General features: G+C 44.2%; 1 long non-coding RNA gene across 3 annotated transcripts; it reads left to right on the top strand.

The window, feature by feature from the left end:
• Positions 1-244: 244 nt before the first annotated feature.
• LOC122542647 (uncharacterized) lies at positions 245-59,196 on the top strand. 3 transcript variants are annotated; one of them, XR_015754109.1, is made up of 4 exons: positions 245-417; positions 51,796-51,900; positions 52,412-52,693; positions 58,768-59,196. It is a non-coding gene; the product is annotated as an uncharacterized LOC122542647 (long non-coding RNA). The 3 variants fall into 3 exon arrangements; XR_015754107.1 differs by having other exon boundaries at positions 248-417; positions 58,822-59,196; XR_015754108.1 differs by lacking the exon at positions 51,796-51,900 and having other exon boundaries at positions 318-417; positions 58,822-59,196.
• The last annotated feature ends 84,983 nt before the right edge of the window (positions 59,197-144,179 follow it).

The raw sequence follows: 144,179 nt of genomic DNA on the forward strand, positions 1-144,179 counted from the left end.
GCTCTGAACTGAACATCCTTTAGATGTGCACAATCAGAGTGTAGTTGCTTTAGGAAAAGAAAAGAATTTTAGACTGTTTCGCAGGGATCTTGGACAATTAGTTTTCCTCAGACTCTGGTAGCTCCGCACTGGGCCTACACTTCCACAGCTGGTGAACTGTGCTGAGAGAGTAGAATATTTTTCTTCTGAAGATGTAGGCAGTGCAGGGGTTCGGGCATATCCCTGGTTTGATATAAGTGTTTTGTTTGCTCATCAGAAAGCAGCTGATTGCTGTTGCCCTGGAAACACATACAGATCAACTCAGGCAAAGGTAGCAGACTTACATCTCTTCAATTCTAAGTCTGGGTGCAAGAGCAGAGGGACCGAGGTGAAAACGTTCCCAGACCATTGAAGGTGGCAAGGCTCATGGAGAGAGCAGTAAGTAAAGCTCACAATATTCTCAACCTTATTAATGGGTAGATTGAGTGCAAGAGGTGATGTCGAACTTGCATAAGACACTTGTCAAGTCTCAGCTGGAGTACCGTGTACAGTTCTACACACCACACAGTGAAGATGATGGCCTGTTGGTATTATCCCTGGACTGTTGACCCAGATAACGTTCTGAGGACCTGGGTTTGAATCCTGCCATGGCAGATGGTGCAATTTGAATTCAATAAATATTTAGAATTAAACAGTCTAATGGTGACTTCCATTGTTGGAAAAACCCATCTAGTTCATTAATGGCCTTGAGGGAAGGACACTGCCATCCTTACCTGCTCTGGCTTACATGTGACTCCAGACCCACAGCAATGTGGTTGATGCCTAACTGCCCTCTGGGCAATTAGGGATGGGTAATAAATGCTGCCTACCCAGTGATGCCTTTATTTTATGAATAAATAAAGGAAAATCGAAACAAATTGGAGACAGTACAGAAACTGCTTACAAGAATGTGTGGGGATGAGGCACTTCAGTTATGAGGATAGAATAAAGAAGCTGGGGTTATTGTCCTTAGAGAAAAAATTAAGAGGTGATCTGAGAGAGATTTTCAAAGTCATGAGCAGGCTGGACACAATAGATATGAAGAGATTGTCCCCACTCTTATAAAGAACAAGAGGGTACAGTTTTCAAGTGCATAAGCAGAAGGGTTAAACGAGAAAATAACAGGGAGTAGTTTGGGTCTGGAATGCACCATCTGAAAATGTGGTGCAGGCAGCTTCAATGGAGATATTCAAAAGGGGCACTGGATGTTTATTTGAAAAGAAACGATGTTGAAGAGTCTGGGGGGAAAGCAGGAGATTGTGCAAAGTAATGATGCTCACTTTTAAAAATTCATTCACAGGATGAGTGCATCACTGGCTAGGTCAGTATTCACACAACACCAGGTTATAATCCAACAAGTTTATTTGAAATCACAAGCTTTTGGAGTGCAGCGCCTTCATCAAGTGAAGACTTTACCTGATGAAGCAACAGCGCTGCGAAAGCTTGTGATTTCAAATAAACCTGTTGGCCTATAACCTGGCATTATGTGACTTCTGACCTTGTCCACACCAATCCAACACCAGCACCTCCACATCTAGGCCACCATTCATGTCCATCCCTTATTAACCAGAGCAGTTCTAGTAATGACTAGTTCTAGAATTATTGAGAGGGATAAAAAATGACATTTTTCAGCATTCACCTTGTCAAGTTCTATATATTTCAATGAAACTACTGATCACTCTTCTACAAGCCCATTCTAACTCAATGTCTCCTCATCAGACAAATCTTGAATCATATTGAATTTTTATTGCAACCCTTATAAAACATGTAAATTCTCAACACCCAGAGACCAGCATTCTGTCTAGCACTGTAGATACGGTTTCACCACATCTCTGTACAATAGCAGCAAGATTTCCTTCCTCTTGTATTCCAACTTCTTGTAAAAAAGGTTAACATACCATTTGTCTTCCTAAAGACTTGCTCCTCCTGCATGCTAACTGAGCAGTCCATAATGTGTCTTTCAAATGCAATTTAGGTTTCTTTCATAAGGCAACTGTGAGGAGCACTATTTGAGCAATTTGAGATGTGAAAAAATATATAGTCAGTGTAATATCCTTGAGAAGAACAGAGTTCTTTGCAGCCAATGATTTCAAGAACTTTCCCCTTGTTGGATTTTCTTTATATTATGCCTGGATTATAGTGTGCCAATTAATAATGAATAATTTTAATGATGGTTCAACAATGTCATTGTCATTGTATAATCTAATACTGGGAGAAGGAAATAAACCATTGCATTTCCATCTCATCAGTTCCTATACATGTGCAATGGGTAAAGAGGCAAATTATTGTGTTATGGTCCAGACCAAACCTCCTCAAAATCTTCAGAAGGTAGTTTAGACCCTAACGTTTTCCTATTTTAAAGGTAAGTGTAAGATGTTGTATTTGTGATGTAATTCGATTGGTCAGACTACCAGATTTAAAGGAAAACACAGTTTATGCATCCATCATAGAGTAAATACAACAAAAGAAAGAAGGAATTGGAATAAACTTAACTCTGTTGAAAGACGTAACAGGATAATCGATACAGTAACTATTACTATTTTGGGGCGGCATGGTGGCTCGGTGGTTAGCACTGCTGCCTCACAGCACCAGGGTCCCAGGCTCGATCCCAGCCTCGGGCAACTGTCTGTGTGGAGTTTCCTCTGGGTGCTCCAGTTTCCTCCCACAGTCCAAAGATGTGCAGGTCAGGTGAGTTGGCCATGCTAAATTGCCCATAGTGTCAAGGGTAAATGTGAGATAGCGGAGTAGGTCTGGGTGGGTTACTCTTTGGAGGGTCGGTGTGGACTTGTTGGGCTGAAGGGCCTGTTTCCATACTGGGTTGGTGATGTTTCGCCACCAGCGTTTCTCCACTGGGGTTGTTTGACCTCTGGAGACTATTCGCCACCGGAAATATATATATGTACTGATTGTTTTCCCTCCCGCCTGTTCTTTCATACTTCTCAGTCCCCTTTATTTATACAAGTACATACTACATACTGATAAAAAAAGTAAAATAAATATCATCTTATTGGTTTATACATAAAAGTGAGTTACAAACACATTGCGATGGCGAATCGTCCTCAGTGGCCAATGGGCGATGGCTAAGCATCCTCGGCAGTGAAAAGGCAGTGGCTATAATTGGTGGCGGTGAATCGACAGCAGTGAATGGTCCCATCCCATTCCATACTGTGGGGAATCTAATATCTAATTAACTGTTCCAATATAGTACAGGTACACAATCCTTTATCCGAGAACCTCGGGGCCAGCTGATTTTCAGAATTTGGAATTTTTCGGATTTTGGAATGAGTGACAGTTTAACGGTGAAAAAAACTTCTTATCGAACAGCAGATGCACCTGCGAGTACTACAAGCGCCGAGACAGAATTGATGCCTGCCAGTGCTGGGCCACACCATCAAGTCGCATCTGAGTGATGTGAGTCGAGTGAGTGTGGAGTTGGGTCGCCTGTTTACACGCCAAACAAACTTGCTCTGGAGAAAAAAAACTTCATGAGAAAATCTTCAGATTTCGGAGTTTTTCGGATTTCAATAAAGGATTGTGTACCTGTACCATAACATAAACACACCCCTTGGTAACAGTCAAATACAGAAAACAGATAGTCTCACATGGAGCTCCATCGGGCCAGGAGGGAAAAGAACATCAAGAGAAAACTCTGAGAGAGTGTAGCAGCTGGGAGAGATTTGCTGCAGCTTCCAAACCCTGGTGAGACCCAGCAACAACAGCTGAAAACTAAAACTAAACCCTGGTTCTGTGGGACCTTGACCACACCCATTCAGGCTGCTTCTATTGTTCCAATTTTTTTTAAAAAATGCCTCACAAGCTGTTTTTTCCAGTAGACTGCTTGGTACCTCTGCCTTAAAACCTTTCTTTTAAAATATCAGGAGAAATTACACCGCTTAAAGCCACAGTATCATCGCAATTGATTAAACTGGCAAGCAGCTGTTTGATTCTAGCAGATTACAGAGGTGACTTCACTTTGAATTCTGGGCAACGTATTCCACTGACCTTCAGCAGGTACACTGTAGCCTTACCCAATCACTAGTGCCAACACTGGAACATTCAGTGAATGCATGAGCTGAGAAAGTGATGACATTATTAGAATGCACTGAATGTCTATTCACCAGTATCAGTTCCTAAAATTCATCTGTGTTAATACATATGCAAATATATATAAAGCTAACACATCCTATTCAGTTTAGCATGCATTAACTATTGTAGCTGATAGTCATTTTGCAATAACAACCAGGATAAAATTTTACGTTCAATAAAAATCAAAAGAACTGCAGATGCTAGAAACCAGAAACACAAACAGAAATTGCTGGAAAAGCTCAGCAGGTCTGGCAACATCTGCAGAGAGAAATCAGAGTTAACGTTTCTGGTCGGGTGACCCTTCCCGTGAACAGAATGTTATCTCCCTCTGAAAGCAGGTCAGTGGTAAGCAGGGGTGAATACCTTAGGTGTAATCCCATGAGGACAACCTCCTGTATTGCCCCCAGTGCAATTTACCCACCTGCTCTTGGACCAATTGTGGTTCTTATGTGAACAACTAAGGGCGTCTTCCCATCCTGCCAGTTTTTTTCCCATGCCTGCGGAGGTCAGAACAGAGTTTGAAGCTCACTCGGCCTCATTCCTCAGGCTATTGGTGATAAAGTGGGAAATTCCAACTTTTAGATCTCCTTAAGCTGATTGGTGAACCCCACCTTCAACATCTGTGTCCAATTCCCCTTCAAGCCACTGCCCATCCCTCATGCCCCCCTTTACCAGGCCTTCCTAATCTGCCCTCACCACAAATGAACCCAGTTTATCTTCCCATCCAGCTCCATGGCTTCTCACCATTGGAGACAGGGTGCAGTCCCAGCAGTGACCACCTGTGGTGCTAGAGGGCTGATTGACCTGTAATTCTTCGAGGTGGGGTTTCATCCTGAGAGATCTCTTTCTGAGCCAATTAATGCCCTAACAAGATAAACCCACAGTGGAGGGTTCATGCCTGACATCCGCTCCCAGTATGGAGACCCTGGCACAGGATACAATTCTGACTGTGGTATCCAGTGGGAGACGATTCCACACCCCATGAAACTCCATTGGCCATTCCAAAATGGCCCCAAATCATGTGTTATTGGCCAAGGAAAGTCTGACACTATAATGTAAATCTCAAAAAAGTTATATTCTTCGACGTATCTGACAATGATAGCCACAACCCAACTGGCAGCTCTCTTTGAAGAACGTGAGGTTTGCAGATGCTCGAAGGACTCTGGCTTAAAACATTGATTCTCCTGCTCCTCGGATGCTGCCTGACCTGCTGTGCTTTTCCAGCACCACACAATCGACTCTGGTAGCTCTCTTTCTATGAATTCAAGTCTGAATACAAAGACTCAAGCAGAAAGTGAATCAACGCTCTAGTGCAGTGTTGAGGGAGTCCGGTGTGGAAGAAAATAGATTTTCATGCTGTCTGATTTTAGACAATGCCAGCCAAAATCCATTAGTTTCCAATAAAATGGTCTTATTAGCATTCCACACGTTTATGGAATTATGTCTAGGCTTTTATATGTATGAAGGAGTCCTTGATGATTTTGTTACAGAATGTTTCTTTTTAACATCCCTTTAAATGCTCCAAATGCTCTTTTCTTCTTTGCTGTTTTATCGAAGGCTTTGCAGTCTTTTAGTTTTTTTTATTATTGTCATATATATCTCGGTAGACGCAGTAAAAAGTAAATAATAACTGGAAGAATTGCGGACGCTGTAAATCAGAAACAAAAACAGAGGTTGCTGGAAAAGCTCAGCAGGTCAGGCAGCATCTGTGAAGAAAAATCAGAGTTAACGTTTCGGGTCAGGTGACCCTTCTTCAGAATTTAAATTCTGATTTCTCTTTACTGATGTTACCGGACCTGCTGAGCTTTTCCAGCAACCTCTGTTTAGTTGCCACAAAACAGCACCATTTTGAGGGGAAAAAGAATAAAACAAAAGTATTTAAATAGACTTCACTTTCATTGGCCGGGGTCCCAAACACAGGTCCAGAATATCTACAAGGTCGCTGCTTTGGGCCTACTGCAGCCAGGAATCCCAACTCCACCACAGCCGAAGGCCCCACCAAAACTCCAAGAGTCCATGCATTGGGCATAGGAAACTAGGAGTCCCCACTCCTCTATTGTTGCAGCCAATGCCTCACTGCCATTCCCAAGAGTCCACCCATTGGACGTAAAAAGCCAGGAGTGCCCTCTCCGGACTAGGGATGTGGCTACGTAGAAACATGGAAAATGGAAGCTCCAGTAGACCATTCAGCCCTTCAGGCCTACTTCCCCATTCAGTACATGCATGGCTGATCATGCAAATCAGTCCCCTTCTCCTGCTTCTTCTCCATACCATTTGATTGTTTTAGCCCTACTTTGTCCAAAACATTCAATGCTTTGACCTCAACCACTTTCCATGGCAGAGAATTCCACAGGCTCTCCACTCTCTAGGTGAAGACATTTCTCCTCATCTCAGTCCTAAAGAGCTTACCTCATCCTCTTCAACTGTAACCCCTGATTCAGGACTTCTTATATGAATCATACTCTCACTTCCACCCGTCATCCACATAGGCATTAATCATTGGTGATGGTAGATTGAGCTGGGGCTCAGTTGTGGTACCCTTGGCTCTGAGTCAATCATAGAATCCCTACATTTTGGAAGCAGGCCATTCAGCCCATCATGTTCACACTGACGCTCCGAAGAACATTCCATTTAAAAAACATTTAAAAAAGACGGGGACAAATGTTTTACACAGAGGGTGGTTCGCGTGTGGAAGGAATGAACTTCCTGAGGAAATGGTGGGATGCGGACACGGTTACACTGTTTAAAAGACATTTAGATAAAGAAATGAATAGGAAAGTTTGGAAGGAAATGTGCCAGGAGCAGGCAGGTGGGACTAGTTCAGTATGGACTGGTTGGACCGTAGGGTCTGTCTCTGTGCTGTATGACTCTGTGACTCCATGATGCATGATTATGTCTCTATAAAGATTTTGAGTACTCCTTAACAATTTATAGAGAAAGTCAAGATTGAAAGATTGACATCGGCTGTATTTCAACTCAGGTTAAAAGGTTAATGGTATTTGATTGTCTATATGTCTACCACTCAAAGCTATTGTCTATGTCAACAGAGTTGACTGAGTGGTAGTAAATGGATTACATTGCAACAGTATTTGTTTTACCAGATTCGAATTGTCTTATACTTTCAGCATCGCTATTGGTCTTATTCCTCTTAGGTCTGTTTGTTTTAAGTTGAACATTAATGTTTCTTTGCCTGAATTACTTTTAGTTTCTTCAGCTGAAATTTAAGAACGTTGTTGCCCAGAAACAACCCAAGACCTAATTCATTCACCCCAGCTTTAGAGATTGTATAGAATCTGACAACTTCTATCTCAAGGCAAGATGCAGCTACTGGCTGCTGAATAATTTGTGTGTGGGAGAAAAGAGGAATGCTTCATTAGTCTCTGTTAACTGCTTAGCAACTGATCAAATAGAAAGTGCCTGCAAAATTTTATATTGATTTTGAACATTAGGATCATAATTGGACTGAATGTCAACTTTAATCTCCAAAAATCCATCAACGTTCAACACTTGCTGCACCTCCAACACACTGTGGCTACAGTTTGTAATATCTGTAACTGTCTACAAGATGTGCTATCTGTAAGCTGTATTGTCTGTCAGGCATCTTATCCACAGAGCGTGCTTTAGCTAATCATCCCACTGTGACATCCACAAACTGGGAGCACAAGGACAGCAAGCAATCGAGAAAACAAACATTTTCACCACCCCTCCAACTCACACCCAAGTAAACTGCATTTTTACTCTGCAAATGTCTGAAGGAGTGCCCTCTATTATGAAAGAGTCGGGGGCCTGTCTCACAGCCAGCAAGAGGAGGGGAACATCATCAAAACTGTCCCAACTCCCTTTTGCAGCAGTGAGGGGTGTTGGGGTCTCTGATTTAAACATCCAGCAGGAAACAAAACCAGACTCTTAGACAACTCCTGTGAAAGGGTGATCACGTAAGTGTGTGTGTGTGTCTGTGTGTGTATATAAGAGTATCTGTATGTGTGATCGAGTGTTTGCATGTGCATGTATGAGAGAGAGAGAGAGAGCAAATGTGCACGTGTGAGAGTGTCCATACATGGTTGTGTAAGAGAGAAAGAGAGAGGGAGAGTGTGTGTGTTTGACAGTTTGAGTGTGTGTGAATATGTATGTGAATAAGTATGTGTATGTGTGAGAGTGCATATGTGCATAGATGTGCTTGACAGAGAGTGTGTGTTTGAGTGTGTGTGTGACAGTGCACCTGTCTGTGTGGGTGCGTATACGGGTATGTGTATATGTGAGACAGTGTGTGTGTGTAAATGTGTATGTGTGAGAGTGTGTGTTGAATGACAGATGAAGGGCTCTTGCCCGAAACGTCGATTCGCCTGCTCCTCGGATGCTGCCTGACCTGTTGTGCTTTTCCAGCAACACACTCTTGACTCTGATCTCCAGCATTTGCAGTCCTCACTTTCACGTGTGTGTGTGTGTGTGTGTGTGTGTGTGTGTGTGTGTGAGAGAGAGAGTGTGGGTGTCTGTGAGAGAGAGAGTGTGTATCTGTGTTAGTGTGTGCGCGCGCGCACGTGTGTGCCTGAGAGAGATTGTGTGTCGCAGTGGGAATCGAACCCATATTCATAGAGCTTTAGATTACAAGTCCAGTGACATTATCACAATGCCACTGTCTCTTAACTGATTACAAGACACCTTTTACTATCTAGCACTTGTGGGACTAGGACTGTGTCAGATGATCAAATATTCTGGATAATAGAGAGGCGCACATAACCGCAATGAACCCTGACCCGGCGAAACATCGACATCCCTCAAAAAAGTTTATGTAAAAACATAATACTCCTCAAATCAATGTAAAAACACAGAGTAATGAATAGAGACATAATGCAGGGGGGATATACATCACGGTTATCCTTGTGATACTGCATAGATAATTGGACATTGATGTAGATCACAGTATTTCAGGTATTTTTGCAGGTTTGTCAAGAGTGCAGGTTAAAATAAAGCTTTCTCGTAATTCATAATCATAGAATCCCTATAGTGTGGAAGCAGGCCATTCAGCCCACTGAGTTCACACTGACTCTCTGAAGAACATCCCACCCAGACCCTGCTCCCTACTGTATCCCTGCATTTCCCCTGCTTAATCCACCTGGCCTACACATAGAATTTCATAGACTCCCTACAGTGTGGAGGAGAAAGTGAGGTCTTTAGATGCTAGAGATCAGAGCTGAAAATGTGTTGCTGGAAAAGCGCAGCAGGTCAGGCAGCATCCAGGGAACAGGAGAATCTTCAGGAAGGGCTTATGCCCGTAACGTCGATTCTCCTGTTCCCTGGATGCTGCCTGACCTGCTGCGCTTTTCCAGCAACACATTTTCAGCTCCCTACAGTGTGGAAACAGGCCATTTGGCCCAACAAGTCCACACCAACTCTCTGAAGAGTAACCCACCCAGACCCATTCCCCTACCCTATTAGTCTACATTTCCCCTGACTAATGCACTGAAGCCACACATCAACACTATGGACAATTTAGCGTGACCAATCCACCTAACCTGCACATCTTTGGACTGTGGGAGGAAGCCAGAGAATCCACAGGAAGCCCACACAGACATGGGAAGAATTTGCAAACTCCACACAGACAACTGCTCGAGGCTGGAATTGAACCTGGGTCCCTGATTGCTGTGAGGCAGCAGTGCTAACCACTGAACCCTATGCCACCTACATTACCATATATATCAATGGGAAAAGACCTTTCCACACTTTTTGACCAGTTTTGTCTTTCAACACAGATACCTTGAGTTGTGCTTCAAATTTTTCTGTACACATGTAGGTAAACCTGTCTCCCTCTAATCCACAATCAGACACAAGAGGCAGCAGGTACAGTGGTGCTCCGGCACTTTGTGAAGGAAAAAGAGACATTGCGGCCAGTTTTGGTTGCCAATGAGTCTGCCTGTAGCTCCATCACACGTTTGGACATTACACGTGCCAAAGGCAATTCTTCACCTCACTCAGTAGGGCAGCCTCCTGGCCCACTGAGTGGTCCTTCTCTTTAAAGATTCCACCAATGATGGATTCATCACTTTGTGTTACAAAATCAGGTGAGCTTTCCAAGGAGCAAGTAATCCACTCCCACTGGGTTATTGCATGCATGACACAGGTTAAATGAGCTGAAAATGTGTTGCTGGAAAAGCGCAGCAGGTCAGGCAGCATCCAAGGAACAGGAGAATTGACGTTTCGGGCATAAGCCCTTCTTCAGGTTAAATGATCCCACTACCCCTGTATCTATAATGGTGACCAAGAGAGGAAGTATAGATTTGTTCAGTCGTTCCTTCATTTTAAATAAAATATACGCATTGCTTTCAGCACATGAGTAAAAGTCTCTTCCAGCTTTTAGCACAACTTTGGCCACATTTTGTTTGGTACATTTGATGGAGTTAGAACATAGTTGAAACTTTATTGCTGGAACAGCACAGCAGGTCAGGCAGCATCCAGGGAACAGGAGATTCGACGTTTCGGGCACAGGCCCTTCTTCAGGAATGAGCAGAGAGTGTTCAGCAGGAGAAGATAAAAGGTAGGGAGGAGGGACTTGGAGGAGGGGCGTTGGAAATGTGATAGGTGGAAAGAGGTCAAGGTGAGGGTGATAGGTCGGAGTAGGATGGAGGCGGAGAGGTCAAGAAGAAGACTGCAGGTCAGGAAGGCGGTGCTGGGCTGGAGGGATCCAGCTGAGACAAGGCACTCTGTTCCAGACCTTAACCCCTGGATTAATCCGGCCAATTCCACACTCTCAGGCACTGTGTTCCAGACTCTAACCTCTGGATTAATTCAGCCTATCCCACACTCTCAGGCACTGTGTTCCAGACCATAACCCTGGATTAATCCCGCCTAACCCTGATGGTCAGGCACTGTGATCCAGACACTAACCCAACTTCACAAAAGAAACAGATTACCACGTTGTTGTTTGGGGGACTTTGCCAAACACAAATTAGCCACTGTGATTCTTACAATATAGCAGTGACTATGTTTCAGAAGGTGTTTCATTGGCTGTAAAGCACTTTAAGACAACCAGCGGGTGTGAAAAGTACAATTTTGTGCCCTATCAGCTTTCCGTAGAGACCACTCCCTCCGCGACTCCCTTGTCAGATCCACACCCCCCCACCGACCCAACCTCCACTCCCGGCACCTTCCCTTGCAACCGCAGGAGGTGCAACACTTGCGCCCACACCTCCCCCCTCACTTCTCTCCAAGGCCCCAAAGGAAACTTCCATATCCGCCACAGATTCACCTGCACCTCCACCCACATCATCTACTGCATCCGCTACAGCCGGTGTGGCCTCCTCTATATTGGGGAGACAGGCCGCCTACTTGCGGAGCGATTCAGAGAGCACCTCTGGGCCACCCGGACGAACCAACCCAACCAACCTGTAGCACAGCATTTCAACTCCCCCTCCCACTCCACCGAGGATATGCAGGTCATTGGACACATCCACCGCCAAACCACAACAACCCGACGGTCGGAGGAGGAGCGTCTTATCTTCCGACTGGGAACCCTCCAACCGCAGGGGATGAACTTGGACTTCACCAGTTTCTTCATCCCCCCTCCCCCCACCTTGTCTCAGCCGGATCCCTCCAGCCAGGCACTGCCTTCCTGACCTGCAGTCTTCTTCTTGACCTCTCCGCCTCCATCCTACTCCGACCTATCACCCTCACCTTGACCTCTTTCCACCTATCACATTTCCAACGCCCCTCCTCCAAGTCCCTCCTCCCTACCTTTTATCTTCTCCTGCTGAACACTCTCTGCTCATTCCTGAAGAAGGGCCTGTGCCCGAAACGTCGAATCTCCTGTTCCCTGGATGCTGCCTGACCTGCTGTGCTGTTCCAGCAATAAAGTTTCAACTTTGATCTCCAGCATCTGCAGACCTCACTTTGTCCTCGGAGTTAGAACATAGAATTGTTGACATCAGTGAACAAGAGTTATTTATTTTTTTGAACTAGAATGTGTGCTCTTTCCCTCCATAAAATGAGTCCACAAAGTTTACGCATTGAGGAGAGAACCAATTCATGTTGTCTGTAGTCTTGTGAAAATCTATAATGGGTAACTTGTCTCAACTGCAGTGAAAGTGTAAAATGAGTTTCCAGACAAACTCAACATTAAGGAGCTTAAAAACAGGAGGAAAAAAAGTATAAATAGCTGCGGTTTGTATCAAACACTCCAGAAGCTCAAATATTAGCACAGATGAATTTATATAGCACTTTTAACAAAGTAAGACAAAATCTTCAGGTGTTGGAAAATGAGAAGTGTTATCAATTAAATCACCCCGAAATGTTCTCTACACAAGGGAATAACAGCTTGGTCTAAAACTACTGAGTCTGCCTTCACACAGTAGTTAGTTAATTTGATAAATTGGGCAACAATTTCAGGAAGATGCTGAAACACAGGCCTTCAGCCATATCAGGAACATGCAGCAAATTACTTCTATATAAATTTTTGGAAAGGTAGCAGTGTGTGGGTTTGAGTGTTCAGGCAGGGAAGGAGTTCAAATAGAGGGCACGCCAGTAATCGTGGGTTCCTGCCAAAGAACCAATGTAAGTTCCTATTCCATCTGGGCCTCTGAAAGTACGCAAACATGTCAAAGAATCCTGGGCATTGATTGTCAATTTCCAATATGGCCTTAACTGATAGAAGGGCATCTGATGGCCAGATCACAGCAAGGCAACTGTTTCAAGTTGGCCCTGCTTAATTGTCGTCTTCAAAGTAATTAGTCATTAAAGATTGTTCCTGATGTCAAACACAGTGTGTGATCAAGCTCCAACATCTAATTGCACAGCACAATCAGCCATTGGAAGAGCAAGGCGAGGAGAAAGGAGGCTAGGTATAAGAATGCTTACTCTCCACTCTGTAGACACCATCCATATGGACCTGCTGCCTACGTGGAGTGAACATGTGAGTGAAAAGCAAAGGGAGGCCATTTGGCCCCTCCAGCCTGTTTGACCGGGGCAGTCTGTGCCAGATCACACCACCGCATCCCGTTTCCCCATGACGATTTTAGTGCTGCAGTCCAGGCAGGTAGACTTTGCCAATACTGCAGACGCTCACCAAGTTGAAGGCTGCTATAGACTGTACAGTGCTGTTGAGTGCACCATATAATAACAGGGCAGACTCTGTAAATAGAAAATGGTTCCATTCCCCAAGTGTCCAAATCATCTGCGATCATCAGTCCCACTTCTTAGCAATCTACACCTTGGGAGCCACTATGATGCTTATATCCTTGATAACGCTAAAATTCCTGTTTCTTTTCTAGGACTAGATACCATATTCATTTTGAGGGAGGGCCACTCGATCCCAAAATGTCTCTCTGATTTCTCTCTACAGATGCTGCCAGACCAACTGAGCTTTTCTAGCAACTTTTGTCTTTATTTCTCGTCTACAGCATCCACAGTTCTTTCGGTTTTTATTTATGCAAGGCAATCAGTCGTGCTTCATGACTACATTACACAACCCCCAAGTAAGCCTGAGGGTATATACCAGTGCAGCACATTCTTCAACAAGGACTGTTATGGAGCAGATGTTAGATTTCGGAGGCTGAGGTGTGACCTTATAGAGGTTTACAAAATTATGAGGGGCGTACATAGGGTAAATAGGCAAAGACTTTTCCCTGGGGTGGGGGAGTCCAGAACTAGAGGGCATAGGTTTAGGGTGAGAGGGGAAAGATAGAAAAGAGACCTAAGGGGCAACTTTTTCACACAGAATGTGGTACAGGTATGGAATGAGCTGCCAGAGGAAGTGGCGGAGGCTGGTAAAATTGCAACATTTAAGAGTCATTTGGATGGGTATATGAATAGGAAGGGTTTGGAGGAATATGGGCCGGGTGCTGGCAGGTGGGACTAGATTGGATTGGGATATCTGGTCGGCATGGATGGGTTGGACTGAAGGGTCTGTTTCCGTGCTGTACATCTCTATGACTCTATGACTCTATGAGGTTCCAATGCTTGGATCAGCATGGAGGTTCTTGATCGAGAGTGTGGTGCTGGAAAAGCTCAGCAGGTCAGGCAGCAGGAGAATCGATGTTTCAAGCTCTTCATCAGGAATGAGGGGTTTATGCTCACAATGTTGATCCTCATTCCTCATGAAGAGCTTATGCTCGAGACATCAATCCTCCTGCTCCTTGGATGCTGCCTGACCTGCTGTGCTTTTCCAGCACCACTCTAATCTTGACTCTAATCTCCAGCATCTGCAGTACCCACTTTCGCCTAGCATTCTTGATCTACAGTCTGGACAGAATATGTTTCATGATCCTTGCATGCTGTGTTCTACACAATTGGGAGTAGGCAGAGGTGGGAATGTGTTGCAAAGCTGAAGATCTGGAATGGTGGCATCAATCCTTCTCTGAGGAATATGAAGACATTGATGAAGAGGAACATTGCCTACACCATGATAGAGTGCTGCAGGGTTATAGAGTCATACAGTTGTACAGCACAGAAACAGACCCTTCAAACCAACATGTCCATGCCGACCAGAATGTTTTTTTTATTCACTCACTGGCTGTTGGTATCACTCACTAGGCCAGCATTTATTGCCCATCCCTAATTGCCCCAGAGGGCAGTTAAGAGCCAACCACATTGCTGTGGGTCTGGAGTCACATGTAGGCCAGACCAGGTAAGAAAGGCAGTTTCTTTGCTAAAGGGAATTAGTGACCCAGATGGGTTTTTCCCAACAATTGACTTTGGTCTTCATGGTCATCATTAAAATCTTAATTCCATATTTTGCTTTTTATTGAATTCAATTTCCACCATCTGCTATGGCAGGATTCCCCAGAATGTTACCTAGGTCTCTGGATTAGCAGTTTAGCATTTCGTCCCATCTCTCCTAAACTAATCCAGTTCCAACTGCCAGCACTTGGCCCATGTCCTTCCAAACCCTTCCTATTCATGTACCCAACCAGACACCTTTTAAATGTTGTAATTGCACCAGCCTCCACCACCTCCTCTGGCAGCTCATTCCATACCCGTACCACCCTCTGTGTGACAATTGACAGCTTCCTCCAATAGATCGAGTTGGTTGGAAGATGTCATTCGCTGACTGTAAATCTCTTGCTGTTCCACACCCCGGAATTGTCCCAAAAACAAACAGAGCTTTGGTTTCAGTTCTACCTTTCCGTTCCCCTCCACTCCCTTTTTTTTTTGTTAAGCATGATCGTTTACAACTGTTTGAAGGCTTTACAACATCAGATGCACTGACATCCAACAACGAGGACATGTTGTTAGACGTTAAGGAGAGAGTACCACTCCTTCAGGCAGGATTCTAACATTATGTGGGGCCAAGGGAGAGCAACCGCTGTAGCTTCATTCTTATAGCTGCAGCTAAAATTACAATCATTATGATTGGGTGGGTGTTTCCAAAGGTGATATTCCACTTCCAATGATATGTCATCCATGCTACCACTGTGCCCTCGGCAGGCTTTCTTTCACCTTGACCCCCCATTACGTTGAGGAATGCTCGTAGGACCTGCAGCTGTGGTGAAGGAAGCCTGCCCTTCTGTAGAGCATAACAAAAACTGAAAGAACTGTGATAAATCAGAAACAAAACCAGAAATTGCTGGAAAAGCTCAGCAGATCTGGCAGCATCGGTGAAGGAGAATCCGAGTTAACGTATTGGGTCCAGTGACCCTTCCTCAGAAGTGGTTTGAGTCGAGCTTGTTGGTCTTTTCAGTGGAAGACCCTGGGGGCATTTGTGTTCTGGGCGGCATGGACGAGTTGGACCAAATGGTCTGTTTCTGTGCTGTACATCTCTATGACTCTACCCAGCTATGCTGAGAAGGAGTATCCTGGTTCAAGCCCACCATCCACAGCTAAACTTCCACTAGGTTGGGTTACTGCTGGGGAAGGAGGGGTCAGACACCTCTATAGTGTCCTCTAAGGAGACTTCTGGTAATGACCTGTATGTGGTTCCTCTTTCAACTGGGTGACTGTTGGTGCCTCCTTCAGAAGAAGGGGTACCTAGAGTGAGGTCAAAGTCCCTGATTGCCCTCTCACCTTGCCACTGGTATGAAGCACCAATGGCTACATTGATGGAGTCCAGGTCTGGGTACACATACAGCAAACACTGAGGGTTCTACTGGATTTAGTCTTCCATGGTAACCAATGACCTGTCTATGCAGACTGCTAGACACACACATGCCAGAGCCAGGACGGTACTAATGTCACTTATCGGTCACTTCCATCCAGTTTCTCATAAACTCTCCTGCTGCTCCTGTGCCTGTTAATAATGGCTAATGCCCACAGGGATCCTCTATTGGCCGGGTTTTGAGTACATGTCCGGTCTCTGGAAATCCTGTGGGTGCCAGCGACTGGAGCATTTCTTTCTTGGCCAGTTTTGGAGATGTGTCAGTGTTCACCAGAATGTGCTACTGGCTCAAAGCTAAAGTATTCACCAAATACCTGAGCTGCTGAACAATATGCCAGAATGGCTTTGGAGGTGGTGGCGCAGTGACATTATCACTGGCCAGTTAATCCAGAAACCCAGATAGTGATCTGGGGACCTGGGTTCAAATCCTGTTATAGCAGATGGTGGAATTTAGATTCAATAAAGGCCTGGAATTAAGAGTCTAATGACGGCTGTGTTGGAAGAACCCAATTGGTTTACTAATGTCCCTTAGAGAAGGAAACTGTCATCCTTACCTGGTCTAGACGAGATGGGCAGCACTGTGGCTCAGTAGTTGGCACTGCTGCCTCACAGCGTCAGGGATCCAGGTTCGATTCCAGCCTTGGGTGACCATCTGTGTGGAGTTTGCACATTCTCCCCATGTCTGCATGGGTTTCCTCTGGATGCTCCGGTTTCCTCCTACAGTCCAAAGATGTGCAGGTTAGGTGGATTGACCATGGGAAATGCAGGGTTACAGGGATAGGTGGGAAGCTCTTCAGAGGGTCAGTGTGGACTTGATGGGCTGAATGACCTGCTTCCACATTGTAGGGATTCTATGTCATGTGACTCCATTCCCACAGCAATGCTGTAACTGCCCTCTGGGATGTTCAACAAATGCTGGTCCAGCCTCTGAATGAATATGATTTGTAAAAGCCTTGCAAGTGCATTGCCCTGAGAGATCCATGGCTTCTTCCTCAGAGCTGGAGAAGGAGGTGACGCTTGGAGGGACTGATCTCTTGCTGTATGAGTGAGAGAGGATTTTCTCTTTGCCACTCCATCACCTGTCTCAGCCTCCCGTCTAACTGCGGGCCCCTTTCTCCATAAGTGAGGCAAAGAGAGGGATTGTCCAAGGTGGAAGTGGCTGGAGGAGCTGTTAGTGTTGGAGCAGGAGTTGGAGAGGTGGTGAGCTATCTGACATGAGTGAGTAGGGCTGAGAGGATGGCATGAGAACCACCGAGGGAAGATGCTGCAAATAATTGAGAGCATGTTCGATGATCAGCCTTGGGGTGAGTGTTGTGTACAACAGCAGAGATAGAGTGAGTGTGAAGCAGCGGAGAGAGAGAGAGTGAGAGAGAGAGAGAAGTGGAGGCACTTATCCTGGTAGAACACCCTTCCTGCATTGATCCAAAAGATGAAGGATCATAATTAGGCCATTCAGCCCATCAGGTTTGCTCCATTCGATCTTGGTTGGTATGCTTCTCAACCCCATTCTCCTGCCTCATCCCTGTAACTTTTGATCTCTTTACTATTGCATAGAATATAGAATATAGCATATAGAACATTACAGCACAGTACAGGCCCTTCGGTCCTTGATGTTTCACCAACCTGTGAAACCAATCTGAAGCCCATCTAACTTACACTGTTCCATTTGGAAGGGTTGAAATGATATGGGCCGGGTGCTGGCAGGTGGGACTAGATTGGGTTGGGATATCTGGTCGGCATGGATGGGTTGGACCGAAGGGTCTGTTTCCGTGCTGGGCATCTCTATGACTCTGTATTTTTTCCAATGACCAATTAAATCAATGTTGGGTGTTCCACTACTGTTGCAGGTAGGGCATTCCACACTCTTACTATTCTCTGAATAAAGAACCTACCTCTAACATTTGTCCTATATCTATCACCCCTTAATTTAAAGCTATGCTAGCCATCACCATCTGATGAAAAAGGCCATATTCCTCTGGACTGTGGACACCAGGTCGTTACCCATCACCAGGCTCTTAGTGTCTGGCGCTGTGCTCTCCTCTGGTGGTCCCAAGTAAAGAGGAACACATTCCCCTCCATCACCCCATTCCCAAGGATCCCCAGGATCCCGTCGGTAAAACAGGCCAATTTCCCTCCCTCGGCCATATCATTTTGAATTGCACAGAAACACGTTAAGGGCGGTGTTCGAAGTGGTGAACAGGTTTAAATATGCCACTTGCTGTGTGAATGCTGGGAAGGCCTGATTCCAGTGGACACTTCCACTTCTTGACCACGGAACCAAGTGACCAACAACTGAGCCACGGAGGCTGGATGTGTGGTCAATGAGGTGGGCAGCAGAGAATGGCACGAGAAAAGTCACCAGCATTGGGAAGCACGCCATTGAACTCCCCTGAAACTGACCCTCGGCTAAAATAGGGGAAATTTCACTCCCAGAGATTCTACCATCCCAACAATGAATTGGATGTAATTTGAGGTTGTGCAATACTGGATGGTGGTAAGCAATCCCTTAATTCAGCAAGAGTGGATGAGCTGCTGGTGAAGTGAAGCTGGGAAAAATGCTCCCGCTCTCATTCCTGATGAAGGGCTCTGGCCTGAAATGTCGATTCTCCTGCTCCTCAGATGCTGCCTGACCTGCTGTACTTTTCCAGCAACACACTCTCGACACTGATCTCCAGCATCTGCAGACCTCACTTTCCCCATGTGAAAAGTAATGCTGTGCTTTCCAGCTGATAAAGCAACGTAGTATTGAAACTGCTTCCCTCACAACTAAGCTTGAATTGAGAGGGGAATACTTAATCTCGGGTGATAGCCAGCTTGGGTCACAAGACTTGAAACAGCATCTCACCCGTGACAAAATTGAAAGGCTAAAGTTCAGGATAAAAAAACATCGTGGAAGCAACAAATCACAGTCCAAGTTAAAGGTGTGAAGCAACAATGTTCTGATGTTGCTCTGGCAGTTAATAAACAAATATTCTTTCTGATTATACAGTCGTTTTGTCAATGTTACAGGATGACCCAGGGAAGATTTTCAATAAATAATTATCAGATCTCACTTTACTTTGAGTTTGCTTGTTTCCCTCAAGAAAAGTACGGCAAATTTATCAAGCATCTTTTAAAACATCAGAAAAAAATCACAGTGAGTTTCACAAATAGGCAGAAGTGAAAGCAAATGTGGCCAGTTTGGGAGAGATCAGAGTACGACCCCTAAAAGCCAGAAGTGGAAGAGGTAGGCTCCCAGGAGACACTTGAGAACGGACAGGAAGCAGAAAGGGTGTAAAACAGGAATAGGGCCAATTCAACTGAAGGTTCAGCCATGTAAACAAGGTCCTTTATCGAGGAATCACTTAGTCCCTGACAATGTTGATTTCTGAAAACATGTAGTCTTGGGCTCAGCTGGAACTGATTACATTGTAAAAGTGCACTCCTTGTCAAATAAATCATTACTTTGAACAAGTTCCTCTCCGCATACTGTGCTAACAGTAATGAGTGCACACACAATTTTCCCAGTGTAATGGATAGACAGTCTGTTAGCAGACATTGGCTACACTTGCTCATTGTGTGGCTAAGGCAGAACAAGGACGAGTGTCACGTCTGGTCAACTCTAACATGACAACTGATGCCAGCTGCATTTGAAACTACGCAGGATGTTTCCATAAGACCATAAGACACAGGAGCAGAAATTAGGCCATTCAGCTCATCAAGTCTGCTCCGCCATTAAATCGTGGCTGATAAATTTCTCAATCCCATTCTCCCTCTCACCCTTAACCTCTTTGATATTCAAGAAGCTATCTATCTCAGTCTTAAATATGCTCAATATTTCGATGTGGTGATTGTATCAGTTCAGTGAGACAGAAGTACCAGTGATGTAGTTGATGGAGCTATCTGCTATTTATACTAAACTATCACAGATAACCATGGTTTCAGTCTTGGCTCAGTAGGTATCACTTTTGCCTCTGAGTTGGTTGAGTGAGGATTCAAGTGTGAGTGCAGAGATGTATACTTCACAAGTAAGGGATTAGCAGCTCTTCTGGCGCAGTCGAAATTGCATTGCCCCTGAGTCAGAAGGTCTGGTTCAAGTCCCACTCCAGGGCCCAGTAGTTAAGTAAGATGTATTTACAATGTGGACAGGCATATTGTGTGTCAACCTGTAAATCCTTCTAACTCATACAATGGGGGCAGGAGTGGGAGAAATTCCTAGTCAGCCATATACTGGAATGCAGGCAGGAACCTTGACCATCACTATCCAAGGCTCCAGCTGCAAGCAGAAGTGGAGGCTACCATAGCAGCGTGGATTCCCTGGATGAACTAGAACAACACTGAGAGAATGCTACACTATCACAATTGCCCACATTGGGACATTAATACTTTAATCAAAGTTTTCTCTTCCCCGCTTGGGGTGATGGAAAAAGGAGGTGATGGCCTAGTTACATTGACACTGGACTGTTAATCCAAAGACCCAGGTAACATTCTGGAGACCCAGGTTCAAACACTGCCATGGCAAATGGTGGAGATTGAATTCAATAAAAATCTGTATTTAAGAGTCTAATGAGAGCCATGAGTCAATTGTTAGGAAATGTCCACCTGGTTCACTAATGCCCTTTAAGGAAGGAAACTGCCATCCTTACCTGATCTGGCCTACATGTGACTCCAGACCCACAGCAATGTGGTTGACTCATGACTGCCCTCTGGGCAACTAGGGATGGGCAAGAAACACTGGTCTAGTCAGCAATGCCCTCATCCCATGAATGAATGAAAAGAAAAGAATTCATAATGTCATTTTCAAGGACTCAAGGTGAGTTCTTCTAACTAACCAGGCCAGTTATTAGACCTCAACAAGCTTACTGAGTCTCTACTGGTAGCTGTTAGTGGGAGTTGCTAACGGATTCCTGCATTTTCAATATTACAAAATAAACTTCAGTGACTGTAAAACACTTCAGGACCTTCAAGAACTGAGAAATATTTCATATAAAAGGTTCTTTCCTTTACCTACTGTCATATTTCAGTAATATCATTTGGAAGTTATGATCTTGAAATTAAGCTGCATAATGATTAGCATCCGCACGCTTAATGCATTCATACAGTCTGTTTAAAATTAGTGGGTTGGTGTCTCAACAGAGAACAGAGAATAAGTGAATTGCATAAAAATATGTTCTAAGCTTGTGTAGTAATCTTCATTCCTTTTAAGAGCCACACATTGAGAAGATGTATTAAAAGGAAAGGAAGACTAATCAACGAAGTGGAGAGAGATGGAGGGACATTTAGAATGTCTTCCCAACATTTAATTGGATGTAATTTCAGATTGTGCAATACTGGGTGGCGATAGGCAGTCCCCTAATTCAGCAGCAATGGGTGAGCTGATGGTGAAGTGAAGCTGGGCAATACCAGCTTACATGCTTTCCAGCTGATAAAGCAACGTATTAATGAAACTGCTTCCCTCACAACTAATCTTGAATTGAGAGGGGAATACTTGATCTCGGGTGGTAGCCAGCTTGAATCGCAAGACTTTGAAACTGCATCTCATTAATGACAGAAGTGAAAGGTTAAAGTTCATGATAAAGTAACATCGTGGAAGTAACAAAGCACAGTCTGAGTTAAAGATGAGAAGCAACGATGTTCTAATATTGCTGTCGCAGTAATTAAACTGATATTCTTTCTGATGATACAGACTCAGTGGTTAGCATTGCTACCTCACAGTGCTAGAGGCCTGGGTTCAATTCTACCCTTGGGTAACTCTCAGTGTGGTGTTTACATGTTCTCCTCGTGTCTGTGTGGATTTCCTCCCAAGGTTCAAAGATGTGCAGGTGAGGTGGATTGGCCTTGCTATGATTGTCCAGGGACATGCTGGTTAAGTGGATTAGTCATGGGAAATGCAAGGTTATAGGGTAGGGGCTGGAATGTTTTTCAGAGAGTTGGACTTGATGGACCAAATGGTCTGCTTCCACACTATAAAGATTCGATGTTTATGTTACAGGCTGACCGAAGAAACATTTTAGGAGATGATTCTTGTGTTGGCATCGACCCGCTGCCATGAATAGCTTGTTCTGGCCGTAGTTATCAATCTAATGAGCTCAACAGCTCCTCTGTCTCATATTTGTATGAGACCTAAAGTTAATATTGCTAATACTAAATCTAGGCATGTTGTCAAACCAAGACACTGCACTGAGTGAATAGTTTGATTCAAAAATGGCTTTTGCCCGAAATGTTGATTCTCCTGCTCCTTGGATGCTGCCTGACCTGCTGTGCTTTTCCAACACCCCATTCTCAACTCTGATCTCCAACATCTGTAGTCCTCACTTTCCCCATATAAGTAAACAAATCAGTCCAATATTATTTTGAATGCTGAATTCACATAGTCAATGTATAATCAAACCATATGTGGTTAATCTTGTCAGGAGAGCTTACCAACTCTTCGATAGATTGACAGGCTGAACCCCGTGGCTCAGTGGTTAGCACTGCTGCCTCACAGTACCAGGGAACTGGGTTTGATTCACACCTTCGGGCAATTGTCTGTGTGACATTCTCCCCGTGTCTGCATGGGTTTCCTCCCACAGTCAAAAGATCTGTTAGTTAGGTAGATTAGCCATGGGAAATGCAGGGTGACAGGGGTGGGGTGGGATGCCCTTCAGAGGGTCAGTGTGGACTCGATGGACTGAATGGCCAGCTTGCACATTTGTAAGGATTTTGTGAATCATAACCAGTTTAATTCATATGCAGAAACTAGCTATAGCTGCGCAGAAACATGCATGTGGTTGTTGAAATCATGATGCTTTTCAGTCTCTGTGCATCTGTTTCTCTCTCTCTCTCTCTCTCTTTTGCATCATCACAGTGGAAGGTATCACTCTCATTATTCCCAACATTAACCCTTTCAAACCCTTATGCTACACATACAAATGATTGTCTAATAGAGTTCAGCATGGGGAGCAATGTTTACCCAAGTTATTGACTATGCAATTAGTGTGTGATGAAGTATTTTTGAAATGGTAACTCCGTGAAACTTTGCTTCTGATGTGCCATTTTCACCATGTGGGTAATGAGTAGCAAAATACTCAGCAACCTTTCTGCAGTTATACGTTTCGGAGAGTCAGTAGGCAGCCTCACATTAGTGGCACAACCAAATGGGCAACACACTAAAGAATGAATCCACATCAAAGAGAATTCAACCGTTAAAGAGAACCATTTGGTTAGAATGGTTCGTTCTAAATTGTGGACAACGTGTTAGAAAGACCGGTTCTTCTGATGGGAGAGCTACCACTATGGATGAGTTTATTTAATTAATTAGACAAAAATGAGGACTGCAGATGCTGGAAACCAGAGTTTCGATCAGAGTGGTGGTGGGAAAGCACATATTTAATTAATTCTCAGCCCAGAGACATCGGCCATGTCTAGCTGCTACAATTGACAGTCTCAAAAGGCTACTCTATTTCAAAATTCCATCATGAGATGTGGGCATTGTTGGACAGGGCAGCATTGGTTGACCACCCAAATTACCCTGGACAAGATGGTTGTGAGCTGCCATGTTGAATGGCTACAGTCTCTGGAGTGTAGAGACACCCATAGGGCTGTTACAGAGGGATTTCCAAGATTTCAACCCAACGTCAGTGAAGGAACGATGATATAATTCCAAGTCATGGTGGTGTCTGACTGGAAAGGCAACTTGCCGGCATATTCCCATGTACCCGCTGCCCTTACCCTTTCGCGTGGTAGACGTCAGGAGAAAAAATGGTAATTTGGAAGGAGCCTTGGTGAGTTGCTGCAGTGCATCTTGTGGCAGTTACACATTCTTTTCACTGTACATGAATGGGAAGAGGAATGCATGTTGGAGTTGGCATTAGGCTGTGTTATGATTAGATTAGATTAGATTCCCTACAGTGTGGAAACAGGCACTTTGGCTCAACAAATCCACACCGACCCTCCAAAGAGCAACCCACCCAGACCTGTTCCTCTACCCTATATTTACCCCTGACTATAGGCAATTTAGCATGGCCATTTCACCTGATCTGCACATATTTGGACTGTGGGAGGAAACCAGAGCACCCGGAGGAAACCCATACAGACACGGGGAGAATATGCAAACTCCACACAGTCAGTTGCCTGAGGCTGGAATCGAACCTGGGTCCCTGGCACTGTGAGGCAGCAGTGCTAACCACTGTGCCATCCAAACTATTTACATTATTGCACCAATATAACTTGTAAATAAATACGTTTTGATAGCTCTACTGAAAACTACAGTTATTTCAGATATCATTGACCTTAAACCACATGCAGAGGAACCTCAGTTATCCAAATATCAATTATCCAAATTTTGGATGAGCCAAAGAAGATCTCAAGGTCCCGATTGAAACATTACGTCAAAGAGGTGTTTCCAACACTGATCGTGTCTTTTATTCCCAATGATTAAAAATAAACCCGAGCTTACTGAAATGTTGCTGAGAACAGTCCTGTACATCGATGGGAGGAGGCACCACCTCCAAATGACTGACCTCTCATCCACTCTCTCTCCCCATGCTTTCCCTGAGATTCTACACAGGGGTGCACCGTAAACCCCCCGTCCCCAGATAATCTCTCCAACATTGTTGTGTACAGAAAAAGGTAGAGCTAGTCAAAAAGTTGCAGTAAAGTTTTGTGTGTGTGTGTGTGACTGTGTGTGTGTTTGTGTGTGTGTCTGTGCGTGTCTGTGTGTGTGTCTGTGTGAGTGTGTGCGCGCAAGTGTGTGTGTGGCTGTGTGTGGCTGTCTGTGTGTGTGTCTCTGTCTGTGTGTGTCTGTGTCTGTGCGTGTGCGTGTGTGCCTGTCTCTGTGTCTGTGTGCTTGTGTGTCTGTGTGTGTGTGCGTGTGTGTCTCTATGTGTGTGTCTTTCTGTGTGTGTGTGTCTCTGTCTGTGTGTGCCTGTGCGTGTGCGTGTGTGCCTCTGTGTGTGTGTGTGTGTGTGTCTGTCTCTGTGTATGTGTGCTTGTGTGTCTGTGTGTGTGCGTGCGTGTGTGTCTCTGTGTGTGTGTGTGTCTGTGTGCTCGTGTGTGTGTGTCTGTGTGTGTGTGTGTGTGTGTGTGTGTGTGTGTCTCTGTGTGTGTGTCTGTGTCTGTGTGTGCTATTTTGAGACTCACTTCCCAAAGGCAGCAGCAAACTTGCTGTTGGTGTCCAGTCTGACTGTCCCGGGAGGGTCGGAAGGGGTGGATAGCGTGTTGACAGTGGTGGGGGCACACAGGGAGTGGGGGACAGGATGGTCAGGTCGGATGGTGGGCGGGGTTAGATGGGGCTGAGGGCACAGGCGGACAGGGGGTTGGGGGTGGATGGGAAGGGAGTTTGGATGGGGTTGGGGGGGATCAGATGAGGGATGTGGATGAGGACGGATGGGGGCAGGGTTGGACCGGGTTGGCGGGGCAGACAGTGGGTGGGGGCAGATGGGGACGGAGTTGGGCGAGACGGTTTGGGGTGCAGCGGCGTGGATGTGGGCTGGGGGTAAGGTCAGACAGGAGTGGCGCGGTGTGCTGCTGTGTAGTCTCCTGACCGTGGAGCAGACTTAGCAAGTGCTTGCTGCGTCAATCCCATTGAATCGAGGTGTAGGGCGGGGGTCTCGGGAGGCTTCGTCAATGCTGCAGGTCCATTACACGCAAGTATGTGTCTGCTCAGAAACAAACCCTGAGATAGAGGGAGTGAGCAAGGCAGGCAGAGGGAGGAGAAAGGAAACTTCAGAAAACTCCGAAACCCAGAGAAGAGGCATTGAATCAATTCACCGAATAATCAATTATCTGAATGAAATACGGCCCACCCATCTCGTTCAGATAATCGAGGTTCCTCGTGTGTGTGTGTGTGTGTGTCCACGTGTATGTGTGTACGTGTGTGTATCGGTGTGTGTACATGTATGTGTACACGTGTGTCTGTTTGTGTGTCTGTGTGCGTCTGTGTGCGTCTGTGTGTGCTTGTGTGTGTGTGCTTGTGTGTGTGTGCTTGTGTGTGGGTGTCTGTGTGTGGGTGTCTGTGTGTGGGTGTCTGTCTTTGTGTGTGTGTATCTGTGTGCGCGTGTCTGTGTGTGCGCGTGTCTGTGTGTGCGCGTGTCTGTGTGTGTGTGTGTATCTGTGTGTGCGTGTCTGTGTGTGCGTGTTTGTGTGTGTGTGCGTGTTTGTGTGTGTGTGCGTGTCTGTCTGTCTCTGTGTGTGTGTGTAAAGGTGTAAGGGTGTCCATTGTTTCTTCCCAGGAGCGGGAAGAGGCTATTTAGTTGTACTCAGCAGCGCTGCAGTAGAGGTGATGGCTGTTTTGGTACTGCGCCCAGCTGAGGCCTCAGGTTGAGATGATACCAAGAACGGGTGAGTAATGGCAGGAAAGACATGGGAGTCAGGATGGGGAGGAGGTGGGAGGATGGCAGAAGAACACCACAGAAAGGCCAGGGGGACAGCTTTCAGTGACCATCCCATTTGGATCCCGCTGTTGGATTCTTTGCTCAGACGCAGAGTGGCTTTTTAACAAGAGGCACAAGCAAACATGCTGCCGACAGGGTGAGCCTGCTGCTGGAGGTTGCCATCTCACCTTATGGCAGGGCAGGGTGCCATCCATAGGCCATAAAGTGAAGCCAGGAAAATGATGGGGTCCTTGGCCCACTGGCCCATCCTGTTCAATTAAGTGCCAACCCATCCAACAAACCTGCCAAAGGAGAGCCATACAGCATGGACAAAATCCTTTGGTCCATTGATTCCATGCCAACCACATTCCCAAACTAAACTAGTCCCATCCGCCTGTGCTTGGCCTATATCCCTCCAACCCTTCCTTCTTATCCAAATGACTTGTAAACATTGTAACTGCATCCACATGCCCCACTTTCTCTGAAAGTTTAGTCCACACACCAACCACTCTCGGCATAAAAATGTTTCCCCTCAGGTCTTTTTGAAATCTCTCCTGTCCCTCAACAGATGAAGTTGGGATGGTGGAACAATAAACGAGCCCTTTGTGCGCTGGCCCATATTTACCCTTCATCCAACTTCACAAAAGCAGATTATCTGGTCATTACTGCATTAAATTGACTGCTGCTTTCGCTACATTACAATAATGACTGCATCTCAGCAGTACTTCATTAGCTGAAAGCACTGTGGGACATCCTGTGATTGTGGAAGCCACTCTATGAATGCAGGTCATTTGTTTCTTGCAGCTGTTTTTGCAAAATCTATCACAAGTGCAGACAGTGTAATTATAGCTCATGGATCATATTTTGTATGTCACATCTTTTCTCATGCAAATCTCTTCCCAATGAATGCTTCATAATTCATATTCAGAAGAGCACGTATCAAAACTCCTAGCATACTCAGTGGGGAAATTAATTAGGTCTGTTTTCTATTGGTTCAGTCGCTCAATATGTTTCATTTGGATGTAATTCTTTTATCTTCATGCTAAACTATTGCATGCAGTACAGATTTACAATTCACCAAACATGGTGCTACAGGTTGGCAAGAATGCAAAAAAGCAGGGCAGGATACAGGGTGAGAATTAAAATGGAAGGAAGTTATGCTGAACCTGCATACAGTCTTGTTCAGACCTCACTTCCCAATGTGCAATACCGACTGTCATTGGACTCAGGGACAGAAAGCAGAGGCCCCCAGCCCCATTGCTGCTCATCCAGGACCTTAATCTGAGCAGAACTATCTCAACCTTGACCCGAGCACAGCTGCCCTGACCCCTGACCCCGACCCAAACTCAGTTTGCCCTACCCCTGACACTGACCTGAGCTTAGTTTGCCCCACCCCTGACCCCTGACCCGAGCTCCGTTTTGCCCAAACCCTGGCCCCTGACCTGAGCTCAGTTTGCCCAACCCTTGAACCCTGACCCCTGACCCGAGCATAGTTTTGCCCAACCCCCGACCCGAGCTCAGTTTGCTCAACCCCTGACCCTGACCCGAGCTCAGTTTTGCCCTGACCCCTGACCTGAGCTCAGTTTGCCCAACCCCTGACCCGAATTCAGTTTGCACTGATCCCTGATCCGAGCTCAGTCTTACCCAGCTCCTGACCCCTGACCTGAGTTCAGTTTGCACTGATCCCTGAACCGAGCTCAGTCTTACCCAGCTCCTGACTCTTGAACCGAACTTAGGTTGCCCTGATTCCTTACCCCTGATTCCGAGCTCAGTCTTACCCAGCTCCTGACCCCTGACCTGAGTTCAGTTTGCACTGATCCCTGATCCGAGCTCAGTCTTACCCAGCTCCTGACCCCTGACCTGAGTTCAGTTTTGCCCTGACCCCTGACCTGAGCTCAGTTTGCACTGATCCCTGATCCGAGCTCAGTCTTACCCAGCTCCTGACTCTTGAACCGAACTTAGGTTGCCCTGATTCCTTACCCCTGACTCCAAGCTCAGTCTTCCCCAACCCCTGACCCCTGACCCCTGACCTGAGTTCAGTTTGCCCAACCCCAACCCCTGATTTGAGCTCAGTTTGCCCTGATCCCTGACCCAAGCTCAGTCTTGCCCAACCGCTGATCCCAGACCAAAGCTCAGTTTGCCCAACCTCGACCCCTGAACCAAGCTCAGTTTGCCCTGATCCCTGACCTGAGCTCAGTTTGCTCAACCCCTGACCCCTGACCTGAGCCCAATTTACCCAAACCCTGACCCCGACCCAAGCTCAGTTTACCCAATCCCTGATCCCTGACCCGAGCTCAGTTACCTTGACCCCTGAGAACAGTGACCCTTACCCTGCTCCTTACCTGGGCCCCTTGACACTTGGCTCAAGGACAGTGGCTCACTCCTGAACTGAGCACAAAGGACTCCCAGAGCCCTGTGCCCTGTTACTTATCTCTGATGAACCCTCTGTCCTGTGCAAGGATACAATAGTCTGTGCAGAGATGATTTACAGGGATAATACATAAAAGTTGGGTGTACATTTCAGGGAAGGATTGATACCTCATTTGAAAGAGGAAAGCTGAGTGGTTTTTTTAATTATACTTCTTAAAATTAGGACATAGTTTAACAGATTAGGTAGGGTGAGGATATTCCTTCTTGTGGGGAAGAGTATAATTATAGGCAAGACGTTCATCCAAAATTCTAAAAGATAATTCAGAAGAAACGTCTTTACCAGAAGAGTGCTGAGAATTTGGAAATTATCACCCGAGGACGTAACTGAAGCAAAGAGCATATGAAGAGAAGTTATAAGGATGAAGGGAATGGCATGGTGGCTCAGTGGTTAGCACTGCAGCCTCATAGCACCATGGTCCCAGGTTCAATTCCCCCCTTGGTGACTGTCTATGTGGAGTTTGCACATTCTCCCTGTGTCTGAGTGGGTTTCCTCTGGATGCTCTATTTTCCTCCCACAGTCCAAAGATGTGCGGGTCAGGTGAATTGGCCATGCTAAATTGCCCATAGTGTTAGGTGCAATAGTCAGAAGGAGATGGGACTGGTTGGGTTGCTCTTCGGAGGATTGGTGTGGGCTTGTTGGGCCGAAGGGCCGGTTTCCACACTGTGGGCAATCTGATCTAATAACAAATGGAGATGAGGAACAATGGGAAGACTCCTGAGTGAAGTGTAAGGACGAGCATGTCTGCAGGATGGACTGAATGGCCTGTCTCTGTGGTATGTATCCTCTGTAAGCATGGTGAGAAAATTGCTGTTCAAAGTCAGTGCCATAATTCCACAAGGTAGGTTGTACCTTTTTAATGGCAATGGAACATTGATCACATCCTTACCTGGGCCAACTCATTTCCACAGCCATTGGAATATCACAGGCTAGGACGCATGGCAATTAGAGTTGTCGTCGTTGGCAATCACTCACTCACGAGTAAGATTATCCACCTCGGAAATTTTGCGACACTGGTCACGGGTTCGGTGGGTCCTTGTGTGGCTGAGGAGCCAATCCTACAGCCATGTCTCCAACCACGTGGCCTCCCTGAGAATGGTCGTCGGCTTTTACATCACTGGCTTTCCATTCTCCACTTCCTTTCCCACGCCTCCTTTTTTTGATGTCGGGTGCTCTTGAAAAACCATGCCCCTTCGTACAGAAGGTGCCTTCAAGCCGATTTCTTCTGAACAGGCATTGACGCCTCTGATGCAGTCCTTGAAGGAAGCCTTCAGGGAATTATTGGAATGCTTCCTTAGTCCACCTCTCACCTGGGCACCTTAATTGAGTTGAATGAAGATGGTTAGCTTTGGCAGTGGGAGCTCTGGCATTCTAAGCCAATGGCCAGCCCAGTGGAGTTGGTTTCAGATGATGGCCTTGACACTGCTTCAAGAACGTTTTTAGCATATTAACATATATATTATATTCTGGATTAGTGGTGCTGGAAGAGCACAGCAGTTCAGGCAGCATCCAAGGAGCTTCGAAATCGACGTTTCGGGCAAAAGCCCTTCATCAGGAATAAAGGCAGTGAGCCTGGAGCGTGGAGTGCCTGCCTCCGCAACCAACTCATCCCACACGGACTCTGGACCACCTTTAAACCAGCAGAGTTCGGACCCGAACAGGACAAACAATACAGACTACAGATTCAAAAACACCAGCAACAGTTCTCCTTCAAGATCCTCCATTCCACGCTTGCAGCACCTAACCACTCTACAGTCAGCCCTGCCTCAGCTGAGGGCCACACTCTCTCAGAGTTGCAAAGGACCCACTCTGTACCACTATCCTCAGGAGAATTCATACTCTCAACTAACAGTATTTCAATTCCATCTCAAACATCAAAAACTGTAAGTACAACAAACTTTTATCCACCCACCTCCATAACCAGTCCTCCTCAAACATTCCAGAAGATTTCCCTGGCCTCGGAACCTATTCCGCCATTAGCCATGCAGCTGATGCAACTGCCACCCCCACGCTGACTGATGATGTCACTTCCGCCCCCATCATGGCCACTCCCACAACCACTTCCACCCTTCTCAATTCCTCATGCATCACACGTGACATCACTTCCGCCCCTCACATCATCGCTGATGCCACATGCTCAGTGACTTCCGCCACCCCTACTGCCGTGGTCACCACCACTTCTGCCCTCACCAGCGCCACTCACCTGCATTCTGCTGACATGCCCCCCACAGATCCCACTGTCACTATCCCCACCCCCCAGAACCCCGAGGGGAACACTACCCCTGCTCATGACTCCACTCCCATTCCCCCCACCATCACACCCACTCCAGTTACAGGTTCCGCCCCCACTCCCAGCTCTACACCCACACCAGATCCCAGCTCCCAACGCTGCCGAATTTTCACCATCCCCGCAGACCTCCCCCTCACTGAGGACGAACGATCAGTCCTCAGCAAAGGACTCACCTTCATCCCCCTCCGTCCACACATCAATAAATTTAATACATGCCGTGACGTCGAACAATTCTTCCGTCGCCTCCGCCTCCAAGCTTACTTTCACAATCAGGACTCCCGCCCACCTTCCGAGGACCCCTTCGCCCACCTCCAACACACTGCATCCACCTGGAGACCCCGCGCTGGCCTATTACCTGCCCTCGACCTCTTCATTTCCAACTGCCGCCAGGACATTAACCGCCTCAACCTATCTACCTCCCTCCCCCACTCCAACCTCTCACCCTCACAATGCGCAGCCCTCCAATCCCTCTGCTCCAATCCCAACCTCACCATCAAGCCAGCGAATAAAGGGCGCGCAGTGGTAGTCTGGCGCACTGACCTCTACACCGCTGAAGCCAAACGTCAACTCGAGGACACCTCTTCCTACTGCCCCCTCGACCATGACCCCACCCCCCATCACCAAACCATCAGCTCCCAGACCATACAGAACCTCATCACCTCAGGAGATCTCCCACCCACAGCTTCCAACCTATAGTCCGGGAACCCCGCACTGCCCGGTTCTACCTCCTTCCCAAGATCCACAAGCCTGACCACCCTGGCCGACCCATTGTCTCAGCATGCTCCTGCCCCACTGAACTCATCTCTACCTACCTCGACACTGTCCTATCCCCCCTAGTCCAGGAACTCCCCACATATGTTTGAGACACCACCCACGCCCTCCACCTCCACCAAGACTTCCGTTTCCCCGGCCCCCAATGCCTCATCTTCACCATGGATATCCAATCCCTCTACACCTCCATCCGCCATGACCAGGGCCTCCAAGCCCTCCGTGTTTTCCTCTCCAGACGTCCCCAACAGTACCCTTCCACCGACACTCTCATTCGTTTGGCCGAACTGGTCCTCACCCTTAACAATTTCTCCTTTGAATCCTCCCACTTCCTCCAGACCAAAGGGCTAGCCATGGGCACACGTATGGGCCCCAGCTATGCCTGTCTCTTTGTTGGCTATGTAGAGCAGTTGATCTTCCATAATTACCCCGGCACCACTCCCCACCTCTTCCTCCGCTACATTGATGACTGCATTGGGGCCACCTCGTGCTCCCGCGAGGAGGTTGAGCAATTCATCAACTTCACCAACATATTCCACCCTGACCTTAAATTTACCTGGACCATCTCTGACACCTCCCTCCCCTTCCTGGACCTCTCCATCTCCATTAATAACGACCGACTTGACACTGACATTTTTTACAAACCCACTGACTCCCACAGCTACCTGGATTACACCTCTTCCCACCCTACCACTTGCAAAAATGCCATCCCACATTCCCAATTCCTCCGCCTCCGCCGAATCTGCTCCCAGGAGGACCAGTTCCACCACAGGACACAGCAGATGGCCTCCTTCTTTAGAGACCGCAATTTCCCTTCCCATGTGGTTAAAGATGCCCTCTAACGCATCTCGTCTACATCCCGCACCTCCGCCCTCAGACCCCACCCCTCCAACCGTAACAAGGACAGGAAGGTGCTCACCTTCCACCCTACCAACCTTCGCATAAACCAAATCATCCGCCGACATTTCCGCCACCTCCAAAAAGACCCCACCACCAGGGATATATTTCCCTCCCCACCCCTTTCCGCCTTCTGCAAAGACCGTTCCCTCCGTGACTACCTGGTCAGGTCCACACACCCCTACAACTCACCCTCCCATCCTGGCATCTTCCCCTGCCACCGCAGGAACTGTAAAACTTGCGCCCACACCTCCCCCTCACCTCTATCCAAGGCCCTAAAGGAGCCTTCCACATCCATCAAAGTTTTACCTGCACATCCACTAATATCATTTATTGTATCCGTTGCTCCCGTTGCGGTCTCCTCTACATTGGGGAGACTGGGCACCTCCTAGCAGAGCGCTTTAGGGAATACCTCCGGGACACCCGCACCAATCAACCACACCGCCCCGTGGCCCAACATTTCAACTCCCCCTCCCACTCTGCCGAGGACATGGAGGTCCCTCACCACCAGACGTCTGGAGGAAGAACGCCTCATCTTCCGCCTCGGAACACTTCAACCCCAGGGCATCAATGTCGACTTCAACAGTTTCCTCATTTCCCCTTTCCCCACCTCACCCTAGTTCTAAACATCCAGCTCAGCACTGTCCCCATGACTTGTCCGGACTTGTCCTACCTGCCTATCTCCTTTTCCACCTATTCTCTCCACCCTCTCCTCCCTGACCTATCACCTTCATCCCCTCCCCCACTCACCCATTGTACTCTCTGCTACTTTCTCCCCACCCCCACCCTCCTCTAGCTTATCTCTCCACGCTCCAGGCTCACTACCTTTATTCCTGATGAAGGGCTTTTGCCCGAAACGTCGATTTCGAAGCTACTTGGATGCTGCCTGAACTGCTGTGCTCTTCCAGCACCACTAATCCAGAATCTGGTTTCCAGCATCTGCAGTCATTGTTTTTACCCCATATATATTATGTTGTTAGATACAGAGTCTTGAAAGAGCCAGTTTAGGTTCAAGGCTGCTGCAATGGACTTAAGAACCAGTTGGTGCTGAAGACATAGTGCGTGCCTCGATCAGCTGACTCCCAGCTATCTTGGCTCAGTGTCCTCTGAACTGTCATTATGTAACTCCACTAAAGGGGTGAAATGAGGACAATCTGGGAGGCAAATGTGACATTGAAGAGTGACACAGCTAGAGCAGGGAATGTTGCAATTTCACCAATGAAATAGAACATGGAGAGAGTACATGGTGAAAAATCTGGCCAATCAGGTTCATCTTGCCATGGTTGGGGGTGGGGGGGGGGGGGGGGGGGGTGCGCTGGTGGCATTGGATCGGAGTGCGAACACTCTCACCATAGGACTGCACCGCAGGGCTGGAGATGTTCAATGACCAAGCAAGGTAACACCACTGATCACTTCACCATTTCTTTCTTGAGCCTAGCACAATTTCCAGGTGTCTCAAGAACACATCAGTGCAACATGTTTTACACAATGCATCCAGTTTGTGGGGGCTGTTTGGAGATATTATCCCAAACTCTTACAGTGTGGTATACCATTGACACACACCACCATCAGTGTCTACAAGATGCACTGCAGCAAGGCACATCCAATAGCACCTTCCAAAGCTCTAAGTTCTACCACCTACAAGGACAAGGATGCATGGAACACCACCATCTGCAAGTCCCCCTCTGTGCCACAAACCATTCTAATTTGGTACTATATCGCCGTTCGTTCACCATCACTGAGTCAAAATCCTGGAACTCCCTCTTAAATTACGCCGTGCATGTCCCTACACCATGTGGACAATAATAGCTCAAAAAGGTTCAAAGTTTGTGAGAAGATTTGTAACTCGGGTGCTCGTTGTTGTGGTTCTGTTCGCCGAGCTGGGAATTTGTGTTGCAGACGTTTCGTCCCCTGTCTAGGTGACATCCTCAGTGCTTGGGAGCCTCCTGTGAAGCGCTTCTGTGATCTTTCCTCTGGCATTTGTAGTGGTTTGAATCTGCCGCTTCCGGTTGTCAGTTCCAGCTGTCCGTTGCAGTGGTCGGTATATTGGCTCCAGGTCGATGTGCTTATATGCACAGATTCAATCAATAAGCACATCGACCTGGACCCAATATACCGGCCACTGCAGTGGACAGCTGGAACTGACAACCGGAAGCGGCAGATTCAAACCACTACAAATGCCGGAGGAAAGATCACAGAAGCGCTTTCACAGGAGGCTCCCAAGCACTGAGGATGTCACCTAGACAGGGGGACGAAACGTCTGCAACACAAATTCCCAGCTTGGCGAACAGAACCACAACAGCTCAAAAAGGTGGCTCACCACTAGTTTCTCGGGACAATTAGCGACCAATGAATTGTTCCAACTTTGCAGTAGGCCATACAGCCCATCGTGCCTGCACTAGCTCTCCAAAAGTGCATGGCTAAATAGAGCCAATCGTCTGCTTTCTCCCTATGCCCCTGCACTCTATTTCTATCCAAATAATCCTCCAATGCCCCTCTCGAATATCTCAATTGAACTTGTCTCCACCTGATTTCCATTCCATATCCTACCTACTCACTGAGTGAAAAAGAATTTTTTTTCTCACATCACCCTTTTGCACATTAGTTTAAGTTTATGCCTGTCCAGTCTGTAAACCACAGTTTCTCCCTGTCTATTCATGGTTTTGGAAATCTCTCAGCCTTCCCTTTTTCCAAAGTGGAACTGTTCCAACTTCCTCAACCTATCCTTGTCACTGAAGTTTCTCATCATCACTCTGCACTGTCTCCAATGCATTCACATCCTTCCTGGGCACTGAACACGTTAATCATGGCCTTGCCAGTGACACCCACATCTTAGGAAAGAATACAAAATGTTACCTAGCTTCCTTTAGCAGTGGTTCCTTGTATGAAGAGGTCCAGCAACCAGCCTCCACTTAAACCATGTGTGGCACTGGAAAAGCACAGCAGATCAACCAGCATCCGAGGAGAGTTAACCTTTCGGGTATAAGCCCTTCATCAGGAATGCTGCCCACCCTGCTGTGCTTTTCCTAGCGCCACCCTTTTCGATTCTGACTCGCCAGCATCTGTAGTCCTCACTTCCTACACTTCCTTACAGGAGAGGCAATGGCCAAGTGGTTTTATAACCAGATTATTAATCCAGAGACACAGGGTAATATTCTGGGGACCTGGGTTTGAATCCTGCCATGGCACATGCTGAGATTTGAATTCAGTGAAAAAAAATCTGGATTTAAGAGTCTAATGGTGACCGTGAAACCATTGTCATTGTCGGCAAAGATCCATCTGGTTCACTAATGTCCATCAGGTAAGGAAACTGCTGACCTTATCTGGTCTAGCCTACATGTGACTCTACAGCCACAGCAATGTGGTTGACTCTCAACAATCAGGGACAGGTAATAAATGCTGGCTCAGCCAGTGAATGAATATTTGCAAAAGTACCGGGCTAAACATGTCCTTGGTCTCCTGTTGAACTTCCAGGTGCAGGTCGTGCTGCCAGAACACACATTTTGGCAAAACAAATTCACTGCAATGCGATAGATGAATTGGGGACACTGTTTGTAAAGCACACAGTTTTAAAACCTGGGTTGGCTGTAATGTGATTGCATCACCAACACTTTGAGCACTGTTTCCAAAGCGTGATCTCTCTCATAAAGTGGGGTTGCGCAAGAACACAACTGTCGCATTATAGAAGAACTGACTGTAGTGACTTGTGTTGGTAATGTTGTTAGCATACTTCAAAATAAAACAGAGAGCACATAAACCATCATTCAATCGCTCAGGATAGCAGGCCATTCAGCCTATCAAGTCCACACCCACCCTCTGAAAAGAATCCCAGCCAGGCCCAGCTCCTACCCTATTCCCCACGGCTAATGCACCTGGCCTGCACATCCTTGTTAGTACAGGACAATTTCGTGTTGTCAATCCACCTAACCTGTACATCTCTAGGTTGTGGGAGGAAACCAGAGCACCCGGAGGAAACCCACTCATACACGGTGAGAATGTGCAAACTCCACACGGACAGTCAATAGACAATAGACAATAGAAAATAGGTGCAGGAGTAGGCCATTCTGCCCTTTGAGCCAGCACCACCATTCATTATGATTATGGCTGATCATCCTCAATCAGTATCCTGTTCCTGCCTTATCCCTATAACCCTTGATTCTACTATCCTTAAGAGCTCTATCCAACTCTTTCTTGAAAGTATCCAGAGACTTGGCCTCCACAGCCTTCTGGGGCAGAGCATTCCACACACCCACCATTCTCTGGTGTCCTAGGATGGAATCAAACTGGCACTGTGAGGCAGCAGTACTAAACACTGAGTCACCATGCTGTCCCAAAATCAGACCCGAAGCAAAATGTCTTTCTTCATTACGTCCCGTTGAACTTAAAAATAATTTTAAAGGTGACTTTTGAAGCCTCATGCAATCATTTATTCATGGCTATCACACAACAAAAATGTCACTGGAAATGTTCTCTTTTCATTACAACAGAATCTGATCTGATACAAAAAGTTCACAATCCATAAGAAACATTTACTGCTGGTTTCGGTAAAGAGAGATTAAAGAGAAGAGGAATGGTATTACAGCCAACTCATGTTTTAAAATTTTGCGCTTTAGAAACAGCATCCCCAATTCATCTATCGCATTGCAGTGAATTTATGTTGCCAAAATGTATGTTCTGACAGAACGGCCTGCATCTGGAAGTTCAACAAGAGACCGAGCACATCAAAAAATGTGAGAAGTAGTGACAGTGGGTTGTCTTACACCAAGGTTTTTGTGAAACAACCGCTAACTCTCAGATTTGTTGTGCAGGGACAGGACTGTATTAAAGAATGAAGCAGAATTTTCAACAGGTGTAACTTATGAGCAACGCAAATGATTGAAGAAATTCACAAAGTAGCTAAATTTCAGTAAAGTCCAGCTGTGAGTAACATCCACACTCATTTCCTTAACAGAAGAATAACACAACTTCACTTGTACACCATGGTTACATAAAAACTTTACAGTAATGTCTAGGTGCCAGTTCTTGATGAGGAGGAAAGATTTGAACCCAAAATCAAGCCTGCTCAGAGATAAACATTGCCACTAATCTAAGGCTGGCATCTCACTGTAGCACAGTCACCTACCCTATTCCCTACGGCTAATGCACCTGGCCTGCACATCCCTTGTTAGTACAGGACAACTAGATGCAAGAAGGAATTTGGACAGAATGAGGTCCTCCAAAAAAAAAGATGAACAAAAGGCCAATTAATCAGTTTCTTGAATAATCAATAATCATTTAAATGGAGAGAACATTTCTTTGGAAAAATATCTCAGTATCGTTTCATATCCCATTCTCTAAAACATAGCACGTCAACAATACATCTCTCCCTCAGCACTGAAGTCTTTTTGTAAATTAATGAAGCACTCACAAGTGTTAGGCTGGAACCACTTTTCTTAAAAATAAAACACTCCACAAAAGAGCTAAAGAAAATAAATTCCAGTCAAGACCTTGTGAAGTTAAAACGTCAAATTGAACACCAAAGTGAGTTGTTAAGCAGTGCCTCTGAAGTCCTGACCAATATTTATCACTCAGAACATCAGAAAAAGATAGGGTGAATAGCCAAAGTCTTTTCCCCAGGCCAGGAGAGTCCAAAACTAGAGGGCACAGTTTCAAGGTGAGAGGGGAAACATTTAGAAGGGACCTAAGGAGCAACTTTTTCACACAGAGGGTGGTGCGTGTATAGAATGAGCTGCCAGAGGAAGTGGTGGAGGCTGGTACAATTACAACATTTAAAAGTTAAAAATCACACAACACCATGTTCTCGTCTAACAGGTTTAATTGGAAGCACACTAGCTAGCGTTGCTCCGAAAGCTAGTGTGCTTCCAATTAAACCTGTTGAGCCATAACCTGGTTTTGTGTGATTTTTAACTTTGTATACCCCAGTCAAACACCAGCATCCCCAAATCATAACATTTAAAAGTATCTGGATGGTACATGAATAGGAAGGGTTTAGAGGGATATAGGCCAAATGCTGGCAAATGGGAGTAGGTTACTTTAGAATATCTGGTCGGTATGGATGAGTTGGGCCAAAAGGTCTGTTTCTCTGTACATCTTTATGGCTTTGTGATAGAATTGATCAGCATCTTCTTCTTGAGGTCTCTGGTAAAAGGCAATTCTGACCCACAGCACTGTGTGATTTCTACCATTGAGTAAGAAAAGGAAGCTAGAGTGGAGATTGAACTCCGTGCCAACCTCCTAACTGCTCTAATTCCATTTTGCAGCACTTGGCCCATAACCGTGTATGCCGTGTTAGCAACCAGCAGAACCTCATATCCAAGTCTGAATCTCAACCCTGTCAGAAGGAATTTGAGGCATTCACCATGTTACCATTAATGTCCATAATACACAACCTTTTCTCTTATTATTATTTTCTCTATTCATTTTTTGCCAATTTACCAATCAAGAACTGGCAAAATCATAAGATTTGAGAGTATGATTAAGAAAGGACATTGAGCTATGCTTTGTAGAGCTGAAACTACAACAGTTGGTGTTCATCAGGGATTGCCAATAATGTTTCCTTTTTGCCAAGGCTGTGCACATGATGCCTTGACAAATATCAGCAATCTGTGAGCAATGAGAGGCATAAGGCACCCCCTAATCAGCAGGTTTGAAGACACAAAGCTTATACCCTGACAGTTCTCAGCTACACAGTAGTTCCTCAGAATTATGTGTTTTTGCTTTAAAGAACCTGAATTTCTTTGATTGAGGTGGGGGTTAAGGCTCTCGATTCTGCATTTGTTTGGCAAAGTCAAACAAAAGCATAAGGAATGGGAGCTGCTATAATTCACAATCAGTGACTGGCTCTGCATTCTGGGCTTGAGTCAACATCAGTGAAGAGAGACAATTGATTAGGATTGATGGTACAATGCACATTTATAGCTTCAGAATTAATAGCCTTAGAATGGACATGTGTAGTTGTCATGTCAAATGAGATATCTGTCACAGCATCTTTTCTGAGCATGATGGGAAATGCCACCAGGGCAGCGTGGTGGCTCAGTGGTTAGCACTGCTACCTCACAGGGTCCCAGGTTCGATTCCACCCTCAGGCAACTGTTTGTATGGAGTTTGCACATTCTCCCCGTATCTGTGTGGGTTTCCTCTGGTTATTCCAGTTTCCTCCCACAATCCAGGTTAGATGGATGGGCCTTGCTAAACTGCCCATAGTGTCCAAGGATGTGCAGGTTTGATGGGTCAGCCATGGGAAATGCAGTATTACTGGAATGGGGTGGGATGCTCTTCGGAGTGTCAGTGTGGACTCGATGGGCCAAATGGCCTCCTTCCCCACTGTAGGGATTCTATGTAACCAATAAGGCAGTAGTGATGGGATACAGAACCAACTCTATGAAAACCTCAATAAGTTTGGAACTTAAGGATGTTCGTAGCTAAATCAACAATTTGTAAAATGAGTAGAAAACATTATTTGCTCATTGTAATAACCAACATGTTGTAGTTAGTGAGAACATAAAAGGGACATCTGCAGAGCATGTGTAACTTTGTTTAATGATGAGGATGTGTAAACTAAGTGCAAAGATAGCAGAAGACAATTGAACTGTAAAAGAAATTGAAATGAAATAATGAAGATATAAATTGTCGTGCAGTGGAGCGGGTTAAGGGAACTTTTACTCACTGTGTTTTCCAGCAAATGCTTGTAAAATGAAGTCAGTAATTGCTGAACACAAGATTCGAAGTGGTTTTTAAAACACTTCATCCAGATTAAAACTAATCTGTTACCACACAGCAATGCTGTAGTCTGCAACTTCCCAGCACAACTCATACTGGTGTGCCATCTTTAATATGAAATGGTCTAAGGAGTGTCACATGAGATTTCCAAAATAAGGTTTATTGTTGAGCCACATAAGTAGATAGTAGAGGTCAAATAGGTGGGTTTTAAGGAACAACTTAAAGAAGAAAGGTGAAGGAGAGAGTTGAGAAGGTCTAGGGAGGGAATTCCGGAGGTAAGCGGTCTGAGTTACTACCCATAGTAGAGAGAAATGGTGGAAGAAACCAGCATTAGAGCATTATGGATCTCTCAGTGGGTTCGGGATTTGGAGCTCAAGAGGTTTTCAGTTGCCAGAGTAACTAGGATGGGCAATATTTTCAGACGTGTCTCTCGTATTCCAAGAAACAAGCCTTAAACCATGGCTCCCCCAAGTGGAGGGGAGGTCATGATCCCAAGTAGGGTTGTGAGATTTGATGCAGCTGCTGTGGAGCTTTGACTGACCGACTATGGCTATGTCCTTCACTGCAACAGAAACCCCCCTGCCCCGGTCTCAGGTTGGCCCCCACCCCACACCAATCCCCACCCACTCACAGAGTGGCCCAAAAATAATCAAGCCTCAAAATGGGGTCACAGCGGGAATACATTTGGGAAGCACTGTCTGAATCATAAGCCAATGTATTGCTCAGTGGTATAAATGTTAATTCCTTTTCCCCAGTGTCCTTTGTTCTAGAGTGCATCTCGGGGGGGGCACACTTTTAAAACTTCTCAGTGCACTGTCATTGTAAAGATTTTAGTTGAGATCGATAGCACTGATTGTGCAGCTTTGCACCACAGGGAATACAACAGAATGGCTTGCTTATCCAGAGAGTTTGAAACAGACATAACGGGCTAAAGACTTATTTGCAAGCTGTTCCTTCTAAATGTGAATCTGTGAACAGTCAACCAGTTGATTATAGCAGGGAGGTGACAGCAGGAGAGCAAAGCTACTGCTGATGTCAAATTTATCACTACAGTCTCCTCTGTGTAATGTCTCAGAGGTAATGGATCTTGGCATGAGGTGAAGCATTTGTACAACAGGCAAAAACAGCAACATCATTAATGGTTGCATTAGTTAGAGCACTATGTTTTCCTGTTTGCACTCTTTTCACCAGTTCTCTTGCTGTCCTGTTCCCTCATCAGTTCAATTGCCTTCGTTACCTTCCAAAGGTCGAGTGATGGGGCAAAACACCAGGCACTGAAGCATTGGACATCCACAGAGTATTGAGACAGTCACCAGTGAGCTGCTCTGGTCATGTAGCCCAAATGTCTGGCACTCAGTTGCTGAAGGAATTCTCTGTGGACATGTTCTTTCCCGGGTGTCCTCTCATTATATCACTGCCTTCCAATACATGATAGATGACCAGCTGGATCAATCCCCAGTTCTTTAAGTGGGTCAGTTTCCTTTTCTTCAGTTTTTCTTTGGAAAAAGAAGGAAAAGGGCATGCTGCAGGGACACTCTGGAAAAAACTTTGGAATCATCTCCAAACAGTGGGAGATGTTTGCCTGAGATCACTTATGATTGGACTGTGCCTTTAAGAGGGATTTGTTCTGTAGTGTTTCTCCTGTACAGAAGTGTTGTCACGGAATGTCTGCATCAGAAAGAGTGGGCAAACAGCTTAGAGCTCCCCAAGCAGATCTGTTTAATTAGACAGAAGGTGCATGAGTGGGTGGAGTTGAACTCGCACAGACCCAGGGTTTTAGTTTTGCTTTCAGTTGGGGTTTGGTGTCAGCTGTTGAAGCTGATAGATGCAGCTCACTCTCTCTCTCTCTCTCTCTCTCTCTCTGCAGCAGCAAAAAGCTTGAGTTCTCTCTCTGCTGCAAGATTGTTTCTTTTGGTGTTCATTCTCCTAGATTGGAGAGGCGATAGCATGTGAGGAAAATCTATTTTGCTGAATTTGCCTTTGCAAAGGGTGTGTTTATGAGATGCTGCTATATTGAAATGGGTGATGATTAATAGTTAAATAATATATTGTTTTGCTAAGTATTTTAATGGAGTTAAATTCATTCTGATTTTTCTTTTTTCTGACTGTATTTTAAGTGCATTGTAAAAATATTAGGCTTAAAGCCTAATAGTTTAACCAGTCGAATCACATCTGGAACACACCACCTTACATTTACTTTTAAATAAAACAAAATGTTCAGGGATAGGTTATCTCCTTGTTATATTTTGAGGGGTTGGTCTTATCCATAACAATTATATTATCCAATCACATTCAAAGGTGTTCATATCTTCTTGCTGTTAGTGCACCTTCTAGATGTAACCACGCACTGTGCAATCACTAAAGTACCTATACTGTCTCTATTTCCCTTTCAGTTTCTCCTGTTGCTGACACTGTCTATTTGCCCCTTTCATCAGCAGAAGGAATTGCAAAATTTGGGCTATTGTGACAAATGTCATCAGAAAAAAAAACATAGAAAAAAAGTATAAAATGTGAACACCTCCTCCTGGTATTGTACAACTCTGTCATTTTGTGCTACAGCAAGAGATCTTTGACTTCCTAGTCCACATATCATTTTGCAACATTCTCCCTGTACCTGCAGTGCATGACATATGTCCATTGATAAAATGGCCATCAGCACTCAATGAATTTTGTAATGAATGCAGACCTTGAGGACTGAATGGAAAATAGGTTGGTAATATTCATTCACAAAAGCTTAAGAGTTTCAATTTAACCATTCTAAAGCAGAATTTATTATCATCATTGTTAATGTTATGAATGGCCAAAAATAATTGCACAGAATAACTGAATAACTCTTCAATTCAATAGTCTCCTTCCCAATCAATAGTAGCTCACATAACTACATTAAATTACGTAAGATTGATTGAAGGCAGAGTAAAGCTGAAAATTTGAATTGGTGCACAATTTCAAATGGTACCCTGAGGTGACTCAATCCTGGGGAAGCCATAACCTACATTTGGAGCTAAGATGCATCCATCAGGATGCGTTGGCAAGTTGAGATAATATTCATTATAAAACTGGCTAACATCCAGCTCACATTTGTCACGATAAATTGATCACCTATTTGAGGTATTTCAGAACTTAAACATTGCTAAAAAGAACATGAAATGAAAACATTTCAGCTCAAGATGTAAAACGTTGATTGTGTGCCTCTTTTTAACGATAAATTAAGTTGTATTTTCAGAGCTGTTGCTAGCTGATCCAGATTTAATCAATATCAATTTATACCAGAATGGATCCGCATTTCTCTGAGGTATCATGGTTCTAAATCTTTCACATCTGAATTAGGAACAAGAGTAGGCCATTCAATGAAATGTTGTCACTTATTTGCAGGAGGTTAGGGTGTAAGAGTAGGGAGGTCTATGCATATCTGCAATGGGCTGGTGAGACCACATCTGGAAAACTGTGGCAGTTTGGTCCCCTTATTTAAGAAAATATGTTTTTTCATCGGAGGAAGCTCAGAGAAGGTGTGGGCCAGGAGACCTGAATTCAAGCCCACTTGCTCTGGAAGTGTGTCATAACATCTCTGAACAGGTCAACTAAGAGTATCTAAAACTATGACCAACTGCCATGCTCAAATGTTATCATAGAATTCTTACAGTGTGGAAACAGACTAGTTGGGTCATCAAGTCCACACCAACCCTCCCAGACCTATTCCCCTACCTTATTACTTTACATTTACCCCTGATTAATGCACCTAACCTACACATCCCTGGATGTTACTGGACAGTTTAGCATATCCAATTCATCTAACCTGCAGATCTTTGGACTGTGGGAGGAAACCCATGCAGACACAGGGACAATGTGCAAGCTCTACACAGACAGTCACCCAAGGCTGGAATCGAACCGGGATCCCTAGCACTGTGAGGCAGCAGTGGTAAACACTGAGCCACCGTGCTGCACATTGGCAGTCCAGTGGTTATAATGGTGGCTCAGAGTTTGCACATGGTCCTTGTGTCTGCAAGGCTTTCCTCTGGGTGCTCCGGTTTCCTCCCACAGTCCTTGGATTTGCAGGTTAGGTGGATTAGCCATAGGAAATGCAGGGTTACAGGTCTGAGTGGGATGCTGTTCAGAGGGATTGGTGTGGATTCAATGGGCCAAATAGAGTTCTTCCATGCTGTAGGGATTCTATGATTCAATTATACCTTAGCAGACCCTGCTCGATCATACAATTCCTGTCTAGCTCCTTAACTGGATTCCATCCCATGCTGGTTTCCTGGACGGACAACCATTTTCTGCTCTAGGACCTTTCAAACCCAACACTTGTTTTTGACCTTTCAGTGACCATTAATGGCCTTATTTGCAACACTCAACTGCTGACCCAGAGCTGGGACAAAAACCATGAGTCCCAGACCTGGATCTGACCTGATCTGTACCTTCCATCTGACCTCAATTTCTCCCCACAATCTGAACAGAGTAGACCCAATAAAGCCCCAGAGCCCAACCAGAAGAAAGAAAAACAGTAAAACCAGTTTTGAATGAAAAGAGGAAATTTTTAAATACTCTTTGATGGCATGGGGACATCATTGGCAAGGTCAGACTTTGTCACCCATTCCAATTACTCTTGATCTTGTGCCTTGCCAGACCATCACAGAAGACCCTGTTTTGTGTCTCTCAGAACAGTGCTCCAGTATAACCAGTGCATTCTATGATTCTTACCATTCTTACCCAGCCTTGCTTACATGTGACTCCAGACCACAGCAGCGAGGTTAACTCCTAACTGTCTTATGCAATGAGTCAAGAGTGTGGTGCTGGAAAAGCACAACAGATCAGGTAGCATCCGAGGAGCAGGAGAATTGATGTTGCGGGCAAAAGCCCTTCATCAGGAATGCAGGAACCCCCCAACCTGAAACGTTGATTCTCCTGCTCCTCGGATGCTGCCTGACCTGCTGCGTTTTTCCAGCACCACACTCTCAACTCTGATCTCCAGCATCTGCAGTCCTCACTTTCTTCCTGTCTTCTCTTAATGTGGGTTGGTAAATTTGCGGATGACGCTAAGGTAGGCAGAGCTGTGGATAGTGCCAAAGGATGTTGCGGGTTACAGGGAGACATAGATAAGATGCAGAGCTGGGCAGAGAAGTGGCAAATGGAGTTTAATGCAGAAAAGTGTGAGGTAATTCATTTCGGAAGAAAGAACAGGAATGAAGAGTTGGGATAATTGTAAAATGCTTGGCAGTGTAGATGAACAGAGAGATCTCAGTATCCAGCTGCATAAATCCCTGAAAATTGCCACTCAGGTTGAGAGGGTTGTTAAGGTGGCATGTGGTGTGTTGGCGTATATTGGTAGGGGGATTGAGTTTTGGAGCCATGAGGTCATGCTTCAGCTGCACCAGACACTGGTAAGGCCGCACCTGGAGTGTTGTGTGCAGTTCTGTCACCGTATTATAGGAAGGATGTTGGAAGCTTTGGGAAGGGTTCCGAGGAGATTTACTAGGATATTGCCTGGTATGGAGGGAAGGTCTTATGAGGAAAGGCTGAGGGAAGTGAGGCTGTTTTCATTGGAGAGGAGAAGGTTGAGAGGTGACTTAATCAAGACATATCAGAGGGTTAGATAGGGTGGACAGTGAGAGCCTTTTTCCTCGGATGGTGAAGGCTAACACAAGGGGACATAGCTTTAAATTGAGCGGTGATAGATTTAGGACAGATATTAGAGGTAGTTTCTTCACTCAGAGAGTAGTAGGGGCATGGAGCAGCCTGCTTTCAACAGTAGGAGACTCACCAACGTTAAGGGCATTTAAATGGAAGCGGCAGAGACAAACCATTATAAATGCCAGAGGAAACAACACAGAAGCGCTTCACAGGAGGCTCCCAAGCACTGGGGATGTCACCTAGACAGGGGACGAAACGTCTGCAACACAAATTCCCAGCTCGGCGAACAGAACCACAACATTTAAATGGGTATTGGACATACATATGGATAATAATGGGACGGTGTAGGTTAGACGGGCATCAGATTAATTTCACAGTTCGGCACAACATTGAGGGCCGAAGGGCCTGTTCTGCGCTGTAACGTTCTATGTTCTATGTTCTGTGAAGGTCCAGTAATGCACAAGTTGAAGGGCAATTGGAATGGGCAACAAATTCTGTTTTTTTTAGAATGTTATAATCATCTAAGAGTCATTATTGATGTTTATTAAAAATATTAACAATGAAGCCAGGAACATGGGTTCAATTCTCACACCAGCTGAGATTACCACAAAGGACTCTTTATCAACCTCTCCCCTCGCCTGAGATAGGGTGACCCTCAGGTTAAACCACCATCAGACATCTCTCTCTCTCTTATGAGACAGCAGCTGTATGGTGACTCTACCTTTATTAATGTTGAATCATTTTAACAAAATTCAAAACCATTCCATATTACAGGGCAGCCCTAGGTGGAAATTGATTAAAGTTATAAATGTTTCTATATTTCTCTGTGTAAAGACTGTATTCATTCATTAGTTCTGATACAGGGGGCTTAATATATTTGAAACAACTTTCCTGGAAATTTTAACAGCCAGGAAATTTTAATGACTATTGTTTCTATTCCTACTGGAGGCTGATTTGGTCCTCAGTCTCTGTTCGTGATTAAGGTGACACAACGATTACATTAAGAAACAATTTCCAGTGCATCATTAATCTGATAAGGAGAATGTAAGCAATATGTTACTTTAATGCATTTATTATTCAATGGACTGAAGGGCTGGCTTAGTTCAACAGTCTCAGTGGAAGATATGCGTGATTTGTTTTTATAAGATTCAGAATGATTGAAACTTGATCAGGTGTGCAATGAAAATATAAGCAGCAATGAAAACTTGCTCAGTAATTTCCTGCTAAGTTTGCACTTCTTGCACATACAAACAGCATTTCCCTATATTCTTTCAGTGTTAAAGCTCTGAAATTAATGAATGAGGGAAAGCTGTGTGTGCACCTTCAACCAAGAAGGGGGAATCACATCTTTGTCCTGATTTTTTTTTAGTCTAAAGAGCAGAATGTGTGACTCCTAACAGAACTGGAAAAAAAAATTGGAAGAGAGAAGATGAGGGATGGTTTAACCTGAGGGTCACCATGCCTCAGATGAGGGGAAAGGTTGGGAAGGAGAGTCTTTCAAGGTAACCTCAGCTGGTATGAGAATTGAACCCATGCTCCCAGCTTCACTCTGCATAACCTACCAAACCCCTTCAACACATGGAGCTCAAAGAGTGTCTGTAATATTGTTCTTTCAAAGACATGTAGCATTCATATTTAGTCAAAGGGACTGTTCTCAGACCTTGGTTGTAACGTAAGGTCTGCTTGTAGACAAGTCCAATGTAGGGAAAGAGGAAACTTGTAAAAATTCTTTGATGGCATGAGGACATCATTAGCGAGGTCAGAATTTGCCACCCATTCCAATTGCCCTTGAATGTGTGCCTTGCTGAACCATCGCAGAAGACAGTTAGGAGTCAACCAACCTCATTGCTGTTGTTCTGGATCACAAGTAAGCAAAACCGGGTAAGAACAGCAGATATTCTTCCCTAAATCATAGAACCCCTACCGTGTGCGGGCAGAGCATTCAGCCCACACTAACCCTCCAAAAAGCATCCCATCCAAACCCACGCCTGCAACCCCACATTTCCCATGGCCAATCTACCTAATCTGCACACATCTTTGGAATGTGGGAGGAAACCCAGGCAGACACGGGGAGAATGTGCAAACCCCACACAGGCAGTCGCCCAAGGCTGGAATCGAACCCGTATGCTGTCAGGTAGCAATGCTAACCACTGAGTCACCATGGCACCTCAGGTGGATGTCAGTAAATCAGGGGAGTTCTGCTTTAAAAGATGATTGATGATGGTTACATGCTCACCATTACTGAGACTAACTTTATGTATTCCAAATTAATTAATTCAATTCAAATCCCATCTTCTGCAATGCGCTTTGAATCTGTGTCTTCAGAACGTGAACCTGGGTCACTGTTTAATCAGTCTATTGAAGTTACTTTTAGACTGGTGACATTGGTATTATGCCACCAGCTGCCTGTTATGAATCAAGCCTAAATGTTAGAGCCTTGGTAGTTAACAGCCTTCCTGCGGGAAGATTTTTCTCCTGCCAATTTTATTCCAGTTCACACGAATTCATGGTGTAATTGTTCACCTGTAGAACACATAATAATACAGCACAGGAACAGGCCCTTCGACCCACCATGCCATTCCAAACATCCTGGTCTGTATTCTCTATTCCCTGCCTGTTCATGTCTGCTTCTCCCTTGCCAGCACGTTTCAGGTATCTAACACTCTGTGTGTAAAAAAGAAATGCCTCACACATCTCCTTTAAACTTTCCCCCTCTCACCTTAAACCTATGCCCCCAGAAAATGGCTATCCACCCTATCCATGCCTCTCATAAGTTTATATATTTCAATCAGGCCACTCCTCAGCCTCTGATGCTCCGGTGAAAACAATCCAATCTCTCCTCAAAGCTAACGCACTCGTGTCCAAGCAACATTCTGGTGACTCTATTCTTTACCCTCTGCAAAGCCTCCACACCCTTCCACTGGTTTGGCAACTTGGACTGCGCACAGTACTCCAAATGTGGCCCAACTAAGGAATGGTATATCTGCAACATGACTTGCCGACGTTTCTACTCAATGCCCCAACCAATGAAGGCGAGCATGCCATATGCCTTCATTACCACCTTATCCACTGCTGGTTGCAGGGAGAGTGTGGGCCCAGCAGTAAAGAGAAGGCACCTTAAAGAGTGGCAACTCCTACACTGGGGTTTTCAGCACTGGTGGTGGTAAGATAGTGGTAAGATGATGGAGGACTCTCTTTCAGTTATATCTTTTTACTCTGCTTTTTTCTGAAGTGATTCAAAATGACGCTGCATTGTGGCGAGTGTTGAAGCTTTTCACTGTTTTTTACGATATTATTCACTGTAAAATGCAAGTGACAACAATAATCATCCATTCATTCACTTGTATTGGCACTTTAAGGCAGCATGGCTCAGTGGTTAGCACTGCTGCCTCACAGCTCCAGGGACCTGGGTTCAATTACTCCCTCAGTTGACTGTCCATGTGGAGCTTGCATGTTCTCCCAGTGTCTCTCTGGGTTCCCTCCGGTTTCCTCCCACAATCCAAAGATCTGTAGGTTAGGTGGATTGGCCATGGGAAAGTGCCCAGAGTGTACAGGGATGTATAGGTTAGGTGTGTTAGTCAGGGGTAAATGTAGAGGAATAGGTAGGGAAATGGGTCTGAGTGGGTTACTGTTTGGTGTGGATATATTGGGCGAAATGGCCGATTTCCACACTGTAGGGATTCTAACAATTGGCTGATTGTTAATATGCATCTAACTGCTGGTGGGTGGCATTTTCCCAGGGCAATGCAGGTCAGTTTTTGGAGGCAGGAGAAGTGGAGAGAAAGTACATTCAGATGGAGTTTTTCAAAAAATTCAATCTCAGGATGTTAGCTCTGCCAGCATTTATCACCCATCCTTTACAGCCAGGGTCACCCACATCATAGTGGGTCTGCACTTATATATTGACCAGACCAGGTCTAAGGAGAACAATTTACTTTTCAACAGGACATCACTGAACCAGATGGAAACCCCCCACTAACAGTGGTCATCATTAGGCTCTTTAGTCCAAATTTTCATTGAATTCAAATTCATCTACCATGGTGGGATTTGAACCCAGGTCCCCTGAACATTGCCTTTTTTTTGGAATTAACAGCCTAGCTACAATACCAGTAGACCATCACCTCCCTTCCTCTATAGGCATTCTATTCTATTCTATGAACTTGCATTCCAAGATCCCTTTATTTATCAATGCACCTATGGGTCCAGCCACTCAGTATACTTCCCTTGAACATTTGATCTCCCAATATGCATCACCTCACACTTGTTGATGAGAGGAAAGGGAAGAATCGAGTGAGATGAAGGTAGATAGCATGATTCTTAGTCCTGATGCAGGCAGGCGGTATTCAGGATTCGTGGTGTGAGAAGTAGAGTGAGGGAAGATCGAGTGAGGGAAGATGTTGCAGGCAATCGTGAGGGGGGGCTAACATGAACCTTTAGGGTGAGGTGGGTGTACTGGCAGAGATAGAGTGAGTGTGTGAGGTGTCGGAGAGAAGGGTGAGGCATGTACCCTGGAGGACTGGAGAAGGCCATTCTTGTGGTGCTGCCATGGAAACGGCACTGACCCAGGTGGTGACCCTGGGCCAGCGTCTGATGTTGTGGCCTCCTCTGCTGATCTGGGCAAAGAGGTCACCACACTTATACACCGCCCCTTCGATTAGAACCTCCAGATTGTCATTGGTCCCCTTGGCCAAGCGTTTCAGTTTCTGTTCGTCAATGGGTAGGGCAGCTGCCAGGGCTCATCTGGGTGTACAGCTTAAAGGTGGCACAGTGGTGCATGGGATACCAGTCTTCTAGCGGATGTCTGAGGAGTGGTGAGTTGTTCTGGGAATGGTGCACAGTAAAAGGGGACTTGGAAACCATTGTGATGAACACAACATCTGGAGCAGGTGGTTAATGAGGCACAATTGGTAAGATAAAGCCAGCAGCCTCAAACCTGAAAACCATCCAAACATACTCGATCCAACTTGCACTCAGCCAAGAAAAAAAAGGTTCAGGGCATTCTGCTTTAACACAAATGTTGTGTTCCTCTGCAACCTCATGCTATAGAAAATGGCACTGTAGAAGATCGCTATAGGAAAATCATTATACCCATTCAGTAGAAAGTTTGCATTATCCAAACAGCATCCACAATTCATCTATCCAATTATAGCCAATTTGCGTTGACGACATCCATGTTATACACAGAATGACCCGGAAGATTGACTCAACCCTTGCCCGCTATAATAAGCTGACAGCTGTAGCTTGTGGATTATTGAGTTAACTGTTAAATACCTCAGACAGCGGCTCCCTGTCGCAACAGCCTCTCTGTCACAGGTCCACCTCACCTACACCAGGCCTCCACAGTGGGCTTGCTGTGTGTCTGATGGGACCAGCATCCAGCAGCATGCGATGCAGTGTGTCAATATTGACTCTGTTTTCACCCTACATCAGCTGGTATTCTGTAGTGAATCACCTCAGTCACTGCAAATTGCTGAGTTTGCAGCAGAAACATATGCTTGTATTGTCAAGGTGTAATTGGGACAATAAAAAGATTGACACGTTTTAACAGGTTTTGGGTCACGGGCTGACTGGAAGACTGTGCTTTGTGAACTGCACTCAAATTTAGCTCAAAGTAATGGAGTGGTGATCCAGGGGAATCTATTGGCCTTTAGAGGTAGGATCCCTTCTGATTTAATTAAATCGATTGAAATGATGCCTCCTTCCTCTTTAACCTCGCAGGGAATAAGTTGGGTGGCGGTCGTGTTAATCAAAAGCTGTTTCTTGTTCCAAGTTATTGTAACAGCTTGAAGATAACAAAATGGCTGATGGCACAACTGTTATTAGCAGGGAAAGGGATCAATCATTCTGATACTTTGTTTTCTTATTTATTTTTCTTTTTTCTTGCTGTTTTTTCTCCAAACTGAGGAGATTCTATTCTCCCGTTATTTCTTTGTATTTTCCCCCCACACTACCTAACAGCGGTAGTGCTTATATCTTTCCCCAGCACCCATGTCGTGTGTGTACAGGTGTAGGACAACTCCATACAATCCTGTCACAGTAGATGCTGCAAGACATGTCAGAGTGTGGACATAGATACCACCATTACGCGTGGGGACACCTCCCACCCCATTACATGGCAGGTACTCATGTGACTCAGCCAACACTGTCTATCTTATACGTTGCAGGCAAGGGTGCCCTGAGGCATGGTACATTGGGGAAACCGAGCAAAGGCTACAACAACGGATGAATGGGCACCGCACAACAATCAACAGACAGGAGGGTTCCCTCCCAGTTGGGGAACACTTCAGTGGTCCAGGACATTCAGCCTCGGACCTTCGGGTGACCATCCTCCAAGGTGGACTTCGGGACTGGGAGCAGAGAAAAGTGGCCGAGCTGACGCTGATAGCTAAGTTCGGTAGCCATAGGGAGGGCCTCATCCGGGACCTTGGGTTCATGTCACATTACAGGTGACTACCATTGCACTATACACACACACAGATACTCCTACACACACACACGCACTCCTATACACAAATACACACGGACACACTTACACACAGACGCGCACACAGACACACACACTCCCACACTCACACATGCACCCCCTCACAGACTTAAGACACTCTGCACTCACTACACATACACATACACATACACCTTCTCACACTCACAATTCCCAACCCAGACACATACACACAGACAGTCAAAGATCCACATGCACACATATATTTTGTGGGGTGAATTTGTACTTGCAGGGTTACATTGTACTTTGCTCAAAAACTGCATGCATTCATGTAGAACTCTGAGCTCAAAAACTGCCTGAATTTATGTAAAACTCCGTTATCTCACTTTTTAGATTAGAATCAATCTAAACATCATGGCATAGACAGAGAACACAGGGGGCCAACACCTTCAACATATTGTCTAGCTATCACCATTGTTAACAGCTAACCCAAGAATACAACTTTTTAATAATAAAAAAAGGTTTTGTGATTTCAACATGAAAGAAGTGAAACTATCGCTGTATTCTAACAGATGAAAGGCTTAACAGACAAAGAATTTTTCAATGTATAATTTCAGTTACATCACACTGTAAATTTTTGCTATTAATTTTGTGTTAGGATTGAGCTCTCCACTATCACCTGATGAAGGAGCATCGCTCTGAAAGCTAGTGTGCTTCCCATTAAACCTGTTGGACTATAACCTGGTGTTGTGTGATTTTGAACAGGTGTAGGACACAGTAAAAGAACAACAAAGTGTGTAAATCTTTATTTATATTCCACCATCAGGAAGAAAAGAAACACCCGAGTGGTCAGTGACAAGCAGTGCCCTTCTCAGGGGGCAATGCTGTGTGATCAAACAGTGAAGGGGAGGGCAGGGATTAAATCAAAATAGAGTTGGAGGGGGAAATAAAACACTCCACTCCACTCCCTGTGGTGTCCACCTCTCCCTGAAAATTCCAAGAGTGTTGGTAAACACCTAGTGCTCCTTCTCTCGGGACACCTGAATCCCCGTTTATATTTTCTTTTTTAACCGAGGTGATTCAAGATCTCCTGGTTATATTTTTTTCCCTCTTTTTTTGCCCACACTACCGCCTAACTGGGGTAGTGCTTATGTTTTCCCCAGCACCCATGGTGTGTGTGTGTGTGCAGGTGTGAGACACAGTGAGAGACACAAGGTGCACGAATCTTTATTCAAATTTCCATCACCAGGAAGAAAGGAAACAACCGAGTGGCCAGTGACAACTAGTGGCCCAGGGATTAAATCAAAATAGAGCTGGAGGGAGAAATAATACACTCCACTCTCTGTGGTGCCCTCCTCTCTCTGAAAAGCTCAAGGGTGACATTCTGATCTATTGGGAAGTGGCACATCACTGCCTTGTTAATGCAATGCCATCAAATTATAAACTGCGTGTTGTACCCTCTGTGAGGGATGGAGAATCCATGGAGTTTCTTGGAGGGCATACAACATTAATACAAAATTTCTGGCAAGAAATGTGATGACAGAAGAAAATGTGAGCAAGGCACATCTTGTACACAGCTATATTCTCCAGGTGATACCAAAGTAAAACAAAATTAATGCACGCTTTCTTTTAAAAGATGGTACAAAAGATATTCTGTGGTACTGTTACCAGTTAAAAATTGTAGTCAAGGATCAGCTAGAAGGTTATATTGATAGGATGGGTCAACATAGAATAGAGTGGGGGGGGGGGGGCTTACATATAGCACAAGCATTGAGGACTTTGGATCAGAATGACCTGTTACTGTGTGGAATTCTGACTTAGGTCAGTTCAAAGTACACCGAGATATTGGGAAAAGGTACTCTTGGCCTGGAGTGGCACAAGGGCATAAGAACTAGGAGCAGGAGTAGGCCATATAGCCCCTCAAGCCTGCTCCACCATTCAATAAGCTCATGGCTGATCTGTTCATGGCCTCAGCTCCACTGACCCGCCTGCTCACCATAACCCTAAACTCCTTCACTGTTCAAAAATCCACCTTTGCCTTAAAAACATACGAGGTAGCTTCAACTACTTCACTGGACAGGGAATTCCACAGATTCACAACCCTTTGGGAGAAGAAGTCCCTCCTCAACTCAGTCTGAAATCTGCTCCCCCTTATTTTGAGGCTGCACTCCTCCCCCACCACCGTTTCCCCCCACCCCCAACCCTGGTGTTCTTGCCCTGGTGTGAAGGTTTTCTTAAGCAGCTTGCTGGTAGTCCAGCACAACCTGGCACAGCCTCCCGGCACAAGGACTAGTCTCAGCGTGAAGGTCTCATCCTGGCATGGAGGTCTACTCCTGGCACAGGGGTCCAGTCCCGGCAAGAAGATCTAGCTCTGGCACAGAGATTCAGTTGCAGCACAGAGATCCTTATCACAGAGATCTAGTCCCAGCATAGCAGTCTGGTCCCAACATGAAGGTCTAGTCCTGGATTAGAGATCTAGTGCTAGCACGGAGATCTCATTCCGGCACAGAAGTCTAGTCCCAGCACAGAGGTCCAGTCACGACAATCAGGTCTATTCATGGCACTGGAGGTCTAGTCCCAGCATGGAGATTAGTCCCGGGACGAAGGCCCAACATGGAGGTATGGTCCCGACACGGAGGTCTGGTCCCAGCATGGAGGTCTGGTCCCAGCATGAAGGTCTGGTCCCAGCATGGAGGTCTTGTCCCGGCACAGAGGTCTGATCCCGGCATGGAGGTCTGGTCCCATTACGGAGGTCTAGTCCCGGCACGGAGGTCTAGTCCCGGCATGGAGGTCTAGTCCCAGTACGGAGGTCTGGTCCCAGAACAGAGGTCTGGTCCCAGCATGGAGGTCTAGTCCCGGCACAAAGGTTTCATACTGACACAGAGGTCAAGTCTCAGTGGAGAGGTCTAGTCCCAGCATGGAGGTCTGGTCCTGGCATGGAGGTCTAGTCCTGGCACAGAGATTAGTCCAGGCACGGAGGTCTAGTCCTGGCATGAAGGTCTTGTCATGGCTCAGAGGGCTATTCCCAGCACGGAGTTCTGGTCCCAGCATGGAGGTCTTGTCCTAGCATGGAGGTCTGGTCCCGGCACAGGGGTCTGGTCCCAGCATGGAGATCTAGTCCCAGCACGGAGGTCTGGTCCCTGCACGGAGGTCTGGTCCCTGCACGGAGGTCTGGTCCTGACAGGGAGGTCTAGTCCCGGTACAGGGGTCTGGTCCCAGCATGGAGGTCTAGTCCCAGCACGGAGGTCTGGTCCCGGCATGGAGGTCTGGTCCTGGCATGGAGGTCTAGTCCCGGCACGGAGGTCTAGTCCCGGCACAGGAGTCTAGTCCCAGCATGGAGGTCTAGTCCCAGCACGAAGGTCTGGTCCCAGCATGGAGGTCTGGTCCCAGCACGGAGGTCTAGTCCCGGCACGGAGGTCTAGTCCCGGCACAGGGGTCTGGTCCCAGCACGGAGGTCTAGTCCCAGCACAGGGGTCTGGTCCCAGCACGGAGGTCTAGTCCCGGCACGGAGGTCTTGACCCAGCACAGAGGGCTATTCCCAGCACGGAGGTCTGGTCCCGGCACGGAGGTGTGGTCCCGGCACGGAGGTCTGGTCCCAGCATGGAGGTCTAGTCCCGGCACAGAGGTCTGGTCCCGGCGCAGAGGTCTGGTCCCAGCATGGAGGTCTGGTCCCTGTATGGAGGTCTAGTCCCGGCACGGAGGTCTGGTCCCGGCATGAATGGTCTTATCCCGACATGGAGGGCTATTCCCAGCATGGAGGTCTAGTCCTGGCAAGGAGGTCTTTGTTTGGGTGGTGGCTCTCAAGTTTTCCAATGGCCCAGTGTGGTGGTCTCACCTAATCCACACATCTTTGGACTGTGGGAGGAAACTGTAGCACCCAGAGGAAACCCATGCAGACACAGTACAAACTCCACACAAACAGGTTATACCAAGCAACCTTTTACCTAGGATGACTCTGTAAATGGCAACCTATAAACTTGTCACTGTACTCATTTTAGTACGTGTGACAATAAAACTAATTCTAATTAAATTTAATGATCTCTCAGCTAGCCTTAACCCTAATACTGAGCCACACTGATCAGGAATTTCCTTAAATCATGCCCTTATATTGAATTAAAATTGCATCTGCAGTGCAGAAACAAACTGATTAGCTCATTAATCCATATTAATCCATAAGGTCCTACACTCCCATATAACCCAACTCTCCCTCCATCACCCAGCCCTCCCAACATTACCCAGCCCTCCCTACATCACCCAACCCTCTCAACATCACCAAACTCTCCCTACATCACCCAACCTTCCCAACTTCACCCAACCCTCCCCACATCACCCAGCCAACCCTACATCACCCAGCCCTCCCAACATCACCCAACTCTTCCTATATCACCCAACCTTCCCAACATCACCCAACCCTCCCTACATTACCCAGCCCTCCCTACATCACCCAACCCTCCCTACATCACCCAACTCTCCCCACATCACCCAATCCTTCCCACATCACCTCCTATTCTTTCTCCCTCACATTCTCATCCATCCTTCCTCTGAATTGTCACCTTTCAACAAATAAAATGTAAATAAAGTATACTACAGGACTCCTCACGCCACTCCTTTATAAAACTCGTGAATAGTGCATAAATTGTTGAGGATTTAATGCATGGTACCCAGTAAGATATGACCTGTGGCTTTTAATACAAATGGCATTTTATTTTGTAAATTAATTACTTCCTTCAGAGACTAAAGAAAATCTGAGAATCTCAGCCTTAAATACATACTACGATAGCACTTCCAGAATTCCAAAAAAATCATCATTTGAGTGAAGAAGTTTCTCCTTCTACTCTTACATGGTAAGTCCCTTACCCTGCGACTGTGTCCCCACCTTCCTAAATCCCCAGCTAAGGGGAAAAGCACCCTTGCAATGTCTGTCCTGTCCACTTTTCTGATGAAACTGCCTCTTCTGTTTCTAATATCAAGGAATATAGATCCAATTTACTCAACATCTCATCACCAGAAAGCCCCCTTTTCCAATGGTCCGTTCTATTGAGCATTCTTAAATGCTGCCTCCTTCTTAAATGTGGTGAGCAAAACTGCACGCAGTATCCCATATGTATCAGGAGATCTAGCACTGCAGTGGGTATGTCCTTTCCTCTGAACCAGAAGGTCCAGGTTCAAGATCCACTTCAGGATTTCAAGGTCAAGGACACTATGTTTATAAAAACAACCTTAGAGATTGAGGATCTATCTGCAAATCTGTCCTAGGCAAACCATTGATAAATGCTAAGAGTGGGATATGTTCCTGGTCAACCATCTGATGGGAAAATAAGTGGAACCACCACCATTGTTATCCATAGCTCTAGGGACTGCTGCCCAGAACAATGCCTGGGTAATTCCCTGATGCACCACACCATCTGAAGCTTAGATTTCCAAATCATCAACTCTGACAGGAGATTTCCAAGACACTTAATTTAGTGGTTAGCACTGCTGCGTCACAGTGCTGGGGATCCAGATTCGATTCCACTTGCGTGTGGAGTTTGCACATTCTCTCTTTATCTGAGTGGGTTTCCACTAGGTGGTCTAATTCCCTCCTACAGTCCAAAGATGCCATGATGTGGAGGAGCCGGTGTTGGACTGGGATGGACAAAGTTAAAAATCACACAACACCAGGTTATAATCCAACAGGTTTACTTGGAAGCACTAGCTTTCAGAGCGCTGCTCCTTCATCAGTTAGCTGTGACAGTTCCCCGATGAAGGAGCAGCGCTCCGAAAGTTAGTGCTTCCAAATAAACCTGTTGGACTATAACCTGGTGTTGTGTGATTTTTAACTTAGTCCAAAGATGAGCAGGTCAGGTGGATTGGCTGTGCTAAGTTGGCCATAGTGTTTCAGGGATGTGTAGGTGGATTAGTCATGGTGCATGCAGGGGAGTGGGTCTGGGTGAAATGCTCTTCAAAGCATCCCTGCAGTCTCAATGGGCAGAATGGCCTCTTTCTGTGCTGGAGGGATTCTATGATTCTATAATTTGGAAACAGTCGGCCACTCGGTCTGCTTTTCATACTTTTTCTCTTTCTCTGTTTTTTTTTTAGATATCTTCAGTTATTATGGTTATTATCAAGATCCATTTTATCTTCTTTTAACAGCTTCAGTGGAAGGCTTCTCCCAGCCCAGAGACCAAGTAGCTTCCAGTGACCCAGCGTGATGATCTCAGCCCGGGCACGGCTGCATTTTCTGGGTATTCATTTGTGCTTTGATCGGCTTTCCCCAAGCCCGGAAGCTGTTAACTGATCTGTGGTAGACTTTGTCTTAATTTTAAAAATGATTATGAATGACTTCGGTCATTAATATAGTCGCTATGGTGTGTCAAAATGTTTCACTGTATTTTTCATTAAAAGTGTGCGTGACAATAAATTTCCATTCTATTTTTGTTCTGCAGTCTGTTCTGATACAATGCAATGGTTCCATTCCTGTGTGTTCCCACATTATAAGAAAATAGCAGCACAATTTACCCAATGGGACTGGAATTGCGTTGTAGCCAATAATGATACCATTACGAAAATAATGGTCTAAATTCTTTAATCGCGTTCTAGCCAATTCATGTTGAAAACACACGTGTTATTGTAGAACCAACATTATTTTTACATGACAGCAGTCACTCCAGCTCAAAAAGTACTTCCTTACCTGGAAGGTGCTTTGGGGCATCCTGAGGTTGTGAATAACACTATACAAATGCAAAATTTCTCTTTCTTTGAGTTCTGATGAGAAGTCACTGGATTCAAAGCATTCACTCTGCTATCTTCCCAATAGATGCTGCCAGACCTGCTGAGTTTCTCCAGCCATTTTTGTTTCATAGGATCCCTACTTCGTGGAAACAGGCCATTCAGCCCAAGACCACACTGACCCTTCAAAGAGTAACCTACCCAGACCTATTCCTCTACCCTATTAGTCTACGTTTCCCCTGACTAATGTACCTAACCTACACAGGTCTGAACACTAGCATGGCCAATTCACCGGACCTGCACATCTTTGGACTGTGGGAGGAAACTGGAGCACCCGGAGGAAATCCACGCAGACACGGGGAGCAAACTCCACACAAGACAGTCGCCCGAGGCTGGAATCAAAACCGGGTCCCTGGCACTGCTAACCACTGAGCCACCGTGTTGCCCTCCACAGTGCTCAAGTCTTTTCTCAGTTGAAATATCCCTCCGGTGGCAGTAACCAGCAATGGAGCTGACTACCAAATTCACCGGCTAATCCACTCAACCTCGAAGAGGGCTTCTGTGGAAGATCAGACCCATCTGTGCACCATTTAATGTGAAGTGGATAAGGTCCAATTGGAATTGATGGAGGCCTGGTGTAGATCAAAGCATTTCTGCAGCTTGCATAACATCCAAAGTTACATTGGAATGTGTCAAATTCTGATTTACTGGAATAACCGATGCACATGAATTGATTTTGCTCGCATCAACACTATTCATGAGAGACACCAAGGAACAATAAAGATCAAACTAAGTATTGCTTTGTATGCAGCATCTATTGGTGACATCTTTAAAAACTCTGATAGTCTTAAAAGGATTCTAAAATTCCCTAAATGTCAAATCAGATATAAAATCACAAGATAGTGGCCCCTAAGGGTTTCATGAATCATTATTTGATTCAACTCTTCAGCACAGACCTGAGAGTTCCTTCACAGAAGGAGATATATTTCACTTTCTAATGACTACAGCGATCAGAAAGCCAGCAGCTCTGCAGTTCACAACTGTTGTTCAGCTTCTAAGCTCATATAGTTTTGCACAATTCTAACAACCTCTGGAAAGTTGATGTCCCTTAAAAACACTGCCTGCAGCAAATGATAAAAATAGTCCCAATGAAAGTACTGAAGTTGCACAATGAGAAATGTTGGACGGACAGGATAAAACAGAGACAGTCATGTTACAGGAGGATTAGGAGTTGGGACGTCACATTGAGGTTGTACAGGACATTGGTGAGGCCTCTTCTGGAGAACTGTGTCCAGTTCTGGTCACCCTCTTACAGGAAGGATATTATCAAGCTGGAGAGAGTTCAGAAGAGATTTACCAGGAAGGTTGGTGTCATAAACAAAAGCTAGATAGGCTGAGACATTTTTCACTGGACTGTAGGAGGCTGAGAGGTGACTTTAAAGAAGTTTATAAAGTCAAGAGGGGTATAGATAGGGTTAACGGCAGTTGTCTTTCCCCTGGGATGGGGGATTTCAAGACTAAGGGGGCATATTTTTAAGGTGAGAGGAGAGAGGTTTAAATAAGACATGAGGGATAATGTTTTTATGCAGAGGATAGTTTGTATGTGGAATGAACTTCCTGAGGAAGTGGTGTATGTGGGTACAATTACAATGTTTAAAAGACATGTGGATATGTACATGAACAGGAACAGTTTGAAGGGATATGGGCCAGGAGCAGGCGGATGGGACTAGTTTAGTTTGGGATTATTTTTGACATGGACTGGTTGGACCATAGGGTCTGTTCCCATGCTGTATGACTCTATGACTATCCCACTAAACTGGCAATGATGTTCAACACAAAAATCACTCAAAGACTTTCACATTGTTGAAGCCTTTCATCTTGCACTCATCAGAACAATTTGCAAATATACAAATTCAATTAACATTTATACAGCCTGAGAGAAGTGTGTTTATAACCTGTTAAGTGGAAACTAATTGGGAGAAGAATGGAAATGGGAATGCACCAGAATGTGATGGTTGACAGTTAACCATCAGACTTTTTTAAAAATTTAAAGCAAGAAAGTTGCCTGATTGGGCAGGGTATTGCTTTGAGAGCTGAGTAAATGAATGCCTATAATTTATTTTGTTGAGTTGGAACAGACACAGTGTGTATACATGAACAGAAACAGATTTTGCTGGAAAAGCACAGCAGGTCTGGCAGCATCTGTGGAGAGGAATCAGAGTTAATAATTCAGGCCGAGTAACCCATCCTCAGAACAGTCCAGATAGATGTTCTCTCTGTTTGAACAGATGGGTATTAATATCTGGCCCTTCCTTACACACAAATGCATGATCCTTTGAGCCTGACTGATAGTCGTATATTGGTTTTAGCTTAATTCTTCACACAATCAGAATTGTTTAGCAAATGTTGTCCAGTTGTGGAATCACACCTAATTATAGACTAGATTTACACACAGGCTGTTTGGGTAGAGAAGTAGCTTGCTGGTTGTGAACAGTTGATTGGGTATGCTGCTCCTGTTCTTTGCAAACAGAAAGAACATATACATACACTGTGCCTGTTTCAACTTAACCAAGCAGGGGACTGTCATTTTCTGGTTCATTTCTCAGACCAATACTGTGAACAATTCGACTCAACCTGCCTGGCTGAAAATTTAAATAAACATTGCAAGCCAACTCTTAATCGCCATCAATTGGTGCATTCTCCATGGCATCACCTCCACCCCAATTAGCAAGCACATGCCAACCAATCTCTTACATTGTCCTCTAATGCAATTAAATGCTGGGTTTCCCCTCGAAGTGGTATTCTTGTGCATTGCAATGATGAGCGCAAGGCAAAAGAATTTTGGCAAAATGCATCTTTTTTCAGCAATTCTCAACATCTGCACTATCAAAAACACTAACTGCAAAATAAAATTCATTTATGTAGTGCCTATCAGAACTATAGAGTGCTAAAGCCCTCTATAGCCAATGAAGTCTTTAAGGTATACTTCAGGAATGCAGCAAATCAATTTGAACACAATGTGCCTTTGCAAATAGCCACATGCTCATGTTTAGACAATTGACTTTGAGATCAAGGAATTGATGTTGGCTAGATTACTAGGGATAGCTTTCTTGTACTTTTGAAATAATGTCATGTGTTGTTTTCTGTCCATCTGAGAGGACAGATAGTGCTTTCATTCAAAATCTCATTGGAAGACTCAGAACCTGCATCGAAGCATTAGTCATTATTCTGACCTCATTCCTGGACCTGAATCCATTCTCTTCTGGTTCCAAGGTAGGCTTTCTAACAGCTGAGCCACTAGTGACTCAAGTTGACTCAAATTCGCCCTTTTGATGAACAAGATGAAGAAAAACATTCCAATTCTAGTCAAGGTAAAATCGTTCAACGCTTAATATTGATACATAGAGTCATAGAGTCATAAAGCACAGAAACAGACCCTTCAGTCCACTTGGTCCACGCCGAGTATGTTCCCAAACTAAACTAGTCCCATCAGCCTACACTTGGCCCATATCCCTCCAAACCTTTCCTATTCATTACTTATCTAAATGTCTTTTAAAATATTGTAACTGTACCTTCATCCATCATTGACACTGGCAGCTCATTCCACACACGAACCAGTCTCTGTGTAAAAACATTGCTTCTCATGTCCTTGCTAAATTTTTCTACTTCACCTTCAAAATCTCCCCCATAGTTTTAAACTCGCCCATATTAGGGAAAAGACCTTGCTGTTCACCTTATCTGTACCCTTCATGATTTTATAAACCTCTACAACGTCATCCCTCGACCTCCTATGCACCAATGAAAAAATTCTCAGCCTATCCACATTATTTTTTATAACTCAAACCTTAATCATCAGCCACGTTTGGGGAAGTCTTTTCTGAAATCTCTCTGGTTTAATATCCTTCCTATAACAGGGTGACCAGAACTGCACACAGGACTCCAGTAGACACCTCACCAACATCCTGTATAACCTCATGTGACATCCCAACTGTGATTGTCAAAGGTCTGAGTAATGAAGGCAAGCATGCTAAATGCACATTTCAAAGGATTATGTACCTGAATCCCTAAGTTTCTCCATTCTACAACACCACCCAGAGCCCTATCATTATTGTACAAGTCCCGCCCTTGTTTGTTTTATCAAAATGCAATACCTCACAATTATCCAAATTAAATTCCTGCTGTCACACCTCAGCCCATTGGCTCAATTGATCATGATCCCTTTGTAACTTTTGATAACCTTCTTCACTGTCAACTATACCACCAGTGTTGGTGTCATTTGCAAACTTATTAAACATGTCTCCTATATTCTCATCCAAATTATTTATACAAATGACAAACAACAGTGAACCCAGCACTGAACGCTATGGAACGCAGCTGGTGACAGGCCTCCAGTCCGAAAAACAAGCCTCCACCACCACCACCCTCTGTCTTCTCCTGCAAAACCAATTGGCAAGCTACCTCAGAATTTCATGTGATCACAATCAATCACCACCCACCACCTCTACCCCTGAAAAGGGCAGCAAGTACATGGGAATCTTACCTCCTGCAGGTTCCCCTCCAAGCCACTCATCATCTTGACTTGGAAATATATCCGTCACTGTGACTGGGTCAAAATCCTGGAATTTCCTCCCTAAGAGCACTATGAGTATCTCTAGAGCACACAGGAATTCCTGGTAAAGGTTTATGACCGAAGCCTTGATTCTCCCTGCTCCTCGGATGCTGCCTGACCAGCTGTGCTTTTCCAGTGCCAGACTTTTAGTCTCTGATCTCCAGCATCTGCAGTCCTCACTTTCTCTAGAGCACACGTTTGAATGAGGCAGCTCATTACCACCTTCTCAAGGGAAGGGATACTGAATGCTAGTCTTGCTAGCAATGCCCACACCCCTGTGCTTGGATCCAACCAAGAAACACAAAGTGGAGCAGGGTATCGCACAGTCCGGAAGAAGAGCATTGGCAGAGCTCTCCCAAGGTAACGGAGATAGCTGTAACCCAAATGTTCTCTGAAGCAGCATTGTCAGTCCCACACAGAAGAAGATGGTCCCAGTTAATCGACTGGTGGCCCACTGGTCAAAGCCAGCACACATGGCATCAGCCAATTGGAATGGAACAGCAATGGTGCTACTGAACCAGGTCAGATAGTGCTGTAAACCCAAGATAAATGGATTGTGTTGCTTTTATAGGATTCAAGTCTGATCCAAATCCAGTTATATAATCTAAGGAATGAAAAATATATTTTAGTTTAATATATTCCACTTTATTACTGAAATGCTGGAGACTGTCCTATTCAATGAGAGTAAATATGTTCACGTCAGATATGATTGGAGCAAACCCAGCTGTGATTGACCCAAGATCAGGCATGGCAAAAGTGAGGACTGCAGATGCTGGAAGCCAAAGTTTAGATCAGAGTGGTGCTGGAAAAGCACAGCAGGTCAGGCAGCATCCAAGGTGCAGGAAGATCAGGCATGATTGGCCAAAAGCCAGCCATGATTGTTCCAAGATCATGTGTAACTGGACCAAACTCAGGTGTGATTGCAGCAAACCCAAGTGTGATTGGGCCAAAGTCAGCTATGATTGGCCCAGGATCAAGTGCGATTGCCCCAGACATAGGTGTAATTGGCCCAAGCTCTGATGTGATTGGCCCATGTATGATTGGCTCAAATGCAGCTAGAATTGGTCCAAGCTTAGGTGTGGTTGACTCAAATCCAGAAACTCCTCCTAAAAACCAAAATTGCTGAAGAAACTCTGCTTTCTTTCTGTAGATGCTACCAGCCCTACTGAGTTTCTCCATGAATTTCTGCCTTTTGTATCAGATTTCCCGCTTCTGCAGTTCTTTGTTTTATTCTGGAAATCCCTCATTGGTCAGATATCCTGTTTGACAATTCCCTCTAGCCGTCCAAATGGTTTAGGCCCTGATAGTCACTGGGTACCTTTTCCAACAGATATCAGCCTTTTACAAGTGAAGGCAGAGAAGTTGAAATGAAGAATAAAACTATTTTAAAAAGGCTCGCCATGATTTGAAAATACCAAGACAGAGGTGCTCAGAAATAGCTAATAATAATCCGTCTTCACAGATTGTGTCAACGTTAAATCTTGGTGCCTTGATTTTAAAAGCTGTGCTAAAATTAAAGACATCTTCACTTAAAGCTCTAATTAAAATGCAAACACATGTATATTAGAATATGTTCACATCATTTAGATGGGATTCCTATTTTCTGTAACTTCTTTTTTCCAAAAAGGGCACCCTTCCATAAACTTTCCAATCAGTATTATCAAAAACTTGAAGGAAATTTGGTTTGTACCATTTTTCAGACACAATCAGTGGTACATGTTACTATGAAATATTGCTATGTAGTGAGGTTTTGATGAATTAGAATTCCTACAGTGTGGAAACAGGCCCTTTGGCCCAACAAGTCCACACCAACCCTCTGAAGAGTAACCCGCCTAGACTAATTCCCCTACATTCACCCCTGACTGATAACCTACACTATGGGGTAATTTAGCATGGCCAATTCACCTAACCTGCACATATTTGGATTGTTGGAACAAACCCACACAGACACAGGGAGAATGTGCAAGCTCTACACAGTTACGCAAGGCTGGAATCAAACCCAGGTCCCTAGTACTAAGGGGCAGCAGTGCTAACCACTAAACCACCATGCCACCCATAACTGATTTTGAGTCATTTACAAAGTCATAATCTAAACAGTAGATTAAAGCGAACCGACACAAAGCACAAAGGAGAATCCATTTTAAATTCAGTTAGAAGGGTCTGATGCTATTTATTGTTGCAATAGTGAGAAAACCAAATGGCATTTATTTTTATATTGATTTTCTTACTGTTTTTATGCAATTTGCTTGTTAAGTAGCCTCAAACAAATGACGTGTGTTGAGGGAATTGCTGTAAACCTACAGCATTCAATAGCATTCCCCCGATTTGACTATAAACTGGTGTTGTGTGATTTTTAACTTTGTCCACCCCAGTCCAACACTGTCACCTCCAAATTATTTCTTCACATTGGCATTTTTACATCACTCTTCAGACCCCACTTTATTTCGCCTTTCAACAAAGCCACCATGCCTTTGTGCCTGGGATACATATCTGGCATTCCCTTTAATTAATTGAAGTGATTCCCCTCAACTACACCCTTTGGTAAGAAGTTTTAGATTCTCACCACTTTCTTAACAAAACAAAATCTCCTGAATTCCCTTCTGGTGGTGACACAGTGGTGAGCATTGCTGCCTCACAGCACCAGGAACCTGGGTTTAATTCCACCCTCGGGCAACTGTCTGTGTGGAGTTTGCACATCCTGCCCATGTCTGCATGGGTTGCCTCCAGGTGCTCCGCATTCCTCCAAAGGCATGCAGGTTAGGTGGATTGGCCATGGGAAATTGCCCCATGGTATCCTGGGATATGCAGGTTAGCTGGATTAACCTTGAGGGTTATAAGAAATGCAGGGTGAGGAAGGGCCTGTGCCCGAAACGTCGAATCTCCTGTTCCCTGGATGCTGCCTGACCTGCTGTGCTGTTCCAGCAATAAAGTTTCAACTTATAAGGTGGGAGGGATTGGTCAAGGTGGGATGCGCTTCGGAGGGTCTGTATAGACTCGAATGGCCTGTTTCCACACTGTAGGGATTCTATTTACAGGCCCCTACTTTTGATCTCAGTTAAAATTGTTAATTTTTAATGGAGGTCAGGGGTCCTGCTCAAAGAGGTGTCAAGACATCGGTGAAGCCACGTTTGGAATATTGCATACTGAGCTTGTCGCTGTTCTACAGGAAAGAGATTGTTAAACTGGAAAAGGTTCAGAAAATATATTTTTTATTAGATTAGGTTCCTTACAGTGTGGAAACAGGCCCTTCGGCCCAACAAGTCCACACTGACTCTCCAAAGAGTATCCAACACAGACGCATTTCCCTCTGACTAATGCACCAAACACTATGGGGCAATTTAGCATGGCCAATTCACCTAACCTGCACATCTTTGTGACTTTGGGAGTAAACCAGAGCACCCAGAGGAAACCCGCGCAGACACGGGGAGAATGGCAAACTCCACACAGACAGCTGCCGGAGGCTGGAATCGAACCTAGAACGCTGCTGTTGTGAGGCAGCAGTGCTAACCACTGAGCCACAATGCCACCCTCAATTTACAAGGATATTATTGAGACTGGAAGGTTTGAGTTATATGGAGAGGCTGCATAGGCTGGGACTTTCTTCTCTGGAGCACAGGAGGCTGAGCGGTGACCTAATAGAGGTTTATAAAATCATGAGGGGCAATTCCCCCAGTGTAGGGGAGTTCAAAACTAGAGGCCATAGGCTTAAGGTGAGAGGAGAAAGAATTAAAAAGGACTTGAGAGGCTACTTTTTCACACAGAGGGTGATACGTATATAGAATGAACTGCCAGAGGATGTGATTGAGGTGAGTGCAATTACGACATTCGGAAGCCATTTTGTCAGGTACATGAATAGAGGGATATGGGCCAAATGCAGGTAAATGGCACTTGTTCAGTTTAGGAAATCTGGACGGAACGGACAAGTTCGACAGAATGGTCTGTTTTCGTGCTGTATGACTCTATGTATCACCTCTTTGCGCTATATGATTTGCTAATTGAATACTAAATTGTGCAGTGATGGGTGTTGCTCAAGATCAAAGATCCCAGGATGGAGTCGCCCACTCTTTATGGGTCTCATCTGTTGTTTTTTTGTGCTTGTCACCAATTCTTCCTGAGTGTTTGCGAAAAACTCAGCCATGTTCACCAATTATACAGCAATGGCTTTCAATTATTCCCTTCCTGATAGACAGTCCCAGACAGTACTGAGAATGCTGGAGAAACTCATTGGGCCTGCCGCCGTCTGTGGAGAGAGATTAAGGATTAACATTTTACATCAAGGATGACTCAAGACATTAACCACTTCTCTTCCTACAGATGCTGTCAGACTTTTGTCTGAATCTCCAACATTCTCTGTGTTTGTTTCAGATTTCCAGCATCCACAACATTTTGCTTTTAGTAAACAGTCTCCATTTTGCAAATGAAACCAGCTGGAGTTTCGAGCTCACGGCTCAGAAAGGACCTGGGAGCACACCAAAGACTGCAAGAGCATAAGCAGCAATAACAGTATAGGCGAAAGTGAGGACTGCGGATGCTGGAGATCAGAGTCAAGATTAGAGTGGTGCTGGAAAAGCACAGCAGGTCAGGCAGCATCCAAGGAGCAGAAAAATCAATGTTTTGTGCAAAAGCCCATTCCTAACGAAGAGCTTTTGCCTGAAACATCGATTCTCCTGCTCCTCGATTGCTGCCTGACCTGCTGTGCTTTTCCAGCACCACTCTAATCTTGACAGCAATAACAGTGTGTCAGCTCTGCCATTTAAGAAATGCAAGATTGTAAAGTCTTTAAAAATGCCTCCCGTCCCTGATCCTAAACCACAGAAGCAGAGCAACCTGTGAAGAAATAAAATCTCTTAATATCAACTCCACAAATGTTCCAACTTCATTTGAAGAAGCGTCGTGCTAGAATTGAAACTTTAACTTTATTTTTCTTTCTCCACAGATCCTGCCAGACACCAGAATGTTCTGCTGTTGTTTCTGATCTCCAGTATCTTCAGTATTTTATTTTGATTTTGATGGGAAAGTGAGGTCTGCAGATGCTGGAGATCAAAGTTGAAACTTTATTGCTGGAACAGCACAGCAGGTCAGGCAGCATCCAGGGAACAGGAGATTCGACGTTTCGGGCACAGGCCCTTCTTCAGGAATTCCTGAAGAAGGGCCTGTGCCCGAAACGTCGAATCTCCTGTTCCCTGGATGCTGCCTGACCTGCTGTGCTGTTCCAGCAATAAAGTTTCAATTTTGATTTTGATGCCTACCTTCATAACATGCTGAATATTTATCTGTACTAAGGGATCCTGGATATCCTGACATTTGATTGCAGATATCTGTACTCACCTGATCTCCAATTCATGAGTGGACAAGATCTCCCCCAGCTCCTGAACATTGTTTTGTCCTACAATGAGCCAAGGTGAGCCAGGTACAATTTCAACATTTAAAAGGCATCTAGATGGGTACATGAATAGGAAGGGTTTAGAGGGATATGGGCCAAATGCTGTCAAATGGGACTAGATTAATTGAGGATGTCTGGTTGGCATGGACGAGTTGGACTGAAGGGTCTGTTTCTGTGCTGTACATCTCTATGACTCTATGACTCAATAAATACACAAACTGATAACTGCTATTTTGGCGTAACCCTTTTAAGCGTGTACAGTCTTCTATAATGGTACCTTTCTTGAGCGGGTGTTATGTGGCTAATGAAGCATTCAGATCTTTTGAGGTGTGTGTCAATGTTTTAATAAACTCTTTTTTAATTAATTATTTAATAAACTCTATATTCAAACCCACAAGATCTGGCACACCATACCATATTGGGGGCTGTTAAGAAATCATGCATCTACCTTTTCAAAAATGAAATACTAATTGAGGAAACCAATACATTTGGACTTGGGCTTTTGGTTTAGATCTTCTTCTTTGTCCATGACAAAGGCAAGAAATAAGCTTGCTATTGTTGTGTGTAATGGCTTTCTCTCATTCTTGTCGTGCCCATTAAGTTTTCAATTTAGAGCAACAGGAGCTGATATAAAACATGCAAGTTCTCATCATATTGTCCACTATTAAAAGCCATTTTTAGCTTAATCCCACAGCAACTAGATTACAGCCACCGAATGCTGATCTAGTAGTTTGGAATAGGTGTTTGATTAGCTCGGGGGTATGTTTTCAAATTGACGATGCTTGGGACCATGAGAATTTGCAGCTCGGCACTAGAACTGATGCTTGTGGGAACTGTTGGATTGTTTGAGAAAGAAGGTCCTGAAGAAGGGCCTGTGCCCGAAACGTCGAATCTCCTGTTCCCTGGATGCTGCCTGACCTGCTGTGCTGTTCCAGCAATAAAGTTTCAACTTTGATCTCCAGCATCTGCAGACCTCACTTTCTCCTTGTTTGAGAAAACCCAATTGGCTTGTTATTGGCCCTTCAGGAAAGCAAATACTTTTAAATTTATTCTCTCAAGGGACATGGGCATTTCTGACTGCACCAGCATTTATTCCCCATCCTAGTTGCCCTGGAACAGATGGTGGTGAGCTGCCATCTTGAACAGCTCATGACCTCCCCAACATAGAGGTGCTATCCCAACCCATTAGAAACATACATTCACATAGCTGTGCAACATAGCGCATCATCAAGTTACTGTATTGGAGCAAATAAACATTCATAATGAGCCACATAAAAATGCACGTGTGGTGTTTAAATTAAGGATTTACAAATTGAAGGTGGGTGGCACGGGTGGCTCAGTGGTTGGCACTGCTGCCTCACACCGCCAGAGAGCCGGATTCAATTCCAGCCTTGGGCAACTGTGGAGTTTCCATATTCTCTCCATGTCTGCGTGGGTTTCCTCTGAGTGCTCCGGTTTCCTTCCACAGTCCAAAAGTGTGCAGATTGGGTGGGTTGACCATGCTAAATTGCCCATAGTACCTGGGCATGTGCAGGCTAAGTGGGTTAGCCATGAGAGATGTAGGGCAATCGGGAAAAGTGAGTCTGGGTGGAATGCTCTTCAAAGGGTTGGTGTGGACTCGATGGGCCGAATAGACTGCTTCCACACTGTAGGGATTCTAGAATTCTATGTGCTGTAGGTAGACCAACAATGCCCTTAGGGAGGGTATTCCAGGATTTTGACCCAGTGACAGTGAAGGAACGGTGATACATTTCCAAGTCAGGATGGTGAGTGGCTTGGAGGGGAACTTGAAGGTGGTGGTCGTCCGATGTACCTGCTGGTCTGAGTTCTGTACAAAAGTCACATAGGACTCGAAACATTAACAGTTCTTCTCCCTCCACGGATGCTGCCAGTCTTGCTGAGTTACTCCAGCATTCTCTGTGCTTATTCTAAATTTCCAGCATCTGCAATGTTTTCCTTTTATTTGAAATTCCATTCCATCAGATCCAATATCCAAGTCATCTATACATAGCAAAGCAAGCAGGTCTAAATATTGACCCTTGGAGGGCATCACTGTCTACTATTCTCCAGTCTGAAAAGTAACTATATACCACGGCTCGCTGTTTTCAGTCCTTAAACCAAATTTGTACCCAATTGGATCCCTGACCTTAATATTTCACAAGCCTCAACTTTGACAATCAGCCCCAGTCGTCCCCATTGAAGATACAGTCTCAAATGATATAAAATCTCTTAATTTTCTCATTCCCATAAGACTGATGGAGTTCTGGAAGGTTCTTTCCTTATCTGTTCACTGTATTTCTTTTACCTTTTTAATCTTTTCTGCAGTGCACATCACAGAAGAACACCGTGATTTACTGTCATGACCCATAGGAATCATCCTGGTTGGTAGCAATATAATTTCCTAAATTACTTCCATTACTTTGAAATTACCTTCATCTTATCTACTTTTTATGGAATAATGATTGGCAGAGAATAAAATTAAGAAAAGGTCTGTACTGCTGCAAAACTAATTCAATTCCAGATCCAGTATGTTGAACAATTCCTTGATGAGATAAATCTCTGAACAGTTACTGGTGCTCTACACAAAATCAGGATTCAAATCACATGCCTCGAAGGAAATCTAACATTTTTTCTTCTAAATTGTCCATTAGCAGTGTTAGCCCTGCATCATTTTTTGATGCCGGGGTGGGGGGGATGCAAAATGCAACCATCCTTTGTTACACACTGCATGCAATTCCGGTCTCCCTCCTCTCGGAAGGATATTGTGAAACTTGAAAGGGTTCAGAAAAGATTCACAAGGATATTGCCAGGGTTGGAGGGTTTGAGCTACAGGGAGAGGCTGAATAGGCTGGGGCTGTTTTCCCTAAATTGTCAGAGGCTGAGGTGTGACCTTATAGAGGTTTATAAAATCATGTGGGGCATGGATAGGATAAATAGACGAGGTCTTTTCCCTGGGGTGGAGGGGAGTCCAAAACTAGAGGGTATAGGTTTAAGGTGAAAGAGGAAAGATTTAAAAGGGAGCAAAGTGTCAACGTTTTCACACAGAGGATGGTGCATGTATGGATGAGCTGCCAGAGGACATAGAATAGAATAGAATAGAATAGAATAGAATAGAAGAATACAGCGCAGTACAGGCCCTTTGGCCCTCGATGTTGCGCCGATCCAAGCCCACCTAACCTATACTAACCCACTATCCTCCATATACCTATCCAATGCCCGCTTAAATGCCCATAAAGAGGGAGAGTCCACCACTGCTACTGGCAGGGCATTCCATGAACTCACGACTCGCTGAGTGAAGAACCTACCCCTAACTTCAGTCCTATATCTACCCCCCCTTAATTTAAAGCTATGCCCCCTTGTAATACCCGACTCCATACGCGGGAAAAGGTTCACGCTGTCAACCCTATCTAACCCCCTAATCATCTTGTACACCTCAATCAAGTCACCCCTAAACCTTCTTTTCTCTAATGAAAATAGCCCCAAGTGCCTCAGTCTTTCCTCATACGATCTTCCTTCCATACCAGGCAACATCCTGGTAAACCTCCTCTGCACCCGTTCCAGTGCCTCCACATCCTTCCTATAGTATGGCGACCAAAACTGCACACAATATTCCAGATGCGGCCGCACCAGAGTCTTATACAACTGCATCATGACCTCAGGACTCCGGAACTCAATTCCTCTACCAATAAAAGCCAGTACGCCATATGCCTTCCTCACCGCACTATTTACCTGGGTGGCAACTTTCAGAGATCTGTGTACATGGACACCAAGATCCCTCTGCTCGTCCACACTACCAAGTATCCGACCATTAGCCCAGTACCCCATCTTTTTGTTATTCCTCCCAAAGTGAATCACCTCACACTTAGCTACATTGAATTCCATTTGCCACCTTTCTGCCCAGCTCTGCAGCTTCTCTATAATGGAGGCTGGTTCAATTATAATACTAAAAAGGCATCTGGAAGGGTACAGACGGATATAGGCCAAATGCCACTAGATTTATTTATGATAACTGGTCAGGATGGACAAGTTGGTCTGATTCTGTGCTGTCCACCTCTATTATACAGAATCCCTAAGTGTGGAAACAGGCCATTCAAGTCCACACTAACTCTCTGAAGAGTATCCCACCCATTTTCCAGAGCTAATCCCCCTAACCTGCTCAGAGATAACCCACACAGATATAGGGAGAATGTAAAAACTCCACAGAGTCACTGGAATTGAACCTGGGCCCCTGGGGCTGTGAGGCAGCAGTGCTAACCACTGGGTCACCGTGCCACATACAGGTCAGAGAGTGTGTTCTGATATAGCCAGCGTAACCAACACCAGGTTAGAAGTCAACTATCAATGGTTATGTCAAAGCCAGGACATTGGAGAAAGCCATGGAAGAGAAAGTAAAATAAGAAGCAAAGGAAGACTTCCATTTGTATAGCACCCTTTTTCTTATAACCACAAGGCACTCCAAAGTGCTTTACAGCCAATTCAGGAACTTCTTGAAATACAGAGTAATATATGGAGGAAATGCGACTTGCACTTTGGCATGGTAAACTCCCATAAAATTATTTAATTTGAATTATTGCCATGTGTATCTTGTTACAAAAGACAGTGAAAAGTGTTGTATGATGAAGCCACTCTCCGGCGCTGTGGTAAAATACAGGAAAAATAAATCAAATTGTAGAATATAAATGCAGAAAAATGAAGAAAAAGTGTCCAAGTTTACAGTCCTTTGTGTTAAGTGCTCCGTCATATGCCATGGGCCCAGTGGGCAGGCGCCTGTCCCCTTCACCATGTCACTGCTGTTGGAACAAAAATTGCCTACTCTTCAGCATCATCTCTCCTCCACCGACACCTTCGCCTCTATGAGTCCTTGCTGGACATCACCAATGCAGATGCCACTGATGCCGCCAGGTACTGTACCAGCCCAAACGGGACTCTGCCAGCGCCCTGAGTATGCTTCGGGCCCACCTCATCAATGTCGCAGGGTGTCGTACTGAAACCAGACTCATCTCCACCTCTAGTTCTGAAATTGTTTTGCTGGACTTGAAACATTAACTCTGCTTTCCTTCCACTGCTAGACCTGCTGAATTTCTCCAGCTAGTTTTGTTTTCGTTTAAATCTTCAGCAGCTACTCGTCTTTGCTTTATTGAACATTAGCCCCCTTGGTCCCCTCGGTAATATTGCCATGAGATCTTTTGTCTTCTGAGAGCATCAAATGATCCTGACTTGTAATATCTGACCCAACAGACAGCACTACTCAGAGCACAGCACTCTCTCAGTACCAGGAATGCAAGGAACACTCAGCAGACTAAGGTGTATCCTGATGGAGAGCAGATCAATAATTGCTTTAGGTTTGGGACCTTCATCGAGGAATAGAATTCTAAGGAAGAAAAGCTGTATCATCGAATCACAGAATTGTGATGGTGCAGAATGGTTGAGATCCTGACATCCATATGCTGTGATGTGGAGGTACTGGGGTTGGACTGGGATGGTCAAAGTCAGAAGTCACACCAGGTTATAGTCCAATAGGTTTATTTGAGATGACAAGTTTTCAGAGTGCTGTCCTTTCATCAGGTGAAGTGGATATCACCCGAAGAAGGAGCAGCGCTCCGAAAGCTTGTGATTTCAAATAATCCAAATGTTGAATTAGGCAGCTAGAAGACTTCAGAAAGTTGCAAAGACTTTATTGCACATGTATAGTTTAGCACAATGACGAAGGAATATACAGCAGCAAGTGCAAACATACCTTACAATCATGAGACTGAAACCAAGAGGGGATATTTATCAATAATGAATGAACAGGCTAGAGTTCTTTTATCTGGGAAGGAGAAGGCTATGTAGCGAGCTACAGTCTTGTTCTGAAAATAAACCTGTTTGACTATAACCTGGTATTGTTTGATTTTTGACCCTGTTCTGAAACGGTACGTTACGGCAGGTGTAGAGATGGTGCTTTCATTTGTCGGGGGGACCGTCATTTTGGATAATAAGTAGAAGCCAGCCAGTCATAAACTCAACAAGGAGCACAGGAGAAACTCCTTTAATAAACAGGATGATAGGAATGTGGACTGCACTGCCACAGGGAATGTCTGAGATGAATGTGGGAGGGCAGAATCGGGAGGGGTGGTGGTGGCTCAGTGGTTAGTACTGGTGTCTCACAGCACCAGGGACCTGGGTTCGCTTCCAGCCTCAGGTTACTGTCTGTGTGGAATTTACACATTCTCCCCATATCTGCATGGGTTTCCTCCAGGTACACCGGTTTCCTCTCCTAATCCAAAGATGTGCAGGTTAGGGCAAATTGGCCATGGGAAATTGTCCGTGGTGTTCAGGGATGTGTAAGTTAGGTGCATTAGTCAGGGGTAAGTGTAGAGTAATAGGGTAGGGGGAATGGGTCTGGGTGGGATACTCTTCGGAGGGTCATTGTGGACTTGCTGGGCTGAAGGGCCTGTTTCCTCACTGTAGGGGTTCTATGATTCGATATCTTTAAGAGGAAGATAGGAGACCATTGAAGGGACAAGGAGACAGAAGACTATACTGATAGAGTTAGAAGAGAAACAGTAGAGGCAGCTGATCTGGAGCATAATCCCAGTATACACCAGCTGGGCCGAATGGCCGCTTACTGACTTTTCAAACCGCTGCAAAACTCCAGACCAAGCTGTGAAAGGAGAGCTTGACAACGAATATTAACACACACGATACTATTTAACCATTTTTGCTAAATGTCCCAACAACACCCAAAGAAGGGGCTTCTTTCAAGTTGCAAACTATGTGAGCACTTGTGTTTTGGGCATTACAGAAACTTTTGGGGGTCTCACTGCCGGGATTCTAACCAGTAAGAGAACCCCACACAAAGATGCCAGCCTGGTGGTTTTCTTCGTGTAGTGAGTTGATCAGATCCCTCCTTAACAAGCCCACTGGGCTCAATAGAGTGTACACCAAAATATTAACCTCTCGAAGTTTTCTTCCTACCCCTGCAATTTCTGAAACCCCAGATCCTTACTCCTACCCCAGGATCTGCCAAGACTCCAAAACTCATGCCAACTCTCAATGCCAACCATCCATCTCCTCAAGCCCTGAGTGTAGACCAGCGATGGTTATTGTTCTCAGTGACACTGTCGGTATTATGGACCTCTGCTTGACAGGACAGCCAGCTCTCTGCTGAATGGACACCCTTGGAGACAGTTTAGCTGGTGAGAAGAGAGCATGATTCCCTGAAAAATGCAGCCCGACTTGAGAGAGATGTTCACTTCATTAAGGATATCCTCCCGGACATTTGCCAGCTGCTGCAGGCATGTCTGCAACCTCAAAACTGGGTGAGAACAGCAACTGTGAAGTTGACCGTGGCATTGAGATATGGGTTTATTCAAGGCTAGAGCTAGGGATGTTTGTAACCTTCTGTGGTTTGCTGTTCACTGCTGCACAGAGGAGATTATGGAGGCTCTCAAACTACTCTCTCGCCAGAAAGAGCCAGGCTCAGTGACCATGCAGTTCCACAAAACTTGATGCTTGCAGGATGCACTTCAGGGGAGAAGGGAGTGGAATGTTAAACAGTTAATGTTCTGGAATCATGGGTTCACATTCCAGTCAGTGGAATTTAGATTCCACTTGGCCACAATGTAAAAAAAAAATTCTCAACTAAATTTTTTAAATCAGTTCATACCATGGCTGATACAAAAGTCAACAAATCACTTTTGTGTAAAAGCAAAGAACTGAGGATGCTGGAGATCTGAAATACAAACATGAAGTGCTGGAGAAATTCAACAGGTCTGGCAGCATCTGTGCAGAGAGGAGCACAGTTAACATTTCAAGTTCAGTCAGATGTCTGAAGGGTAATTGGGCTCGAAATGTTAACTCCACTTCTCTCTCTCAACAAGTCGCCTTTGTTTATTTCCTTAGCGACTGGGCTCTGTGAGCTCTATTCTGTCCTAGAGTTTTAATTAGTGCCTACCTATGCAGTCACTTAGAAACATAGCTGCAGTCGGCGATACAATGCTATTCTTTATTTAATGGGCTGCACCAAGTTGGCATGCTTCCTGCAGTGGATGTAATGGTTATTCCCACATTATTGCTCGTGGACCCACTTTGATGGGGTGGTAGAGGTGGGGATTAGTGTTGCTACAAGGGGAGTTGATGGTCTAGTGGTATAATCACCAGACTATTAATCCAGAGATCCAGATAATGTTTCAGGCTCCTTGTTCAAATCCTGCCTAGTACAGATGGTGGAATTTGAATTCAATAACAATCAAATATTAAGAGTCTAATGATGATCATGAAATCATTGTCGAAAAACCAATGTCCTTTAGGAAGGAAACTGCCATCCTTACCTAGTCTGGCCTGTATGTGACTCCAGACCCAATGCAACATGGTTGAGTCTTAAATGTTCTCTGAGCAATTAGGGATGGGCTGGTCTAGCCAAAGATACCCACATCCCATGAATGAATAAAGAAATGATCCAATTACACAGCATTCCCTGTGTATGCCTTATAAGAAACCATTTCAATTGGCAGAATTGAAAATAACTAGGAATCGGAGACACATTCAATTTACTTCACGCTCTGCTGTTAACTGAGCGTTTGATGTATAAATATCTGCTAAGCGAACATAATCCGTCTGCACGGAATACATATTTTTGCCATGGTAACACAGCTTTAATTGTACCGTTAGCTTGTAAATCACATCCTGCCCAGCTGTTTGGCTAAGTCATTTTAACATTCTATCATGATACACTGAGATAAAATGATGTCAGGAGAAAGGTATAATGTATTTTTAACAGAGAAGCTGCAGGACCTGATGTGAATTGTACCTGTCTGTCAATACATCACTATGTTTTTAACAGTTTTACATGACTTATATATTCAATCGAAAATTAACTTGGAAACTTAACTCCAGGGCAACAAATGCAATATAATATTTTGTCAGCATTAAGAGTGTTGACTTCTACCACATTTCTCTCTTGTTTCTGTTTTCCTTCTCACATATGCTCTTTGCTATCTCTTTCACTAACACACATAGTGAGGCAGACAGCTCTGAATTACAAATAATGTGCTACCTTTTCTGGTGTTGCGTCTTCCTCCGCAGGAGCATTAAATGTGATCAACTCTTCCAAATGGGGAAGAGTTTTGGAAACAATTTGTGTTCAGTGGGACGGCCATTTTCTTTCTCTCACTGTTGTCCTAACACCAAGGATCCCTTGGGTCTTTATCAGGTGGAAATTCCCACCTTTGGTCCACATTGTCAAAATCATTCATAAGCCTCTGACATGTCTCCATCTGCTATGTGTATCCTACTTCCACTTAACCCATGATATCGTCAAGCTTCCTGATTCTGTTTGTATCTCTGAGCTCTCTTAATCCTCTCAATAGCTGTAGAGTCACTTCGGCAAAGAAGGAGGCCATCTGGTCCAATAAGTGTGGTGTGTTAGCTTTCACTAGCGGGGGATTGAGTTTAAGAGCTGCAAGGTTATACTGCAGCTCTACAGAGCCCTGGTTAGACCACACTTGGAATATTGTATTCAGTTCTGCTCGCCTCATTATAGGAAGAATGTGGAAGCTTTAGAGAGGGTGCCGAGGAGATTTACCAGGATGCTGCCTGGACTGGAGGGCATATCTTATGAAGAAAGGTTGAGGAAACTAGGGCTTTTCTCATTGGAATGAAGAAGGGTGAGAAGTGACTTGATAGCTGTGTTCAAGATGATGAGAGGCATAGATAGAATGGAAAGCCAGAGACTTTTTCCCATCTGAAAATGTTTGTCATGAGGAGGCATAATTTTAAGGTAATTGGAGGAAGGTTTAGATTAGACTAGATTACTTACAGTGTGGAAACAGGCCCTTCGGCCCAACAAGTTCACACCAACCCTCCGAAGAGCAACCCACCCACCCTTCACCTAACACTATGGGCAATTTAGCATGGCCAATTCACCTGACCTGCACACTTTTGGACTGTGGGAGGAATCCAGAGCACCCGGAGGAAACCCACGCAGACACGGGGAGAACATGCAAACTCCACACAGACAGTTGCCTGAGGCGGGAATTGAACCCAGCTCTCTGGCATTGTGAGGCAGCAGTGCTAACCATCGTGCCACCCACGGTTTAGGGGAGATGTCAGAGGCAGGTTCTTTACTCAGAGTGGTGGGTGCGTAGAATGCACTGCCAGCAGTAGTAGTACAGTCAGAAACATTGGGGACATTTAAGCGACACTAAGATGGGCACATGGATGGATAGTAAAATGTAGGGTATGTAGGTTATTCTGATCTTAAAGTAGGATAAAAGGCCAGCACTACATTGAGGGCTGAAGGGCCTGTACTCTGCTGTACTGTTTTTTTTATTCTATGTCCTATGTTCTAATTCTCTCTCGGTTGTCTGTAGGGGAATCCAATCAGTCCCATACACCTGCTTCATTCCAATAGCTCAGCAAGATTATTTCCCATGTGTGCCAGGCTCCTTCTGAAATCATTGTGTGTGTCATCCACATAGACAGCAAATTGCTGGAAAAGCAAGGTGTGAGACACTTCGCAGCGAGATATTGATGGGTTAAGTGAATAGGCGAAAAATTGGCAATTGCAGTTTAATATGGGAAAATGTGAAGTTGCTCATTTTGGAAGGCAGAACAAAAGAACACTATTATTTATGTACAGCAAACTTGCAGAAAGCTTCAACAAATGGATTTGGAGGTGGGGGGCACTTGTTCACAAAACACAGAAAACTAGCACACAGGGGCAGCGGGTAATCAGGAAGGTTAATGGAATGTTGGGCCTTATTTCAAAAGGGTTGGGGTATAAAAGTAAGGAAGTCTAACTGCATCTGTACAAATGTTGGGAAGACCACAACTGGAACACAGTTTTGGTCCCTTTATTTCAGAAAAGATGTCATGTTCTTGGAGGCAGTTCAGAAAATGTTCACAAGGATGATCCCTGGTTTAATGGGATTTTCAAATTAGTAAAGTCTAAACAGATCGAGACTCTCCTCATTGGAATTTTGAAGAATGAGAGGGTAAGGACATGAAGAAGGTGCCTAGTGCTCTAAAATTGTTGAACTCAATATGAAGTCCAGAAGATTGAAGGGTTGCCAAGAGGAAAATGAGATGCTCTTCTTCCAGCTTGTGTTGAGCTACACTGGAGCACTGCAGCAAGCCTGAGACAGGGATATTGACCAGGGAGCAGGGTGAAGTGTTGAATTGACAGTGTGTCATAACTTCTGCAACCGATCCTTGGATCTCACCCCAGAACTGTTCTGAAATCTTCACTGCACCTGCTCAAGGACCTCACACCCTCCCTAAGGTGTGTTGACCTGCTTGAAAGTTGTGCACCAACTTAGACGCACAGAAAATAGGAGCAGGAGTAGGCCATTCGGCCCCTCGATTCTGATCTGCCATTCAATATAAATGTATCCGATCATCCAACTCAGTCCCTTGTTCTCATTTTCTCCTCATTCCCTTTGATGCCTTTACCCCTAAGAACTCCTGTTTATTGAAAACATTCAGTGCTTTGGCCTCAACCACTTTCTGAGGCACAGAACTCCACAGGCTCCCGGATGAAGGGCTTATGCTCAAAACATCGACTCTCCTGCTCCTCGGATGTTGCCTGACCGGCTGTGCTTTTCCAGCACCACACTGTTTGATCTCCAGCATCTGCCGTCCTCACTTTCTCACAGGCTCCCCGGTGTCTGGGTGAAGATATTTCTCCTCACCTCAGTCCTAAATGGCCAATCCCGTGTGACCACCCTCCCCTCCACCCAGTTCTGCAATCCTCAGCTACCGGGAACAACGTTTATGTCTTGCCCCCAGCTAATTCTGTTAAAGGTTTATAGGTGGGATTCCCCCTTCATTCTTTTAGCCTTCAGTGAATGTAGTCCTGACCAATCCAATCTCTTTTCATACAAAGGTTAGGGCAGACACAACTTTGCAAAGGTGAAAGTGAGGACTCAAACGATGGAGATGAGAGTCGTGAGTGTGGTGCTGGAAATGACCACCACACTCTCGACAACTTTGCAAAGATTGAGCTTATCTTTCCTGCTTTTATACTCAATAGCTCACTCTATGAAGATCCATGCCACACACCACCCTTTTATTATGTGGCACAGGTTAGAGCAGTTACAACGTTATGAAGCATGATTATAGGGTTCTCAGATGGATTACTGCATCAATTTCAGAAACAAATTTCACACCAGAGTGAAGTGTTAGTGTACTGCTACTGTCTGTAAACAGACACTCCACTGAAAGCAAGCTTCTCAGCCTTTGTTTTAACATAGTCAGAAGTCAAGTTACAACAACAACAACAACACCTTCTTTACGTAGCACATTTATATATAGCATTACCAGATTCTTTCCGGAACATTATTTTAAAAAAATGACATGAGCTACAAAAGGAGATTTTGCATTTGATGCTCACAGCCTGGTCAAAGAAGTTGATTCTAAGGAAGGAGGAGATAAAATGAAGGGGCAGGGAATGAATTCTAGAGTTTGGAGCCTACATAACAGAACCTGGGGCCACCAACAGTGCATTGATTACAATTTTGGCCACGCAAGAAGCCAGAATGATCAAGACATTGAGGGTCATGGGGCTGAAGGTGTTTTCAGAGGTAGGAAGAGGCAAGAGGGATTGGGAAACTAGGAGGAGGACTCTAAAATCTAGAAATTTCTTGAGTAGGGGGCATTGTAGGTTAGGAGCGATAGTTGAATGGAATGGGGTGCCAGCCAAGAGAGGCAGAGGTGAACTTTGCATTTACAGAGGGCAGAATGTGGGAGACAAACTAGGAGTGTGCTGAGATAGTCCAGTCTCAAGGCAGGAATGAGGGTTTCATGAGCTTGGACAGGGACACATTCGTGTGATGTTATGAAATTGGAAATAGGTGTTCTTTGGGAATATGAGGCTGGAAACGCATCTCAACATTGCATGAGACACCATGATTGTGAACAGACTAACTTAGAGTGTTGCAGAGAAGGATGGTATTGGGAGCTCAGCTGCTAGAGTTTGGAGGGAAACATTGAAAACCATAGCTTCCCAATATCTAATGGGAATAAATGGCTGCTCATTCAGGTGTTGGGCATCTCCAATCTATTTCCTGAATTATATGGGCATTGCTCTGTTATAAATGAAAGCATTTCCCCATCAATGCAATAACTTGGCAGAACTGGAGTTTGTGTTACCCCCACCTAGTCCATCTTCTCCAATTCACTCACGCTGTGCAAATGTTGTGATTTAATCTGGTTAAATAGGAGGTAATGCAGCTGACCGAATCTGGAAAAGGATAGGCAACTGAAAGTTCAAACTTTTCAGTTCAAAACCATGAGTTTATGGAATGGAGCTCGAACCCATGACCTCATGGTTGCAGCGGAACCACATTTGACACCTCCCTTGATTGCTAGCAGCGATGTGTGGTCATACAAATCCCGTTTAAATAGTCAGAGAGTTCAGTAACAAATCTGTTAGATTTTGTCTTCAGTGAACACCCCTCACAAGTGGGTGGATTTTAAGATTTACCGTGTATGCAACAGAGCACAAAAGACATGATGTTGTTCAGTTTACCCACGTACATTGATGAATTGCGACTTGAGATCAATCTCCTCTCTCAAATTGCTATTTTGTTCCAACCGTCATTGTTCAGCGGTTTTGATCTTTCAACTGCTGGCTGGAAAATTGCAATCTCTCAGACAACCATATTTATTATATGTTTACAATTCTCATAACCTGGAGCTGAAGCAAGGCCTAATATTACAGAAATAATTCTAAACTGTTATCAAGAATATCTTTATCACTGCAGTTATACCAATAAAGGCATTTTATAAAGCAACTATTTTTGCCTCACTGCATTTCTGTGTTTTTTTTATTATTTGAGCATATTTTTCATACAGTTTCTAATTCAGATCATACATATTTCTGGTCTCCACCTTTCAACTGTTTGTTTTTGTTAAGTATTAAAAAAAAAGATAAAGTCACCATAGCCCGAACAGACCATAGATGATTTAACCTGAGGGTCAGCGCACCTCAGGTGAGGGCACAGGTTGAAGAGAAGAGTCCTTTTGGTCACCTCAGTCAGTGTGGGAATTGAACCCACGCCATTGGCACCACTCTATTACAAACCACCATCCGGCCAACTGAGCTTTTATTAAATAGTGAAGAAAGAAAAGTTTCAATGGTCTATAAGACTGCGAAGGAGCTTGAGAGTGGATGCAGAAGGTACATTTTCATTCCAGGCACGTTCAAAGCTAGAGGTTACAATTACAAGAGTCACTATTGCTTTAGAAGAAAGTGAGGACTGCAGATACTGGAGAGTCAGAAGGGTGGCGCTGGAAAAACACAGCAGGTCAGGTTAAACATTTAATGATTTTAAGAAGGAAGTAACAATACTTCTTAGGGCTTAAGGGACCAAAGGGAATGGGAAAAAAGTGGGAAAATGAAACCGAGTTGAGCATAGTCTCAGAATAAACTGGTGCCAATTTAAGATGAGGTGAAGAGAAATTTCTTCTGTCAGAGGTTTGAGAGTCCATCTGAGAAGCAGGAGAATCAACATTTAAGGCATAAGCTCTTCATCAGAAATGCTGGGGGTTGCGGGGAAAAGGAGGCTGTGAGATAAATAGGAGGGGAAGGTGTGGCTGGGGCAAAGGCAGCTGGGAAGGAGATAGTAGATGCAGGTGGGGGAGGGGGGTGATGTTGAGAGGTCAGAGCGGATAGTGGGGAAGGATGATGGACAAGTGGGACAGTTCAAGAGGCCAGTCCCTAATTGGATGGTTGGATCTGGGATGAGGTGAGGGGAAGGGAGATAAGGAAATTGGTGAAACCAACGTTTAAAATTACTATTGTTTTAGCTCATGCAAATATTGCCACTTTGCATAATGGGATACCCAGTCTGGAGTGTCTCAGGACTCTGGGTGTCTGCACACACACCGTTCTTGAAGCTCCTTGCTCTTTCTCTCTAAGTAAGGCACTCTAACATCTACCGTGTTGTAACATACATTTATAACTATCTGTACATAAACATTTCAAACACAGCCCTCCAGTATAGTACCTAAGACCTCTCTCTGCACATGCTCATTCTAAATTGGTGGCTTCTCTCTTACCATTTTCAGAATCATCAGTTAGACTGATCAGTTCTATCATCAGAACAAGCAGTCACAGTCTGAGACTAGGACTGAAGTAAGGAGAAATTTCTTCACCCAAAGAGTGGTAAGTCTGTGGAATTGTCTGCCACAGAAAGAAATTGAGGCCAAAACATTTAACGATTTTAAGAAGGAAGTAGAAATATTTCTTAGGGCTTAAGGGATCAAAGGGAATGGGAAGAAAGTGGGAAAATGATACTAAGTTGAGCATAGTCTCAGAATAAACTAGTGCCAATTTAAGAAGAGATGAAGATAAATTTCTTCTCTCAGAGGATTGAGAGTCTATGGAACTCCTTACCACAGAGAGCTGTGGGGCAGAATCCTTCTGTTCATTTAAGGCTGAGATATACAGATTCTTGATAGGTAGGGAGATCAAGGATTATGGGGAAGACTATAAGACCCGAAGATATCGGAGCAGAATTAGAGCATGCAGCCCATTAGGTCTGCTCTACCATTTGAACAGGAGTGATATGTTGCTTAATGTCATTCTCCTGCCTTCTCCCTGTTTACCCTTGATCCTCTCACTCTTCAAACACTTATCTATCTCTGTCTTACATACACTCAATGACTTGGCCTCCACAGCCTGGCAATGAGTTCCACAGACTCACCACCCTCTGGCTGAAGAAATTCCTCCTCACTTCAGTTCTGAAGGGTCACCCCTTCACTCTGAGGCAATGCTCTTGGTTCCTAGTCTCTTACCAGTGAAAGCATTTTCTCCAAGTCCACTGTATCCAGACCTCAAGGGAAGGGCAGGAAAGTGAGTGTGAGGAATACTAGATCAGCCACGATCCTATTGAATGGTGGAGCATATTCAATGGGCTGAATGGCCTCCTCCTGTTCTTATTTCTTATGATCAACTACGATCATGCTTTGTGTTGATTTGAGTTATTATTGTCACATGCACTGAGATACAGTGAAATGTATTGTTTTGCGTGCTATCTTACATAAGAACATCAGAGTAATAGGACCGAATGCTGAATATAGTGTTACAGCTACAGGAAAGGTTCAGAAAAGAATCAATTCTGCTATATGAGAGTCCGATCATAAATTTTATAACAGCAGGGTAGAAGTTGCTCTTAAATCTGTTGGTACGTGTTTTCCAACTTTTGTGTCTTCTGCCTGATGGAAGTGAGTGGAAGACAGTATAACTAGTTCAAGGGCTGAATAGCCTACCATTTTCTGAATGGCCTACCATTTTCTGTGTTTCTCTCATAATTTACACAACTCCCGCTGTAGTACACTTTTAAAAATCCAAGAGGGAATTCAGGAGAAATCTCTTGGCTCTGCAAGGAGTCAGAATGTGGAGTTCACAACCACAAGGCAGCATGGAGACATGGTGGGGAAGCTAGATAAGCACGTGGTGAAGAAAAGCTTCCCAAGCCCCTTCTCAATGTGACCCAAGAAAGAAACTTGCAGGGCAGTGAGGAAAGAGGACGCCTTGTTGTTCAGGGAGTGGGGTGGATGGTAAGGGAAGGGGAAAATAACAGCTATAATTGACTAAAAAAGATCAAGAGACACATTTGTACAGGTGGCAATTGGATCTCAAGGAATAGAGTGATTAAGCCACGTCCATTGACAGATAAAGAACTCACATCTATTTAAAGGGACCTTGCAGTTCACACTAGACAAGCAACCCAGAAGGTCAGGCTCATGCTCGGAGGACATGGAATTCAATCCCACCATGGCAGCTGGTGGAATGTAAAATTTAATGATGGATGGAAAGCTAGTCTTGGTAATGACAACCATTTGTAAAAATTCATCCAGTTCCCTTAAGGAAGGAAATCTGCCATCTTTATTTGCTCTGGTCTACATGTGACTCCAGATCAACAGCAATAAGTCTAATGTCTAACTACCCTCAGGACATCTCTGCAGGAGTTCCTCAGGATAGTGTCTCGGCCCAACCATCTTCAGCTGCTTCATCAATGACCTTTCCTCTATCCTAAGGTCAGAAGTGGGGATGTTCGTCGATGATTGCACAATGTTCAGCACCATTTATAACTTCTCAGATCCCAAAACAGTCCATGTTCAAATATAACAAGATCTGGGCAATATCCAGACTTGGATTGACAAGTGGCAAATAACATTGATGCCATACAAATGTCAAGAGTGTGATGGAATACTCCCAACTTGTCTGGATGAGTGTAACTTCAGCAACATCTAGGACAAAGCAGCCGCTTGATTGGCACTACATCCCCAAGCATCCACTCCCTCTACCACCGACGCTCAGTAGCAGCAGTGTGTATTATCTATAAGAAACACTGCAGAAATTCACCAAAGATCCTCCTTCAGCACCTTCCAAACCCACAATCACATCCATGTAGAAGGACAAGGGCAGTAGATACATGGGAACACTCGTACCCTCATGTTCCCTTCCAAGCCACTCACCATCCTGACTTGGAAATATATTGCCGTTCCTTCACTATCGTTGGATCAAAATCCAGGAATTCCCTCCCTAGTGGCATTATGGGCCAACTCACAGCCACAATTCAAGACGACAGCTCACCATCACCTTCTCAAGAGCAACTAGAGACAGGCAATAAACATTGGTCAGGCAGCGACACTCACAGCACACAATGCATAAAAGAAATGGACTCACCAGCTCAAGGGCAACAAGAAAGAATATAACTATCACCCATTGACTTTCAATGGCATTATCATCACTGAAATCCCCCCAGCTATCAACTGGCTGGGGTTTGTTATTGATCAAAAACTGAACATAAAGTGGAATATGAATGCATTGGCTATAGGATTTCTGTGGGAAGTAATTGCTTCCGTGCAGTAAATTCCTGTGATCCTTTAAGGTGACAACAGACATTGCTTGCATATAGTATTGCTCCTCATCACCATTGCTTGGTGTAAAATCGGTGGCCGGTGGGTGAACGTGGAACCGTCGTTGCAGTCTGTTATCACAAAAAAACAGATGAATAGCTATTTCAATGTTTTTTTTGTGATGGCATTGGCTGAGGGATTAATTTTATCTCAGGTGACAGGAACAGTTTCATCTTTTGATAGTGCCACTGTATCTTTGAACTATCTTATCTGGAGGATGGCATCTCTAAGTGTACCACCCTCCCTCCAGCAGTCCTGCTGCCTATCCGTCCAGGTGATATGCTCTACTCCTTCACTGTCATATTGTCCGATATACTTTGTGTTGCAGTTGATTGACATTTACTCCAATTCAAGTTGTGACTGTTGCACTGTTTGGATGTGAAATCAAAGAGTTGAGTTCACTTTACACTCACAAACGTGGTGTCAACCCATCATGAGCAATCTCACACCTTTTCTGCTTCACTCAAATCCTTGATCTCTCCAAACTACATCTTATCTTGGAAGAAAATAGCTCTTGAAAATGCACCTGAAAAGTAAAGTAAGTAGTTCAAAGTTGATTTCAGAAGGAACGTTGATCGATATCCTAGCCAGCATAACATACTGAGGAAAAACAACATATGTCATTAATCATAGTGAAGCATCTCCACTATTGATATTTCTTTTCTGAGATCTAAAGTGGAAATAGGAAATTTTAGAATATTGTGATTAATGTGTGAGGAAGCTGAATATTAACTCATTAGAGTGTGGGTTTCTACCTTGGAGATGGTGATATCCCTGTACAGTTTCCATTAGAATAAACTTAGTTTTACCTGCAGGTTAGAAAAACACAGTTCAGAATAAGGCAGAATGAACCAAACTGGGATCACAATCACAACAGTTATAATTGAGAAATGCAATTTGTTTTTTTTTTTAAAAACTTGATTCAGAAGGAGCCTATCACAACTTCCAGCTATTTCTTAAACCACTTCATGCATCTCTTTCTCAAATATTTAAAAAGGTGTTGATGGTGCATTGAGAAACAAAAAGTACAGATCAGGCAGCATCTGAGGAGCAGGAGAATTGATATTCGAGAGCAAGAGCCCTTCATCAGGACAGGAAGAGCTTTCTTAGATTTAGGCATAGATTTTCAAATTGTTTTTATTGTCACGTACTCAGGTACAGGAGTACAGTGAAAAGTGTATAATGTCGCCACACACAGTGCCTTCTTAGGTATGAAGGTATCTAGATACTAAAAAAAAGGTTCAAAACTAGTAAAAGAAACAAAGTTAAATGGTTAAGCATTACCTTAATAGAATAAGATTGAACATATCTTATATGGATTCTGTGATTTTTTTCCTGCAAGATCCCCTCCAAATCACATATTCTTCTGATGTGGAACTATATTGCTCTTCTTTCACTGCCCCTGGTCACAATTATGGAACTAGTTCTTCTCTAACAACCCTGCATGTACCATAAGATAAAGTCACCATTTGACAGAGTTGACTGGTAGTGGTGTGACCCAAGGACCACCACACCTCACGCAATGGGTAAGGTTAAGAAGGATAATTGTTCATAGTAACCTCAACCAGTGCAAGAATGGACCCCACACCATTGGCATCACTCAACAACATAAACTAACTGGCTAGCCAACTAAGCTAACCACATAGACTTCAAAAACTAAGCAACAGCTTCTCCAGTGTAATTATCGAGGGACAAGTGCTGGCCAAATCAAAGATGTTCATAAGCCATGAAAGAATAAAATAAAATTTGAATTTGCCACTTCATATTCTTATTTCTGCATCTTTGGTACATGTCTGTAACACTCTGCTCAGCCCTGGCAAACCTGAAAACTTAAAAGTTTATTTAGAAGTACTTTTTTATCTCTTCAGTCTTTCATTTTAACACGGACTTTAAAGATTTGGATTCATCTTTCTTTGTCTTCATCACCTCACTAATGCCATCATAACGGGCCTCTGTAACAGAACATAATCTGATGTCTCAGAAACAAAACGCGGTGTGTCGGAAAGTTAATGAATTAGCACCAAACAATTGATTGTCCAGTTTTCTTATTTTACTCCACTTCCATTCTGCTCTTGTGCATCCATTGAGGAGGACTGGATAGTCACAGCTTCATCGGGGTCTATATTTACAGCCATGGAGTCCGAAGTGAAAACAAAACTGATTCTGAATGGTCACCACAGCCACCCTAACTTTGAATGCAATGAATCCTCCTTCTGTGTAATGTATATCCCAGAGCAAACTGCAGCAGGAGCTAAATTAAAACAACAGTTGAATTTTAAAAAGTAAGCAAACTACAACAAAGAAAGATTATAACTTTGTGTTTTGATGAAAGGCCATTGACCAAAAGGTGCTGACTGTTTCTCTTGCAGTCGATGCTGCCTGACCTGTTGAAGCATTTACATTTCAGAATTGCGGAACCCAAAATATTTTTGGTCTCTTGTAGAGGTGGAAGTCAGCCCTGAGTCAGAAGATCATCAATTCATTGGCCCAATCAATGGATTTAAACACAAAACACAGACTGAGACTCCAGTGCATACTGAGATAGTGAAGCATTGTCTGGAAGTACTATTTGGTGTAGTATTAAAGTGGCGTCCCATTTCAGATTCTGAATCACTAGTTTGAATATCAACAAAAAAAATCTCTGCACCCTATCTGACAAAACCCATAATCGCCAAAACTGGCTGTAGTAACATTGCATAAACTTCATTTCCTGTTGAAAACAAAAATTGGCTTTGTTAAAAAGTGTGGAAACTGCTGTTGATTTGTGCAATGAGGGCCAAGTGGATCATAGTCAATGGGATCTACCTGACCCTCGTTCCAATCACTGCAACTTGTTAAAAGTCAAAGTCAAACATCAACAGCACACTTAAAGTTCTTTTCTGATTGCCATTATGTCAAAAAGACACAGAGGGGGCTTTCGTTAAACTGAAAACAATAAAGGCTGGAGGTCACAGCGGGTCAGGCAGCACCTATGGAGAGAGAGCAAGCTAACGTTTAGATGGTTCTTCATCAGAGCTGAAGTGAAGTGTGGAAGGGACAGCATTTGTGCAATAGTGGAAGGGGACAGTTGGTGTCCTGGGGGAGAAAGGATGTTCATACTTCAGATTAAGGGATCCGAATGTGAGAAATCGCAGAACAAATGATGTGTCTAACTGCCAGATTTGAAAGAACAGATAGTCCCACTGGAGTGGGGGAAGGGAGAGAGAGGACGTGATGACAGAATGTAATTCAATCATGCGATGTGGACATCTCTGGCTAAATTATCATTTATTTCCCAGGGGCAGTTAAGAGCCAACCGCTTGCTGGGAGTGTGGAGTCAGACGTAGGCTAGATCAGGTAAGGACAATAGATTTCCTTCCCTAAAAGGACATTAGTGAACCAGATGGATTTTGAACAACCAACAACAACAATGGCTATATGATCATCAGCTTTTTATTCCTAATGTTCTTGAATTGAAATTTCCCCATCTACCTACGGTTGGAATTGGAATCCATGTTCCCACACCATTCATCTGGGATTCAGGATTGCCAGTCTAGGAACATTACCATTATTCTAATACCAAAAGAGAAAATGCTGGAAAATCTCAGCAGGTCTGGCAGCATCTGTAAGGAGAGAGAAGAGCTGACGTTTCAAGTCTAACTGGCCCTTTGTCAAAGCTAAAAGAAGGGAGAAATGGGGAGGTATTTATACTCGGCTGAAAGATGGTGAGTCATGGCTCCAGAAGTAAAGGTAGCAATAAAGAGATGATAATGACAGTGCATAGAGAGATTATAGGGAGATTAGGAGCTGTGAATGACCAAGGCTGAAGCCAGTGCTATGTGACAACATATGTGGGGGGTGGGGAGGGGATGAGTGAAGCAGAGGCAAAATGGAAAACAGAGGGGAAGGGTAGCAAAGGGGGAAAGAGGAGAGGGAAAAGATGATGAGAGAGTGGGGAGCGAGAGAAAGAGAGACAATCGAGAAATAAGAGGTACAGAACAGTGAAAAAAAATTATAAAAAGATAAATAAAATAACTGAAATAAAATTACGGAGCGGAATGAAAACAGAGGGGTCGTGATGGGATAATCATCTGAAGTTGTTGAATTCAATGTTGAGACCGGCAGGCTGTAACGTGCCTAATCGGAAGGTGAGATGCTGTTCCTCCAGTTTGTGTTGACCTTCACTGGAACATTGCAACAGGCCAAGGACAGAGATGTGGGCATGGGAGCAGGATTGTGTGTTGAAGTGGCAAGCCACGGGAAGGTCCGGGACCTGATTGGATACAGACCGAAGGTGCTCAGCAAAGCGATCACCCACTCGGCGTTTTGCCTCTCCAATATAGAGGAAACCACGTTGGGAGCAATGAATACAATAGACCAAATTGAAAGAGGTACAAGTGAAATGCTGCTTAATCTGAAATGAGTGTTGGGGCCTTGGATGGTGAGCATGGAAGAGGTAAAGGGGCAGGTGTTGCATCTTCTGCAATTGCATGGGAGAGGTGTTAGGTGTGATGGGAGAGGTACCGTGTGTGATGGAGAAGTGGGCTAGGTTGTCCCGGAGGGAACGATCTCTGCAGAATGCAGACAGGGGGAGGGAAGGTAAGAAAAGATGTGTTTAGTGGTGGTGTCGTGTTGGATTTGGCGAAAATGGCGGAGGATTATTCTTTGCATGTGAAGGCTGCTGGGGTGAAAGGTGAGAACAAGAGGGACCCTATCCTTGTTCTGGGAGGGGGTGAGGGTCGTGGCGCGGGAGATGGAGCACAAGCTGTTGAGAGCCCTGTCAATAACTGTAGGTGGGAAGCCACGGTTGGAGAAGAAGGAGCACATATTAAGAACACCAGTTTGGAAAGTGGCCTCATCGGAACAAATGCGGTGGAGGTGAAGGAGCTGAGAGAAAGGGATAGAGTCCTTACAGGACGTAGGGTGAGAAGAGTTGGAGTCCGGATAGCTGTGGGAGTCAGAGGGCCTGTAATGGATATTAGTGGATAGACTATTGCCGGAAATGGAGAGAGAAAGGTCAAGGAAAGGAAGGCAAGTGTCGGAGGTGGACCAGGTGAAGGTGATGGAGGGATGGAAACTGGAAATGAAGTTTATGAATTTTTCCAGGTCAGGACAAAAGCATGAAGCCGCACCGAAATAGTCATCGGTGTACCGATAAAGCAGTTATGTGTGGGGACCCGGAACAAGAAATGTGCCACATACCCCATGAAAAGGCAGGCATAGCTAGGACTCTTGTGGGTATCCATTGCTACACCTTTGATTTGGAGAAAATGGGATGAGTTGAAGGTGAAGTTGTTGAGAGAGAGAACAAGTTCAGACAGGCAGAGGAGAGTGGTGGTGGATGGAGATTGTTTGGGCCTCTTTTCGAGAAAGGAGCGAAGAGCTTTCAAGCCGTCTTGGTGTGGGATGGAGGTGTAGAGATTGCATATCCATGGTGAATAGAAGGTGGTTAGGCCCTGCGAATTGAAAGCTGTCAATGTATCGCAGGGCATCAGAGGAATCCCAGATGTAGGTGGGGAGGGAGTGAACCAGAGGAGTAAGGATGGAATCAAGGTGGGAGGAAATAAGTTCAGTGGGGCAGGAGCATGCTGATACAATGGGCCTGCCGGGACAGTGTTTCTTGTGGATTTTGGGGGAGTAGGTAGAAACAGCCTGTCCGGGTTTGGGAGACTATGAAGTTGGAAGCTGGGGAGGCATCCAGAGGAAATGAGGTCAGTCACGGTTACCATTATTCTAATGCCTTCCCCCATCCCTTGGAAGGATGATCCCAGAAATAAATAGTGTACACAGCAGGAATGGATTAGCACATTGTGTCCTTCTGCTTTTGAAAAAGAATAAGTCCAGGGAATTGCCTAATAGAAATCTATAAAATGATAAAAGATTTTGTTGAAGTTTGAATTGGATTAGCTTTGTTGTCACATGTATTGTGAAAAGTTTGCAAGTCGCCACTTATGGTGCCATCTTAGATATAAGGTACTGAGGTACAGAATCTTCAGTACAAGTTCTTCGGGGAAGAAAAAAAACGTAAAATTAAAAATGTAGGAATAAATCAGAAAAGAGAGGAATAAAAAGTTCTGAACAATGGTCCTTCCAAACCAGTCCATACAGGCACCCAGTCTCCAGACAAAACCATACCTCACCTCAAGGCCCTCAAGGTCAGGAGACTACTCTGGAATCACCTCAAAATGGGGAAGTCCACACTGAAGACAAGCCAGGCTGAAAGACTGTCATTCCAGCCTGAGAGGATGCCATCTAGGAGCAGGAGGACACCATGCCAGGCCAGAAGAATGCCATCTAGGGGCGGGAGGACACCATGCCAGGCCAGAAGGATGCCATCTAGGGGCGGGAGGACACCATGCCAGGCCAGAAGGATGCCATCTAGGGGCAGGAGGACACCATGCCAGACTGGGAGGATGCCATCTAGGGGCGGGAGGACACCATGCCAGGCCAGAAGGATGCCATCTAGGGGCAGGAGGACACCATGCCAGACTGGGAGGATGCCATCTAGGGGCGGGAGGACACCATGCCAGGCCAGAAGGATGCCATCTAGGGGCAGGAGGACACCATGCCAGACTGGGAGGATGCCATCTAGGGGCGGGAGGACACCATGCCAGGCCAGAAGGATGCCATCTAGGGGCAGGAGGACACCATGCCAGACTGGGAGGATGCCATCTAGGGGCGGGAGGACACCATGCCAGGCCAGAAGGATGCCATCTAGGGGCAGGAGGACACCATGCCAGACTGGGAGGATGCCTCGCTGGAACAGTGCTGAGGCTGGAGCTCCAAGGCTGGGAAGAAAAAAAGAGAGAATTAGAAGAAAAAGCGCATGAGAGAAAAGAAAGAGAAAGAGACAGAGTGGAAGTGATTCTTATTATAGATAACATTAAGGTTGATAGTTCAACAACAGAATTATCAATACAAAACTACTGTTCAGATATTATTTGAGTCCTATGGTTTCATTGTCTTCCTTGTTAGATGTTGTTAACTCTTTCGCACAAACCAATCTGCTGTTCTAACCAAAATGTTAACGCATTATTTCACAGAAGCCCTACAATGCAGGAGCAGGTCATTTGGCCCATCAAATTCACACACCCCCCCCCCCTCCAAAGGGCATCTCACCCTCTCCCAGCACTTCCAATGGCTAATCCTTCTAACCTGCATGCTATGGGCAATTCACTTTACCTGCAGGAGGAAACCCACACCGACACAAAGAGAATGGGCAAACTCCACACAGAGTCAGCCGAAGGCTGGAATTAAATCCAGGTCTCTGGTGCTGTGAGGCAGCATTGCTAACCACTGAGCCACCCAATACCTTGAGATAATGCAAGCAGTTTCCGTAAGATGTAAGAGCAGCATCAAGCTTTTCAGCCCATTGAGTTTGTTCAATGAGATCATGGCTGATTTGATAATCCTCAGCTCCATTTTCCTCCCTCTTCTCAGCTGATGAAAAAAATCTGTGTCTCAGCCTTGAATATATCTAATGAAATGTGTGGGCGGCACGGTGGCACAGTGGTTAGCACTGTTGCCTCACAGCGCCTCAGACCCGGGTTCATTTCCCGCCTCAGGCGACGGTCTGTGTGGAGTTTGCACGTTCTCCCTGTGTCTGTGTGGGTTTCCTCCGGGTGCTCCGGTTTCCTCCCACAGTCCAAAGATGTGCAGGTTAGGTGAATTGGCCATGCTAAATTTCCCGTAGTGTTAGGTAAGGGGTAAATGTAGGGGTATGGGTGGGTTGTGCTTCAGCGGGTCGGTGTGGACTTGTTGGGCCGAAGGGCCTGTTTCCACACTGTAAGCAATCTAATCTAATCTAAGTAATCTAATCTAAAAAAAAGTGTCCACAGCCCTCTATGGTAAACAATTCCACAAATTCACTACTGAGAAAATAAATTCCTCGTCATCTCTACCTTTAAAGGGCTCCTCCTTACTCTGAGATGATGCCCTCTAATCTTAGAATCTTCCACAAGGGGAAATAACCTTTTCACATCTATCCTGTCAAATCCCCTCTGAAGCTTGTATGTTTAACACAAAGCCACTGCACAGATTAAGCAAGGAAGTGCTGCCATTGAAATCAAATTTTGTTCCTTGTCAGGGCTGTATTTCCCTGTTATCAATGACAACGTCCTGCTGAATAACTTCTGTTTATTTTCCAATGCCAATCATTTTTCATAATAAAGACTTGAACAAGCCAGCCAGCATGTTGTGTGCAGGGCTATAAAATCCTCCTTTCACACCTGATTTAGCTAAAGGACATGATCATCAACTAAAGATAAAACAGTTGGCTACTTAAGAATATCTGGCGGCACTTATCAACTGAGTTGCAGGTTAGCTTAGATGGCTAAGCTGTGGTTATAATAGCAGGGGGTTCCAATACCCCTTCTCACTGAACTACATCAGGAGCCTCTTTCCTTGCCCTTCCTATAGTAAAGTAATGAGTACTATGTAAAATATATGTGGTATATAAAATACTGTGGCTCAGCAAACCTCATGACTGAGCTTACTACTGAGAGATGGATGTCTGCTTCAACACCTGGCCTTTTAGTTCAACCAGGCCATTTATGTTCTCCTGGTCAAATTCAGTTAGCATTGCCTTTTATCCTTTCTCCCTCATTGTCTCGGGTCTGACTTCCCCTCAAATTCATCAACACCATTCACTTCAACCACTTCCTGTGGTAGTGAGCTCCACATTCTCATCACTTTTCGGATAAAGACGTTGCCCCTTAACACAAAGCCATTGCACAGATTAAGTAAGGAAATGCTGCAATTGACATGTAATGTTGTCTGTTGTCAGTGCTGTATTTCTCCATTATCAATGACAATGTCCTGTGGAATTACTTTGGTTGGGATTTTCAGTGATCTACAACAAGTGTTCTTGATTGGAGGGAACCAGCTCTTTGCATGTTGTTATGGACTAAACCAAACCCCTCTCCAAATATGTTATGATGATAGCCTGGACCCTAACATTTTCTTATCTTAATTGCAAGTGCGAGGCATTGCACTCCAGACATAATTCAATAGGTTAAGCTACCAGTCTTAAAACAAAACACACTTTATTCAGACACTATAGTTAAAGTGCAACAAATGAAAGAAAAAAAAAAAGGAATACCGTAACTCAATTAGATAACTTAATAGATTATTTGACTATTAAATAGTAACTGCTCCAATATAGTAATATCTCATAAACACACCCTTGGCAAAGGCAAATTCAGTAAAATAGATTGGCTTACAGGCAATTCTCCAGTCCAGGACAAGAAACATCAAGAGAAAACACAGAGAAAGAGAGAATAGCAGGGAATGTTGTACTGCAGCTTCCATCTAGCTTCAAGACCCCAACAACTCCTACTGAAAAACTACAATTAAAAATTCTGCTTACTTATAGATCAGAGAGTCACAGAGATAAACAGCATGGAAACAGACCTTTCAGTCCAACTCATCCATGCCGACCAGATATCCCAACCCAATCTATCCCACCTGCCAGCACCCGGTCCATATCCCTCCAAACCCTTCCTATTCATATACCCATCCAAAAGCCCATTAAATGTTCAATTGTAATAGCCTCCATCACTTCCTCTGGCAGCTCACTCCACACATGTACCACCCTCTGCGTGAAAACGTTGCCCCTTAGGTCTCTTTTATATCTTTCCCCTCTCACCCTAAACCTATGCCTTCTAGTTTTGGACTCCCCCACCCCAGGGAAAAGACCTTGTCTATTTATCCTATCCATGCCCCTCATAATTTTGTAAACCTCTATAAGGTCACCTCTCAGCCTCCTACACTCCAGGGAAAATAACCCCAGCCTGTTCAGCCTCTCCCTATACCTCAAATCCTCCAACCCTGGCAACATCCTTGTAAATCTTTTCTGAACCCTTTCAAGTTTCACAACATCTTTCCAATAGGAAGGAGACCAGAATTGCAAGCAATATTCCATCAGTGGCCTAACCAATGTCCTGTACAGCTGCAACATGACCTCCCAACTCCTGTACTCAATACTCTGACCAATAAAGGAAAGCATACCCAACGCCTTCTTCACTATCCTATCTACCTGTGACTCAACCTTCAAGGAGCTATGAACCTGCACTCCAAGGTCTCTTTGTTCAGCAACACTCCCTAGGACCTTACCATTAAGTGTATAAGTCCTGCTAAGATTTGCTTTCCCAAAATGCAGCGCCTCGCATTTATCTGAGTTAAACTCCATCTGCCACTTCTCAGCCTATTGGTCCACCTGATCAAGATCCTATTGTAATCTGAGGTAACCTTCTTCGCTGTCCACTACACCTCCAATTTTGGTGTCATCTGCAAACTTACTAGCTTCTGAGAGAGTATGACCCCCACCCATTCAGGCTGCTTCTATTGTTCCAAGTTTAAAAAAAATCAAGGCCTCACAAGCTGTTTATTTTATCACCACTGAGCAAACTGCCCATCAGCTCTGTAAATAACCTTCTTTCATAATAAAAAAAACAGGACAAAATAGACCCCTTAAAGCTAGAGTGTCTTCATTGTGCATTGGCTACATTCTGTTGTTACCTGGTGAGGGCTTCTCCGACTAATTTGGGACAGGAATGATTGAACCTATGGCTTAGTTGTTTGGATTCAGAAAAAAAAAAGACACCAAGATGAGACAACAGTGAATGCTGAATGAAACCAGCCTTTACAACCATTATTCTGATGGCCACTTCTCAAAAATTGATCTAAGATGGTGGAGTAGAATCTTGAGGGTGTATTAATATACAGGATAGTTCATACAGCATGTCCTGCTAACCATAGTCACCATTGTGATTACTTCCTTAAGGCATTATAGAATTACATTTACAGGAATATTTTAATGCTGAAGTGAATTTTATGGATTTTAATTTACATCATTCTATCAGTAGCCTGAGAAAGGGTATAGAAAACTGTGTGACAATTTGAACGTTTTTTTTTTCAATATTTTTATTCATGTTATTGGAGATGTAATTTCCAATGCCAGGAGTTGAATCTTTGTAACTGAAGTGAGATCCTCACTCTTAAACAGATGAGGCACATACACAATATGAAGGCAGAGGTAGTTGGATAGTTCCTGTTTATGACAAAGTCACTACCATAAAGAAATGAGACAACCAATTTGTACACATTAGCTGTTGAGGTCAATAGTGGAGATAGTGGGATGTAACTATGGGTTGAGAGATCCAAAGTAACATGTTTATGAGCAGTAATATAAATAGGTTTAACATTAAATTTATGTATTAAGTAGTAAATGGGTTAAGCATTAAATATATATGTGAAGCAGTCAATGTAACCCTACAGTGATTCAGTGGTCAGCACTACTGACTCATAGAACCCGGGTTCAATTACAGCCTTTGGTGACTGTCTGTGTGGAGTTTGCACATTCTCCCCTTGTCTGCGTGGCTTTCCTCTGGTTTCCTCCCACAGTCCAAAGATGTGCAGGTTAGGTGAATTGGCTGTGATAAATTGTGCAGATTGGGTGGGTCAGTAGTGGGAAATGCAAGGCTACAGGAATGGGGTGGAGGTGTGTGGACCAGGATAGGATGCTCTCCAGAGAGTTGGGGTGGACATATATATATATACACACTTTTCTCTGTACTTAAGATCATATGACAATAAAATCTAAAACTAAAGCAGTAAATTACATTGACCATGAGTCTCATGCCCTTCCACCTGTTAGGGATTCTGCTTTGCAATGGCTGGTCTAGATAACTCAAAATTCCTGGCACTGTTCGCGATCCCAGTCCAGAGTTAGGTCCCGCAACAAGTCTCACGTACAGTCACAAATCCCAGCCCAAGGGAATTCTGAATACTATTCTGAACCTAAGATGACTTGCTCTGTCACTTTTTCAGTACTTACCCAAACATTCCATTATTTCGGAAAACACCTCCAGGTGACACCGTGTGATGGCCTAGCAGGACAGATCTCACGACACTTTAGTGTCACATTATCTCCTCAGTAAAAACAGGCTGTTTTCACATTGCTCTTGTTTTCCATGCACTTTCTACTTTATTTCAATTGCTCATTGTCACATCCAATTAACCCTTAAGGATTAACCTTGAATGCTCTGGTGTGAAGATATCATTTTTAATCCTACCACTACTGTACCCTCCTACAAACAACAGTAAGATGAATAGTGTTGGGGGGGGGGGGGGGTGAATACTTTTGTAAATGACCTGTGTGGAGTCCTGGCTAAGCAGGAGGGCTATGTTGGTTTGTGTTGAGGGAGTCAGATCAGGTAGGGTTCAGGTGGAAGGTATAGGATTTGGAAAAGAGATGTAGTGTCAGCTCTGATCAAGGGTGGGGTGGTCAGGTTTTGCTGGGAGGTTTTGGACGGTGGGTGGGAGTGAGGCATTGGCTTAGATATTTAAGGGAGGTTGCACATTGGACTCAGTCGAGAGGGGTGTGTCAACTGTGATAAAGGGAGGGAGGATTATGTCAGCCGAGTTCAGGAGATAGCCATCGAGTTGAGAGACTGAATGTCAGATCTGCTTAAAGGGTGTGGCATTGGGACAAGGTTTGGGTTGGGATGAGAGGAGGTTGGGTTGGGAGGGGGTTTGTCAGGATCGGTTCAGATGGGAGGAGGGTTTTGGAGGAATCGTCAGGTCTGGCGGTATTGGGACAGGGGTGGAAGGGTGTCAGGTTAAGAGGGATGCTGTTTGGAAGGTTGGTGCAGACTCAATGGGCTATTAAACCAAGACTCAATCTGCCCACTCATGGAACGTAGAGACCCATGACAATAATTTGAGCAGAAATAAAGGTGTGCTCCCTATACTCACCCCTCAATCAACATCAGTTAATGAAGGAGGGATCTGGACATCATTACACCATTGTTTGCAAGACCTTGCTGCTATATCATGAGAGTGACTACTCTTGAAAAAGATTCGGATGGCTGTTAAGGTTTGAGGTTCAAAGAGATGCAGTTTTTACGACAAGTTTTTCTTTATAGCATTTCAGACTTGTCAGGTTGCGAGACAAAATAAGCATGTTTGGTGCAGACTGAAGAATTGTTGAGTGCTCCTTTGATAGCCCTTAGAGGAAATTAGGAGTTCTGCCATTGCTGTATCAAGCCAAGTGGTACCACTACCTCAACGGCATGGCCCCTGCCATATACCAGTCTCTAAGTGAAGATGAGGCCAAGGGATTTTCGTTCTTCCTCATGTTCATTTGAATACCTCCATGGGAAGCAATTGGAGTTGTCAGTCAGGGTTACAATGCATAAAGGGGAAAACTATGGAATTATGTTAATGGTTTCTGAAAGCTGAATGAAGTGGAATCGTCAGCAAATACTGGAGGCAAGATGCTAATAAACAGCTTGATTTCACTGGAATATGCTTTCTGCCCATTCATGCAGTCAGAAGCTTCACTTTGTGGGCAGGACAAGAAAAAACATGAAATACAGCATTTTCCACCCAGCATCTCAAACATTTTGACGAATGGACTACTTTTGAAATGGATTGTCAGAAAGAGGTCAGCCAATTCTCCCTGGAGTGTCAGAGATGGAGGGCGACCTTATAAAGGTTTATAAAATCATGAGGAACATGGATAGGGTGACGAGCCAAAGTCTTTTTCCCAGGGTGCGGGAGTCCAAAACTAGAGGACATAGGTTTCAGGTGAGAGGGAAATGATATTAAAAAGGACCTAAAGGGTGAATTTTTGACACAGAGGGTGTGGAATGAGCTGCCAAAGGAAGTGGTGGAGGCTGGTACAATTACAGCATTTAATAGGCATTTGGATGATTCTGGAAGGGTTTAAAGGGATATGGGTCAATTACTGGCAAATGGAACTAGGTCACTTTGCGATAATTGGTCAGCATGGACGAGTTGGACCGAAGGGTCTGTTTCCGTGCTTTAACTCTCTGTGACTCCATGACTCTAATCCTGTGCAAAGTCAAGCTCCATAAAATGCAATGAGATGATGGCCTAATAACCTGAATTTGTGGAGCTTATTGAAGGTTAAATAATGGTCAAAACACTGAGAAGAAGACTTACAATTTCCAAACCAAGCAAATGAGAGGTGAGAAAAAATTTTAAGCTCTTAACTGGAAGTGCTTCATGGGTAGCACGGTGGCACAGTGGTTAGCACTGCTGCCTCACAGCGCCAGAGATCCGGGTTCAATTCCCGCCTCCGGCGACTGACTGTGTGGAGTTTGCACGTTCTCCCCGTGTCTGCGTGGGTTTCCTCCGGGTGCTCCGGTTTCCTCCCACAGCCCAAAGATGTGCAGGTCAGGTGAATTGGCCATGCTAAATTGCCCGTAGTGTTAGGTAAGGGGTAAATGTAGGGGTATGGGTGGGTTGCGCTTCGGCGGGTCGGTGCGGACTTGTTGGGCCGAAGGGCCTGTTTCCACACTGTAAGTAATCTAATCTAAAAAAAAAATATCTTTGCAGTCTGTTCCAACAGACAGCATTTAAACAAAAAAAAAGAAAAAAAAAAGAAAAAAAAAGTATAACACAGGTAGGTTTAAATCCGGTGGTTTGTAAGGGCTTTGGATGATTATTTAAATAGAAACAATGCAAGGATATGGGGCAAAGACAGGAGAATGGCTCTAAATCAGAATGCTCATGGGTGGCGCAGTAGTTAGCACTTCTGTCTCACAGCGCCAGGTTCGATTCCAGCCTTGGGCGACTTGACGTGGAGAAGGGGTTTCTCCACATAAGAGAGACTAGGATCCAAAGGTACATTCGCAGAGTGAAGGGATGACTCTTTAGAATTAAGATAAGGAGGGATTTCTTCAGCCAGGGAGTGGTGAATCTGTGAAACTCATTGCCGCAGAGTGGCAAACCATTGAGTGTATTTAAGACAGAACGAGATAGGTTGTCGATTGATAAGGGGATTAAGGATTATGGTGAAAAGGCAGGGGAATGAGGTTGAGAAACATACCAGGCATGATTGAATGGTAGAGCAGACTCGATGGACCAAATGGCCTAATTCTTCTCCTCTGCGTTAGGGTCTATAAGGAAATATGCCACCTTTACCTTGTCGAATTTACATGTGACTCCAGACTTCACAGCAATATAGGTATGACACTTAACTACCTTCTGGTCAATTAAGGATGTGCAATATTCGCCCACAACCCATGAACAAACAGAAAGGCTTGTCATGCTCCAAAATGGAACCTTATCCTCTGATTATTGAGGTTAACGTTGAATTATTTATCTATCCACAGCAACAAAAAAAACTGGAAAAATATTTAAAATGTGGTATGACTAGAGCACTGCACAGTTTGAGTGGGACTTTCACTCGATTTGTACTCTACTGATTTGGCTTAGTTTAGAATTCTATTTGTTTTATCGATTGGAACCCAAGTGTGACTGTACATTTGGAACAAATATTTAAGAGATTGGATAGCTTTACTTCTAGATCATGAGCTGTACAATGATGGCTGAAGGTCTTTCTTTTTATCGATGTATGTAAGCTGTGGGTTAAGTGAACCAGAGCAACTGTTATCTCACCGTGTTGCAGGAAATTAAGCAGCTTATGTTACTGAAGCAGATTTTGAGGATGGCTTTTTTCTTGGTAAACAGCATATTTAGAGAACGGTTAGATGTGTTTGAACAATAGGCCATTGATTTTGCTATTGGGCAAACTACCAATGAGAAACTAGCTGAAAGGAATGCCCAAGTGGTCCCAATAGCTTCAACCTTTCAATCAACCATTCTCTTAAATGTCATTCATGTAGATTCCCACACTGTTTGTCCTCCAAGACAGTTCCTCGCCTTCTGCACAAAGTTGTTCAATCTATCCATCCATTTCACAGAATCAGGTTTAAACAGGATTGAAGATGGTCAGTTAACCTGTCAGGCTTGAAGCCCACCCTGTGGAAGAGATATCAGAATTTAACCCGAAAGCCCATAACCTTTTGCCCCATAATGCTGCAGATTCATCCCTCTGCTTGTACCTGTCCAGTTCCCAATTGAAATTCACCATGGAATCTGATTCAACTGCCTTTCTGGTTAATGTATACCAGAGTACAACATCGTCCTATGGAAAAATCATTTCATCACATTCCCCACTAATAGAGTGATACAGCAGAGAGGCAGACTCTTTGGTCTAACCAATTCTTGCTGACCACAATCCCAAACTAAACTAGTTCCACTGGCCTGCACTTGGCCCATACTCCTCCAAACAGTTCATATTTACGTACTTGTCCAAATGTCTTTTAAATGTTGTAATTGTACCCACATCCACCACTTCCTCTGAACAGGCACAAGCAGAGGGATGAATCTGCAGCATTATGGGACAAAAGGTTATGTGCTTTCGGGTTAAATTCTGACATCTCTTCCACAGGGCGGCTTCAAGCCTGACAGGTTAACTGACCATCTGCAATCCACACATGAACAACTCTCTTATAAAAAAGTTGCCCCTCATGTCTTTTTTAAACCTTTCTCCTCTCACCTTGGCCCCTACTCGTGAAATCCCCTACCCTAGGGAAAAGACACTTGCAATTCAACTTATCTATACCCCTCATGATTTTATAAATCCTCATTAGGTCACCCCTCAACCTCCTACACTCCAGTGAAATAAGTCTTTAAAGAAAACTTAATGAATAATGAGAGTGATCCTGCATCAGCTGAGGTTACTGTGACCATCCCACATCACCAGGTTAGTGAGAGAGCAACCCTATGGTCCTTTGCAATGATGGCAACTTTATCTTTACTTTATCTTTACCTCTGGTTCCCAACCCACTTGCCAAAGAAATTATTTTTTAGGCTTACCTGACAATGTAACTTTCTTTATGTTCTTGCTTTTACCACAAGACTTTACAGCAATGCCGTTGAATTCATGTCATTGTTTATGACATTCGAACACCCACATCGTTCAAGGTGGAGTTCTGTGCCACTCCTGTTCCCCACACCAAACATTTCAGGTTCCACTTTCCATCGTTCAATGAGACAGTCTAATTTCTTACATTGCGTAGTGATTGTAATGAGATCAGCCAGCTTGACCTCATAGAATATGAGTTCTCTAACTGGAGCTGTTAATCTGATCCAATCAGGGATCCCTGGCTGACAGATAACAAGGGGAGTGTCCCCTAGAGTTGTTCAGGGAGAGGTGGGCGCCACAGGGAGTGGAGTGCATTATTTCCCCCTCCAACTCTATTTTGATTTAGTCCCTACCCTCCCCTTCACTGTTTTGATCACACAGCAATGCCCTTTGATGTGAAGGGCAGTGTTTGTCACTGGCCACCCGGGTGTTTTCCTATCTTCCTGGTGGTGGAAATTAAATAAAGATTCATTCACTTTGTGTCTTTCACTGTGTCTCACACCTGCACACACACACCATGGGAGCTGGGGAAAAAATAAGCACTACCGCGGTTAGGCAGTAGTGTGGGGGTTTAATAAAAAAAAAGAAAAAAAAAATTAACAGAGGAGCCTTCCCCCCCAAAAAAAATCAGGAGTGTAAGAAAAGAAATAAATAAAAAATAAATAAATAAAATAAAAATAAACAGGAGTCTCACCTGCACAAAAAAAACAAGGGGACTGTTCCCTAGAGTTTTTCAGGGAGAGGTGGGCGCAGCAGGGAGTGGAGTGCATTATTTCTCCCTCTAACTCTATTTTGATTTAGTCCCTACCCTCCCCTTCACTGTTTTGATCACACAGCAATGCCCTTTGATGTGAAGGGCAGTGTTTGTCACTGGCCACCCGGGTATTTTCCTTTCTTCCTGGTGGTGGAAATTGAATAAAGATTTGTGCACCTTGTGTCTTTCACTGTGTCTCACACCTGCACACACACACCATGGGAGCTGGGGAAAAATAAGCACTACCGCAGTTAGACGGTAGTGTGGGGGTTAAAGAAGAAAAAAAAGAAAAGAAGAAAAAAAAATGAACATATGTCTCCACTGCCCTTTGATGTGAAGGGCTCTGTTTGTCACTGGCCACTCGGGTGTTTTCCCTTTTGAGAGTTGAAAAAAGAGAAAAAAAACAAGGGGAGTGTCAGAGATTCTGGCAAGAAATCAAGGAATTTTCATGTGTAAATAAAGGGTGACTCGGTGATGAGACGCTGGCCTCTGTGGAATTATTTCACATTGTGCTATTTTAAGCCTCTCCCACCAACTTTCTTCTAACCTTTCCAGAATTTCCCCATCCCTGTACACATTCCCGTCACAGAGTTTGGTGTCCTTGTTATATAAAATTAGGTGGTACAGGTAGAAGATCCTCTATCCGAAATGCTCGTGACCAGCTGTTTCTCAGAATTCGGAATTTTTCGGTTTTCAGAATAAGTGACAGTTTAATCGCGAAGTGTTTAAAAATCTTGCCAGAGGAGCAGACTTCTCAGTGCTTGGTCACACACACCCCACCCCACCCCCTCCCACTTCACATCTGAGTGACACGCATCGAGTGGGTGTCAACTTGGGTTCACTGATTGCTCGCCAAACAACATTGTTAATAAGAAAAAATTTCACAAAAAAACCTTCAGATTTCGGAGCTTTTCGGCTTTTGGATGTTCAGATAAAGGATTTTCTACTTGTATTTGTTCAAAGCTCAAGTCACGTCCTTCACAGAAGGCACATTGAGAATGGTAGGCACTTAAGTGACCAGTAGCGGTTGTGGTTTCTGTTTAAAGTCCATCCAAAAGGCAATATCTCTGATGGTGCAACATTGCTTCAGTGCTACAATGAAGGGGTTATCCTTAACCCTCTGGAATGAGATTAGGACTCACGGCTTTCTGACCTCGATGCAAAGAATGCTCCTAATTGAATTATGCCTGTCATATCTCAACAGCAATGAATTACGATCATACAGAATCAGGTTAAGTAAATGATGAACAAAGACAGAACTTGCTGGGAAAGCTCAGCTGGTCTGACAGCATCTTTGGAGAGAAATCAGAGTTAACATTTTGTGTCGACTGACCCTTCCTCAGAACTGATGGTAGCTAGGATGGTGGGTCCTAGGCTTATTCCAAAGTGATTAGGATAACCCTTCATTGTAGCACTGAAGCAGTGTTGCACCATCAGAGATGCTGCCTTTTGGATGGACTTTAAACAGAAAACACGACTGCTACTGGTTTTTATGCAGAAGAGGGGTGGAGGGAAGGGATAAGCAATAAATGATGGGTGAGGATAGAGCCCAGAGAGAGAGAGAGAGAAGAACAGTTGGACAGACAAAGGAGTGGATAACATCTAGCTGGGAGAGTGAACAGCTATTAATGGGGAAAGTTAGTGGCTCAGAATGGATTGTGTGTCATTGCATACTATGTGTTAACAAGGCCTGGTGTGTGGGGTTTGAGGTAAGGCTACCTTAAATAAATGGAGGCTTTAAATGATGTTACACCCTTCTAATTCAAATCCCAGCACCACGGACAATTTATTGAAACTTAAATAGCCCGTAAATGTTTTGAATTCAACTTTTTTCACTTGGTGGTTTAGTTCACTTCCAAGCTTTGGCTCAGTTTTTCAATTTCAAATTGATTTCCACAACATTGACAGGAAGGAAAATTGGAAAATGCTTTCGATTACCAAAGCTCAATGTAAAATATAAAAGATCTCGACCAGGTCTGTCGTAGTCAGCGCTGGATTGGTGCACGATGGGCAGCAATCTGCATCACAAAATTAAGGATGCCTGTCAGACATCCCTGGGGAAAATATTCAAAAGGTTGAAGGTGTTCCTGAGTAAGAACAGAGAAAAACAAAATTGAAAAATCACAGCATGCTGCAAAGGTGTGTTAGCTAAGCCCTGTCATAATGCTGAGGCTGTTGATAAAGACCTGGGAGAAACGATAGTGGTGATGATAACAGGGCAGTGCTGTATTGAATCTTTATGAAGGTTAACAGCACCTTGGTGAAACTGTTCCGAGAAACCAAAGCACAGAAGTGAACTACAAAGTTCTCTGTAACAGTCAAAAATCATCATGGCGACTTAAAATAGCACAATGCAAGAAATTAGATTGTCTCATTGAGTAATGGAAGATATCTGCAAAGAACCCAAAGCATTTACTTTTGGGAAGCTGGAGAGCCACACCACTCCACCCCAAGCAATGTAGCTGATTGTATGTGAATCCAACAGGATTACTGTAACAGAAATATCCCCCAAAATAAGAACATGAATAATAAGTGTGGTGAGAGAAGAAAGTGAGATGATCTGATCCAGAAAGTGATGAAAAGGTCATAGAGGTTAGCAAGATCCATCCATTCTGCAATCAAAGCACCCTGCCAATCAGAATGCACCTTCACCACAGATGCTGAATGATTATAAATTTAATCAACCTGTATTGGTAGTCCACTGAGGCACCTGTGACTTATAAAGGGTGAATTTAACCATTTAATTTCTCTTTAACCAGAGAAGACTTAAGTTTTCTCTGTTTAAACATTCATTCACACAGGCACTGGAGATGTACACATCAAGAAAATGGCATATAGCTGAATTTTTATCATGGTTTTCTACTCCTTTTAATTATACCAAGTTTCTAATTGGCTATTGCTACAGACAATGGTTGCCAACTGAAGAGTTACACATCATCTCTGACAATCCTGGTTGTATACCTCACATTTCAAGGTAGTGCACATGACTGCATTATCCAATCACATTCAAATGAACACAAGTGATGACGTTATCCAATTGTACCATTAGCATTTTGGAATCCACTTTGGAGGAGGGATGTGATAGCACTGGAAAGGATGCAGAGGAGGTTGACCAGGATAGGCTGGAGAGTTTCAGTGATGCAGGGAGATTGGACAGACTGCGCTGAAAACAATAAATGCTGGAGATCACAGCAGGTCAGGAAGCATCCATGAAGAGAGAGCAAACTCATGTTTCAAGTCTAGATGACTCTTCATCAGTGCTGAAGTGAAGTTTGGAGGGGGCAGCCTTTATGCTATCAAGGGGGTTGGTGTGGCGGTGGTGGGGTGTAAGGTGCTGGTGGAGAAAAGAAATTGAAAGTTCTGATTAAGTGATTAGAATGTGAGAATGGCAGAACGATGGTGTGTCCAACTCTGGGGGTCTGCAGTTTCTCCCATAGTTCAAAGGCTTGGTGGATTGGCCATGCTAAATTACCCATAGTGTTCAGGGATGTACAGGCTAGGTGGATTAGTCTCTGTGAGATGCTCTTCAGAGAGTTGGTGTGGATTCGACGGGGTGAATGGCCTGCTTCCACACTGTAGGGATTCTATGATGAACAGTCTTTGACCTGAAACATTAATTGTGCTTCTCCCCACAGCAGATGTTGTCTGACCTGCTGAGCATTATCTGTCCTTACGACATTTTAAACTACCTTATTCTGGATCCTGATCTGTGCAGTTGCACTATTGCATCTTGAGCCTTTGAAATTTTTGGCATTCCCTGACTGAGATTTGCAAGTGGTTGAATTTTGACCTTGATGTTAGACTTACAGTGAAAAGAAGCAATGGTCCCTTTCAGCTGGAGGTTTATAGAGGCTGGCCTGATTGCAAATGGTTTGGGCGGCACTGTGGCTCAGTGGTTAGCACTGCTGCCTCACAGCGCACGGGACCCAGGTTCGATTCCAGCCTTGGGCGACTGTCTGTGTGGAGTTTGCACATTCTCCCCGTGTCTGCGTGGGTTTCCTCCGGGTGCTCCAGTTTCCTCCCACACTCCAAAGATGTGCAGCTCAGGTGAATTTGCCACGCTAAATTACCCATAGTCTTAGGTGCATTAGTCTGAGAGAAATGGGTCTGGGTGGTTTACTCTTCGGAGGGTCGGTGTGGACTTGTTGGGCCGAAGGGCCTGTTTCCACATTGTAGGGAATCTAATCTAATCTAAAAAGGTGGAGCTCTGCGATTGGTGGAGGGAGTGGGACGAAGTTCTTAATTTTATCTCAAAGGATATGGGCACCACTGGCTAGGCCAGCATTTACAGTACTGTCCACCCTAAGTTGCCCAGAGAGCAGTGAAGGACCAACCACATTGCTGTTAGTCTGGAGTCGCATGTAGACCAGACCAGATGAGGATTGCAGGTTTCCTTCACTATAAATGACATTAGTGAACCAGTTAGTTTTTTTTTACAACTATTAATAGCTGTTAGGTAAAAAACAATAAACATTACAGATGCTCAAGATCTGAAACAAACAAAATCAGAAATTGCTGGAAAAACTCAGCAGGTCTGGTAGTATTTGTGGAGAGAAAAGAGAGTTAACATTTCCAATCCAGTGACCTTTCTTCAGAACAGTGTCCAAGTTGTTGCCATTAGGATAACATTTCATTAAAAAAATTCCAGATTTTTACCAACTGTTCTAGTGGTATTGAAGCACATGTCCCTAGAATACTAGCCGAGAATTCTGGATCATTAATCTGGTTATCCACCACTGCACTACAACCTCCCCACGACAGGCCATGCAAAACTAGAATTCTTGATATTCTGACAGCAAAAATTATGTGAACATTGTTCTTTGGCGACAATTGTTATTTTCAGCAGATGTACAACAGAAACTGGTTAGATTCCATATTAAATTATACTTCACTTTTTCTAATCGACTTGATCAGAGATGCTATTAGGGTGGCACAGTGACTCAGTAGTTAGCACTGCTACCTCACAGCTTTAGGAACCTGGGTTCAATTCCACCCTTAGGCAACTGTCTGCATAGAGTTTGTACATTCTCCCCCTGATTGTGTGGGTTTCCTCCAACAGGGCAAAAATGTGTAGGTTAAATGGATTGGCCACGGGAAATGCAGGGTTACAGGGATGGGGTGGATTTGGGTGGTGCTCTTGACAGGGTCAGTGTGGACTCGATGGGTTGAATGGCCTGCTTCCACACTGTTGGAATTCTATCACATGCTCCTGGAGCATGTGGGATTTGAACCTGGGTCCCCTGGCCCAGAGGTAGGGATACTACCATTGAGAGAAAACAGCAGCCCTGGCATTCATTCTCTGGTTCCTCTAATTCTAGTACGAACAAGATGGCAAAAACTTAGGTAGTTTCATACAGAGCTCATCCGTTACCTTTTCTTCTCTCCTCTAGATTAGATTCCCTACAATGTGGAAACAGGCTCTTCAGCCCAACAGGTCCACACCAACCTCTGAAGAGCAACCTACCCAGACCCATTTCCCTCTGAATAATGCACTGAACACTATGGGCAATTTACCATGGCCAATTCACCTGAGCTGCACATCTTTGTACTGTGGGAGGTATCCTCTGGGTGCTCTGGTTTCCTCCCACAGTCCAAAGATTTGCAGGTTAGGTAAATTGGCCATGCTAAATTGCCCGTAGTGTGAGGTGCATTAGTCAGGCGTGAATGTAGGGAAATGGGTCTAGGTGGGTTGATCTTCGGAGGGTCAGTGTGGACTTGTTGGGCCACCACTGTGGTGAATCTAAAACCAGAGCACTCAGAGAAAACCCACACAGATACAGGGAGAGTGTGCAAACTCTATGCAGACAGTCACCCGAGGCTGGAATTGAACCTGGATCCCTGGTGCTGTGAGGTAGCGGTGCTAACCACTGAGCCATTATACCATAGCGTTGTGGTTTGCTTCTGCCTTCTTCTCTCTTCTTTCTTCTCCTGTCCATGGACCCCTGGCCATGGGCTTCTGACATTGGACTCAATGCAGAGCCAGTGTGGCAGTCTCCTAGCCTGGCATGGTGACCTCCTGGCCTGGCATGGTGACCTCCTGGCCTGGCATGGTGACCTCCTAGCCTGGCATGGTGACCTCCTGGCCTGGCATGGCCTCAGTGTGGACTTACATTCTTGAGGTGTATCCTGGAAGTGCGGACCTGCTGTGGTTAAGTGTTTAAGAATGACTGGAATGTTTGACCTATCAGCTTTATTTCTTTATTATCTACTTAAACTAAGAAGGTCTTCAATATGTAACTTGTAACCTTGTTTTGTATGTTTTACACTATACTATAATTGCTGCAATGTTTAACTTTTAATTTTGCTCTTTCTTTCTACCTTGTTCTTAAGATTCTGTACCTCGGTACTTGTGCCTAAGATGGCACCATAAGCTGCAACATTACATACTTTTCATTGTACTCCCATACTTTTGTACTTGAGTACGCATGACGATAAAATCAAAATCAAAATCTTGCCTTTGGGCTGGAAATTAGAGGCTTGAAGCTCCTTTCCATAAACGTGAAACACAGTCTCATTTTACTCTCGTCATTGCACTGATGAACCAAGGTATCCCGAGCCCCCTCAGATGAGCATGAAAGATACAATCCATGGAAGAGCAGAGTTCTCCCCAGTGCCACAGAGAATATGCTTTCCCTTAACGAATAATGTGAAAGGAATCATCTGGCCGCTATTACACTACAGTTCGTCACAAGCTTTCATGTGCAAATTGGTTGTTGTATTCCTCAGTTTATAACAGTGCTTGCACTTCAAATAGACGTGATTGGCCATAGATCCCTCTGGGATATCCTGAGATCATAGAGGATGCTGTGTAAGCACAACTTGTTCTTGTCTCCCTTCGATTGAAAGCATTCCAGCAATACTGAGCGAGAACCAGGTTCTCAAATATTTATCTGATCATAGCCTTCATCTTGAACAAGTTATTCAATAATAAATGTGCAGATATTTTATGGACTGCAATCACCAAGCAAACGGATACAATTTATTCAATGTATGATTAACTCAATCAATTCAGCCTGGCTGGATTTCAGCTCTGAATCCACAACTGTGCTTGTATAATTATCTAATTTATAAATTTCTATGAAGCACCACCCAGAGGTTGTTTTACTTCTTTGCAAAAACTGGACACCTTGTTTGATGAGAAAAATAGATTTATAATGTATAAGAATTGTAAACTTATTTATTGCTTTGTGCGTGATTATTGAAATAACTCTCCCTGGCATTACTATGCTTTCAGTTATATTGTACCTCTCACATTCTTGGTTGGCATTTCACAGCCAGTAAAGTCTTTCTTGAAGCATGGTTTCTCAAATGTCAAACTGCACACAGCAGGATCCCATTAAGCAATCAGATGAAATGTTTCCAACTTGAAACCTACCTCAGTGGAGAGAATACAGCAACAAGAAACATGCCATTTGCCCCAGTTGGTCTAAACCAGCATTTATGTTCCATGTGGGCCTCTTCAGCTAACCGATTTAGCATGTCCTCATCTTTTTTCCCTTCCTGAGCTTCTTCTTAAACACATCTCCAGTCTACAACTTGGCTATTTCTGTGATAAGGCAAAAGTGAGGACTGCAGATGCTGGAGATTAGAGTCAAGATTAGAGTGGCGCTGGAAAAGCATAGCAGGTTAGACAGCATCCAAGGAGCAGGAAAATTGACGTTTCAAAATGATTCCTGATGAAGGGCTCCTGCCCGAAATGTCAATTTTCCTGGCCCTAGGATGCTGCCTGACCTGCTATGCTTTTCCATCACCACTCTAATCTTGACACTATGTCTGTGATAAGTTCCATGTTATTACCATTCTCTGGACAAAGAAGTTTCCCTGAATTCCCAATTGGATTTATCAGTGGCTAATCTGTTTTCATGGCTCATAGTCTTACATTGAGCATAGGAGCAGGCCATTTGGCCCTTCGAGCCTGCTCTGGCATTCTATACAATCATAGTTGATCATCCCACTAAGTACCACATTCCCACTTTCTCCTCCATACCCCTTGATTCCCTTTAGCCCTAAGGACTATATGTAATTCCTTCTTGAGAATATTCAATGACTTGGTTTCAACCACTTTCTATGGTAGCGAATTCCACAGGCTCACCACTCTGGGTGAAGATATTTCTCCTCATCTCAGTCCAAAATATTGACCTCCTGGTCATCGGGAACATCCTTCCTGAATTTACCATGCCGGGCCCTGTTTGAATTTGAAAGGTTTCTATGCGATCCCTCTTAATTTTTCTAAACCGATTCTATTTTCTTGTTAATCTCCCCGACAAGCAGAAATATTTTCTCTGGACCTACTCAATATAATGCTTCCATAATCTTAAAAACTTAAATTTAGCTTTACTTTTCTCCAGCGGGAATTTTAACACAGCTGAAGGTTTTGTGTAAGGAATTGTCCTATAGTTCCAGAAAGAGCATCCTCAATTAGCTGAGATGAGATCAATGCTTTCATTCCTCTGGTAACATACATTCTTGTCATGGCAACGCAGAAGGAAATGCTCTGTGTGACTCACAGGAAGCATTAGCATCTGTCAGATGGTTTAAAGTTATTCCTGTGGCTATATATTAATGTTTTAAAATTACATTAGGAAAAAAAATATCAAATTAGTTAAAACTGAAAGTTCTGGTCTTTTTTAAATTCATTTATGGGAACGTGGGCAACACTGGCTGGCCAACATTTGTTGCCTGTCCCTAGCTGCCCATGAACTGAGTGACTTGTTAAGCTATTTCAAAGGGCAGTTGAGAGTCAATCACATTGCTGCGAGTCTGGAGTCACATGTAGGCCAGACTAGGTAAGGATGGCAGCTTCCTTCCCTGAAGGACATCAGTGAACCAGATAGGCTTTTCCTCACAATTGACAATGGACTCACGGTCGTCAGCAGATTTTTAATTCCAGGTTATTGTTGAATTTGAATTCTACCATCTGTCATACCGGGAATTGAACCCTGTTCCCTAGAACATTAACTGAGCTTCTGGATTAATAGCCTAACCAATAATACCACTATGGCATCTCCTCCCCGCATCACAAAATGTATGTTCACTTACAAGAACTCATTATCAAAAGATCTCATTCAGATTGTTATGACACAGGGTAAACCCCTCTGCTAATTTAAACTAGCAATACAGGTAAGATTCACCCCGTGCTGTAATCTGTTAAAATTCAAGAGGCAAAGAACTATCCCAAAAGTCACTATTTAAAGTAAAAATTGACAACTTTTTTTTCAAGTCTAACCGAGAATATTAACTAATAACTATTTACAATTCCTTTCTCTTATACCTATCTTTTACCTCCCCCTCTACAGTACTAGACCGATAAAAGAAAATCCCGATTGCGATTGCAGAAAAATAATCAAGTTCCAAAAACAGTCAGCTTTGCTGAGTTTCCTCTGTAGATTCTTTCCTCAGGTCAGTTTCGAATTTTTTTTCCGTGCAAACTCTCAGAGAGCGCTTACTAACAGCCTACGTCTGTTAGTCTTTTGGCTGTTCTCTTTGCCACTCTGGATAACTGTTCAAAGTGGCTGATATTTATAGCTGAAAATGTGTTGCTGGAAAAGCGCAGCAGGTCAGGCAGCATCCAGGGAGCAGGAGAATTGATGTTTCGGGCATGAGCCCTTCTTCAGGAATCTTCAGGAATTATTCCTGAAGAAGGGCTCATGCCTGAAACGGCGACTCTCCTGCTCCTTGGATGCTGCCTGACCTGCTGCACTTTTCCAGCAACACATTTTCAGCTCTGATCTCCAGCATCTGCCATCCTCACTTTCTCCTGGCTGATCTCCTGCTACAGAAAACATTGGTTTTAATATTATCAAAATACTAAATTCAAACTTGATTAGAGTTTGGTATCTTTGGGCAAAATTTAAACTGTTTGGCCGAATTTGAATTTGTTTTTGCCTCATAGCAACCCAGCTATTCTAGCTGTTTCAACCAAATGTCACATTGTTACTTTGTTCCAGACTCTCTATGCTTCTCTAAGTCCTTGCTAGCTTTTCAATTCTCATTATAACAAGATCCAAAGCTACACGGTTAGAGTGGGTAATGGGAACCATTGTTAGCCACTAACAGTCCCCATTAACAGCTATTCAACCTCTTAGCCAGGTCATTATCCACTCCTTTGTCTTCTGTCTCTTTGGATCTATCATTTATTCCTTACATCTTCCATCAACCCCATCTTCTGCATAAAAATTGACATTTTCCTCGCTACCATCAGTTCTGAGGAAGGATCAACAAGACCTGAAGCTCTGACTTTTCTTCACAGATGCTGCCAGACCTGCTGAGTTTTACCAGAAATCTTGGTTTTTGTTTGTGAATGGGAATCTTGGCTTGTTCTGCGGTGAGGTATCAGAGACCTAATCAGCTGAATACCATCTTCCTTGGGACTCCAAAATACTGACCTGTCTGTTTCTCCCTGATGTATCCATGGTGCACTGACCTGTTCAATTTATTCTTGAGATATGAGTAACATCAGAATGCAAGTTATTTGTGACTCATTCCTGGCTGTGTCAAGTTGAATGAGAGAGAACTACATAGTGCAAGAAGGAATCACCTGATGGCCTAGGTGGACAATTATGACCGGTCCTCTTCCCACAGTTGGTGTTTTGCAACAATGGAACAATTTCCATTCACAAATGACTAGCCAACATGGAATTTGAACAATTGATTTGTTAATCTAATGTATGAACTTTTTATAATTATTAGACGTATTTATTCAACATCAAAACATTATGATTATATCTGTGTTCTATTGTTCTTATTCCACTTTCAATTTTTAGCTACAGAAAATCTCGCATGCAGCCATTATTGAACACTGCCTGACCTGCTGTGCTTTTCCAGCGACACACTCTCAACAAATGCTCAAATTTTGCTGCAGAAAAAATGTCTTCATTATTCACTATGCTATGCAATCTTCTTCTTCTTGCCATTTATTAGATTCGATTCCCTACAGTGTGGAAACAGGCCCTTCAGCCCAACAAGTCCACACCGACCCTCCAAAGGGTAACCCACCCAGACCCATTTCCCTCTGACTAATGTACCTAACACTGTGGGCATTTTAGCATGGTCAATTCACCTAACCTGCACATCTTTAGACTGTGGGAGGAAACCAGAGGAAACCCACGCAGACCCTGGGAGAATGTGCAAACTCCACACAGACAGTCACCTGAGACTGGAATCAAACCTGAGACTCTGGTGCCATGAGGCAACAGTGCTAACCACTGAGCCACTGTGCCTCCCTCCATCACAAGATTCTGAAGCAGTCTGTGTCCATACGCAGCAGATCTGGATAATATCCAGCCTTGGACTGATAAGTAGCAAGTTATATTTACACCACATAAGTGCCAACCAATAATCATTCCATATGTGAGAGAAGTTAACCATCTCTCCCTGACATTCAATGATATTACCATCTCTGAATTCCTCAAGTTCAACCCATGGGGATTGCCATCGACCAGAAACTGAATTGGACTCACCATATCCATACATGGTCTACAGGTCAGAGGCTAGGAATTCTGTGGCATCTAATATACACCTCCTGGTTCCCCAAGGCCTGTTTATCTACAAGGCAAAAGTCAGGAATACTTCCACTTGCCTGGCTGAGTGCAGTTCAAATAACAGTTGAGAAACTCAACATCATCCAGGAGGAAGCAACCCACTTGATTGGCACCCCATCCAGCAGAGTCTTCACCACTGACGGTGAGCAGCAATGTGTACCATCTACAAGATTCATTTTCATCATTCACCAAGGCTCTCTCAACTGCACTTTTCAAACCTGTGACCTCTACCACCTAGAAGAAAAAGACAGGAGGAACACTATGACCTAAGGATCTTCTCCGATTCAAATGCCATCCAGATTTGCCAATCTATCACTGTTCCTTCAGTGTTGCTGGATCAACATCCTTGAACTCCCTCCTTAAAAAGACTATCGGTATATCTATAACAGATGGACTGTAGTACATTAAGAAGGCAGCTCATCACAGCAATCTCAGGGGCACTTAAGAACAGGCAATAAATAGTGATGGCCACATCCCAAGAACAAACCTTTAAAAAACTTGCCAAAGAAAACTTCAATTTGGAATTGATTTTTGTACTTAATCTACAAACATGCAAGTTAGAAGACAAAGTTCTTCCAAACCTGTTCTGCAATTCAATAAGATCATGGCTCTGCTGATTTCAACCTCAAATCTGAACTATCTGTGTTCCTGGAGTTCCCTCTGATCCAGGGTCAGGAATGGGAGTTCTGTCTGATCCAGGGTCAGGAATGAAAATTCTGTCTGACCTGGGGTCAAGGGTTAGAGTTCTGTCTGATCTGGGCTCATGGGTGAGAGCCCTGGCTTTAGTGATCAAAACTGAGAATCCTTTCAATTGACAATTGGGACTGGTTTCACCCCACTATTTTACAAGAATGTATCCAACCGTGCATTAAAAATGTTCAAGGAATCTGTTTCCATCACCATTTCAGGAAGAGATGTTGTGAAACCAGAAAGGGTTCAGAAAAGATTTACAAGGATGTTGCCAGGGTTGGAGGTGTTTGAGCTATAGGGAGAGGTTGAACAGTGCTGAAAATGTGTTGCTGGAAAAGCACAGCAGGTCAGGCAGCATCAAAGGAGCAGGAGAATCGATGTTTCGGGCATGAGCCCTTTTTCAGGAATGGGCTGAAGAAGGGCTCATGCCCAAAACATCGATTCACCTGCTCCTTGGATGCTGTCTGACCTGCTGTGCTTTTCCAGCAACACATTTTCAGCTCTGATCTCCAGCATCTGCAGTCCTCACTTTCTCCTCGGAGAGGTTGAACAGGCTGGGGCTGTTTTCCCTGGAACGTCGGAGGCTGAGGGTTGACCTTTTAGAGGTTTATAAAATCATGATGGGCATGGATAAGATAAATAGACAAGGTCTTTTCCCTGGCATGGGGAGTCCAGAACTAGAGGGCATAGGTTTAGGGTGAGAGGGGAAAGATATAAAAGAGACCTACGGGGCAATTTTATTACGCAGAACGTAGTGCGTGAATGGAATGAGCTGCCAGAGGAAATGGTGGAGGCTGTTATGATTGCAGCATTTAAAAGGCATCCAGATGGGTACATGAATAGGAAGAGTTTAGAAGGATATGGGCCAAGTGCTGGCCAATGGGATTAGATTGGGTTGGGATATCTGGTTGGCATGACGAGTTGGACCAAAGGGTCACTTTCTATGCTGTACATCTCTATGACTGTAAGAGAGTTCCAAATAGTAACGACTCTCTGAGAGAAAATAAAATAACATCATCTCTTCATGAATGATCAAGTCTTGATTTTTAGATTCTCAGACTTCGAGTTCTAGATTTTCCCATGAAAGGAAATATTTCCCCACAACCATGATGTCAACATCCCTCAAGCACTCATGTATGTTTTTCAATCACGTCAATTCTTACTCTTCACAACTTCAATAGATACAAGCCTAGACTTCCCAACTATTCTTCATAAAACAACCTATCCACTAATTCCAGCAAACCTTCTCTGAAGTGCCTCCAATGCATTGGAATCCTTAAAAAAGGGAACCAATACTAATATCTTCCACTGCCTCCTTTGGTAGTTTATTCTATACACGAATCACCCTCTGCATGAGAAAAGTTACCCCTCAGGTCCTTTTTAAATCTTTCCCCTCCCACCTCCAACCTATGACCTCTAGTTTTGGACTACCCCACTTTAGGAAAAAGACTACCTTATCCATCTCCCACATGATGATATAAACGTCTGTAAGGTAACCCCTCAGCTCCTGACACTCTGGGGAAGAAAACCCCAGCCTATTCAGCCTTTCCCTACAGTTCAAACCATCCGGTCCTAGCAATATTATTGTAAATCTTTTCTGCACCCTCTCAAATTTAACAACATCTTATTTGTAGAAGGGAAGCCAGAATTGTACACAGCATTCTAAAAGTGCTCTACCCAACATCACCACAACGTGATGCCCCAACTCAATGTTCCAACCAATGAAGGCAAGCATGCTAAACGCTTTCTTCATCACACTGTCTGTGAATCCACTTTCAGGGAACTATGCATCTACATCCTTTAGTCTCTTTGTTTGACAATGCTCCCTTGGGCCTACCTATAACTGTATAAATCCTGCCCTTGTTTGCCTTAGCAAAATGCAACTCACATTTATCTAAAGTAAACTCCGTCTGCCATTCCTCGGCTCAACGCCCATCTGAGCAAAGTCCTGCTGTACTCTTAGATAATCTTCTTCACTGTGTCATTTTGGTGTCATCTACAAACTTACTAACCATGCCACCTATATTTGCATCCAGATCATCTGTGTAAGTGACGAAAAGCAGTGGATCCAGCACAGATCCTGAATGATCGAGATTTTACTTGAGATTAGCCATTGACTGATCTCATTCCTCAAACTGTTTCAAGTCATTCAAATCTTTTACTGTATTACTCCTCAAGACCTTTCAGCTTCATTATTCTAATTCTACCAAAGATTTAGCCTTTTGTCAGTGTAAGTGCTATGGTTGTCCAAACTCCTCAATGGTCTTTTTCTCTTTTTGCTTTTTTTTTTCACGTTGGACTCTTAAACATGTTGTTTCAGTGGTTGTTTGGTTTCTTCTATGTCCTGCTGTAGTTCACTTCTGAGAACATCAATTCTGCCATTTAATTCAAAAAGAACTATTTTGTGAGTGATTTGCAATTCTTTGTTGATGTTGTATATTGTCACTTTTTCTTTCGTAGGACTGTCACTTGCTCCAGTATCACTTTGAGCTGAAGCCAACATTTCAGTAGCTGCTTCTGCAGAGTCTGATTCATGCGATGTTCCAGTTCTACTAGATCTTCTGTAAAATCTTTTCATTAAATTGATCATACAGACTTAATAGTTCATCTTGCTAACCTTCTTTCAGATTATGGTTAACCTTTCTAAATTGAGCAGATGTATCCCTTGGGGATGTCATCATCTCAGAGATGGTCTTCTTGAGTTTGGATTAATGCTGAGCTGTTTGTCTCCATCGTTTTCTTTTGAGCTTAATTTTTTCTCTCTAGATCAGTGAACTGAGTGCAATGTTCCTCTTATCTGTTGTATTCAATTCTACAAGCCTTTCTTGAATAGTCTGCAGAACTATCCGTTGTTTCTGAGATGTTGGACTAATGCCACGTATTGTGCAAGGTCATGGTTTGGAGGTATACGTGCAATTGCTGGACCAGCCATCTTCATGATGTAAAATATCTGCTCTGTCCACAGGTTATACTTGCACATCCACACTACTGTTCCTGCATATGGAATTAGTGAAGCAGTGTATATTGAAAGCTTTGCAGTTGTAGGTTTCATTCCAGCTGAAGATAGTACAGGGCAAATCAGATCCCAGAATTCAATCTTGCTTCATAAATCATTTTTTAAAATTTAACATGGCGGCCTTTCACTGCAACATAACACAAAAGGCTGCAGATCTGCTTTTGAAAATAAAATAAATGTTTATTGAACAAGGGAAAATAAGGAAAACAAGCTAAGTTATAGAAACAAAGAAACTAGGAGCAGAAAATTCAACCCGCAAGTCTGTTCTGCTATTCAATGTGATCATAAGTCCAATATTGTCCCCATACCCTTGATGTATTTAACATCTAAAACATAATCAAACTCTTTCTTGAATATATTCACTGAACATATTCCATATCTTGGATTATAATGTTGTTTGAAAGTTTTCAAAACTCACAGCAATATAAATCCTAACACTTCTCTCATGCCATCAGTTCAAGTTTATCAATATCCAGAGAGATATTTCCTTCCCTATCAAATCTGTGCATTTGTCTTAACTGGGTCTTTGCAATTCCAGTCCTGTGAGCTGCAAGATCTTTTCTTTTGAACGATCACACTCGAGAGCTCAGACTTTCTGACTGCTTTAATAATCACCAGAGTTTTGATCAAACAGTGCAGTCGGAAAGTTTTCACAAACTGCAACCCTTGTACTCATTCCATTAAGTTCTCTCGGAAAAGATTTAATAGGATGTCACCGAGGTTGGAGGGTTTGAGCCATAGGGAGAGGCTGAATAGGCTGGGGCTGTTTTCCCCTGGAACATCAGAGGCTGAGGGAAGACCTTATAGAGGTTTATAAAATCATGAGGGGTATGAATAGGGTAAATAAGCAAAGTATTTTCCCTGGGGTTGGGGAGTCCAAAACTAGAGGGCATGGGTTTAAGGTGAGAGAGGGAAGATTTAAAAGGGACTTAAGGGGCAATGTTTTCACGCAGAGGGTAGTGTGTGGACAGAATGAACTACCAGAGGAAGTGGGGGAGGCTGGTACAATTGCAGCATTTAAAAGGTATCTGGATGGGCATGCGAATAGGAAGAGTTTAGAGGGAGATGGGCCGAGTCCCATAAATGGGACCAGATTAGGTTAGGATATTTGGTCTGCATGGACATGTTGGACAGAAAGGTCTGTTTCCGTGGTATATGTTTTTATGTCTCAATGACTCTTAGAAATTTCCTTTCTCGGGGGGATAAATTGATCTTGCATTTGACTGTATTAGTCTCCTTCAAACTAAATTCAGAAGCTTTCACCTAAACTTTAAAACATTGCTCACCTTCACTTTAGCTAAGCAAATAGCTTAATTTTCTTTTCCCGTCTATCATAGAAACACCATAGTATATAAACAAACTTCTATCAATACTTCAAGGGGCCCTCAGTTATCTGCTCTCTCATTCATATTGGTTTAAAGACATGATTCCCAAATGACTGACCAAGCTAATTATTAAAGCCATTCACAAAATAAGGAGACCAACACCCACATGCCATTAGTTTCAAACTCTAAAAGAAAGAAAAAGATAAATCACACTTATTTCATCTCTTTAGCTTCAAATATTTAAAGATACTTGATTTTTAGCATTCAGCAGGATAGTCTATTGACACTCGAGAGAAGGCTGGAGGGTTTGAGCTGTAGGGAGAGCCTGAATAATCTGGGGCTATTTTCCATTGAGCGTCAGGGGTTGTGGGGTGACCTTATAGAGGTTTGTAAAATCATAGGGAGCATGGATAAGGTCTTTTCCATGGGGTGGGGGCGTCTCAAAACAGAGAGAAGAGATGAAAGGGGGAAGATTAAAAAGGGACCTAAGGGGCATCCTTTTCAGAAAAACGGTGGTGTGTGTATGGAATGAGCTGCCATAGGAAGCGATGGAGGCTGTTACAATCACAGCATTTAAAAGGCATCTGGATGGGTACATAAATAGGAAGGGTTTAAAACGATATGGATCAAATGCTGGCAAATGGAACTAGATTAATTTCGGATATCTGGCCAGTGTGGATGAGTCGGATGGGAGGGACAGTTTTGGTTCTGTACTGCTCTATGACTCTAGAGTTGCTCTAGAGAGAGCTCTCTGTGTCAATCTTAGTCAGCAATGAATAGTTTTCTGAGGACAGCTCATTTGAGCTGTTACAAACACGTTAGATGGCTTTCCCATGAGATTTCCAATCTAAAATATGTAATCACTACTCATTGTCTCTTTGTATATATATAAAATCAGATTCAGGTTTGTTAAGCATTTCATATATGCCTTGGTGGCATGCCAGATGGTCTAAGCTGAAGCTTGAGGGTACTCCTTGTGTGAATTCTGTTTGGGTCAGTGCACTGCTCATTGTAGCAGCATAAGTCTTTGCTCTAATGAACTGTCACTGCCAATGGCCCTTTTTGCCTGACAGGCTTTTCAAACTTGATTGAAAGGTGAACATTGCCTACCGAAGGCTGCATTTTCCACATGTCTTGCTGCATTTTTTGGTGCTCTCATAATCGTGTCAAGCTTATTCTCAGGACCTGTTAGGTCTGTTGAGTCATAAGGGTCACTTACATCCAAACTTCAGTTGCTCTTCCATGCTGAAGTTCTTTGGTTTGTTTGACAAATCTTACCAGCTCAACAATTTTGCAACAAACACAGAGAATGCTGGAGAAACTCAGCAGGTCTGGCAGCTTCTGTCGGGAGAAATAGAGTTAATGCTTAGAGTCTGGTGTGATTCTTCTTCAGAACTTGAACTTTAGGTTCTTCTGAAGAACAGAGACTGGATAGTGACACTGGAAAATTTCCAATACCCACCTCCAGGACAAAAGAAAATGTCCCAAAGACCTTAACTCAGCCATCAAAATTGTTTGGGTGTTGAGAACAGTAGAAAACAGAAAATATTGTTGATGCCATCATAAGGATTATCTTTGATGAGGAGCTTGGTGTAAGAAAAAGTAGGACAAAGAGTGTCACACATTATAGACAACATTTTGATCTTCCAAGGAATAATGAGCTGATATTAGTGCTTCATTTGTAGTTAAACTCAGATCCTTGAGGGTATTCATCTGAGATGCATTGAAGCATCATGTAATGCTAATTTTTTTCTTTAGTATTTCTGAAGAAAGGCAAATTCTTTCAAAGCTTTTTCAATTTTCAATAGTTCATTGTAAACTAACATTTACACAGCATTAAAAGAGTGATGATTGATTGGTTCATGGACCCTTCCCTTATTGCATTGCCAAATCCACCAAAATTTATTTCTATTTTACCAAATCTTTGACTATTATGCAATAGACTAACCTTTGCAAGAATCTGTTGGTTAACTCTAAGATTGTCATGAGCTATGATGCATATTCGTTAGTTTAATGTAATGCCTTACAATTATAACTCAGTTACACATGTCTACACAATAAGTTAGATCTCTGTTTTAGTCCAAGTTTATCCTCCCTTTCTTCAGGCACTATGCCCAAAGAGTGCATGGATGACCATGTGCTCCTATTGGATTGGCCAATGACTATGCTGGGCAAAGAAATGTTGAAAGAATTTACCAGACTGTTACTCAAAATGTTTAGCTGTGTTATAAATCCACTTTTTGTGACTATTAGGTCCTTGAGATGGAACTGCTGACTCAGATGTAGCTATCCTTTTCACTGTACGACAAGATCATAGAATGGGTAGCATGGTAGCTCAGTAATTAGCACTGCCGTCTCACAAATCCAGGTTCAATTCCAGCTACTGTCTGTGTGGAGTTTGCACATTCCCCCATGTCTGCATGGGTTTTCTCCGGGTGCTCCGGTTTCCTCCCACAGTCCAAAGATGTGCGGGTTGGGTGGATTGGCCAGGATAAATTGCCCATAATGTCCAGGTTAGGTGGATTAGCCATAGGAAATGCATGGATACAGTCAGAGATGCTCTTTGGGGGAAATCAGTGTGCACTCAATGGGCCGAATGGCCTGTTTCTACACAAGGATTCTATGAATTCCTACAGTGCAGGAAGGCGATGTTTAGCTCATCAGGTCTGCACCAACCTTCAAACCCAGTCAATATGGGCAGAAGACACACACCCACAATGACAGACAGTGGGGCAGCACAGTGGCTCATGGTTAGCACTGCTGCCTCACAGCGCAACGGACCCAGACTTGAGTCCAACCTTGGGCGACTGTCTATGTGGAGTTTGCATATTCTCCCTGTGTCTGCATGGGTTTTCTCCCACAGTCCAAAATGTGCAGGTCAAGTGAATTGGACATGCTAAATTGCCCGTACTGTTAGGTAAAGGGAAATTGGTCTGGGTGGGTTACTCTTCGGAGGGTCGGTGTGGACTTGTTGGGCCAAAGGGCCTGTTTCCACACTGTAGTGAATCTAACCTAATCTTCAGTTACCCAAAGCTGGGATTGAACCCAGGTCCCTGGCACTGTAAGATAGCACTGCTAACCACTGCACCACCATGCCACCCATCTCTGGCCCATTATTCCCTGTCACAAGTTAAGTTGAGCAAATATGAAACCCAAATTGCCACAACTCTAATTTCAGATGGTTGGGTTTATGAACATAGTTCTATAATAGGTAAGAATATTGTCTATTAGTCCTTATGTTCACAGGAAACACAGTAACAGAGACTCAGTAACCATCAATATAATGTCTCCTATGATAGTGAGGCTCATTTTGCAGTTCCTCCATTAGCATCTTGATCGCTCAAGTTTACTGATGGTCTTGTCACTTTTCCACTACTTTAAAAGCAATAAGGTTTGTTTTTTTTCCCCCTATTATTGTTCAGTTTGTTCAAACTCCCTTGGCTAAAATGAGCTGGCAACCAACCTGAACTACATTTCACCACATCAGGAAACAGAGCATCAATGAATCACTTAATGCTGTCTATGCTTTTTCTCTCCAGCCTGCTAACTACATACATTTGCAGTACTTGTAGTGTACAGTATAGACCATATATTTCATAATACAGTATATAAATATGTCAATAAGCTGTACTAAGTCACTTAGTCAATGCTTTTGGCGGTACAATTTACAATGTGTTTCAGTAAAATGCATTAAGCAATACAGAGATGTCTCCCAAGTGTTTTACCGATTGTTTAGATGGAGATTAAAAAGTACCTTTCAGATAATACCATTTTAGGATACAGTGTGAGAGTAATGTGAGATTGTGTGTGATGGCGTTAAATGTAGTATGTTTACAAAGGAAGAGGTACTTTTGGATGTATGGGCTAAAATTTCATACAGTTTTGTCAATAAATTCAGACAGCACAATGTCACTTTCTGGTTCGACCTTTCCACTGGTCATACACAAACCTAAAATTCTGAGGAAGGGTCACTTGACCAGAAACAAAAACTCTCTCCACAGATGCTGCCAGACCTGCTGAGCTTTTCCAGCAATTTCTGTTTTAGTTACAAATTTAAATGCCTTCCCAGTTACTTGATGTGACTAGTACATACTTGATTTAAATTAGGTTTAGTATAAAAAATGATCAATCAAGTTTCTTTAATAAACAACAAAACCTTTGATTTAAAATGAAAATAAAACTTATTTGGCAAATATTTAAAGTTGATTAATATACAGTTGGAAATCTTGAAGTATAAATATTTACCCTGCGAAATAATACCTACATACATGGACACACACCAATTTAAAGAAAAGAATAAATATCTTTCTCTCCATTGATTAATTTTGAAAATAACAACCTTAGCCAATAATTATTAATGTTTGATGAACAAAATGGGATAAGATATGAAATGTTCAACATCTATTTTTTCTGACACGCATAGAAGGGGTGTCAGTAAACATAAGCACTTGTCACTGGAACTCTCGCAGACATAGGGGAATTATCAGGACTTCAGAGGTTTCTTTTGAGAAAACGGCTGTAGTTTTGAACTGTCACACTGAACTCTTCAAAACTGTCCTCTTAAAATGTCACTGGAGAAGCTGGGGTAGCTTCCCTTAGCAGACTGTACCCCAATGAAATTCCCAACAATATCCCCAAAAAATGTATGTCCTGACAGCCATTAACATCGGCCTGTGACTTGCAGTAAACACGATAAACGCTCCTTCACCTGATGAAGGAGCATCGCTCCGAAAGCTAGTGCTTCCAATTAAACCTGTTGGACTATAACCTGGTGTTGTGTGATTTCTAACTTTGCAGTAAACAAGATAGCTTAAGTCATGTGAATTCCAGGATGTGACTTAAAAATATGTCCTGATATCCTTTTGATTAGATTTCCAATAGTGAAGGAACAGGCCATTTGGTCCAACAAGTCTACACCGACCCTCTGAAGAGTAACCCATCAAATCCATTTCCCTCTGACTAATGCACCGAACACACTATGGTCAATTTAGCATGGCCAATTCACTTAACATCTCTGGATTGTGGGAGGAAACCGGAGCACCCAGAGGAAACCCACACAGACACGGGGAGAGCATGCAAACTCCACACAGACAGTCGCCCCCTTTCAAAAAAAAAAGGAGTCTCAAATAACTGCACAGAGGCCGGTATCCCATCACCAAGTAACTCTTTAATTATTTGTGCACAGTAGACTGGCTGTGACCAGTCAGCTCAGAGACAGTCCCTGAACTGAGGAAATTCTGAATCCCCTGTTTTTTTTTGTTGCTTCCCCACTACACTACTACCACACAGTAGTAATGTTCATGGTCCTCAGCATCCATGTGTGTGTGTATGTATGTGTGTGTGTGTGTGTGTGTGTAGGTGTAAGATACAGTGAAAAACAGTGAAAATTACTTTATTAACACTACACTACCAGAAGAGACACCTGTAAGGCCAATGAGTCCCCTGTTTGTTTTGTTTTATTTCCTTTTTCTTTGTTTTTTGTCCCGACATTGCCACCTGACAGCGGTAGTGTGGGGACAAAAAAAAAGGAAAATATGCCTCACAGCGGTCGTGTTTATTTTTCCCCAGTACCCATGTCGTGTGTGTGCAGGTGTCAGAGTGAAGAACAAGTGTGTAAATCTCTATTCAGTTTCCACCACCAGGAAGAAAGGAAACACCCGAGTGGCCAGTGACAAGCAGTGTCCTTCTCATCAAATGGCAATGCTGTGTGATCAGACAGTGAAGGGGAGGGCAGGGATTAAATCAAAATAGAGTTGGAGGGGGAAATAATGCACTCCACTCCCTGTGGTGCCCACCTCTCCCTGAACAGCTCCAGGGTATCGGTGGCCACCGCGTGCTCCTTCTCCAAGGACACCCGGGCTCTAACGTAACTGCGGAAGAGGGCGAGTCCCTGTTTATTTTTAAAAAAAATTTCTTTTTTCTTTTTTCTTTTTTTCTTTTTCCCCCCACACTACCGCCTAACTGGGGTAGTGCTTATGTTTTCCCCAGCACCCGTGTTGTGTGTGTACATGTGTGAGACACAGTGAAAGACACAAGGTGCGCAAATCTTTATTGAAATTTCCACCACCAGGAAGAAAGGAAACACCCGAGTGGCCAGTGACAAGCAGTGCCCTTCACATCAAAGGGCAGTGCTGTGTGATCAAGGCAGTGAAGGGGAGGGTAGGGACTAAATCAAAATAGAGTTGGAGGGGGAAATAATGCACTCCACTCCCTGCGGTGCCCACCTCTCCCTGAACAGCTCAGAGGTATTGGTGGCCACCATGTGCTCCTTCTCCAGAGACATCCGGGCTCTGACATAACCGCGGAAGAGGGCGAGTCCACTGTTTATATTCTTTTTTTTCTTTTTTTTCTTCTTTTTTTCTTCTCTTTTTCTCTGAAATAACTCCACAGAGCCCGGTATCCCTTTATTTCACTGATCCAGTTTCCTCAGAGCCAACTCTCAGAATGAGCACAACCTCTGAAAGTTCTGGGTTTTTTTTTACCCTGAAAGTCCAACACAGCTGAGGCCTATTCTGCTCTTAATATTTCTGCTCCAAAAGAAATAACTCGACAAAGGCTGGTACCCTGTGCCCAAGTCACTCTTTATGGAGAATTCTTGACTCTGATCCAGCTCCCTCAGAGCTAGCTCCCAGAATGACCAGAACCTTTGATACTCCTGTTTTTTTAAATTTTTTTTTTACCCCACACTACCGCCTAACTGCGGTAGTGCTTATTTTTCCCCAGCACCCATGACGTGTGTGTGTGCAGGTGTGAGACGCAGTGAAAGACACAAGGTGCACAAACCTTTATTCAAATTTCCATCACCAGGAAGAAAAGAAACACCCGAGTGGCCAGTGACAAGCAGTGCCCTTCACATCAAAGGGCAATGCTGCGTGACCAAACAGTGAAGGAGAGGGCAGGGATTAAATCAAAATAGAGTTGGAGGGGGAAATAATGCACTCCACTCCCTGCGGTGCCCACCTCTCCCTGAACAGATCCAGGGTGTTGGTGGAGACCGCGTGCTCCTTATCCAGAGACACCCGGGCTCTAACATAACTGCAGAAGAGGGCAAGTCCCCTGTTTTCTTTTAATTTTATTAAACAAATTACAAAAAACATTTACAGCTGTACACAAGAGACAGCAATTTTATAAGGGAGAGGAGCAGCAAAGCTAGGCCCCAAACCCAATCATTCAACCATTTTACAGGGAGATGAGGATAAACCTCAAATCCCAGTTCCACCTATGACAAGACAGTGACAATGACAGTTGTACATTAGACAATACTGTTACATACAAAAGTGCAGACAGTACAGACCCAGCAAGCCCCCGCCCCTCCCACCTTCCGACCACTCTAAGGCAGCCCGCCCCTATCCATCTTCCAGCTCTCGGTCCACCCCATGCTCCTTCCAGTTCTCGGTCCACCCTGACACACCTTTCGACCACCTCTAGGACAGCCTGCCCCAGTACCCGCCCGTGGTGACAGCGGTCAGGAAGGCCTACCCACCTTCCGGCTTCACTAACCACCCTCAGCACCTTTCGACCACCTCTGGGGCAGCCCGCCCCGGTACCTGCCCGGGGTGACAGCGCTGAGGACGGCTATCTGACTTCTGGCTCTCAGTCTGCCCCTATGTACCATTGGGCTCTCACCCACCCTGGTGCGCCATCCGGCCAGTAGGCTATCCTGGCACACCTTCCGGCCACCTCTAGGACAGCCCATCCCCTTCAGCTAGGGCTCTCTGATTGGCCCAGGTTAACAACCCCAATCAGGGATATTATAGTCAATAAGACCCAACTCTTGATCACTGCAAAGCTCAAGTATCTCTTCAAACTTCAAAATAATCATTTTCGACAATCCTTTTGACACACGTTGAAATTTTAAAAATGTGATTTATCTTCATAACAATGGAGTCAACATTCTATTATTTTCCTTATTCTCTCAAAGGATGTGATCCTCACTGGAAAAGCTACCACTTATTGCCATCACTAATCACTCGGGATTCGGGATCAGTTCCTGCGGATTGGAGGGTGGCTAATGTTGTACCACTTTTTAAGAAAGGTGGGAGAGAGAAAGCAGGAAATTATAGACCAGTTAGTCTGACCTCAGTGGTGAGAAAGATGCTGGAGTCTGTTATAAAGGATGAAATTACGACACATCTGAATAGTAGTAACAGGATAGGTCAGAGGCAGCATGGATTTATGAAGGGGAAATCATGCTTGACTAATCTTCTAGAATTGTTTGTGGGCGGCACGGTGGCACAGTGGTTAGCACTGCTGCCTCACAGCGCCAGAGACCCGGGTTCAATTCCCGACTCAGGCGACTGACTGTGTGGAGTTTGCACATTCTCCCCGTGTCTGTGTGGGTTTCCTCCGGGTGCTCCGGTTTCCTCCCACAGTCCAAAGATGTGCAGGTCAGGTGAATTGGCCATGCTAAATTGCCCGTAGTGTTAGGTAAAAAGGGGTACATGTAGGGGTATGGGTGGGTTGCGCTTCGGCGGGTCGGTGTGGACTTGTTGGGCTGAAGGGCCTGTTTCCACACTGTAAGTAATCTAATCTAATCTTGTTTGAGGATGTAACTCTGAAGATTGACAAGGGAGATCCAGTAGATGTGGTGTACCTGGACTTTCAGAAAGCTTTTGATAAAGTCCCACATAGGAGGTTAGTGAGCAAAATTAGGGCGCATGGTATTGGGGACAAAGTACTAACTTGGATTGAAAGTTGGTTGGCTGATAAGCAACAAAGAGTAGTGATAAACGGCTCCATTTCGGAATGGCAGGCAGTGACCAGTGGTGTACCGCAGGGATCAGTACTAGGACCGCAGCTTTTTACAATATATGTCAATGGTATAGAAGATGGTATTAGCAATAACATTAGCAAATTTGCTGATGATACTAAGCTGGGTGGCAGGGTGAAATGTGAGGAGGATGTTAGGAGGTTACAGGGTGACCTGGACAAGTTAGGTGAGTGGTCAGATGCATGGCAGATGCAGATTAATGTGGATAAATGTATGGTTATTCACTTTGGTGGCAAGAACAGGAAGGCAGATTACTACCTAAATGGAATCAATTTAGGTAAAGGGGCAGTACAGAGAGATCTGAGTGTTCTTGTACCCCAGTCAATGAAGGTAAGCATGCAGGTACAGCAGGTAGTGAAGAAGGCTAATAGCATGCTGGCCTTCATAACAATAGGGAATGAGTATAGAAGCAAGGAGGTTCTTCTGCAGCTGTACAGGTGAGACCACACCTGGAGTACTGTGTGCAGTTCTGGTCTCCAAATTTGAGGAAAGACATTCTGGCTATTGAGGGAGTGCAGCGTAGGTTCACGAAGTCAATTCCTGGAATGGCGGGATTACCTTACGCTGAAAGACTGGAATGACTGGGCTTGTATACCCTTGAGTTTAGAAGACTGAGAGGGGATCTGATTGAGACATATAAGATTATTAAAGGATTGGACACTCTTGCGGCAGGAAATATGTTTCCGCTGATGGGTGAGTGCCGAACCAGAGGACACAGCTTAAAAATACGGGGTAGACCATTTAGGACAGAGATGAGGAGAAACGTCTTCACCCAGAGAGTGGGACTGTGTGGAATGCTCTTCCCCAGAGGGCAGTGGAGGCCCAGTCTCTGGATTCATTTAAGAAAGAGTTGGATAGAGCTCTCAAGGATAGTGCAATCAAGGGTTATGGAGAAAAGGCAGGAACAGGATACTGATTAATGATGATCAAACATGATCATATTGAATAGTGGTGCAGGCTCGAAGGGCAGAATGGCCTACTCCTGCACCTATTGTCTATTGTCTATTGTCACTCTGTAGAAGGTGTGGTGAGCGACCTGCTCGAACTGCTGCAGTCCATGTGGTGTTATACACCTGCAGCACAATGGAAAGGAGTTCTATTGTGCTGCAGGTATTGGAACGTAGACTACACCTCCTCCCACCCTGCCCCCTGTAAAAATGCCATCCCATATTCCCAATTCCTTCGTCTCTGCCGCATCTGCTCCCAGGAGGACCAGTTCCAATACCGTACAACCCAGATGGTCTTCTTCTTCAAAGACCGGAGTTTGCCCCAGACGTGGTCGACGATGCCCTCCACCGCATCTCCTCCACCTCCCGATCCTCCGCCCTTGAGCTCCGCCCCTCCAACCGCCACCAGGACAGAACCCCACTGGTCCTCACCTACCACCCGACCAAACTCCATATACAGCGTATCATCCGTCGCCATTTCCGCCAACTCCAAACGGAGCCCACCACCAGGGATATATTTCCCTCCCCTCCCCTATCAGCGTTCCGAAAAGACCACTCCCTCCGTGACTCCCTCGTCAGGTCCACACCCCACACCAACCTAACTTCCACTCCCGGCACCTTCCCCTGGAACCACAAGAAATGTAAAACTTGCGCCCACACCTTCCCCCCTCACTTCCATCTAAGGCCCCAAGGGATCCTTCCATATCCACCACAAATTCACCTGCACCTCCACACACATCATTTATTGCATCCGCTGCACCCGATGTGGCCTCCTCTATATTGGGGAGACAGGCTGCCTACTTGCGGAATGTTTCAGGGAACACCTCTGGGACACCCGGACCAACCAACCCAACCACCCCGTGGCTCAACACTTCAACTCCCCCTCCCACTCCACCAAGGACATGCAGGTCCTTGGACTCCTCCATCGCCAGACCATAGCAACACGATGGTTGGAGGAAGAGCGCCTCATCTTTAGCCTCGCAACCCTCCAACCACAAGGGATGAACTCAGATTTCTCCAGTTTCCTCATTTCCCCTCCCCCCACCTTGTCTCAGTCAAATCCCTCGAACTCAGCACCGCCTTCCTAACCTGCAATCTTCTTCCTGACCTCTCCGCCCCCACCCCCACTCTGGCCTATCACCCTCACCTTGACCTCCTTCCACCTATCGCATTTCCAATGCCCCTCCCCCAAGTCCCTCCTCCCTACCTTTTATCTTAGCCTGCTGGACACACTTTCCTCATTCCTGCTCCTTGGATGCTGCCTGACCTGCTGCGCTTTTCCAGCAACACATTTTCAGCTCCAGTTTCTTTTCTGGTCAATATTAACCTCTGTGCTGTTGAAAGTGGTGATGGTTTTGCCCCTGAATATTAAGGAAAGATAGTTAAGTCCTCACCTGCTGGAGAAGACCATTACCTGACATTTGTGCAGCATGCATGGAACTTGGTGTACATCAGCTCAACATTTGCATCAATTTGCTGCTCATTTTGAATATATTAGGGTTTTGGGGGGTTAAATTGGACACTCACGGAATAGTTGACTGAATTTTATGATGCTCCAACAGAACTTGCTGCCTCTGATCATGACTTCTGCCCCTTTAAGGAATAAGGTGCTGCCCCCTAGAGTTGCCTGCTCCAAACTGCATCCACCCTGGAGCAGGCAATATTCCTGATGAAGGGCTTTTGCTGGAAACGTTGATTTTCCTGCTCCTCGGGTGCTGCCTGACCTCCTGTGCTTTTCCAGGACCATTCTGATCTAAACTCTGGTTTCCAGCATCTGCGGTCCTCACTTTTGCCAAGATGCTCCACTGTGCAGGTACATTTCTGAGTGATGAGCAGGATTACCGGGAGCCAATACCAAGGGGTTTGGGGTCTTCCAGTGAGAAGGGAAGGGTCCTCCATTGACCGCCTTTATATTCTTTTCAAAATAAAGAAATGGAAACTGTACACAGTACTCCAGTTATGAGGCCTTGTATAGGCTTTTCCCTCAGGTCGGTGCTGGGTCCACTGCTTTTCATTATTTATTTCAATGATTTGGATGTGAACATAGGAGGTATAGTTAGCAAGTTTGTAGATGACACCAAAATTGGAGATGTAGTGGACAGCAAAGAAGCTTACCTCAGAGTACAATTAGATCTTGATCAGGTGGGCTAATGGGCTGAGGAGTGACAGATGGAGTTTAAATCAGAAAAATGTGAGGTGCTGCATTTTGGAAAGGCAAATCAGGGCAGGACTTATATACTTAAAGGTAAGGTTCTGGGGAGTGTTACTGAACAAAGAGATCTTGGAGTGCAGGTTCATTGTTGCTTGAAAGTGGAGTCACAGGTAGATAGGACAGTGAAGAAGGTATGTGGTATGCTTTCCTTTATTGGTCAGAGCATTGAGTAGAGGAGTTGGGAGTTCATGTTGTGACTGTACAGGACATTGGTTCGGCCACTTTTGGAATATTGTGTGCAATTCTGGTCTCCCTCTGATCAGAAGGATGCTGTGAAACTTGAAATGAATCAGAAAAGATTTACAATAATGTTGCCAGAGTTAGAGGTATTGAGCTATTGTGGGGAAGCTGAATAGTTATTTTCTCTGGAGCATTGGAGGGTAAGGGTGACCTTATAGTGGTTTATAAAATCATGAGGGGTGTGGATAGAGTAAATAGACAAGGTCTTCTCTAGGAGTGGGGGAGTCCAGAACTAGAGGCATAAGTTTAGGGTGAGAGGGGAAAGATTAAAAAGAGACCTAAGGTACAGCGTTTTTATGCAGAAGGTAGTGTGTGTATGGAATGAGCTGCCAGAGGGAGTGGTGGGGGCTGGTACAATTCCAACATTTAAAAGGCATCCAGATGGGTACATGAATAGGAAGGGTTTAGAGGGATATGGGCTAACTGCTGGCAAATGGGACTAGGCTAGGTTGGGATATCTGGTCAGCATGGGCGAATTAGACCGAAGGGTCTGTTTCCGTGCTGTACATCTCTATGACTCTATGACCCTATAATTAATCCAGAAACTCAGTTACTTTCTGGAAACATAGGTTTGAATCTTGACACGACAGATGATGGAATTTAAGTTCGTCTTTGTAAAACAAAAAGCAGCAAATCTGGAATTAAGAATGCACGGATGACTGTGAAATCATTGCTGATTGTTGGAGGAGGAAAACCCGTCTGGTTCACTCATGTCCTTGAGGGAAGGGAATCTGCCATCCCTATCTGGTCTGACCTACATGTGACTCCAGTCCCCAGCAATGTGGTTGGCTCTCAATTGCCTTCTGAAATAATCTAGCCAGCCAATCAGGGCAATGGCACCTCGGCTCAGACAATAAATGCTGGGCAGCCTGCGATGCCCTGTGAATTTTTAAAGTTAAGATCACAGGGCTTTGCATGTTGTGCTGTGCTAGTGGCACCTGCTTCCTTGGAAAAGGGAGTTCAAAACAGATAGATTAAAATAAGCCAAGAGCTAAAAAGCCAGTCATATTTCTGGTTACCTTGGCAACAGGAGTATGTGGCTTGAGCTTCACGCAATATTAGATAAAAAATATTAGATAATAGACATTACAAACACACATCAACTATTAGATCTTCACAATTCCCTTCTTAAGTGGGAATAATTCATCAAATTTTACAATGAGTCAATGGAGTTTCATAAGATTAACATATGAACATGATTTTGAATTGGAAATAAGGGCTAGTTAGACTTGGTCTTCATATATTTATAATTGTTTTTACAATCATGTTTCTTCAATTATTCATTTCATCTGTATACATTTTGAAGATAGGTATGAAAGCCTGAGAACTTCAGGTAGCTGATCAGATATACTATTTACAGACCTGAGAAAAGATGGCTCCCAGAATTTAACTCACCCAACTTAAGGAGACATCTCATAATTTAGCGAACATTTCTATTTAAAAGAAAACAACAAAAGCATTTATTCTAATTGAGATTATGAACAATGGGCACAGAGTTAGATTAAATATTTATATATGTAATTTCCTAAATCTAATCTAATGAGCCATAAACTTTTCATAGATTAACACCCATTGCCTTTGGAAAAATAACTGTGCATTAATGATAACTGAAACCCACTATTGTATTGCTTCAGTCATAATTGCCAATTTTATAATTTGGCGAACATCTTGAGATAAAAATGTAAAACCAATAACAGCTTGACTAATTTCAAGATCTAAAATGTCTCCAGCACATCATTTAAATTGCTGGATGGCATTTGAATTTGAATAAAACTTGTGATATGCCTCTCCAGTTTTAATTGTCACACCAAAAGTGGATGAAGGAGTGGACTAATGTTATCTCTGGACTGGCAGTGGGTACTGAGAGAGTGTTGCACTGTTGGCAGTGCTGCCTTTTCAGTGAGATGTTACTAGGAGATAGCGAGGGCTGCAGATGCTGGAGAAGTCAGAACTGATAAAATGTGGCGCTGGAAAAAGCACAACAGGTCAGGCAGCATCTGAGGCGCAGGAGAGTCGATGTTTCAGACTTAACCTTTTATCAGGTACTGATGAAGAGTTAAGCCTGAAACATTGACTCTCCTGCTCCTCAGATGCTGCCTGACCTGCTGTGCTTTTTCCAATGCCACACTTTATCGACGATGAGATGTTACACCAAGGCCACACCTTGCCCTCAGTCGGATGTAAGCAGCCACAGAGTGCTTTCAAGCGCAAGGAGACATCTCTCTGTTATCCGAGACAATGCATACCCCTTCACAGATGTCTAAAACAAAAAAACAAACATACTGGCCATTTTTTTACTGGTTGTGGGATCATGCTGTGCACTGTTCAGCCCATGCACTCTTTTTCTCACGCCGCGTTTCAAAAGCTCCTTGTGAGCCGGAAATCATTTCGGGACATCCTGAGGTTTTGGGTATCGCGATGTAAATGCAAGTCTCTCTCTCACTACAGGCATGTCGAAATCAGGTCAAGACTCAACATGGCTTTCCTGAAAAGTTCTGCAGCTTTGCTTTCCCAAACCGGGAAAGTGATGCTGGTTACATGGGGTTGAGGTCATAGAACCCCTCAGAGTTGAAAGTCTAAATCTGGCTCAGAAGGCGCCTCAGAGAAGGGGATTCCTTATCCCTTTCTGGTTCGCGACTCTATGTTACACCTATTGCCCTTTGAATGAATCATAGAAGCCCCTACAGTGTGGAAGCAGGCCATTTGGCCCATCGAGTCACACCGACCCTCTAAAGAGCATCCCACCCCCTACACTATCCCTGTAACCCTGCATTTCCCAAAACTAACCAACCTAACCTGCACATCCGTGGGCACTAGGGGCAGTTTTATGTTGCCAATCCACCTAATCCGCGCATCCCTGGCACTACAGGCAGTTTAATGTGGCCAGTCCACCTAAGCTGCACATCGCTGGGCAAAAAAGTCATGGGATTGTCCAAACAATTCAGAGAAGACCTTTTCTAGGGATGACAATAAATGAGGCGAAGTCAACATCACTGAGAACAAACCTTAAAGATGATAACGTTTGTTCTGTGCTCATACAGAGGTTTTAAAAATGACAAATCTGCAGGATTCCTGTTTCATAATATTGATTACAAAACTTCAGAAATTTATGCCCTGGAAAGCACCCTCTCACTTGTCTGCTGCTCTCACAAACATCTTGGCGTTATCCACAATCCCACCTCCTCCTGTATCTACAACATCACCTCTACCCAGCAACAAGGAAAATAAGGAGAAACTATTCTGACACCAATCCCTCAACTCTGGTCTCCAAGCAGATCTGAAGATTTCCTTCATTCTTAGTTTGGAGTGTTTGTGTCTGATTGACATGGGGGTTGTGCGGTGGGCAGTAAGCAGTGTTCCTGTCACAAAGCCAGAAGCTGTGGGCTCAGAATCCCACCCCTGGTCTTGATGGATGAAGAAGGTGTGTTCGTAACATAGCAAAATAAATAATGACTTGCAAATCCTTCCAACACACACCATTGACAGATGGTAAAAGTTAGAAAAGATTCTTGGTCAACCTTGGGGAATGGAAAGAAATTGGCACGTGTACCATCACTATCCATACCTGCCAACTAGAATGGCATGGTGGCTCAGTGGTTCGCAATGCTGCCACACAGTGCCAGGGACTTGGGTTCGATTTCACTCTCGGGTGATTTTCTGTCTGGTGTTTGAACCTTTTCCCTGAGTCTGTGTAGGTTTCCTCTAGGTGATATGATTTCAGACCAAAGATCAAAGGGATCTTGATCAAATAGGTCAATGAGCTGAAAAACAACAGATGGACTTCAACCTGGATAAATGTGAGGTATTGCATTGTAGTACAACAGGGGCAGGACATATACAATTAATGACCCAGGAACAGAAGAACCTAATGGCGTGGGTACATAATTCTTTGAAGTTTGTATCACATACAGACAGGGGTGGTTTGAAAAACTTTCAGCACGTTTGCTTTCATTGCTCAGTCCTTTGCGTACAGGGGTTGGGACATCATGTTGAGGTTGTATAGGCTATTAATGAGGCCCCTTCTGAAGTACTGTGTCCAGTTCGGATTGTCCAGTTACAGGAAGGATATTATTAAAGTTAGAAAGGAAGTTTAAGTTTAAGTTAGTAATCAGATGAGATTTACCAAGATGTTGCTGGGTATGGAAGGTTTGATTTATAAAGAATGGCTGGGTATCCCAAGGAGTCATTCTGAACACTAAGCTGTTGTGTTTATTTTGACAACAATTAGCTGTAAAAGTAAAGTCTCCATAGCCTTACTGGACCACAGGGCTGCCCTCTCAGTAGATTCTTACAAATGTTTCACTTTTTTTTAAGTTCATTCACAGACTGAGGGCTTCACTGGCTAGGCAGCATTTGGTGTCCAACCCTAATTACCCAGAAGGCAGTTAAGAGACAACCACATTGCTGTGGGTCTGGACTCACATGTAGGCCAGACCAGGTGAGGATGACAGTTTCCTTCCCTAAAAGATGTTAGTGAACCAGGTGGGTTTTTTCCAACAATCAATAATGGCTTCACAGTCATCATTAGGCTCTTAATTCCAGACTTTTATTTCTTTTCAAGCACAAAATTTTCCAATTTTATCCTATCAGTGAAATACGACCTTCAAAAACCTTACCTGTAAAAGTTAAAGTTTCCCCAGTACTAGAGGACTGCTCTCTCATGAGAGAGATATGGAGGGTCACCACACCTCAGGCTAGGGGAGTGGTTGAGCGGGAGCCTTGCTGGTTACCTCAGTTTGTGTGACAATTGAACCCACGCTTGTTGGTGTTGCTCTGCATTGTAGACCAGGTGGCCAACTAACCAACCAGCCCCTTGTAGAACACAAGGTGAGCAGCCACCTACATCTGTCCCTGTGAACAGCAGTAATCTTTGCAGACCGGGTGAGCTAACCAACAGTGTTCCCTTACATTGTAAATGAGGCTGTCTTGTTTACGAGATGGCTTCTGACATATCCATGACGATAATGGCAAACAGCGAATTAAGAAAGCATAATAGATTGGCGACACTAATTCCTTCTTGTCATTATTACCCTCTCATCCATTTGCCCATTCAAACTAGGGCTGAGAAGAGAAAGCAAATGTTCCTTTTATGTTCTCGAGCCAGAAAGAGCTATTACACAGTCATTAATTATTCACGTCGCTCCATTTTAGAGACCTCGGATTTATTCAGCCTGTTACCAAGTTGCACAATGAAATTGTGAAGGCCATTATTTATCCCAAGTCCTCCTGTTTCTTCCCTTTTGCTGATAGAAGAACAAAATAACGGCCAGAAGCTTTCAGTCTGACCTCTGAAGGGGTCAATGTTAAATGCCCAGTTTTGCATGGAGATTCCTTTTTCCCCACAGTAATGTTCTGCGGGCCTGGGTTAGAATCCTGCCATAGTGGAATTTTAATTCAATAATAATCTGGTAATCATTGTGGTATGATCATAAAATCTTGCCCAAAGCCAGACGTCTCGTAAAGCACTGTAAAATCCACCAGACACAGCCCAATTCTCTCAGCAAACATTCCATTTGACAGTCCTCCAAATTGACAAGGATAGGTGAGCTCGCAGGGTCAAGAGAAGTTAGAGATCACAGATGTGGAGGAGTTTAGGAGATTATAACTCCTCTACTTCAGGATATCCAGGCGTCAATGTGCGGCACGGTGGCTCAGTGGTTAGCACTGCTGCCTCACAGTGCCAGAGACCCAGGTTCAATTCCTGCCTCAGGCAACTGTCTGTGTGGAGTTTGCACATTTTCCCTGTGTCTGCGTGGGTTTCCTCCGGGTGCTCCAGTTTCCTCCCACAGTCCAAAGATGTGCAGGTTAGGTGAATTAGCCACGCTAAGTTGCCCATAGTGTTAGATGAAGGAGTAAATGTGGGGGAATGGGTCTGGGTGAGTTGCTCTGCAGAGGGCTGGTGTGGACTTGTTGGGCCGAAGGGCCTGTTTCCACACTAATCTAATCTAATTGCCTATAGTGTTCGGGGATGTGTAGGCTAGGTTGGTCATTCTGGGGAAATGTAGAGCGATGGGGTAGTGGAATGGGTCTGGGTGAGATACTCTTCGGAGGGTCAGTGTGGACTTGTTGGGCCAAATGGCCTGCTTCTACACTGTAGGGATTCTATGAGGTACGCAATTAGATGCAGAGCTTCCCACTTCTTCCAAACACCCCCACCCCGACACCACTAATTCAACATGTGCGTCATCGAGCTGAGATGACAGGATGGGGTAATGGTGGAAAATGAGTGGTGCAGCCCATTGCACATAAATCAAAGTTAGAACCCATCTCCAGAAGTTTGTTCTAGAGTGGCAAGTGAAAGTAGAATGAGCTACATTCTTCAAATGTTAAATTTAAAATAAGGTTCCTCATTTTCACTGGAGGAGAAAGTGAGGACTGCAGATGCTGGAGATCAGAGCTGAAAATGTGTTGCTGGAAAAGCGCAGCAGGTCAGGCAGCATCCAAGGAACAGGAGAATCGACGTTTCGGGCATGAGCCTGAAGAAGGGCTCATGCCTGAAACGTCGATTCTCCTGTTCCTTGGATGCTGCCTGACCTGCTGCGCTTTTCCAGCAACACATTTTCAGCTCCTCATTTTCACTCCCTCCATTGGTATAAGTTCACTCTGAGTTCAATTCCCTTTCAAGCCCCATGATGTGATATATCAAAGGATCTTTAATGCCTTCATTATAACTTACATGGCTTTACTCTGTACCTATCAAGGAGTTGATATTTCATTTCAGGAAATGTATAACGTTTTGCAAAATAATTTCAGTCAATAACCCATTAGAAATGGAAGACAAGTTTATGATTCCCAGTTTTACAAATCTCCCAACATAGCAACTTGTTTTACCATCTTCTCATCTGCTGTTTCTTCAAAGAGTCCAGTATATTTCCATAACTGACCTTCCTGTCAGGACACTAAACACATTGGACTTTTATTCTTTATCTTTTCAACCTTCCTTGGTGGCACAGTTTTGATCTGAGTTTAATTCCAGCCTCGGGTGACAGTCTGTGTGAACTTCTCCTCATGTCTGTGTGGGATCCCTCCAGGTGCTCTGGTTTCCTCTCACAATCCAAAGGTATGTAGGTTAGGTGGATTGGCCACACTAATTTGTCGCATAGTGTTCAGGGACATGCAGTTTAGGTGGATTGGCCATCGGAAAGGTAGGGTTACAGGGATAAGGTAGAAGGATGGGTCTAGTTGGGATGCTCTTCAGAGGGTTGGTGTGGACTTGATGGGCAGAATGGCCAGTTTCCATGCTGTAAAGATTCTATGATTCCTAATATTGCAATGTTTTCTGAAGTTTGGTGAACTGTTTGAAGCCTGACCAGAGCAAGAGTAGGAGTAAAACTAGAGAATGTAGTTAAAAGAACAATAAAAGAGGTTAAGTTTTACAGATGTTTTCCCATGTGGAGAGGTATGTGGTCAGGTGGAATGAGAGAATTCCAGAGGATGGCCCTTGCATTTTTTACAGCACAGGAAGAAGCCATTCAGTCCAACAAGGCTATGGCAGTGTTTACGCTCCACGTGATCCTACTCCTTTCTTTTTTCAGCCAATTGCTACGCCAGAACCCCAGGTTCGATTCCAACCTCAGGCGACTGTCTGTGTGGAGTTTGCACACTCTTGCCGTGTCTGTGTGGGTTTCCTCTGAGCGCTCCAATTTCCTCCCATAATCCAAAGATGCGCAGGTCAGGTGAACTGGCAGTGCTAAATTGCCCGTAGTGTTAGGTACATTAGTCAGGGAAAAGTATAGGGCAGGAGAATGGGTCTGGGTGGGTTACTCTTCAGAGGGTCGGGTGTGGACTTGTTGGGCCAAAGGGCCTGTTTCCATACTGTAGGGAATCTAATCAATTAGATGTAGATAATGGCCTAGTGGTATTATCACTAGATTATTAATCTAGAGAAGGGCTGAAGAAGGGCTTATGCCCGAAACGTCGATTCTCCTGTTCCTTGGATGCTGCCTGACCTGCTGCGCTTTTCCAGCAACACATTTTCAGCTCTGATCTCCAGCATCTGCAGCCCTCACTTTCTCTCTATTAATCTAGAGACCCAGGTAATATCATGGGGGCCTGGGCTTGAATTCTGCCATGGCTAATGATGGAATTTGAAATCAATAATAATTCGGGATATCATAATGTCATAAAACCATTGTCAGGATAAAAACCCTTTTGTTTCTCTAATGTTCTTTTGGAAAGGAAAATCTGCCAGAACCTGCCTTGTCTGGCCTACATGTGACTCCAGATCCATGGCAATGTGGTTAACTCCTCACTGCCCTTGGGGCAAAGAATGCTCATGACGCCATGACTGAATAAAGAAAAGTCCCATCAGCATGTGTATATTCTGCTCTCCATTGTGTATTCTCTCTTAAATGTTCCTGAATTATTTTTCTTTTCAGCATTTGTGCCTCTTTATTTTGTATGAATTGGCTGAACAATGTTATTTAAAAGTGTTAAGTAAAATTCTTTCCCAAGTAATATTCATCAGTGTCTTCAATAGAAAATGTTTCACAAAGCAGCTCACATTTTGCAGAGCTGAATAGAAATGTTTTGATTTCAATGGTATAACTGTGTATCTGCTGTATTCAGATTCACTACCTTTCACACTGGGTACAGTGGCAGAGAAAATGCAAAAAACGCCAACACCTTTAACTAATCCTTGTGGTCACGAGCTCCACACTGAGTGCCTGAATAGGAACAGGATAGAAATTGGATTATAAGAATAATGAAGAATGTAAATACAGCCCACCTTTTGCATTAAAGAAATAAAAATGTAAAACCGGTCAGTGGCACCATGCCAACCAATGAGTAACCATCCAGTCTAAACCCACTTTCTAGTTCTTCGTTTACAGCTTGCATCACTTCTGCTTGACATCCGAGTACTTTTTAAATAGGATGAGGGTTACTGCCTCTGCCATCCGAATAGGATGCGAGGTCCACAATTCCCATCATCCACTAGGTTTCCCTCGAACCCTCCTGCTACTTCCCCTGAATCCATGATTCCCAGGCATCAGTTGAGATCAGTGCAAAAAACTCCTTTCAGAAGCTGCTATTTGATTTGATTTGATTTGATCTATTATTGTCGCATGTACCTAGGTACAGTGAAAAGTTTTGATTTGTGTGCAGTACAGTCAGATCACAGCATATAAAGATTAGAGGGTGATTGAACAGAGCGACAGCAGCTGTAGGTAAGGTGTACAAAGAGTCATAGAGATGTACAGAGATGGAAACAGACCCTTCGATCCAACCCATCCATGCTGACCAGATATCCCAACCCAATCTCGTCCCACCTGCCAGCACCCTGCCCATATCCCTCCAAACCCTTCCTGTTCATATATCCATCCAGATGCCTTTTAAATGTTGCAATTGTACCAGCCTCCACCACTTCCTCTGGCAGCTCATTCCATTTGAGCAAGATCAACATTAGATTTGAAATTTGAGAGTTCCTTTCAGGAGTATAATAACAGCGGGGACAAACATGTCCTTGAGCCTGTGTTTAAGCTTTGGTATCTTCTGCCTGATGGAAGAGTTTATAACTGGGTTAGGAGCGCTCTCTCATGGTGTTGGCTGCCTTTCCGAGGCAGTGAGAAGTGTAGATGGAAGTCCATGGATGGAAGGCTGGTTTGCCTGATGGACTGGGCTGTGAAATCGCTGGAGAAACTCTGCAGATCTGCCAGCATTTATGGGACAAAAGCGGATTTAACGTTTCGAGTCTGGTGACTCTTCAGCAGCTATAATGAAGCATCACTGGACTGGAAATTTTAACACTATTGCTCTCTCCATAGTCCTGCTGAGTTTCACCAGCAATCTCTGACTTTGTTTCAGATCTCCAACATCCCTCAGTTTTTTTGTTTTACTTTTAGGTAATAGATGGAAGCTTTTCCATCTTAGCCCTCTCTGAGATGACTCAGTGGTTAGCAATGCTGCCTCACAGCACCAGGGAGCCAGGTTTGATTCCAGCCTCGACAACTGTCTGTGTGGAATTTGCACATTCTCCCCGTATCTGCGTGGGTTTCCTCTCGATGCTCCCATTTCCTCCCACAATCCAAAGATGTGCAGGTTAGGTGAATTGGCCACGCTAAATTGCTCCATAGTTTTTCAGGGATGTGTAGGTTCGGGGTATTAGTCAGGGGTAATGTAGGGGGATGGGTTTGGGTGGAATACTGTTCGGTGCGGGGGCGGGGGGAGTAGCGGTGTGGACTTGTTGGGCCAAATGGCTTTTTTCCACCCTGTAGGGGTTCAATGATTGTATTGGCTTCACTCACGTATGTTAACTTGCTTTAATCACAACAAGTAAAGGAATGATTCTGTTTGTTCCAACATTCAAAGCATTTCCAAACGTATTTTATTTGCCTCAAACCTTCGGAGGTGACATCCAGGGACCACTGGCCTTGCACATGGCACAAGCAACAACTCTCTTGGAATTAAGGTTACTTTGAAAAAAACTTTGCTTGAGATCTATTGTTCATCAATCTTCTTTCCTGCCACACACTGTTATGGAGCAAGATACAGCTTGTGCCTGGAGTGATGTGAAATGTATTGCTTTCTAATGCAGAGTTTGGGGGCTGACACTCGTCTTTGTTGTTTTCTTGAAGGAGTAGAAAGCCTACCCTTTTCCATATTTCGATACATGACCATATTCCCATAACGTCCACCAGCGATTCCTCTCTTTTTGCCACTTCTCTCT

This window comes from Chiloscyllium plagiosum, unplaced genomic scaffold, assembly GCF_037043375.1.
Source record: "Chiloscyllium plagiosum isolate Xiang-an unplaced genomic scaffold, Cpla_swu_hap1 HiC_scaffold_42, whole genome shotgun sequence".
Taxonomy (NCBI): Eukaryota; Metazoa; Chordata; class Chondrichthyes; order Orectolobiformes; family Hemiscylliidae; genus Chiloscyllium; species Chiloscyllium plagiosum.